Raw genomic sequence first — 126,714 nt, 5'->3', positions numbered from 1 at the left:
ACAGAGGCTAAAGACTCATTTAAAGTAAAATAAGACTTTTTGTTTCACTTTCAAGGTTTGTATTTGTATTATCCTGCAGCTTTGCATATGTGTATGCATAATATGTGAGCTTGAGCGTGTGTACACAAATATATTCTGACTTGACCATTCTAGAGCAAGAACCACAGGGACTTCTAAAGTCTTGAGGAACAAGCATGGACACAAAGGAAGCTACTGCAATGTAACCCAGCCTCATTTGATATGAGACATTTCTTTTCAGTTCATGATGACATTTTCTCTCTCTTTTTTTGCCTCTAGTCTTTATTGATAACATTTAAATAAAAAAAGGTGTGCATTGCTTACCAAGAAATGATAAACTAAAGTGTTGAATGACGTGACAGTAACACAGAACACACAGGCAACCATAATACAGAAATAATTGATGTAATTCAAACCATAATGGAATTCGCTGATGTTTTCTCTGCTAACAGAGGTGGGTTGTTTTTATTTTCAGGAGCTTCCCTTGCTGTCTCTGTCTAAACAGGCCTCGGCTGGCATGGACGTCGTCTCGGACTACATTTCCACATACCAAAGAAAAAGATCCTGAAAAAAAATTCCTAATATCAAGACAATAGAGGCAGTTAGATGCAGCCAGGAAGAAGGTTTCGCACCTTTGCGTGGATGTTTGGAGCGATTACAGTATCAAAATGTTAGATCTATATCGGTATGACATGAAATACCAGAAAAGTCCAGGCTCCCTCAGTCCAACGCTAACTGATCATCTTTTTCCAAGTAAAACTCTACCAAAGTGAAACATCGCTTCAGCCCTCACCGGCTCTGCTGACAGGAAGGAGAGAGGTTACAAACTATGTAGTTCCCCTTTCTGATCGTGTGGAAAGTGAGATATTTTCACTTCTCTTTCCATTCTCTTACCCAGGGCAGACCGTTATAGAAATCCTGGAGTTCAATTCACTCTGTACTATAGACACTGAATAGTTTGCTCACTAGTGAGCAGTAAATTGGGATATCTGACACTGACTATTCATCACCTATATCGTTCTACTGATGTGTTGTCAGAGGCTTAGATGAAAGCAGCAAAACCACTCAGTAAGGTTTAGGATAGTAATCGTATGGAAAACACGTCACAAACATCACTAGCAGGATTTTTGTCAAACACCGGTGTCCTGCTTGAAAGTCCTGTGTTTGTTTGACCCATCCTCCACCTTTACAGTACTTACTATACAAACGCTACAGGATGCCCCATGCACCGGATCATTAAAATCATTACAGCTCTGGGACAAACTCCATCTGCTGATAAAGACCACGTCATATGATTGAAAGCTCCAGAACAACCGAGTAGGTGGACCTTGAGTCAAGATTGCTTTTATCAGCCGTAAAATACCGTCTGCATGAGTCCAGAATGTAATTTTAAAAGTTCTCAGAGTGATTTTGGTAAAGAAAAGAAAAGAAATGAACAAAATAAAACAGTTTAGCAGTTTTGTACTAAATATATTTGTTCATCAGTGATTACAGTATTTTGGGCTGGTTCTCGAGGTTACTGGACACACAGCACAGCTCGTTACAGTCGAGATAAAAAAAACCCAATGTGGTCTGTAAGTAGAAAGCGACTTGGTGGGAACTTCCCATTTAATACCACTTGGCTGATGTATTGATGACGCAATAACGTCCTGAGAACTAACCATTTAAGGCCACAGGAGAAACCTATTAGTTTCTTCTGGCATCAATTTCTTTTATTAATTGGAGCTCATAATGTGGGAGGACTCATCCATAAATCCCATTTGAAATACCATCTAACCAGTGGCTTTCATTACATTTTATTTTATTAGCAGTTTAAATAACCCGAGTGGTTTTAAGTTTGAAAAGAATAGAAAATGATTTATGTGGTGATATTGAGCTAACACAGTCTTTATATAAGAGTAAGTGAACCTGGGCTGGTATATGAGTGAGTGGCTGATGGAGACCATGAAAGTCAGGTGTGGAAAAGAGCGAGGAAGGTGAGCTGATCGCATGGAAGTGGCAGGATAATGACAGGAACACCAAACAGGGTGAATTCTTAACATGAACACATTTTATAAATTAAGAGTCATCAAAGCTTTGCACACAACTGCATAAAGGCACATTAGACAGCGTGATTAAGTACAGTTTAACACATAAATGTGGCTTCAAAAGAGAACAAGAGCATCTTATTTAAAAGGCGACTTCGAAATTCATTTGGAGGATTACTTTAGTAATGCTCTCTTTATCAGCTCATAAAATGGAAAGCATGACACATGTCCACATTGTGGTTATCATATATATATATATTTAGATATTTGCATTTAGTTGGAAATATGACTGTAGATCACACGGACATCTGGTTTCATTACTGTGTGAAATGAATGCTGATTTATTTGCTTTCCTTTTTTAGCATTTACCAACAACTATGCAAAGAGGGAGCAGTTAATACCCCTGTGTGTGTCTCTCTCTCCAATAACTGACCAATACAGAGGGGAATAAAGGAAAAAGTTGATCTAAAAATAAAAGAAAAATTAAAAGAAAATATATAAGAATGTTCTCACAAGGAATAAGGAAGCATAGTTCAACGTAAATAAAAAAAATAAATCAAAATTAAAATACATCAATAAATAAAAAATAAAGTATCATGTGATTATTAATTAGTCTGGACAAACGGTCATGTGGTTCTTAAAACAGCACATTGTAGTTGATGCTGGTCAGATAACAAAGGTGGAGATGTGAGTGTGGATCAAGTAGAACCAGCGAGACCACATCTGTGTCCAGGAACCATGAACCGCTGAAAGGAAACAAACCCCACACCCTGACACTCATCTGTTTCCACGTTTGTTTCTGTGGACGCTGCTGATTAATTCTCCACCACAACAGGCCTGATGAGTCAACAATGGTAATGGCTGTTAAAGGATGTCATGTCCTTTTTTTGAAGAGGCTTGAAAGAAGACAGCACAGTGTGCAGGACAAAGCAAACATGTCAACAATGTTGGTTTAGTCAAACGCAAACGGAGAAAGTTTGGCAAGAAGCAGGTGAATCACGTCGAAGCGGCCGATGTCAGGCGATGGGAGGGAGATTCGGTTGTGAATGTTCGTGGAAAGGGAGGGACGTGATTTAGTGCATTAAATGAACAGTAAAAACATACTAAAAAATGATGTTCAGGACAAGGCATGTAACACACCACGACCTCCTCCCCGAGGAATAATGAGCACGAAGAGGAGCACTCAGTGTTTCTCAGGCAACGGGCCGGTTAGGTTACACTGCAAAGTGTACACAGTTATGGGTCGTGGGTGTGGTGCACTCAAGCAAACACAGGAATAACTTACCACACACACACACACACACACACACACACACACGTCCGATTTCTGCAGTTAACTCAAACTGGCGGGCTCAAAACAAGCAGCGTATAATTCATTAAAAAATATAACTTAAACTAAAAACATCTGTTCATTCTGCTGCTTTCAGTTAAAGTTGCTTGGCTTCTTCCTGTCTTATTGAATGTGCAGCAAATTTCAGCAGTGAGAAGGTGTTGAAACAACGCCACCTAGCGTTGAATTAGTGGTAAATTCATCTGTTGATGCATAGTAACTGATCCTTGGTAAAAAAAAAAAAAATGTTTATCTTTTACAGTGGTACAAAGTAATTAGGTACATTCAAGTACTTTGTACAGTTTTGAGATACGTGTTCAAACAATACTTATTCTACCAAGAAGTATTCAGATTGTTTGCTGAAGTGAAAGCAGCGATACACTGTACAAATACTCACTTGTGTGTATGTATCAACAAAACATATTTAAAGTATCAAGTTAAATGTTGTCCTTTGTTGTAAAAATGCTGCCTGATATTATGTGATGCATGAACATTGAAGTGGAGCTGGTTTAAACTTGTGTTGGGTAGTTTAATCTACAATATGGCATCAAATTGTAAAAGTATTTTTTGTGTCTACAATTTATAGCTGTTGAGTTGTGGAGTTAAAAGATATTTTTTAGAAATACTTGCAAAGTATACGTACATTCAACCTTGTATTTAAGTACAGTGCTGAATAAATGCTGTAGATTTGAGGCTCACTGTAAAATGAATAACACTCAGAACCTGGAAGCTCCCTACTTGTATGATTTATATTAAGTGCCTCATGAAACCAGCATGATTTTTAATAATATCTATAATTCTCTGACAGTTATTGCCCAGCACAGTGGGACCTACACCTGCCATGGCACAACCAGACCGGGATAATCACACCTGAACAAGCCTGTAACGCTGTACGTCTTGTCCTGCTGAGTGTACTCCTGCTTGATTGATCTACTTATGCGATTAGCATGTGGACGCGACGTCCAATCACATCTACCTGCCCCAGAAAACACCTCGTCCCATTAGCCGCCGGTGTTGCCTGTCAGCAAGGGCTCCTCGTTTGCATTTGTGTGGGTTATAGGTGATGCCCCGAGCTGACCCGGATTACAACAGGCTCCTCATACAATCTCAGGAGCCACTAAATATAGCCTGTGCCTGGGATAGTTCCCCAGTGTAGAGCTAGAGTGACTTGCCCTGACCCAGTCCGAGACAGCCTGGATGGGATTAGTGCATCTTGTGTGGTGTGTGTGTGTATATATATACAGAGAGTGTGTACAATTGAGATTCACATTAAACAATGACAAAAAAAAGATTGTAGATGAAGTAAAGCTCAATTTATTGATTTATGTAAAATATATCACATCTTTATATTTTTTAGATACTTTCAGAAGTTAACAGTCCATTTACTTCCCGACATCCGAATCAAAAAGGTAACCAATTAAAACGCCTCAAACAGAGCAGTGTTTAAGTTTCACGCTTTGAGGAATTCTTAAGCCAACTGTTCAACACTCGACCATCTCACTTCTAAAGCTGAAATCTTTGCTACAACCCACCTGGAAGTGTCATTCCGACAGCTCCAATCCAACACATCACCCCCGCCACCAGTCAATTTTGAGAATATACAGTAAATGTATTCTGTTGAGTAAAACAGCAAGCAGATGATAGTTTGAATCACCGGACTACAAATCGAAAGATCAGACACCAACAAGGACGAGAAATTAGTAACATTTGAATTGTTATAGCAGCAGCAGCAACAGTGACATTTGGTTTCTTTTTCTTCATTTACAACAAAACTTGTTTTTTGTAACCACATGGTTTATACCAAAGTGCAAACATGTTAAACTTCCTGTATGTTTATATGTTCTTATATTAAATAGATGTATTATATTCTTATGAACTACGAGTCTTGCAAGAAGGTTGAGGCGTTTTATAGAGTATTATGGCACATTTCAAAACCAAGGAGAAAACATGTCACAGGTCATTTACTACCACAATAGGCAATGCAAACTTTACGATACACTAATATATATATATAGATATAGATATATTTGGTGACCAAAGTTTGTCATCAATACATTAATATTTGAGAACACATTTATAAAGCATTACATCAATATTGTATCATCAGGATATCTGATTGCAGAACAAATGTATTAACTGCAGTCCTCGAGTGTTTTCACAATAATCCTCCTGAACAAATACAACATACTAGTGTCTCCAATCAGTGCTGCAGGTGCGCTGCGAAGCCCCCGACTCAAAACCAGACAACATACCAACCCCAGGAGGAAAACCCCGTTAGCACTTCTCAGTCTCTCATTATCATCCGAACTCTTCCCAGGTATAAGGACTGCGACCGAGCACCAATGAACACCCTACATCGCAACTATTTGCTCTTGCAATAATCAATAGTGACACAAATGTTTACAGATATATAGCTATATAGTAATGTATATACCTCCAGTGTGTACACAGTCTGACCACTTCCTCTGATGGGATCAGAGCCACCTCGTTGTGACATGAGACCGCCACAGAAAGGGTGCATGCAAGGAGAGGACTCAATTCAGTATTTAGAGTTCTTTGTTGAATATTGGAAGTAATTAAATAGCCAACTCCTCTAGACAGACTGTGGCATGGGCTCCAATCCCTCTGCCTTTTCATTGTTGCGCTTTCCTCTAAATTAATCAGGAACTGGGTGACTCAGCAGAATCTTGGTCTGAAGTACGGGGCCTTGGACCTCTTAAAGCTTGGTCCGTTAACTTCTTCAGGGATTATTCTGTTGGTGTTTGCTAAACAGATACCTTAGAAGTATTTGGATGTACTGAAGCAGAAATTGTTACATTTTACAGATAAGTGGTTTTAGGGGGGAAGGGGGTTAGTTTATCGTTTGATTATTGTTCCTTTTTTGGTTCTTACAGACAGTGATCTTAAGAGGACAAGCAACGTTGAGAGAACTTTCAGTCTTCCCTTCACTTGGCGGTCATCATCTGGACGAACTCTGTGAAGAGGACAGAAAACAAGGCTTAAATGACAGATGCAAAGAAGGAGAAGCGGTTAAGGCTTCTGGTACAGGAATTTGTTGCAAGTATGTGAGAGCCTATCGTAAAGGTTATTACATTTCTTTCTTAGTAGCACAGTGAAAACAAGTGGCAAAGAGAAGAATAACACAAGCAGTGACAGAGTTGCGGTTAATGTTCATTTCAATCACTAAACCAATAAACGCCTTTTCAGGCAGAAAGCCACCAAAGAGAACATCTCACCCTCATAGTTGACCTGACCATCGCCGTCGATGTCAGCCTCGCGGATCATTTCGTCCACCTCCTCGTCGGTGAGCTTCTCCCCTAAGTTTGTCATGACGTGTCGTAGCTCTGCTGCACTGATGTAGCCGTTCCCATCCTGCCGATGGCCAACAGAAGACCGACTGTTATTCCACCCATTTACCATTTTACACAGCAACTAAAAGCCTCTGAAGATCGGTTACATATCTCTCTTTAAACATACAGGAAATTATTACATGAAGGGGGTTTAACATGTTTTGTCTTTTCATCTTGCCAAGACAAGGATGCAATGGATATACAAATCTGTGGAAAAAACAGTGGCTAATGTTGTTGAGTGGTGCTAGTAATTCTTGGTCTATTCAGACCTAACAAACCTTGTCAAAGACTCTGAAGGCTTCTCTGATCTCCTCCTCACTGTCTGTGTCTTTCATCTTCCGGGCCATCATGGTCAGGAACTCAGGAAAGTCAATTGTACCATTGCCTGCACAGTCATAGAGACAATGTGAGGTTAGAGTTACTGTGAGACTTTGGTCACTCAAAAAAAAAACATATGAATCCAAGAAGATGCAACGCTTCAAGGAAACGGCTCACATTTTTATGAAGTACCCAAACAGTTGTGCCTACAAGAACAGATTGCATTCAACCGAGAGAGGAACCCAACCAACACATCTACTCATCTCAGCAATCTGTATATATAAATGTCATAATGGTCAGAAAGACACATCTGACATGAAGATTACCCTTAAAATTTTACCAAGTATAAGTTTCAACAAGTAAGGTCATTTTGTTGTCTCACCATCAGCATCCACCTCATTGATCATGTCCTGGAGCTCAGCCTCAGTGGGGTTCTGGCCCAGAGAGCGCATCACAGTCCCCAGCTCCTTGGTAGTGATTGTGCCGTCACCATCCTTGTCAAACAGCGAGAACGCCTCCTTGAACTCTGTGCATTTACAGAAATAACACCACAAGTATGTCACGGGCATTCACGTTGATATGAACACAAGCCGTCCGAGTAGCAAACACATGCTGAGAACTAACAGGGTGTGTTCATGACTATTTCAATTCTAGGGGGGAACAAAACCTGTTGTGCACTGGACTGATATCCCCTGATCTACAATACAACATACCCTGAGTAAAAGCACTGATTGTAACATTTCTAAATTTAATGTGTAAATGTGAGCTTTTCAAGTCAGGTTTCATCCCGTGACTCCTGTGAGTCTTGCTGATTTTCATTTTAGCCATGTCTACCAACAGCTTATGTCCTCACTGACATGCTTATGTACCCTGGTTATCTCTTAAGACAGCCTAGTTTCTCTGGTTGGGTGGAGATTTAATGTGCTGAACCTATAACAAACCAGACAGGGTTACGGTATGCCCTCACCAGCAATCTGCTCCTCAGTCAGCTGATCGGCCTGTTAACAAAAGAATAATACATCGATAAAACACTGATATTCCATCATGACAATTATATAATATGATTTTTCCACGTTTTAATTACTGTAGAAAACACAATTTATAGAAAAAAGCAATTATACGTTAAAAAAGGATTGTTGACAAAATAGTTCAGTACTCAAGTACTGAACTTACATCACCATAACGCCTGCTGTTGTTTGTGAAGAAGGAAATAACAGACTTCTTACAGTCACCTTTTGTGCCTTCAGTGGGTGAGTGTTTGATACTCAAAGATGTGTTTTTGGGTGGCTGTGACTTTAGATTTTCCAGTACAATGATTGAAGAGACGGAGGCTTTGGGTAGGCCTAATGAGGAGCACCTGTAGCAGAGCAGACTTCCCTGTTTGATCAACATTCACAGATCTATGCCAACGCAAATGCACTCTAAACAAACTTATTCAAAACAGACTGTGACATAATCTCACAGCTGGGCCCAGTCATTCCCTGTGAACTAGCTACAGACTATCCACACAGATACAAAACAATAACAATCCTCACTGTCCTTATTAAGAGGGCAGCTAATAAAGGGCAAGTTAATTGCTGGACCTTATATTCTATTAAAGGGTGATATTTTATACAATAAAAGATATGGCCACTTGTATTTTATTTAATCTTAAACAGTATGCAAACCTGTGGCTCTTAAAACTGGTTTTACTTTTGCATTCTTGCAGCCAATTCATTTTTCAACTCCATCTGATATGTCATTCTGCCATCCTCTTGAGGTCTTACCGGGCCTGTCTAAGTCAGTCAACATACCCACTTCAGGCTGAGAAAGCGTGATGAGGGACGGGTATAAATACTCCACAGCCCGAAATACACACGCCTGCTATAATTAGTGAGACACGAACAGGGTCGCCAATGTAGCACACTGAATATCACCGCAACCAACCACCTCTTTCTATCTTTTTTACTGAACAGAGGTGAGGCTCAGTTTATCATCACAGACGACACATGTGCCAACTGTTGCTTGACGGCGGTGGCGCCTTTGTCTTGCATGTCCTTCATATTGTCAGGAAATTATTCTCAGATGACTTGGAAACCACTGGCATGATCAGACACAACAGGAATTACAAGCTACAAGTCTACAACAATATAGTTCAGACTAAAGGCTGATTTATTTTAGCACAACCTATAGTTGCAATAAAACCAACAGTACCGTTATGGCTACAGAGCTAATGTAAGAAGAAATTTTTTTTTTCTATTCTTCAAGTGCTCTTGCACCACAGAGACAATCATAGATGAGTTTCTAACAATCTCCTGCCTTTTTCCAACCCAAAGAGATTAAAGCTCTGAGTCAATTCCAATGAGTCACCGTGTTGGTTGGGGAAGGAGGGGAGAAAGAGAAGGGGAGCGAGACAGACTGCAGAGTATTCACTGTGTCCGCTGCCAACCAATTCATTGGTGGTGGTGCTGAAGCAAGCAGTGTCTGGATCAGACGGAGCATGGCACAGTTGAGTGCGAGAGGATTTGTATGGCTGCTTGTGAAAAGTGCTCAGCAAAACAACACTGCTGCTTTTGAACTCATTGGTAAACAAGAAGATCATATGGCATATTCTAATGTCGAGTACAGAAAACTGCAATGCTGCAGATTTAAAAATGTTTTTAATCATACAGACAATCATGTGACTGAATGTGATGTTGTAATTTAATTCCTTTAAAAGACTAAGACACAGGGACACATGTACCCCCACCCTCTCAATTTTGGAGGGTGCAGTGCGGGTCCTGCCAGCCTACTGCACCAAGCATGGTTTGGTTCAATGCAGGGGGGAGGGGGAGGCGCAGAAGGAGGGGTTGCAAAGAGGATCATCCAGCAGGAGCAGAATGCGGTTCAACACGTAACGGAAGGAGATGCTGTCATGGTGGCGTTGCGAGAACACACAGCCCCAAAATGTTGCACCGTAACCTTCACGTTACTCCATGCGATGTCACAAAAAACATTGTTGCTACGGGCAACGACGGGACGAGCAAACTAAACCTGTGAGCTGTGTTCTTATGCAATTGGTGGCGAATACAAGCTCTTTTCGTTGTTGTGTTTTTATTTCTCGCTTGTTGCACATGTCAGCCTACATTTAAAGCGTTGATGTTACTACCCGCGTTGCAGCCACTCGCTCTGTGGGTTGTCAAAATGGCAGTTTAGCTAGCACCGTTTTCATATCCGTCTTGGAAGATTAACGAGATGTTTCAAGATCACGTTAACTGCTCCGGACGGTCTATTTTTAATACAGCGCCTCTTTTTAGCACCACGCCCACTCTCGACTCACAGTAAACGTAAAAAAACAGTATGAAGGTTAAATAAACCACGGTATTTTAAAGAAGAAGACTTAACATTACATCACAGCAAAACTGGCCACCAGTTTCCCCTAGCAACACATTAGACTGCGCACATGATGGATGATAATAAAGACGACCGTCTTCTTCTGCAGAGCAACATTGTGATAAATGATCCTAACCGTTAACGTTGGGTGCACCACCACCGCCGCATGGTTTCCTGCCGTTGTCTAGCTTGTAGATAGAAAAAAAAACACTAGAAAGCTATCGTTTGCTCGGGTGGACTTCTAAATTGCCTTACCGCACGGTTAACGCACGGATGTGGTTTAATATGCAATAACGATTACGATAACGAAAAAAAAAAAACCGACGCAAAGCAGTGCACCAACGTTTAACGAGCTAACGTTAGCTAACGTGGCTACTCACCATTGTCCCGTTGACGTTTCAAGCTCCGTAAAGATGACAAAACGACCGATGTGAGGTTTCAGCTTTGACCTTACCGAGGCGGACAGTTACTCCGACGAAGTGCTTGAATAATATCAAACTGTATGGCGGCGTACGTTTGTCGGGAAATCCGCGGTGTATCTGTATCCCATATGACGAGAGAGTGGCCCGGAAACCTCAATCCAGCGACACCGGTGTGTGCGCGCGCGCTATGCCTCAACGTGAGTACTGTATCCCTCCGCCGGCAACGTTTATATCTACGGTCCTCCTACTCGATGCGTTACTAAAATACTAAGCACTGCGACATGAAAGTTTTTTAATATAAGACACGTTCACCCTTCATTGTCGAATGTTCTTTTGACACACTATAACAAAGCCAGAAAAAAACCCTCAGTTCTTGTTGCTCTATATAAACGAAGCGCGCAAAGATACCACCGGTACCAGCACCCATTCTAAGAAAGGACAATTGTATGGAAGATTAATAATGTTTAGACAGCTGGGATTGGCTCCAGCCCCCCCGTGACCCTAAATACAGGATAAGCGGTAGAAAATGGATGGATGGATTAATAATGTTTAAAAGAGTTACTGCATAGGGGCCCTTGGTTTTGTAATTACATTTAATTTATTTTTCTTAGATCCTCAAGCACCAGGTTATATATTGCCATGGTCAATCAATTTATGGATGGCCAAATACTTCCTGAATCTAACTTCCAACAGTTGATAGTCCAATAATGCAAGAGAAAAACCATGCTAACCATGCACTCATTAAGATGAAGTCATTGGCTTTGAGCTCACTTTCCGGCTGCATATAAGCAACATCATTAAACGGAGTTCTATCATTTAAAGACTATTGCCAAGGCCAGGACTTTTCTTTCTCCCAGAAATACAGAGGAGCGTGTGCATCCTTTGAGAGAGTATCACCTACACTGCAGTGCATTGTGCACAGGTTTCCACAAAACATCTAAAAGTCACAGCTCATGCCAGGGAGTAATTGGAAGAAAGAATAGACCTCACATCACATATTAAATCTGTTTGAAACCGTTCTATTATTGTATCCACGGGCCTGTCCCTGACTATTACATTTAAAATATCATTGATTGGGCTGCATTGAATGTTGGTAAAGCCCTCTTTAGAACTCAATCTGTGGAATTTATGCCTCTGGATCTAAGGGCAGCAACATCAGCCTTAAAAAGACCTTGCATTACTACGTCAGTGTCACTTTAAATTATATACATTTTGTGTACAGATTTTTAGTATTACAATTATGATTATTATCCATCCATCCATCCATCCATCCATCCATCCATCCATCCATCCATCCATCCATCCATCCATCCATCCATCAATTATTGATCACTGCTTATCCTGTTAAGGGTCTTGGGGGTTGGAGCCGATCCCAGCTGGGGCTGACCTAGATACAGACAAACAACCAATCATGCTCACACTTCCGGCAATTTAGAGTCATCAATTAACCTATCCTGCATGTCTTTGGACTGAAACAATATATGAATGGATGAGTCCCACACTCGGGACTAGATCTTTATATGCGCAAGTACTCCAGCAGAGGGAGCCATTGCTCTAGTATTGCCTCTAGCAGCCAAAGTTGATCGACTGGAGTGCTGACATTGACACAAGGTTGCATCAGCGATGAGTAACTCCAGATAGACCAACACAGCATTTTACAGAAACAATTACATCATCAGAGGATAAGCAACGCTTTTTTTGGTCATACCAAGTCATCACTGCTCAGTTTCGAGAATTTCATCTCACGGTTATCTCGGCCAAAATAATTGCGATTCACGATATCATCCCGATAATCACCTAAATGTGTTTCAAACTCTTACAACGGCACTAAAACTTACTGCAATCTCTGAACGTCTAATCAGGAAACAACCATTACATTGCATCACATATAGAACACATCTTTTTTTAAAGTAAAGTTTAAAAAAATATTGTATGAATAAAATAAATTGCAACATTTTGTGAGTAAGTTCTTTCTGATAATTCTAAAATAATCTAATGTTGATCTCCCCAGGGTTGTGTAATTTCTAATCCTTCAATCTTGTACACAAAAACTAACACAATGATGTAAATGAATGTGAATCCTTTTAACCCCCATGTAACCTAAAATCTTCCTCAAATTTGTTATCCTTGGGGTCAATTTGACCCAAGCAATTCAAATCTTCAGAAAATGAATAGAATCAACATTGTTACCCAGGTTTATGCTTCAGGTACTTAATGTTTCTTTGTAGACACCCTAAATAACCCATTCAATAAAACATAACCCCCCTCCCAAGAAATCCAGAAAACATATTATGCGACTATTGAAAAATAGGCAAATCACAAAAAAAATCTCATTGATTGACCTACACTTTTAATGGAAGATCTCTTTGTTTTTTTAAAAAGGATTTACAGTATTTTTAGTACAACTTTTTTCATCATCAATAACAGTAACATAGGCGTGCAGGTGGCCGAGTGGTTAGAGCGCATGCCATGTACACACGTACGCATATACGCAGCCGACCCCAGCTTTGCTGCATGTCACACCCCTCTCTCTCTCCTGTGTTTCCTATCTGTCCACTAATAATAAAAGGCGTCTGTGCCTCCAAAAATCTTAAAAAAACAACAAAAAAAACAAAAAATAGTAACATGTATTCATCCACAGTCACGTTTAGTCACGAATAGAAATCCAGAGTCCAGATTACTACTGTATGGTTCTCTTGTCTTGTCGGCCCTGCCGTCTGTCATCACATCGTGTCAAGAGAGAAAATATTCTTGAGAGACATGGAATTAATAAACCTTCCAAAGACTTGTTGCTCCGCGTTTCGACTTGCAAATGAGTGAGATCAACATCCTACCAGCTGAAAAAATCCCCTCCATTCTACATGAGTCATGTTGAGCTTTGCAGCTTCACCAGCGCTGAACTCGGGGTAATAAGTTGACTGAAGAAGAAACCATCTTTAGCCTCTGCATATTTATTTTTGACAAAGCAGTCGTACACGATGTTTTCACATGGCAAGAACACAACTCCTGGTCCAAGCACTGGTCATCTCCCGCTTTGACTACTGCAACTCTCTCCTGGCCGGACTCCCGGCCTCTGCGATTAAACCATTGCAGCGTATCCAGAACGCTGCAGCACGCCTTATCTTCAATCTACCCAAATTCTCCCATGTGACCCCCCTCCTCCGTGACCTCCACTGGCTCCCTGTTGCAGCACGCATCCAATTTAAGACGATGACACTGGCCTTCAGGGCCATCAATGGAACAGCACCCATCTACCTTCAAACACTGGTCAAACCTCATGCCCCGAAGCGAGCACTTGGCTCCTCTACTTCAGCTGGCCGGCTGGTACCACCATCGCTGAAATCAAACAAATGTCGCTCAGCAAAGTCCAGACTCTTCTCTGTTCTGGTCCTCAGTGGTGGAACGAACTCCCGACCAATGTCAGGACAGCTGAGTCATTTGCCATCTTCCGAAAAAGGCTCAAGACTCACCTGTTCAGACTTCACCTCGACTCTACATAGCATGACCCACTAACACCCACCCCACCCCAAAAAAACAAAAAACCTTACCTATAGCACTCTGATCGTAGCACTGTTGCTCTTAAAGTACTATTTTACTCAGATGAGGACCTAACACTTGTTCGATTTTTAGCTCTTACTTTATCAGCAATGATACGTTGTGGTTTCTTTGTTTCCTTCTTTTGACAAATGTACTTATTGTAAGTCGCTTTGGACAAAAGCGTCTGCTAAATGACATAAATGTAAATGTAAATGTAAGAAAAAATTTAACTCTGAACTCAATGATGCTGCATGAGCCCTTGACCTAACAACTTGCGCCACACTGTGGTGAACATAAAATACTGCACCTCAGTAAAATATGGGGTCAGTTCAGTCTCATTAATAATGAATGCACAGAGAAGGATTCACAAATGTATTTGTGATTTATATATAAATGACTCTCTTCTCACAAATACATTTCGTTTTAAATAAATGTAATTTAAATTTATAAATATATGAATTAAAAAATATTTGCAATTTTCATCAAAAATGTATTTGTTTGTTGTTACATTTATATACAAACTGTTAAACTTGAATTTACAAGACGCTTTTCATTTGCGAACTTGTTTGCATTTGTTCGTGAACTGGTCGTGGCTGGATTCACAAATGCATTTTTTTCAACAAGGAACTCTCTGTAGCCAATCAGATGCCTCCCTCGTTTTCAGCCAGTCACATGACTGCATTCCCAAGCGGGGTACCTCACCATGGCCAGAGCACAGCTTTTTCTCTGCCGCACCCCCAGCACCCCCACTTCCCATGGCTATGCATGAGTCATTACAGACCACGCAAGCAACCACCCACAACGACACACACACACATGTACTCTAACCATTCTGGAAAGGAAAAGAGAAAAAGGAAGAAAAACAACTGTCGATAAATGGCCGAACTGGATTCTCTGCCAACTCCCCAACCATCTGACCGTAGCCTCTCCTCTCTCTGAACTGTGAGTGTTCCCACTCGTTTTCAATTAGCTCATGCTTTCATGTCCTGAAACATCAGCGGTTCTCACACTGCAGGTATGCTAATGTAAGATCAGGGCCCTAAATCAAGGTGATGTTTTCTGAACATTATGTGTGAATGTTATTACTTTACCCTCCATTAAATTAGGAAAAAACACTGCATTTAAAGCAAAAACAATTATGTTAAGCATCTTTTAAGAGAGGTTAAACATCAGGGTCAAAGGATAACAGTAGGGTTAAAGTGTGCAATGTTTTATTGAGTCTGCCCTTACTTACTGTATTGTGGCCTAGTTTGTTGGTAGGAAAACACAAAGTATAAAGCGGAAACTTGTAGCTCAGTCATCTGTCATCGATCAATGAAAACTACAGATTACTATTGATGTGTTTGAAATATTTTAATTTTGCCAAGTAGGAAGTGGCCTAGCATAGATTATATTCCTTTCATATGAACAATTATCCTGCTCCTCTTCGGAGGAAGCTATCTCTCTGCGGCACACGGTTTCCACCTGAGCCTCATCACAAAGGCATTTACCAATATTGGGAACGCAGGAGTGCCGCTTCGTGCCGTGGCATGAACTGGAACCTGCTTGCACCTGCTGTCTATGCAGAGTGTCATCTTCACAATTACATATAGGTGACTCAGAGTCAGAAAAACAGAACAGTTGCAGACTATAGTGGTGGATACAGCTGTATATCCAAGCCATTGTCCTCAGCATCCAGTTCAGTCCCTGTTTGATGATCACAGAGATGGTGTTGAAGAGGGAATACATGCAGCACACTCCCAGGAGCATCAGGAGACAATTTGCGACCTGGTACCACCAGGCGTCCTGATGGTGCTCCCTCTGGCCACTAACAAAGTCCCCAAAGCCCACCGTGCTGAACGCCACGAAGCAGAAGTAGAGGGACTCCGTGTAAGTCCAGCCCTCCATGGCTGAATAGAGAGAGGCGGCCACACATGCAACCAGAAGGACGGCAACAAAAAGGATTAGCGTGACTTGGTATACAGACGGTTTCCACACTTCATTTCCGGTATCTTCACTGGCTCGGCCTTCCAGTCCGCCGTGTCCAGTTCTCCTGTGGCACCAGAATATCAGCAAGCTCAGTAAGGTTATGACTCTCTCCAGGAAGAGGTTGAAGAAGAGTATGGTAGCCGAGCAGCCCAGTAACCCATAGAAAACCAGCAGGACCTTCCCTGTCAGAGTGGATGGAGCCGTCACTCCGAACCCTAAGACAAACAAGGTTAAAGGTCTCAACTGTGGTTAAAGACACTATCAGAACATTAGTGTGCCAGAGGATATTTTCCTACCACTGCAAAATCCCTTGTTACACAATGACTTTTATGTGAAGCCAGAACATGAATCAGATGCAAAACTGCAAAATGTAAAATGTTAGGTAAGGAAATTAACCAATACAAATTAGATCCATATATCATTTTTAATTTGGTATTTTCTGGCCCACATGATTTATTTAATGTGCCACTAAAGACTTCCCTGAAGAACACTGTAACAACAAAGGCCAATATGTTTTACACTTCCTGTAAGTTTGACTTTGTGTCAGCAGACTACAGTGTGATGTAATAACCTCTGGTGAGTAGTACGTGGGAAGTTGTTGCTTCCTTCCTTCCCTTGGTGTGTAATGTTAATTACCGGTCATGTTTGGAAAAGAATTTATTCAGGAGGAGGAAAGCTATTTTTGTTGTGACCTTTATCCCAGTAACACAGCTGTTGTACACAATTTATCGTCACACATTATTTGACCTTTTTTTCAATCATGGTTATTTTTTGTCAAATTTCTGTAACACCTCCTATGGTGCCAATCAAAGAAACGTATATTAATATAATATATATATATAATAGATATAATCTATCTATCTATCAGCAACTGTAATGCATAATAAAAGAATAATGTGTTAAGTTTACTCAAACATCCTCCCAATAAATACAAAAAAAGTGCCTGTTTCTCATTTCCTTGTTCAAGTGTTTCCATTCTTGTGTTTCAAATCCCCCGTGGCCTTCCTGCGGTTTCACACACTCTTTTCCTCTATTGAAGGCTTTTCTCGGAAATCTGGTGGACATTCTAGATTTAAAGATGAGTGCAGTGAACGCTTGAAGAGGAAGGCAAGGTCAATAAGCACAGATAGCACTCATCCTGGTCACACCTTGTTTGTCCCCCTACCATCAGGGAAGAGGTACCACACACTGCAGGCTCGCACCAAGAGCTGTAGCCTCCATCATCCTCTTCAAAAAAAGGACATGACATCCTTTAACAGCCATTACCATTGTTGACTCATCAGGCCTGTTGTGGTGGAGAATTAATCAGCAGCGTCCACAGAAACAAACGTGGAAACAGATGAGTGTCAGGGTGTGGGGTTTGTTTCCTTTCAGCGGTTCATGGTTCCTGGACACAGATGTGGTCTCGCTGGTTCTACTTGATCCACACTCACATCTCCACCTTTGTTATCTGACCAGCATCAACTACAATGTGCTGTTTTAAGAACCACATGACCGTTTGTCCAGACTAATTAATAATCACATGATACGTTATTTTTTAATTGATGTATTTTAATTTTAATTTTTTATTTACGTTGAACTATGCTTCCTTATTCCTTGTGAGAACATTCTTATATATTTTCTTTTAATTTTTCTTTTATTTTTAGATCAACTTTTTCCTTTATTCCCCTCTGTATTGGTCAGTTATTGGCAGTGGCGGCTCCAGAGATTTTCTGTTGCAGGTGCTATGGGGATGCTCAACACTTAAGAGAAGGTGCTTTGAATTTCGGGGCATTTCATTATGGCGGTGGCATCGGACCACCCTTGGCTACACACGCGTACACGCATTAACTATACTCGTTCCACGACTATAAGCAATATATGTAAAAGTATTCAACACAAGGGCTATAGATACAACATACATGACATCAAGGACAAAATTCTGATTTCAGAGGTGGGGGGGCCACACAAGTATTTTTAATAAAACTCTAACTCTTTCAGTTCACTGTGTTTTCTAGTAGTTCTTCTAGTTTTCTATTGCTACTTTTAAGTTTACTGTTCCCTTTTTTGGTTTGACTGGTTGTAAATCATGAAGCAAAACATTATCACCAAATTCTAATCCAATAGTAATAATAACAACGATAATAATAATACATTTTATTGATCAGATTATTGAGAGCTTTGTAGATGATGAGGAGGATCTTTAAGTGGATATGCTGCTTTATTGGGAGCCAGTGAAGGTGTTGCAGGATGGGTGTAACGCATTTCTTTGAGTTACTTACACTTTGACTTCTAAAGAAGTCTCTTATGTCCACTTTTCTTTTTTTAGACATCCTGGCTGCGTCTAATTACCAAACACACACGCACGCGCACACACACACGCGCGCGCGCGCACACACACGCACACGGACACCGATTCAAACGTAAATGTAAATGAAACCTCTGATATTAACATCCTTCTAGCGGACGTGAACTAACTTCCAGTAGCGGACTCCTGTAGGACTCCTGACCGCAGACTAGCAGACCGTCGGTGTGCAAGATGGAGTGACAGCGGGGACGGCCAATCACACAAGAAACGGCAGAGCCAATCGAGGAGCTTGTGGGCGGTCTAAACTAAGGGAAACAGGCTTCAGCTTGAGCGGACGTTTTCCGCTTGGTCCTAGTGCTTGACGCGTCTCTGTTTACTATAGCGTAACATTGTTTTTGGACGGTAAAAAGTGCAACGGACCAAAACGGCCTTTTGAAAAAATGCAGGGGACATTACCCCTGTGTCCCCCCCCCTAAATTATGCATGACATTAAAATATAAATATAAAAAAACTACAGACATTTCTTGGGGGTGCTGGGCGGGTGCTATGGCTATTATAGGGGGAGCTACAGCACCACCTAGCTCCCCCCTGGCGCCGCCACTGGTTATTGGAGAGAGAGACACACACAGGGGTATTAACTGCTCCCTCTTTGCATAGTTGTTGGTAAATGCTAAAAAAGGAAAGCAAATAAATCAGCATTCATTTAACACAGTAATGAAACCAGATGTCCGTGTGATCTACAGTCATATTTCTACAACGGATATCATCCCTTGCAATGCAGCGAGGAAAGTATCTCCTGGAGTGGCGAATCCACCCTCTGCATGACTCTGCTGTGATGTCGTCACATGCTGCATCCATGGCTGCTAGCAGGGCCATTTGCACATGTCGATGTCATAAACCTTTCACCTCAAGGCAGAGAAAAACTCCTCTATTGGATTAAGGAATGGGGAGTAGGCAGGGAGATATTCGACCAGCATCCTGTCATGTGCTGCAAACCACTGTCTGACCAGATGCGAGTGGTGAAAACGGACATTATCCCACACAACAACATACCTGCTGAGTTGGCCTCCACCCCTCTCATTCTCAGGGACTATGTCCCTGTAAAGAGTGTCTATAAAAGTCAGCAGATGTTGTGTATTATATGGACCAAGAAGGGGAATATGGGACACCATGTCTGAGATGGCTGCACACATTGTAACATTCCCTCCGCGTTGGCCTGGGACATCAGTGGTTGCTCTCTGTCCAATGCGATTTCTTCCATGCCTTCTACCTTTGGCCAGATTGAAACCCGCCTCATCAACGTATATGAAAGTGTGCAGTGGTTCCCTGGCTTCCAGCTCCAGTACACGCTTGAGAGAGAGAGAGCGAGAGAGAAAGAGAAATGTAACAACTTTTCCTGTGTAACAATGCATTTTGGAAAACATATTGTACAGTATGTTCTGTGAATACATATACAGAATTGCTAGTGTACTGCATGAAACTACACAAAGTAAACCAGTTTACAGTGCTGAACATTAGAGTAGAAGACATGTTTTACCTGTACATACTGGTGTATACTTCACTCCTTCACTGTTCCGTTCAAATGACACTTTGTACAATTGTTTCATGCGCATTTCATTTCGCTGGAGCACGCTGTCAATTGATGCAATTGACACAGATTCAATATTGCCAAACATCGTTATCCTCTATGACAGCGCTTTGAATTTCTTTCAACCTTATTGCATTGTTTGCAATCACCATTGCACAAATGGCTTCCTCTTGCTGCGGGGTGAAAAGGGGCCCTCTTCCACCTCTGCGAGGTTGTCTTTCAATCCTATGTGGTGCAGAGTAAAATTACAGTAATGTACAGTAAACATGAGATATTATGAGATGTTGGATAACTGTCCAATATTATACATACCTGTTCTCCCTACAAAATGTTTGAATGATTGGTTCTTCCAACATTTGGTTTCACCCTCCGACCAGCCTCAGCCATTGTTAGACCGTGATTGATAACATGGTCAACAACTGTAGCCCTCATTTCATTAGGAAATCTGCCGATGTATTTGAACTCCTCCCCTGTTTTGTCCCCTTCCCCTTCCACCCTGCATCCTCACCCTTCTTCCACGATGCTGACCTTCCATTTCTGTGTCACAGAATTGTAGAAATGGTCCACACTATGTCCTGCTCGGATCATATACGCTTGCCAAGTGAGGGTTCATGAGATTCATCCCTGAGTGACTGTGAACAAGTGGCTTGTCATTGGTTACAACTAATACTTCACACACCTCCTCCTGAGTGAAAGCTGAAGTTCACCTGAGAGCAACTGTTCAATTTAGGAGACATTTCCAGGAAAAAATGATAAATAAAGGTATAAAATTTGCTTGACAGAATTTGATAACTAGTTCAACAATTTTGTATGTAATGACTCAAGCAATGAAATGAAGACTATTAGTTTTATTGGGAACGACTATCCAGCATCCATAAGTATAGTTCATTTTGACTGACATGACAAAAGCAAATGATAATGTTATAAAACAGAGAATTGTATGAAAGCAACTAATTCATGTCCAAAAGCATTTGCAATTAGTTCAGAGGAAGGAGAAATGGCTACTATGATGTGCACAAATGACTAAATGTTGTGGAGGTTGGACTAATAGTTATGAGAATTTTCATTCTGATCTGAGAAAAGCATCAAAGCGACTGAGAAAAACTGTAACTTTGGAGCCAAAGTGATCAGCGTATTCTCTTTTACTCATATATAACAGGCTCCCATAACTCATTAATAAATGTCTTCAGATTCACTTATCAAAACTCACAGGCATAGATCTCTGCAGTGCTGCAATGAACAATCCTCAAAATGTTTTGCCACGCCACTCTGGATGACAATGTCAGTCTGTCAGTCGGCTGATTGGTCGGTGCAACACGCATCATCTAAAAAGCATATTCGTCAGCCGCATTGCTTCATCATATATAGTCAATAAGGGTAAATAAATATTTCCAATGTACTGGAAGTAAAATAGACAGCTCATTGGTAAGAGAATACAAAAATGCTGAAATGTAAATTTTTTGGGGAAAAACAGAAGAAAAAAAGAAGAAGTCAAATCCCAACGTATGGTAGCCTATGATTGCAGTCAGCAAATATGGAAACTGTTTCCCAAAGGAAATTGATCTGGGCTCAGTGGCGTGTGTCCCTCTGTTTCCACAGTGACAGCCAGTACCTACAGATAGTGGATACAGTTGGGAGGCTGTAAAGTGATTCTCAGAGACGAAGCTGGTTTAATTTTTTATCTTGGGCACATGTTTGTCCTCTAAAGGTGCAGTTGAAATATGGATTTTGATGGATTGTTGCTGAGTTTGAAACACCTCTCCCCTGTGGGCATTCCCAAATCAATATGGCTTGATATGAACGGTCTCATTCAGTTTGTAGCTTTGTTCAATTGTGTGTGTTACTTGCACATGGCATTGTTTGGTTGTCAAGCCAATATCAGGACATGCTGAACAGCTGGCCTCTATTTATTCTGTTTATCTGTTATTTTGCATTACATAACATTTTGGCTGCAGTAGTCAGAATGATACTTCACGGGTGAACGGGGAGTGTGTCTTGGATAGTTTGTTTAACTCATCAACCTACCTAACCCTAACATTAACCTACATTTAACTGTTGAACTGACAAAGTTGTAATTGATGTTACAATTTGACAGGCTGGCCATTCATTAAATTCAATACATTGGCTGAACCACTTATGAATGTGATGTGCAGAACAATCTAGGAACTGAAACTGAACATTCTGCTTTAGGTTTTAATGCGGTTGGCATTGATAGGCACACGGATCAGCAGATGTTGCCATCTTTTCTTCTTGACTCACCAATGGTGGAGACTACAGTTCCCACAAAGTAGAAAGCCCCGGGGACGTCCCACAGAGCTCTGCCTCGCTCTGTCCGAATGCCTGCAGTCCTGGCCTCCTCGTAGTGGCGCAGCAGAGATATCAGGTGTTCGCAACTAACGTTATGCTCATGACTGAAGTCTCTTCGCCTCCTTTCCCAGAGCCGGTGGGCCTTTATCTCTGCTGGTCTCTCCAGGGAAGAGAAGATGGCAGCGCCAGCCAGCATGTAAAAAGCAATGAGCACACAGAGCAGGTAGAAACGAGCAGTTTCCCTGCTGGGGATCAGCAATGGGCAGCAGCAGGAGAACTCTTTCTTCATTGTCACTTCTTACGACGGCAGAACGGATTGTCTTCTTTGAGTGCTGTAATGTCACGTGCTAAGCAACGGTATCGAGATGAATGATATTTGCTCAGCTGTTTGACACCATCAGGATGAAGGAAGCGCTGCAGGACAGATCATTGTTATTATTCCGGTTCGCTCTGCTCTCTGTCTGTCTGTTTCATCCGATTCTATCGAATTCAATGCGATTAACACAACTTACGCAGCAGCAGCTTTCCCCGTCCGACAGTGTGTTGGTAGCCGTTCCTTCGGGGTCTGCATGTGGCTTCAACAGTGGCTTTAATGATCTGTACATGGCTACGGCTTATCACCAGCTCAATAATCACTCTTTACTCTCCTTTTATGAGCCACAAACATATGCACTCGTGCTCTCCCTTAGTCTTCACATTAAACAGCTTCAGAGATCCTTCCATGCTGCAGGTCCACCCTCACTATCGCTTTGTCAATCTTATTTTCTTATCTGAGAAAAGACCTTCATAAGATATTTAGAACGTGTTTATCCGAAAACTCTCAAGGTCAACAACAAGAACTGATTATGCCTTTGTCATCCATTTCAAGTGTCACATATCGAAGGGTTTAGTTTAATCATAACAAAAAGTTCAGTTGGAAACAAAACAAAAAATGCAGGAAAAATGTGGTTGTTGTGGTTCATTTTAAATGACCTCATCCATAATCCACAGAATTTGAGTATCTCTGGAATGGTTCACCATATTTGTTAACCAATCAGGTCTGTGCGTCACCTCTACCAGCGGCCGTGAGTGTCACAGCAAAAGGTTAAGGTTCCTTTGAAATGATCTTTTAATGACAACAAATCAAACTAGGTCATAGGTCAATCCCCAGACCAATGAGAATATTTTCATAAATGTGACCAACAGGGTGAATATTTGTTCCTTTTTTTTCAGTCTTCAGGCAGTGATTGGTCTGCGGGTGTGTGTGGTGGCAGAATAAGTGGCATGCCCGAGCCTGCAGCGATTGGACCAAAATGCAGTTGGGAGGGCAGTAGGGTGATTTCAGTGATTTGTTATACACTGCTCAAAAAAATGAAGGGAACACCTGACATATTCCAGTTGGAAAACTTTAACTTTACAAAGTGCAATGCCTTGACAACAAAACAACATAAGGATGATTAATGAAATCAAAATCCCCATCTTATGGAGATCTCGATTCTGAGTCATATACCAAAAATCAAAGTGGACAATCAGATCGCAGGCTGATCCAACTTGTGTGGAGCTGGACCAGAGCAGCATTCAACTCATTTACATTTACATTTAGGTCATTTAGCAGACGCTTTTGTCCAAAGCGACTTGCAATAAGTACATTTGTCAAAAGAAAGAAACAAAGAAACCACAACGTATCATTGCCTATAAAGTAAGAGCTAAAAATAGAACAAGTGTTAGGTCCTCATCTGAGTAACGTAGTACGTTAAGAGCGACAGTGCTATGATCAGAGTGCTATAGGGCTATAGGTTTTGTTTTTTGTTTTTTGGGGGGGGGGGGGGGGGGTGTTAGTGGGTCATGCTATGTAGAGTCGAGGTGAAGTCTGAACAGGTGAGTCTTGAGCCTTTTTCGGAAGATGGCAGTGACTCTGCTGTCCTGACATTGGTCGGGAGTTCGTTCCACCACTGAGGACCAGAACAGAGAAGAGTCTGGACTTTGCTGAGCGACATTTGTTTGATTTCAGCGATGGTGGTACCAGCCGGCCAGCTGAAGTAGAGGAGCGAAGTGCTCGCTTCGGGGCATGAGGTTTGACCAGTGTTTGAAGGTAGATGGGTGCCGTTCCATTGATGGCCCTGAAGGCCAGTGCCATCGTCTTGAATTGGATGCGTGCTGCAACAGGGAGCCAGTGGAGGTCACGGAGGAGGGGGGTCACATGGGAGAATTTGGGTAGATTGAAGATAAGGTGTGCTGCAGCGTTCTGGATACGCTGCAATGGTTTAATCGCAGAGGCCGGGAGTCCGGCCAGGAGAGAGTTGCAGTAGTCAAAGCGGGAGATGACCAGTGCTTGGACCAGGAGTTGCGTTGCATCCTTTGTGAGGAAGGTCCGAATCCTGCGGATATTGATATTGAGGGCAAATCTGCAGGATTGGGCCACAGCAATGATGTTGGGGGTGCAGGATAGTTAACTCCTGGACAGTCTGTGGTGCGACATGGCGTTGGTGGATGGAACGAGACACGATGTCCCAGATGTGCTCAATAGGATTCAGGTCTGGGGAACGGGCGGGCCAGTCCATAACATCAATGCCTTCATCATGCAGGAACTGTTGACACACTCCAGTCACATGAGGCCTAGCATTGTCATGCATTAGGAGGAACCTAGGGCCCACTGCACCAGCATACGGTCTCACAATGGGTCTGAGGATCTCATCCCGGGACCTAATGGCAGTCAGGGTACCTCCGGCAAGCACATGGAGGGCTGTGCGACCTTCCAAAGAAATGCCTCCCCAGACCATCACTGACCCACCTCCAAACCGGTCATGCTGGATGATGTTGCAGGCAGCAGGCCGTTCTCCGCAGCTTCTGTCAATCTCTGTGATCTCTAGCAAAAGCCAATCACATTGCACGGTGTTGGGTTGTAAGCACAGGCCTTATTTGTGGACGTCGGGCCCTCAAACAACCCTTATGGAGTCTGTTTCTGACTGTTTGAGTTGAAACTTGAACATCAGTGGCCTGCTGGAGGTCATTTTGTAGGGCTCTGGCAGTGCTCCTTCTGCTCCTCCATGCACAAAGGAGCAGATATCGGTCCTGCTGTTGGGTTGTTGTCCTTCTTCCGCCTCTTCCACGTCTCCTGGTGTACTGGCCTGTCTCCTGGAATCTCCTCCATTCTCTTGACACTGTACTGGGGGACACAGCAAACCTTCCTACCACAGTGTGCATTGATGTGCCATCCTGGATAGTGATGTAACTTCCGAAACGGGCGTGTCGGCGCGTCTCTGAAGTCCCGGATCTAAACGTTTCGAAACGTTGTGCCGGAAAGCGGTTCTGAAACGCCCATGTCACGTGACTGTAGTTCAGTGATTGAAGGAACACCTCTGTTTCGAAACGGCTATTCCAAGACGGGCAGATCCTTTGAAATACTGGCAAGAGCGACGTGTTGTCTTCCCTAATTTGTACCAACTGACTAAGAAATGTTTAAGTGTCCCTGCAACAAGTGTACCCCGTGAAAGGATTTTTCAAAAGCAGGGGAAGTGTTATCCAAGAAAAGAAACGGACTCAGCTCAAAAAGAGCTGAACAAATATTATTTTTGAATACAAATCTTTGATTATTGTATTGCATATAACAATGTGTAATTTATTTATTTTTAATGTTTCTTTAATTCAACCTGTATTCTACTTAACTTAAGGAAACCTAAGACCGGCTCATTTCATAGTGGCACATATTTAGGAGTTTTCTTTGGCCAGAGCATGTAGTTCACAGAAGTGAACTACATGCTATACTACTATAGAGTCAGGTTTCATATTCGTTTCAAGGCTTCAACACATACTGAAACATCGCTTCGAACTGTTTCGAAGCTTCCCTTTGCCCATCACTAATCCTGGATGAGTTGCACTAACTGGGCAACTTCTGTGGGTTGGAGAAACTGCCTCATGCTACCTCTAGTGGTGCAAACACTGGCAAAATTCTAAAAGGAAAAAAATCTGCCAGAAAGGCCGAGAACAGAGAAATGTGATCACCAGCTGCAGAACCATTCCTTTATAGGGATGTCTTGCTAATTGCCACTCGTTTCCACCTGTGGTCTGTTCCATTTGCACAACAGCAGGTGAAATTGATTCCCAATCAGTGCTGCTTCCTAATTGGACAGGGTGATATCTCAGAAATATGATTTACTTGCAGTTACATTATGTTGTTTTATTGTTCCCTTAATTTTTTTGAGCAGTTTAGTTTACAGGCATCGAGAGTCCAAATGGCAGGAGGTCTGGCAGGCAGGTAACAGGCGGACAGAAAACAACACTGCAAGTTAAAACAAACTGGCGAAGGGTCCAAAATGGATTGGAAGGGTGTCAATGTGGAGAGTGGCTGACGAGGGATTGAGAAGCAGGTGAGGAGGTAGGTGGGGGAATGCCAGGCAGAGCAGCAGAGCAAGGGGAAGTGGGAACAGGTGATTGGATGAATGGGGCTGTCAGGTGATGAGGAGGGAAACTCTGAGGCTTCTGGTGCATGGAAGAATGACAAAGGTTTGGTGTCAAAAGTACTTTTTTTAATTAGATAAAATGTATAAAATGAAAGCACTCGTAGTAGCTCCAACATATTAAAATCATCAAACACACTTAAATATGCAATATTATGAGTTTATGTATGTAATATAGTAATAAAAAGGTTTATCTAGCTGAATTAATGTCATTACATAGTAGACACACATACAGTACAGGAATGAGCAGTACGGAAAGAAACAGTAGCCTAAATGGAACTGAGCAGACAAGAAATAGTCCCGCCCCCTTCATATTGCATATTCATATTTATTCTGCTCTAAGCCTTTCTGCTTTTTGCACTTCTGGTTCGACGCTAATTGCATTTCGTTGTCTCTGTACTTGATCTCTGCATTAAAGCTGAATCTAATTAATCCAATACATCACAGTTTACTTTTTGGGTGACTTAGATTCCTTTTAGCATATTTACCTCCCTGATAGAAATGCTTATCAATTACTAGCTTTATAAATAATGACAAGGAAAACCCTGTCATTTACATGTAATAAACAGTATGAGTCACACACGTACTAGTTTAGTGCAAGCATAAACAACAAAACAAAGTACAAAAACAATAGGTGAGTGTAATATTCCAAAACACCTGAGCTGATAACTGTTTAGCTTCATATTTAGCTGTGAAAATAAACATATATATTTATTATTGCATTATTGACTTTTTTTCTACAGAGAACACAGCTTCTATGTAAAACCTGAATCTTAGTAGTTTATATCACAGGGTAAAGATGAATGTGTTGGGCAATGTTACAGTAGTGAGTACTGGACATGTTTCTTTATAAGGCCATATTACACAATGTACTCTATCAAAGCCAAAAACAACAGTAGCTGCAACCTCTACTCATGGGGACAAATTAGGTGCGTCATAGAAATAACACAGCTAATTGGTCTGTGTGTAATTGGACTAATTAGGTGCATGGTTTCAATAAACAGCTCCTTTTTTGAGTGAAAGTGCATTAAAATGTTTGGACCCTCGTACTGGTGTTAGCTACAGAGACATTTTCAATTAGATTGTAAGTAAGCAAGATTTTAAAAACAACATGAAGGATCCTTCACCACCGTACTCGTCTTTGACTGATTGATTTGATTCATTGTTTTTTCTTCTTTCTTTGCTTTGCTATGTTTTTATGTTGGGGAACTTTTACACTGCCATCTTGGCTAGAACCCCCAAAGTAAAAGAGTTTCAAAATATCCTGGCTAAATAAAGGTTAAAGAAAAAAATTAAATGACTGCCTTTAGTAATGATTACAGTTTGAAACCCAGCAAAAAAACTGTTTTAATAATTAATGCTCCGCTACTTTGCAATTCGGTGTGTTGGCTTACTTGATGTCTGACTGACAGCATGGACCTAAACTCTGTTATGAGGACGGGACTTATTCAGCAGGGCCTGAAGCTTAATAAGTGATGTGCAACGGAGCACAGGAACAGATTAATCGCGATAGCACTTGGAAATAATGGCATGGAGTGAATCATGAACTGAGTCATGGTTGAAGTCAGTGAAGACATTAACGTTATCAAAGAAGTAGATTTCCCCAGGAGTGAGTTCAGGGGAGCTGCAGTGATGAGGCGTCTGCAGGATGTGAGGCGAGGCCAGAGGTGCCACCATGCCAGTCCTTACATTGATTTTCAGCACACTGTGTAGCACCACACTGTGCAGGGACACACTTTCCACAGTCCCGACGTACACTACACAGGGACAAAAACCAAAATGACAAATTCACAAACATCCATGAACAGCATTTGTTCCCAACTTCCCCTTAAAATGATAAACTGATATCTTACTTTCTTTGCAAAGATCTGCTTCGTTCAGGTTGTTCAATGACTGAAGTGCGGATTCTGAAAAAGGAACATTACGCGTACATTTTTTTAACAGAAACGGGTGTAAATGAAGTGACAACATGAATAAGATCAAATACTTTTCTGCGAGGCCCAACTGACCTCTAATCGTCTCGCGCTGATGCTGCCTTGGATGGCGCCCTGGACTCAGCCTCCCTGCGCAGCAGGACCACAGAGAGGCGTTGAAGTGGAGGTGACCACAGCATTTGAATCCTGGCTTGGCAGAGTAGAGGACCTCCATGTCCGAACTCGAGCAGCAAACAGTCTGATCATAAAGCACATTAATGGTCAGCAGAAAATATGCTTGTTTGCCGTCTTATTGACATTTCTGGATTCGTCAGTGACATAGACACAGTGAAAAGATAACACTCGGTTACGAGTCTCATCATTATTTCACGCATGAGCCTCCCTAAATTCACATATAAAGCTGGAAATGGTGTTTACATTCAGGACGGAGAAGTTGTGTTCTATCCGGTGTGATCATCTGTGCAGGTCTGCCTCTCTCTGCCGGCAAATATATATCGGGTCCCTTCTCCGTCAAAGGGATCATGGAAGGCACATTTTTTTTTACCTTTGACAAAGGTGTTTAGCCCCACATCCCAAAACAGAGGAATTTCATTACAATATTTCCCTCTTTGCAGGTACACCTAAGGTCATGGATATATTCTGAATAATAAGAAGTGTAACTGTAATAGTCAACCCTACCTGCGGGGTTAGCAGAACGGATCCACAGCACTGCGCTTCATGTCCCACCATCACACTGTGCAGTGTCCCTCCGCAGCACTTCATCCCTGTGTCTTTAACGCTGTAGGCTTTTATGCCACAGCAGTGACTGTTTTCTTTTTTGTGATGTCTGTGTGGAGAAACAGAGCTCGTACTTAATATCTAATAAGATGAGCGAGATTAAGAAGTTATACGTTTTACATGATTAAAACTCAAGCAGTTGAATGGTCAGTGGATAGCTGTATTTGAAATGGAAGAATATATGTACTGTCAGACCAGCAGGAGACACATGACTGAAAAAGCTTTTAAATATTATCAGGCTGATCTTAGTCCAAGTATCAGCACACTAAAACTCATTACTGCAACTTTTTCGTCAGATTACTGGAGCCGATGACAAGGTACACCCTGGATATGGTGGTCGAATAATCACAGAGAAACAAGCTCTCACATTCACACAGACAATACAACATGTGACAAAAATGAACATACGCACATACGCAGACAGAGCTGATAGCATCGAAGTGGCAGGAAACCCAGACAGACAGACATTCCTTGGCTCGGTAGCCGAACAATAATTTCAAGAGGTTCCCAACAGGGTCGATACAGCTGTCTCGCTGTCTCCCTGTCTAGACAGTATGAAAGAATGTTTCCAACCACTATTCAGTTTGTCTGCATCCTCGCCCATTCCAAGAAACACCAATATTAACTGATTCCCACATTCCTCAGCTGTGAAAAAACCCACACACACACAACACATACTCTCTCCCCTCCAGACACACCAAGCTGATTTTAAAAAAGGAAGTCATAATCACCTGTGACCACTGCAGCAGATCTGAGTGTGAGGATCATAGACTGCTGTCCCGCAGAAGTGTTGTCCAGGTCGGCCAGGAAACTGAGAAAGACCCAAAGTCCATTTAGCTAACTTATAAGTAATGCTGATCTCTGAGCACGCCTCTCCATCGTCTCTGTCTTTGTGGGTTTTATTAAAAAAAACAGACAACTCTGCGTCGTGTCAAGCCGTATGATGTCTCTCAGCAGCACTTGAAGAATCAGAGGAAAAATGAAGAACATGCAATGCACACGTGGGGACAAAAACACGGACCCAAAACACAGACATTATAATATCATCCTTTTGCATGAAAGCAGGGTGTTTTATTCAATGGATACAAAACAAACCCTCTCGCTGTATGTAAGGAGATGGGTGGAGCTCCGCACCCTGGCAACGGAGCTGCATCAAAACAGCAGGGTCTGTTAACAGTATTAACTGGGATACATTGCTGTCATTTCTAAAACTGATGAATGATTCTTTGCATATAGTACATTAGAGATATTTGCTGGTTGTCCTCTAACCAGAGTTTTTACTGATTAACAAAAGGGCTATTGTCTTTGGTGCGACCCCTCTCTTATTCCTTGGGATTTTTTCTGAGTTCCCCATTCCTTGTGTTTGCTGTGATGTCCTTCCAACGTTCAGTCCAGACCAGTGTGGTATGAGTGACTCAGTTAAACTAGACGCTAGTAGAAACATTTCCTCATGTTAACTTTTTTCTGCCTTGCCCAGATCCTCGCCAACATGCTTCCAGTCCCCTGGTCCAGCTCACCCTGCCTGCTCTGCTGTGAGACTCTGGAGCAACAAGCTCGTATAAACTCACAAGTTCTGCTTTTGGATCCAGACACTTAACCGTTTTTTAAGAAGGGAGTGACGTGAACCAATTCTTTACAAACCGAAGAATCTCACTGCAAATGGTGGTTTACATTTCTCACAAAGGGAAAAAAAAAAACGGAGAACGTTTGTGGAACTTGACAGGATTAATACGGCCGATCAGAAACAGTTAAGTGTCATGAGTACATTACTTGATCTATCCAAGGCTCCTTCTCAGCCACACAGCCGTCACAGCAGACATGTGGGTTGTTCACAGTTGGGCCATCAACACATCGACCTAAAAGGTGGAGGGGGCACACACGTCTGTTGGGGTGATTACATCAACTGCACTTCATACCTCATTAATACACACAAACCAGGGCCTGCCAAGAGTGTGTGTGGTCTTCTATCATCATACTTTTTTTTTGTTTCTTTGCATAGAGCGTAACATTGAACTGAAGCAGCAGAAAGCTGGCAGATAGGGGTGGATCGCACATGTGTGAGATGAACAGCCAGGGGGAGTGTCCCCATGCCTCTCCTCAGTCCCTGTGTTACTTCAATACTCTTTCGTGCACTGAAACTATCCCCATGGTTTCAAAATCAAAACATGTTGTCCGGTCTGAACAAGTGGGTGTTTTTCTTCCCTTCCTCTATCCCCACATTATACTAATAACGACTTCAAAGTCAATCTAGCAAATGGAAAATTAGTGTCATAATCCCTGACTGGGCATTCTTTAATGTCTTGACATTTCTCAAGACACAGCTGGATGAAGGGAAAGGCTTGGTCCAGTCAAATATAAAAACATTCCTTAAAGTCACAGTCGGCAACATTTACGTTTGCTGTATATGAAATAATGAATATCATTATCGAAATAAATGTCATAGCAGTGCTATCTAATTAGTGTCCATATTCATTTGTGTCACTAGTTGTTCATGTCTGTTTTCTCTGGTCTCTACACCTATAAACTGGTCCTCCCTGAGCCTGCCAGCTGTTGTTGTTCAGATTTGGCTCCTTTTGTTACGTAACGAAAGGAGTCATTTGCATAGGCCGAAATACTCTTCACGATGTTAGGAGATATCTGAAAGGGGGGAGTTTCGCAACACAGCGCGGAGAGCAGACAGTGAGGACGAAGAGCGAACAGACAGCGCTGACTGGAGAGAGCGCGAAGGGAGAGCGTAGGCCGACAGCACAGGCCGGAGAGCGCGGACCAACAGCGCGCACGGACCAACAGCGCGCACGGACCGACAGCGCGTACTGACCGACAGCGTGCACGGAGAGTGCAGCCCCAGCTCTGGTGCGTCTTCACTGCTGCCTCCGGTCGGCCGGAACCTGGGGGGCGTGTCAGACAGAGCGCCGTGCACAACGGTCAGGGTCTGGTCTCTTGCGTTTCATTTTTAATAATGTGCGGCTACGGTCTGTGTTAGCTTGTATGTGTGTGTACAAAAAACTCGCTTCCCAAACAACCGGCTTGTCATCGTGCTGCTCCAGCTCTCCCCGCCCAGAACGCACTCACGTGACCACGCCACAGCTCACAGAACGCACAGCTGATGACGATCAGCTGATTAAGACTTCCATATAATTAACCTGTCGCCGTAGGCCACCGTTCGCATCCTGATTGCTTGCCCGAGAGCACGACACGTCTCCTTTCTCCTGGCCGGCAAACTCTACCTGTGCACGGCGTAGGAATGCCACCGTTTGCCTCGGATCGCTTGCCTGAGAGCACAACATGTCTCCTTTCTCCTGGCTGGCAAACGTAACCCGTGTGCGTCATTGAAAACGTGAGTGTGGTTCCCCTCTTCTCCGGCCTTTGATCTTGGCTAGGGTTGCACAATTCCGGGAATTTTCAAAAGTGGAAACTTTCCATGGGAATTTATGGGAATTTATGGGAATAAACAGGAATAAATGGGAATAAACTGGGAATTTTTCAAATTGATGGTTGGCTCTTCAAAGGGGACTTAAATAAAGCTGAGGAATATTATTTTGTAGCATAATCTTGACTAAAACAAACGGATGCCATTCACATACACTTGAATATCCATGCCATTCCTCAATCACATGCACAGAGCACACTGGTTAGTGCATGGCTATTGAGACCACGCCCCCTACTGGCACTGTGCATTGCCTCCATCACATGTACAGAAGATCACTAGAAGACTGGACCACACTTTTGAGTCTGAAGCACAAAGACTATTGAAGGCACACATTTGAGCTTCTGGACTAAACAAAGTGAAGTAAGTTTTGATGCTTTTATGGGGAAATATATCTATTACAGCTCTAGTCTACGATTTGAACATTCCATTCCATTTTTGAATGAGTGGGGTTGGGAGATGATATATTGAACCTAACATTCCTGTTTTTGACTTCACCCATGAAACAACTAATTAAAACATGTTCTGTTCTACTTTCAAATAAATCTGTTGAAAACATTTTGTATGGATGTTTTCTTATGACTTCTGTTCATATTTATGCTTGGATATAATATATTCCCAGTTAGTTCCCCTAAATTCCCATTAATTCCCATAATTCCCATTATTCCCATGGAGAGTTTCCAAATATGGAATATTTCCAAAATTCCCAAGCTTAAGTTTTCCGCCCCTTTGCAACCCTAATCTTGGCCATATCTAACATTCTCCAGCGTTGGCCTGTACGGTGACGTAACTGCGAGTGTGCACGCCCGCAAGCGGCGCACCCGCATATCTGATCTTTTGTGCTGATGAAGTGCCATGTGATGATTATTATATCTGATCTTATGTTATTTGCCTGACCCTCTAAAAGGATCTGTCCGAACCATACGGGACCCAGCAACTTCACCTGAGCCACATAGGGGAGCCATAGCGATACATCCACGTAAACATTGGCGCATGCTACCGCTAGCATAAGCGACATCTCTCTCTCCCAGTAGGCAATGACAGACGGAGATTTTTCTAAAATACGTACAGTTATAAAGCAAATATCGCAGAATATCACATACAGGTAATCCCGGCTGGGATTCGAACCGGGGTGGTCTGTGTATACACATACGTGCGTAAACGGCTAACTAAGGAACACAGTCAGTCCCCGTCTTGGAACCGCTTGTCCTCGCAAAGCTCAAAGAAGTGCCTTTTATTGCGCTTTGCGCGTCTGTCCTAGCAAAAAAAATTCCATAAACAAATAAAATGGCAAGGGGCACTGGGTGCAGTGTTGGGCTCCTACCACTAGGGCCCCTCGCACTGCAGCCCGCTTCCCCGACGCCACTGTAGGCTCCGATAGAACAACATAGTCATCCGGTTTTAGAGAAGAAAAAAAAAACGCGCCTCCATGTGCACGTAGAGCCTGTTTGTTGTGCAAAAATCCACCGCGCCCGTATCATCCAACTCACAGTTCGTGCACACGCCACATCCCACCTCCCCCCTCACGCATGTTACAATATCACAGGCGCACTCTTCCTCTGTGTAGCGTGTACTCCAACACAACACCCAAACATGCAAAACTACTTCACCCTCTTTCATACCTGGGGCACAGCACCACGGAGACTTCCGATGTTTTCTCCCACAGCCGCGAGAGTAACTCCGACTGTTGCACCAAGATCCACAGAGATTTGTGTCTGTGCTGTGGGTGTGCAAAGATGAGCACAAAGAACAGTTCACACAAACCCTATCACACAACACGAAGCACGTTTGGACACACTTATTGTAATTCCCACATTTTTATACTTGAAAGCAATTTTGCGCATATTCTTTTATTAGTTGTTCTCAATGGGTCCAGCCGCCACATGTGTTTTGCTTGTGTTTTTTATTTTATTGGGTTATTGGTTGCAAACTGTCATTATTTGTGTGTGATTATGAATACTATATATATCCTGTGCAGTTTTGAATGTCTCATGCCCATCGTTTTGTACAATAAACACATTATATTCAACATTCTTGGCTGTTTAAGGGTAAAACCTGAGCTGGTTGCTCATTGGTACCAGGTTAAGTTAACAAAATATATTGGGCCAATAGTTAAAAAAAACATTGGTTGACTTACATGCCGGTTTGAGGTGCGGGTTTCTGAAAAAAATAAAAATACAAATAAAGTAAATCACAAAAGGTATAAGTCTCTCATGGTACAACCCACTATGTCACTGTCCCTGTCTTCCAAAAAAAAAGGCTCAAGACTCACCTGTTCAACAACATCTGTCAAAGCTTTTATGAATCATTGACACACACTCTCAACGAAAATCAAACAGCCTCACAGAGGTGCTACAGTAGTGGATAGCAGTATAATGTCAGATACTTCTGTTCTTATATCCATATATTGCAGATAGTAGATACTTGTATGTGTGTATTTGTATTTAAACAGGGACAGTGCACAAACACACATTAGCCTTGTAGAAAACAAGGAGAGATGTAATGCACCAAGTTTTTATCAAACTTGCTATTTTCTGCCTGCAGTTGGCAGTTTGGTGGAGTGATGGGGTGATTGTTATGGTTACGTGGTCTCATATCAGAGAAATAAATCAGAGCCGAAGGCAGCAGCTTGTTTCTTACCTGCTGTTGCGTATCTGTGGAGATAAAGCACATCAATTAATGGTGTATATAAAATCACAATGTGTCATTACATCATCATTATTATGGGTGTATATAAAAAAAACATTACAGCATCATTATCAGGAATGTCAATAGGGGAATCTTCTCCTCCCATCTAGATCAAACAAAGGTGACTCATCCCACATGTTGAGACATTTGCTGTAAACTCCTTTTTGGCTCCTGGCTAAAAAAATAATCATGAAAGGTCTTTCACAGGCTTTGATTTATAGGGTGAGAAAACGTTTTTCTTACTTTACGGAATAAAAGAAGATTGTAGGCAGACAAAGGGATTAGTAAAATTTCAGATATGTATGAGAATTATACTCTTTTAAATTTTACTGAGATCAAGCAAAGGTTTGGCATTGAGCCTAAACACTTTTTCAAGTATCTTCAGATAAGAAGCTTCATAACAAAGACAAATGACTCCTAAATCCTCCCTCACAATCCTCCCCTCTTTGGAAAGAACAGTCCTGAACCAATATGGAGCAGCTGGATTAATCTCAAAATGTTATTACAGATTACAGGTGCAGCAAAAGAATTTTAAGAGGATTTCTACGGATTAAACTAGTGTCCGGCAGATAAGGGACGACGTTCAGACACACCTGAGTTCTCACAGCAGCTGGAACTGAGGGGCATTCTCTTAAGATCATCACAGCAGCACTCAGTCTTGTTGTTGAACTGGCCATGTCCGCAGCACAGGTGGTGGATGGATTCTGGCTCCAGGATCCTCTTGTCATCGGTCGGACCGCAGCAGAACTGTTTGTCTTTGTTAAACGTCTCTGTGGAAAAGATCGGCCACGTCACAGATGATAGGAACCCGTTTTTTCACCAAGATGCTGTTTGGATTCAGCTCCACTCACGTTTGCCACAGCATTGGGTGTCCGGTGTAGGTTTGGCTGCAACAGTCGATTGACAGCACAGTTGGTGGGACGTGTTGTAGGCCGTTGTTCCACACAGAGCTGTGAAGACGAAGATCCAGTCAACATGCAGCCACCACACACATGAATTAGCATGAAGGCCCCCATGCACAGTGCTATTTTCATGCTTGGGAGGAAAATTGCAGATCATGAGAGAAAGTAATTTGTTGTCCATCAAAAATGGAAAATAAGAAACGCCCACAATGTGCTGTCTGTACACCAAATAAAACAGCATTAAATACACCTATTTGACAATGTCCATCCATCGTCTACCGCTTATCCTGTATTCAGGGTTGCGGGGGGGGGGGGGGGGCTGGAGCCGATCCCAGCTGTCATTGGGCGAAGGCAGGGTATATGGACATGAAGAGACAGACAGGTAACCAGTCTATCACAGGGCTGACGTGTAGAGACAGACAGGTAACCAGTCCATCACAGGGAGACATGTAGAGACAGACAGGTAACCAGTCCATCACAGGGCTGACATGTAGAGACAGACAGGTAACCAGTCCATTACAGGGCCGACATGTAGAGACAGACAGGTAACCAGTCTATCACAGGACCGACATGTAGAGACAGACAGGTAACCAGTCTATCACAGGACCGACATGTAGAGACAGACAGGTAACCAGTCCATCACAGGGCTGACATGTAGAGACAGACAGGTAACCAGTCTATCACAGGGAGACATGTAGAGACAGACAGGTAACCAGTCCATCACAGGGAGACATGTAGAGACAGACCGGTAACCAGTCCATCACAGGGCTGACATGTAGAGACAGACAGGTAACCAGCCCATCACAGGGAGACATGTAGAGACAGACAGGTAACCAGTCCATCACAGGGAGACATGTAGAGACAGACAGGTAACCAGTCCATCACAGGGCCGACATGTAGAGACAGACAGGTAACCAGTCTATCACAGGACCGACATGTAGAGACAGACAGGTAACCAGTCCATCACAGGGCCGACATGTAGAGACAGACAGGTAACCAGTCCATCACAGGGCTGACATGTAGAGACAGACAGGTAACCAGTCTATCACAGGGCTGACATGTAGAGACAGACAGGTAACCAGTCCATCACAGGGCTGACATGTAGAGACAGACAGGTAACCAGTCTATCACAGGGCTGACATGTAGAGACAGACAGGTAACCAGTCTATCACAGGGCTGACATGTAGAGACAGACAGGTAACCAGTCTATCACAGGGCTGACATGTAGAGACAGACAGGTAACCAGTCTATCACAGGGCTGACGTGTAGAGACAGACAGGTAACCAGTCTATCACAGGGCTGACGTGTAGAGACAGACAGGTAACCAGTCTATCACAGGGCTGACATGTAGAGACAGACAGGTAACCAGTCCATCACAGGGAGACATGTAGAGACAGACAGGTAACCAGTCTATCACAGGGCTGACATGTAGAGACAGACAGGTAACCAGTCTATCACAGGGCTGACATGTAGAGACAGACAGGTAACCAGTCCAGTGGAATCCTGTACGCACTGTGCGTACTTTTTTTGAAGGTGAAAAAAAAAATTTGAAGCAATTTTTTTTTTCAGCGGGCTAGATATTTAAATTATGCAAATCAGCGGGTGACACCAAACAACGTCTGCCCAAGCAAGTCAGAGCTTTTCTTTCTCTCACACAGTGACCTGGAGAGACGCAGCCGCATTTGAGAGGACGATCGTGCGTGTGTGCGCAATTGCGCAAGGCGTGTGTTGGCCCCTCTCCACTACACAATACAGCTCGGCTCTAGTCTCGTCACCTCTCTGCTGCTGATCACTGTGGGCCGAGCCGATGCATGTCTCTCTCCCCGGGCCGGGAGAGTTATCATACCGTACTGTACGTGTGTGTCCAAGCGTGTGTGTGTGTGCGTGGAGTGCTCACAAGCGTGCGCTTGTGTTTAGGGTGGGGATGGAGGGCACAAAAAAAATATTTGCACCGGGGCCTATCACCATGATATACGCTACTGATTTCACTGATACTGAAAACATTAGATTTAGTCTTAAAAAAGTATTTTTCCATTTGTTGTTGTATTTGCCGTTTCTGTGCGTAGGCCTACATTGAAATTTAATCCTGGCGGCGCCACTGAACCAGTCTATCACAGGGCTGACATGTAGAGACAGACAGGTAACCGGTCTATCACAGGGCTGACATGTAGAGACAGACAACCATTCACACTCACATTCACAGCTACTCAATGAACCTATCCCCATCCCGCATGTCTTTGGACTGTGGGAGGAAGCCGGAGAACCCGGAGAGAACCCACGCTAACACGGGGAGAACATGCAAACTCCACACAGAAGGAACCGGAACCCGACCCGGGAATCGAACCCAGGACCCTCTCGCTGTGAGGTGACAGTGCTACCCACTACACTACCGTGCAGCATTTAGCAATGCGTTGTACATTATACATGCAAATACCACATTGGCATACATACCAGGGTACGCAGTATTGTATAAACACCATTTCCAATTAAATTAGAAACTGGAGATGATCTTGCTAACGGGATCACACCACACACCAGTAAAGTGGGTGAGAAAAAAACAACTGGCTACAAAAACTAACAAAAAAAAATATTCAGTGCAATCAGTCTCAGTTAGTTCACATCTTTCACAGGCTTTGTTGTAAAGGGTGAGAAAATGTTTTTTCTAAATTTGACGGAGAAAAAAAAAGAACGATGGTTTTGAGCTGTAAGAGATTCATATGTATTGTGTTGCAATGATTTTAATTAGTATTATAAATACTGTACCTAACCAGAATGGAGATTGAAGCTCTCATGAGAATTAATTGCAAGGATTCCAAGACTTTTTGTATAAATGACAGGGCCTTATTTTCTAGTATGGTCTCCAATCTTCAACAGGTGTAATCATTTAAAGTTAGTGTTTTCTATTTCAGTGGGAATACTCAAAATGTTCAATAATAAGCACGAAGCCGAGAATCCAAAACAGACTTCTATGGATTAAACTAGTGTCCGGCAGATAAGGGACGACGTTCAGACACACCTGAGTCCTCACAGCAGCTGGAAGTGAGGGGCATTCTCTTAAGATCATCACAGCAGCACTCAGTCTTGTTGTTGAACTGGCCATGTCCGCAGCACAGGTGGTGGATGGATTCTGGCTCCAGGATCCTCTTGTCATCGGTCGGACCGCAGCACAACTGTTTGTCTTTGTTAAACGTCTCTGTGGAAAAGATCGGCCACGTCAAAGATGATAGGAACCCGTTTTTTCACCAAGATGCTGTTTGGATTCAGCTCCACTCACGTTTGCCACAGCATTGGGTGTCCGGTGTAGGTTTGGCTGCAACAGTCGATTGACAGCACAGTTGGTGGGACGTGTTGTAGGCCGTTGTTCCACACAGAGCTGTGAAGACGAAGATCCAATCAACATGCAGCCACCACACACATGAATTAGCATGAAGGAAATGTATAACCACCATATTCAATTAAGTTAGAAACAGGAGACGATCTTGCTGACGGGATCACACCACACACCAGTAAAGTGGGGGTCCAATGGCCCCTTCCCCACTTCCTACCCTCCTGTTTCCGTCACCCTCTTCGGACTGGACCCTCATTTTACTTCACGCCTGTAGAGGTTTGTAACTGCATCATGTGATTTGAAAGATTTGCTGTGTCATGCAGGTAAGGGACGTACATTCAGACGCAGCGGATTCCTCCACACAGCAGCTGGAAGTGAGGGGCATTCTCTTAAGATCATCTCCCGTCGAACAGCAGCACTCCGTCTTGTGGTTGAACTGGCCATGTCCGCAGCACAGGTGGTCACTTGAACTTCTTGTCAGGACACTGCGGTTATTAGATGGTCCGCAACACATCTGCTTGTCCACATCAAAAGCCCCTATGGAAAAGATCAGGGTGATCCTTTAAAGGGTATCACTTTCATCTCAGCCAAGTGTTTGGACATAATACAACAGAGCAGAACAAAATATGAATCACATGTGCACCTGTGTATGACTGACGTGAATCATTTGTAACATTAGCAGAATCATGAATTTCTGTGGTCTCATACTTTAATTTTGTTTCAGAAAATCATGTATACGTGAGGATTGTGTGTTTGATTGTCCTGTCTTTGATTTTTTTTTTATATTTCCTCCATGTTTATTTGCCTCCCACCTCACGACTCTCTCTGTCTGGGTTCTCCATAAGTTCCTAACACCCCACACGGCGTATTTGTATATTGGTGGTGAGGTTCTTAGCTCTCTAGCTAGAGTTCGTACACCTTCACTATAGCGGTCTGGTTATACTGTTGCTTACTAAAGATATAGATGTACAGAAGAAGTACTTTTAGTGGGAGTGGTACTTATTACTATAATGAAACCTTAAGAAATTGTATTTGGAAATGTATACTGTTCATATGATGCTTAAAACCCACAAGTTCTACTCACTTTCACCACAACATTCAGCCTTTGGCGCAGACTTGGCACTGACGGTCAACTGACAGCAGATTTCATTGAGTTTGTAGTAGGCCTTCAGACCGCAGCAATTGGACACCTTCTCACTGAGACCATTGGTGACCGCTGTGAAAACCAGACACAGACACCACAATGCTTGTTTGCTAGAGGCCGTTTAGATCAGCCAGAAGTGCGCTGGTTTCATGAGTAACGATGTTAGCAGTAGTGAAGCTGCTGTGATATTTATGTGTAGAAGTAAAGTCCTCAAGTGATCATTTAGCTGATGCGTCAAAAATCATAAAAACCACAAAATTGGTGGAAATGAGTCCATGAGTTCAAGTCAGCATTGACCTTGTGATGCTGACTGAGGAAGATCCCTTAGTTAAAACAAGTTGCCGCTGGTTTCTCACAGATGTACGTCATCACCTGATCTGCCGCGTTCTTCTTTACAACAAGTGGCTTCTTCCTTGTTGTAAGCCTGCCCTCCACAACACGACAGCCCTGCCCCGTCATAGAGATGATTCTCACAGCACACGGCCTCGCGGATGTCATACTCTTTTCCCATACAGCTTTTTCTGCAAGACAGTCATTAATATTGCACAGACATCACTGTAAATACGGAAATGTTATGTTACATATGCATAGCCTTCTTCCATGTCTTTGCACATTTCACCCTTATCCTTTGTAATACTGACCTCTAATGGTCTTTTGTGAGAATACGCTTAACTAGAACAGGTAACCATATCGGTAGATTCACACATTTCCACCCTTGCTGTGCACGTGCACATATTAAATATTACATAGTCATCTTTATTTTGTCTCATTCTCACCTGATGATACACCAGAGAAAAGATATGAAGGATCACTGCGAATCATCAATATACAACATTTCATGACAATTAAAGGGTTCAGCTTTTGGGACACGGGGTCCAAAGTGCAGGGGCCAAACATTACCAACCAATAGTGATGGGTGAATAAACAGGCTGAAAGACTTTCTATAATTTAATCATCTGCAGCTGCAGTCGCTCAAATAGAGCGGTATTCGTGGTATTCGTCCTAGGGGAGCCGTCCTGAACCTGATGATTCCAAAAAAAGGAAACTGAAGAAAGAAATGACGGGAAACAACTCCTCACCATGTTTTTGCAAATAGCCTAAACAAGAATAGAAGAGTCCAAGCGACGCCCGTTCTGTGACCTTCTTTCAGACAAAATATGTAAGGCAACTTACCTACTAGCTAATGGCTGTGGCTCAGAGGTAAAGTGAGTCATTGGTTTAAATGGTTCAAAGGTGCCAGACTGAACCCCAAATCCCCCCAGAAGCTATCAGTACCATCAGTGTATGAATGTGTGTGAGCGGTTCATAAAGTATCTCATATGTAGAGTTTAAAGCGCCTTGAGAGAAAAAGAGTAGAAAAGCGCTATGACAACAACGGTCCAGGTGAACATTGTCTTATCTGGATGGTGTTATATCCAGTGACGCTTTTTAACATCTGTGGAATGAAAGAATGAGCCAGAACCGCCTTTAGTGTGAGTTCATCACCGCGGTACGACACAAACAAGCGTCATAGCTTCAGAGGAGTCTCTTACTCAATGAAGTCTTCTACTTCAACATTATACTTTCATTTATACTTTAGCTTTCTTGATGTGAAAATGTATCTTTTAAATTGACAAACATCGTATGTGTAATTCATCCCAAAAAAATCATTTGACTATATATTTACGTGCATTTTTTTTATCTAAATAAAATTTGAAAAAACGATATGGCTCCACAGATGACACTGAGACTTCATGTGATGTAGTCATGAAGTCTCCTTTTCATTCAATAAAATGCTAAAGGTAGGACATGTATAATTCCTGGATTTAAATCAAATAAATATAGGGATTACAGGGCAGAAGTATATGTTGCTGGTGATCAGTACAACTTAGTTAAAAGTATTCTATGCAACACACATTGAGACCATCTGTGAGAAGATTTTCTTAATACTTGTAATTGGTGCCACCAAGTTTAATTTTGCCATTTCGTTCCTTGCAGTAGCTTTTATAATGCTGTTGTCACGCTTCTGCAATAAAAGTGCAATGATGGAGCTGCTCTTTACGGAAGCCCTAAACGGCCATGCAAACATACATTGTATTTCATCCGTTTTCTCGTGATAACGAGATAACTTTACTCCGTTTTCTCGTGATAACGAGATAATTTTCCTCTGTTTTCTCGTGATAACGAGATAACAAATTAAACGTGATAGGCGAGATTTCAAATTCGGTAAAGTTGGAAAGATATTCACAGATTCGAACTGACCATAAAGAGACCCTTGATGTGTGTAGTGATTTTGGAGTCTCTGTAGCACTGGCGTAGCCAGAAAAAAGACATTGGGTGTGCACCAGCAAATACTGGGTGTGCCAAATTTATTTTCAACAGTGTTACACCACCACAAACATTCAAAAGAATGTATCTCTCTCGAATACAACATTCATAACACAAAAAATACCCACACGTTGTGTGCTTCTATCAGTAATAGTCAACAGTAGTTCACATCAGGTCTAAACATTCACACATGTGACATGCTCTCAAATAAATCAATAACAAGGTAATAGAAAAAGCACACTTTGTGTTCTCAAAAATAAAACACCGCAAAAACATACACACACACACACAGTGCCCAATGAGATGAACATAGAAATATGACACACTCATGCGCGTACTCTCTCATAGAGCCATAACGTATCCACATTACGCATGATCAACAAAGCTATTTAACCATCTGAACACAACTATTGGGCTTATCAGGAGTAAAGGACACAACGATATTGCTGCTTACCTGTGCGCACTGCGCAGCTCTCAATTTAAAGGGCAAGACGGCGTGGCTTGGCCTTGAACGCATTTATTATTTCATCAGAGTCCAGTTTCTCCGCGAGCTCTTTTTCAAACATGAGCAGCGAGATGCTATTCAGTCTCTATGTGAGCATTGTAGCTCTGCTGGTGGATTTAATCCGGTTTACAACTGAAAACAGGCGCTCCACAGAGCAACTTGTAACAGGCAGTGTTATCAGAATACGCAGTAAACAGTTCATGTTGGGAAAAACATCTTTGTCACATGAGTCCAACACTTCAATAATGGACGGGAACTGATGTCCCCCGTTCACTTTCCGTTTGATGAGTTGCGCAAACACAGTCAATTCAGAGGCCTCCAAACCAAGTCCATAATGCCTGCTCGGCCCGCGCAATGCGTCCAGCTGGCAAAACGCGCCTGATGCAGGCAGCAGGGAGGCAGCAGCCTTCATTATTCCATAAGAGTCACTCTGAAAACGGTTGTTCAATTCGAACAGCTGTCTGTCAAGGATCATAATCCACAACGACTGCAAATCAGAATCACTCCTGATGGGTGCACACCTGCCCACTGTAGAGGCCACATGCGCGTCAGCAAACTTGGCAGGTTGCCACTTGCCAGGTGACGGTGTCGCAACGCATCGTCTGACGGCAATTTTTGGGGCTACGCCATTGCTCTGTAGGCCTACTGTATAACAGTGGAGTTATTTATTGTCTTGCAATTTGCAGACGGTGCCTGTGCACTCGCCCGGCTGCCGGTTGCGCATGGAGATCAATGTTCTCCGTTCAGCTCGCAGGACGGCTTATTTATGTAAAAAATGGGGGTTTTGGTGCTTGTAGCTCGTAGTCTTTGATATTACGGTGAGACAGAGGCATCATTTGTGTTTGAAAAACGTTTCACTTCTGATTTATTGATCCCGGAAGTTCGACTCTGTGAATATCTTTCCAACTTTACCGAACTTCAAAATGATCTCGTTATCACTGGAAAACGGGTGAAAAATTATCTCGTTATCACGGGAAAACGGAGTCAAATTATCTCGTTATCACGAGAAAACGGAGGGAAATTATCTCGTTATCACGAGAAAACGGAGTAAAATTATCTCGTTATCACGGGAAAACGGAGGAAATAAAATATATGTATGCATGGCCGTTTAGGGCTTCCGTAGCTCTTGGCTACCACAATGATCAATGAGACAAAATCAGAATGAAAAAGATCTGACAAAAATGGCGCTCAAAGACCAGACAGGGCGACTGAGGGCAGGCGCCTTCAGAGGCGGCCTGTGTTCAGGGCCCAGAATTCAGCAATCAGACACACACACACACACAGGGGGATGACTCACCTGTAGCAGTCACTTTTAAAGGTTGCAGCTCCCGTGACAGACTCTGTCCACAAACAAAAGTTATTGTTACAAAATGATCTATTATTGCGACCGTCGTCTGAGAACGATGCGAGAGAAGCTCGGATAACGACACACGGAGAGAGAGCGCCTTCATTCTGCGCCCAGACTTTATTCCACTATAGTAGCTAATGGTTATTTGCCGCTCTACAAATGCTGTGAATGTCGTATAGGTTATTAGGCTACTGATGTTTAAGCTGGAATGATTCCAATAAACATTAGATGAACATATGATGCAAGGCAAACACATGACGCGTCACACGTCTGGTCGGCCGCGTTTCAAAGACTTTATGCTGATCGCCTAAATTTAACACACACACACACACACACACACACACACACACACACACACACACACACACACACACACACACACACACACACACACACGCACGCACACACACACACACACACACACACACACACACACACACACACACACACACACACACACACACACAGAACAATTAACGAGCTGCGTCAATTAAGGGAGAACCCAATCAGCAGGGCAGCTACTTACCGAAAATAGCGGGGAAGCTGCAAATTAGCAGTAGGATCATGTAAGAGTCCGCCAGGATCATTTTGACTGCTGCCGGATGAGTCGGTAAATGAGATGCAAAAAGATAGACCCAGGCATAAATAGCACCAGCTGAGCCCCTCCTCCCACCTAAAATACGCCATGCAATTTGAAAACCTGTGGAATCACATGATGAAATGGAAATGAAAAAGGGAGGTTCTTGCTTCTTGTTGGATTTCCCTCCAGGACGTATTTTGACAAGGTAGGCTAACTAAACTAAATGCCACAGTTTTCCATCATTAGTCATTGGCCAGCTAGTCTGATAAAGGAGTCAGATCCGAAGCTGGAAGTGTGACTAAACAACAAAGCAGAAACACGGTTGTTGAAGTCGTCCTTATTTAACTGCAACCATCACTCCTGACGCTGTTTCCGGCTCTGGATGATAGAGCCCTTCTAAGCATATGGGGTACACAAGGACCAAGCATGTGTGACTCACGTGTAATGAAATCATTGAAAAGCCTTAGGCTACTCGGTGAGATGTTGTTAACAAAACGTCTTAAAACAATAAATAAACCAGTATAAATCCCACACAGTAATACTATCCCATCGTTTGCAGTCAGTAGATATTCAGAAAGAATGGTGTCCTCGGTTTTTAGCTTACACGAGAAAAGAAAAACTCATACCAGATGCATGAAACAAAACCGCGCATGTTCTGTTTATCTTAAAAAAATAAGTCGAATTAAACGCTCATAATATGATGCATATTTGACTCTATATTTTCCTCCTACAGTATCCACTTCCCAGATTACACCTGACCCGTTGGCCGCGCGTTGACATCAGCAGCCTGAAGGAGCTGAGGCGTTCAAAATAAATAGACCGAGACGGCTTTCGTTTCCTCTGCTACTTCCATACTATCTCCCGAGGCAGCGAGGTATATATTTAACATTTATATTTATATTAAATTGATTTTTTACACCCAAAAGTTAATATTGCTGTAAGTGACTTTAAAAAATGCTCACCACATTTTCAAACGTTGTTTGGAGCTAAATGTGGCAAAATGTAGCTGTTCATTTCAGAGTGAGCCACTTTACAATCAGCTTAAATCAGTTTCAAACGCATCAACAACAACAACAACAAACGCACCATTTGCGCTCGTTTAGGAAACACGCAGACGCGTTTATGTCTCCGTGTTGACATTCAGTGTTTAAACGGATCTCGAGCGCGTGGACGCCGTTTTACATTCGCTTTCATATCCGGGCGGCTCAGTGCGCCATGGGAATAAACACTTTATTCTTATTGAGAAATACTATAATAACATACTATCGATAAAAGCCGATGATAATGATACTTTTCTACTTTTTATGTCACATCTCGGCTGCTTCGGAACAAACTATCCGGCCAGGATCGCCCTCGTCTCCTCGACACATCTGCGCTTCTGGGAAATGCAACCATGAACCATGAATCACGAGACGTGGTCAATGTGTTACAACAATTCATTTAGCCTTTTTTTCTTTTCCCAGACTGGTTTTGTAATTTTAAATGAAGTGATGCAGAGACGAGAAGACTGAACTACGGGCATTCACGTTTTAGATTGAGGCCTACAGAATAATTTATTAATTTGAACAGTTTGGTTTTGAACTTTCAAATAGTGGGAGTCGGATTTGATTTGGAAATGTTTTCCACCCGATAATATTTGGTCAAACGAAAGGAATATATATGAACCAAGCCCTTTGTATTTAGTCTGTGTGTTTCTGTTCTGTCTTTGCTTGGTCGTCCTGTGTGCATGGCCGTAGCTATGAGGTACCCGAGGTAAATACCTCGGTAAATATTTCCTGGGATTTTTTCATAAAAATATTCATTTAACAAAAAAAAAATGAAAATCGAATAGAAATATCACAAATTATATTAACCGCTACAGCCGACCGCGGTGAAGTTAGGACGTGGAGGGGGACAGCTCTCCATTCCGAAACACCGCTGTTTCGACCCCCCCGCCCCCGCAGCTGTACATGGTGCTGAACCGGGTGAAACGCGTGGATCTGTCCCACTTGCTCTCCACTTCAGAGTAAACGAAATACACTTTTTCTCTGCCCGCTGCGCTCCAGCGCGGCTGAACCCGGCTCGAGCCCACACGGGCGCGACGCGAGCCTCCGTTTCCTTTCTGATTGCGTCCGTCTGTCCGTTCGGAGTGGGGGGGTCACCAACACAGATTTAGAGAGATTTGAGAACAATATTTGAGAGAAAGTCTTTTGTGTATATAGAAAATGTTTTAGATATTTGAGTTCAGATCATGAAAAATGGGAGCAAAAACAAAAGTGTTAATATTTTTCTATAGCCAGGTTTTTTTTAACTTTGTCAATTGAATTTGATTGACACAAAATAATCTTAAAGTAAATTGTGATGTAATGATGAATAACATATGCATATCTTTTTTTTTTTTTCTTTCCTCCCACACAGACAAAAGAAAATGCCAAAAAGAGAAGAATACCGTAGACCGATTTGTTAAAAGATGTAAGAACACGGAGGAGGACAGGGATGGACAAGATGAGAACAGGAATGGAAGAGAGAACAAGGACAGAGGAGAGGAGAACAGGAATGGAAGAGAGAACAAGGACAGAGGAGAGGAGAACAGGAATGACAGACAGAACGGGGATGGAGGAGAGGAGAACAGGAATGACAGACAGAACAGGGATGGAGGAGAGGAGAACAGGAATGGAAGAGAGAACAAAGACGGAGGAGAGGAGAGCAGGAATGACAGAGGACAGGGATGGAGGAGAGGAGGACAGGAATGACAGACAGGACAGGGACGGAGGAGAGGAGGACAGGAATGACAGACAGGACAGGGACGAAGGAGAGGAGAGGAGGACAGGAATGACAGACAGGACAGGGACGGAGGAGAGGAGAGGAGGACAGGAATGACAGACAGGACAGGGATGGAGGAGAGGAGGACAGGAATGACAGACAGAACAGGGACGGAGGAGAGGAGGACAGGAATGACAGACAGGACAGGATCAGAGGAGAGGAGGACAGGAATAACAGACAGGACAGGGACGGAGGAGGAGGGCAGGAATGACTGACAGGACAGGGACAGAGGAGAGGAGGACAGGAATGACAGACAGGACAGGATCAGAGGAGAGGAGGACAGGAATGACAGACAGGACAGGGATGGAGGATTAGACAGCCTTTGTAAATAAGAATTTGTCACATTTGCATTAACTGATCATAATTCTGTCTGCCTGTCTGTCTGTCTGTCTGTCCTTTTTATGTACTTTCAGTGAGTTGAACCCTCTGGAGACAGGATCCAGCCAGGCCTCCAAAAGGTCAATATATACAGTATGAGAGAGTGTCAAAAGTTATTAAAAATCCAGTCAACAACATTATGTGATTGTGTATTTGTGTAATTGCACAGTTTAAAACACAATTTATTTTATTTTTTATTCATAAATAAGTGCTCAAAATTGTTTTGCTCGCTGTATCTACCCTGGGTTAAATGATCCACGCTTCTTACTGATGTCCACAACTACTTTATTATCTTCACAAAGTTACGGAACACCGTGAAAACTGTAACAAATAAACACATTTTACATACATTATTTTCACAGACTATTTCCTTAAAACATGGGTACACAAGTTTCAATATTCAGAATAGTTACCGTGTACGCCTGCTTAGCCAGTAGTAGACAGTCCTCTCTCGTCTCTCTTTTTCGTACTGACGATTTACACTCTCGTCGGACATTACTTGGACAGGAAGTGACCTCACAAACAATTTTTAGTGAAACATTTCAATGAATTTTGACAGTAGAACTATGAATTAACTGCATTTAGGTTTCATCAAAAAAAATTTAAACATAATAAAATAATTAGAAATCAACTATAATATCTTCACTCTCTAACTTCCGGTATTGCCATGGTAACACATTGCCGTATTTCGGCGGCAGCTACACTCCCACCAAATTACCTTCAATTAACACAAATGGAGAAGTTAAATAAATTTACACTTGTAATGGGAATTTTGGATGTTTGTACTTTATAATCAGAATATTTGTCAGGCCAGACGTCGATCCGCATCTCCTCATCTGACTGTTATGCTATGACGAAAATGAATGCCTGTTTGTAGATGATATGAACATGAGTGCCACATTGACATAAGATAATTTCAGGACTATGACGCCTGTGTTCTGTAAATCTTGACCTTGCCTGTACATCTTGTCTTTGTAAGATAGGACATGATCCGTCCTTTGTCCATGGTTCCTCCTCCTTAAAAGGGAGATTGTTGTTGGACTCAGGGTCGTTCCTGCTGATTCTGAACCTTTGCATCAGAAGGCAGGGGTGAACAGTACTTTCTTCTGCAGATGAGAATACTTAGTGGAATAAACCTCGGAGAAAAAGCTGATCCTGGTTGTTGATCTTTATTGGGCAGATTCATTTTTCCACAACACACTCTTCACAAAATGATTAATGGTAATTTCCAAACACTGGTCTGTTGTTTCCTTTAACATCTGACATTTGAAATGAACCATGTGACCATAATCACCATTTTCCACAACAAACAATTTAACAACACAGTTAGTCAATATAATTCACCTTTCAACACAAAGAATACTCATTTGAAAATGAACTACAGTATAATGACCACCTTTAAGGATACATTTAATCAATCTCTGACCTTTCTCCCCTTATTGGCTACTCTTCAGTAGAACCACTAACTTCTGAACGGGTCTTTGAATGATGGACGGTTGATTGAGGCCTCCTTTTCCTAACTTTCGTTCTCCAACTTGCACTGTCCCTTTCCGTACCAGTCCTTCATCATCCTCATTTGCTTCAACAACCTTGGCAAGTTTCCATTCGTTGCGAGGGATGTCCTCCTCTTTGATGATCACAATATCACCCACATTTACGTTACGCCTTGGCGCATGCCATCGCTGCCGCAAAGCAATGTTTGACAGGTATTCCTTCCTCCATCTGTGCCAAAATTGCTCTGACAGATATTGGACCCTTCTCCACCGTTTTTTAGCATACAGGTCTTCCTTGATAAACCTTCCTGGTGGAGGAAGTGGAACCGAAGATTTCATTGTGATCAAATGATTTGGCGTGAGCGGCTCCAAACTTCTGGGATCACTGATGGTATTGACGGTGAGTGGTCGATTATTTACAATGGACATAGCTTCGTAAAGGAATGTTTTTAAGGAAGTGTCGTCCAGTCTTCCAGCACCGTTGGCAAGGACTGTGCTCAGTACACTCCTCACTGTCCTGATTTGGCGCCCCCAGACACCGCCAGTGTGACTTGAGTGTGGTGTATTCATCTGGAAGTCGCATTGATTTTCTGTCAAGTATGCAGCCACTCTTTCCTTATTGAGTTCCTTCAGAGCCTTTGCCATGTCATTCCTCGCTCCCACAAAGTTAGTACCCTGATCCGATCTAATGTGCCTAATAGTTCCATGGATAGCGATGAAGCATCGTAAGGCATTGATGAACGCGTCTGTCGTCATGTCCTCCAACATCTCTATGTGCACTGCCCTGGAACAAAAACATGTGAACAGGAGGCCGTACCGTTTTTGTTTCTTACGACCCTGCTTGGTATGGAGGGGACCAAAGCAGTCCATGCCGCAGTAGGTTAACGGTGGTGTGGGTTCAACACGGTTCAAATCGCTAAATTCTCTCAGTTTGACAAACTCTTTTCCCCCGATCCTTGGCCACATATTTAGTTTCTCTCTGAAAGCTCGTTGCACTACAAAGGAATGGCCATACCTCGCGTTCAACCTATCCCATGCTTGTTGATAGGCGTCCTCGTCTGTTCTGTAGAAGCTGCCTTCAAGAAAGGATTTAGCCTCTCCTGCTATGTACCTTTGCAGGTAGAACAGCCTATCTGCAGGGTTGGAGCAAGGTTTTCAAGTTTTTTCAGCTGCTGACGTTGAGCTTCAATAGCATCTTCCATGTCGATTTCAGCTCTCTTAGCAGCCAGCTGCGCAGCTGTTTCTGCCCTCTTAGCCGAAATGCTAGGTGATTCTGAGAGATGCTCTGAATGGTGGTAGCTGCGTGCAGTAACTCTGGAGGCTTCAGATCCGTATATGGACCTAGCGTATTCATTATCCAGTAGTATGCGTAACCTTGCTCTCTCTGCCTCAGCATCAAACTCACCTCCTCCTTCAATGAGGCGCACTCTCATCAATTGTAGTAAGTCTGCTGTTACAGCTGTGCATGCATCAGCTTTCCTCCGAATGTCTTGACTTGGTGCAACTTGGAGTCGGATACTGTCATACAGCTCCTTTAACTCTGAGTTAAGCTTCTCAGATTCATCCATCATGTCATACATGTCACTTTCAGAGCAGTCTTGCTTCAACCTTGTATGTCTCTTACATTACTTTTCCATTTCTCATATGTTGCTTTAAACTTCTTCTCCTTTTGAATTAGCTCTTGCTCTTTCAGTTCTTGCATTTTAGGTGTTAATCGTCTTTCACGAGAGGATTTTCTATTTTTTTCCTCATCTAGCTCCCCTGCATCTTGCCCTTGTGACATGACATCAGACTGATTATCACCATTTTGAGACATCTTGAACTTTTTAGAATTACCATATGGAAAAAACAAGGTAAGTTATGATGGCTATAATTAGCAGTGAGTAACCAAATAACAGCATTACACCCTTAGTTAGCACCTGAGATTAATTTCCCAACTTATTGAAATCAAACATTGTCAAGCAACAGTCCTTTCAGCAAAACGACAAGACAATAGCGGTTATCAGAGCATTCAATAGATTTTTTTTTTTTAATGAATGAATGAATGTTCAGAATCCCTTTAATGTCTTGGTTGCTATGATTAACAGTAACTTAAGTTCTATCCATCAACTTCCTGAGGCATAACAATTACACAGTCAAACCTGTGGACTGTGTCGTAACCTGAAGCTGCTCCACGGAGTGTCCACTGAGACCTGTAGCTTGCTGCAGGATGGAGACACCGCCGCTCGTTGTAGCTGGTAGCCCGTAGCTTGTTGCAGGATGAAGACACCGCCGCTCGATGTAGCTCGTAGCCCGTAGCTTGTTGCAGGATGAAACCACCGCTGCTCGATGTAGCTCGTAGCCCGTAGCTTGTTGCAGGATGAAGACACCGCCGCTCGATGTAGCTCGTAGCCCGTAACTTGTTGCAGGATGAAACCACCGCCGCTCGATGTAGCTTGTAGCCCGTAGCTTGTTGCAGGATGAAGACACCGCCGCTCGATGTAGCTCGTAGCTTGTAGCTTGTTGCGGGAAGAAGCAACGTTGCACTCTGAAGCCTCGTGATGGATTAGGACACGTTTTCACTGTATCTACCCTGGGTTAAATGATCCACGCTTCTTACTGATGTCCACAACTACTTTATTATCTTCACAAAGTTACGGAACACCGTGAAAACTGTAACAAATAAACACATTTTACATACACTATTTTCACAGACTATTTCCTTAAAACATGGGTACACAATAGGGTTGTAAACGATAAACCGATGCGACCGGATATTCGGTTCAACAAGTGAGAGATACGGCTGCATCGGTAGCAGCCTCCTCAATCGATACGAATTATCAATGAATTCCTAGATGAATTGGTTACAGAGTCATGGATCGGGTATCGCAAGACTTTGAAGCGGTTGGCGGCATCATATCTATGGGCGGCATTACACCAGCGTCTCTAAAACAACGCGAGAGCTGAAGCTGCCCGTGAAACGCCGTAGCTGGCTAGCTTGTATGAGTTATAAACAAGGGACAACACGGAACATGGAGGAGGTGGAGGTGGAGAGGCGGGCGCAGCACAGGTAGGCGGCTGCGACGCTGCCGTGTGACCGCAGGCACTCTGCGACCGCACGTGAGAGACGGACGGCTTTGAATGTCAATCGCTTGTGTCTCAACTTGCGCCACAAGAGGCGGTGGCAGCACGGGTAGCGTCCATGACGCTGTCCTGTGACCGCCAGCCAACGATTCAGACAGAGTTTTTTTTTGGTCCATGTCTAAAAATAAATACATTGACATGTGATTTTGTTGTTCTGTTTTTTTTTTTTTTTTTGCCAGTGCCATACAGCCACAATGTTTGGGGATATGTGGTATTTTACATATTTGAAGAGAAACTATTGTACTGTCACTTTCATAGAATCGGCTTCTTTATTTTATAAAATATCTACAACAAATATTAACCGTAGAATCGAATCGTATCGTTCTTACACTGTATGGAATCGATTCGAATCGAATCGGTCTGTAATTAAAGGATATCGTTTTTGAATCGAATCGGTCTGTGATAAAGGATATAGTTTTTTAATCGAATCGTAACCTGTGTATCTAGATGCATATCGAACCGTTTATCACAAAGAGATGTGTAACCCTAGTACACAAGTTTCAATATTCAGAATAGTTACCGTGTACGCCTGCTTAGCCAGTAGTAGCCAGTCCTCTCTCGTCTCTCTTTTTCGTACTGACGATTTACACTCTCGTCGGACATTACTTGGACAGGAAGTGACCTCACAAACAATTTTTAGTGAAACATTTCAATGCATTTTGACAGTAGAACTATGAATTAACTGCATTTAGGTTTCATCAAAAAAGAATGTAAACATAATAAAATAATTAGAAATCAATTATAATATCTTCACTCTCTAACTTCCGGTATTGCCATGGTAACACATTGCCGTATTTCGGCGGCAGCTACACTCGCACTTTGCGCGCTCGCATGGTTTTTTACCTCACTAGTTTCATAACCCTGGTTACGGCCCTGCCTGTGTGGTCCAGGACCACCCAATGTGTCCTCCTCATGTCTTCTGGTCTTGTCAACACCTTGGATGATCGTTTGCAAGTTTTTTTGTTTATGCTTTGCATTCTTGTTCTTTGTTTTTTCATAGTGTTTTTGCCCTTGTGTTTTTGCACATTTTGGTTAATTTTAAAGTGTTTTTGCCCCTGCGGTCTCCCTTAATTTTTGGACTTTGTTTTTTTGTTAGTTTATAATTTAAATAAAACCTTTTTTACTGCATTTGGGTCCATGCCTCCTTCACTTCGAGTACATCCGTGACAATACGCAGCCATCAACAGTCAAGCAACGGTCATCATAATTTCAAGATCATTTAAAATAATTAAAGTAAAAAAAATAAAATATTGCAATAATAATTTGCATCCACAGACATTTATCCTATACATAAATTGACACAGCTCTAGATTTTAAAGTGCAGCTGCGAGTTTATCAGTCAATAATCTGGGCCATACATGCATTTCAATCAGAATCTCTGGTTTGGTACAAAGGAGTCTAACCAGATTAATGTTAAGGAATCTGTCATAAATAAAACGGTGTTCCTAATTGTTATAAAATTTATGTTTGTGATGTATCCAAGCAACAAAATATGCATTGAGTTGTTGAAAATGTCTTCTGTTAAGTTATGAATTTGTGACGGGGTCATTATTTAGTGTGCATATTTTGTGTGTTTTGGTGGTTTTATCGATAATTGCATGTTTTAGTTTTATGGTTTCGAATGTTCCCCTTTTCTTTTCTTTTTTTTTAACTGAGCTGACCCTGAACTGCACACAGACGCGCTAATCAGCGCAACAAGCCGCAAGTGGTGAAACAAGCGCAGGTAATGTATAATGGTACAGACACACCAACTCCGGCAGCGACGGATATGGACGCAACGGACCACCGATTGGATTCATATTTGATCAACACTGCCTAGTTTGATAGTTTGAACGAAGTTTCTGGAGCCGGCGGCATTGCGTTGGACGGACGTCATTTGCATAAAGTTCAATCTATCGAACTTTATGCAAATTCACATACGGTGACAGGGCAGTCAACTCGACGTGCTTTATGGTACAGACACACCAACTCTGGCAACAGACGTCAAGTCAACGGATCCCATTCATTGTCTATGTAGAGCAGTAGCTCCGCATGATGGATAAAGCACGTCGAGTTGACTGCCCTGCGCCGGGAAATTTTGAGAGGGAGGCAGTGGGCCGCCGCCCGGGGGTGTGTCTGCATAAGTTTAAAGTTTAAACGGAGTTTCTAGGTGAAAGTATGCCTGAGCAGAAGACGTTTGACTAAAAAAACGACATTTCCCATTACTAAATATAGTTTTTAGTACATTCATGTCCACCAATCAGAGCACACCACTCGTGTCTCCATTTTAAAGTTTAAATGGAGTTTGTAGGTGAAAGTATGCCCGAGCAGAAGACGTTTGACTAAAAAAACTACATTTCCCACTGACTGCTCCTTCCTGTCCACCAATCAGAGCACACCACTCGTGTCTCCATTTTAAAGTTTAAATGGAGTTTGTAGGTGAAAGTATGCCCGAGCAGAAGACGTTTGACTAAAAAAACTACATTTCCCACTGACTGCTCCTTCCTGTCCACCAATCAGAGCCCACCACTCGTGTCTCCATTTTAAAGTTTAAATGGAGTTTCTAGGTGAAAGTATGACTGAGCAGAAGACGTTTGACTAAAAAAACGACATTTCCCACTGACTGCTCCTTCCTGTCCACCGATCAGAGCCCACCACTCGTGTCTCCATTTTAAAGTTTAAATGGAGATTCTAGGTGAAAGTATGACTGAGCAGAAGACGTTTGACTAAAAAAATTACATTTCCCACTGACGGCTCCTTCCTGTCCACCAATCAGAGCACACCTGCTGTCGCTCAAGTACTACCGAGTACTATCGATCATGTTACGAGTACTACCGATCATGTTACAATTTGACAGGCTGGCCACAGGCTGGCCATTCATTAAATTCAATAAATTGGCTGAACCACTTATGAATGTGATGTGCAGAACAATCTAGGAACTGAAACTGAACGTTCTGCTTTAGGTTTTAATGCGGTTGGCATTGATAGGCACACGGATCAGCAGATGTTGCCATCTTTTCTTCTTGACTCACCAATGGTGGAGACTACGGTTCCCACAAAATAGAAAGCCCCGGGGACGTCCCACAGAGCTCTGCCTCGCTCTGTCCGAATGCCTGCAGTCCTGGCCTCCTCGTAGTGGCGCAGCAGAGATATCAGGTGTTCGCAACTAACGTTATGCTCATGACTGAAGTCTCTTCGCCTCCTTTCCCAGAGCCGGTGGGCCTTTATCTCTGCTGGTCTCTCCAGGGAAGAGAAGATGGCAGCGCCAGCCAGCATGTAAAAAGCAATGAGCACACAGAGCAGGTAGAAACGAGCAGTTTCCCTGCTGGGGATCAGCAATGGGCAGCAGCAGGAGAACTCTTTCTTCATTGTCACTTCTTACGACGGCAGAACGGATTGTCTTCTTTGAGTGCTGTAATGTCACGTGCTAAGCAACGGTATCGAGATGAATGATATTTGCTCAGCTGTTTGACACCATCAGGATGAAGGAAGCGCTGCAGGACAGATCATTGTTATTATTCCGGTTCGCTCTGCTCTCTGTCTGACTGTTTCATCCGATTCTATCGAATTCAATGCGATTAACACAACTTACGCAGCAGCAGCTTTCCCCGTCCGACAGTGTGTTGGTAGCCGTTCCTTCGGGGTCTGCATGTGGCTTCAACAGTGGCTTTAATGATCTGTACATGGCTACGGCTTATCACCAGCTCAATAATCACTCTTTACTCTCCTTTTATGAGCCACAAACATACACAAACATATGCACTCGTGCTCTCCCTTAGTCTTCACATTAAACAGCTTCAGAGATCCTTCCATGCTGCAGGTCCACCCTCACTATCGCTTTGTCAATCTTATTTTCTTATCTGAGAAAAGACCTTCATAAGATATTTAGAACGTGTTTATCCGAAAACTCTCAAGGTCAACAACAAGAACTGATTATGCCTTTGTCATCCATTTCAAGTGTCACATATCGAAGGGTTTAGTTTAATCATAACAAAAAGTTCAGTTGGAAACAAAACAAAAAATGCAGGAAAAATGTGGTTGTTGTGGTTCATTTTAAATGACCTCATCCATAATCTCAGAATTTGAGTATCTCTGGAATGGTTCACCATATTTGTTAACCAATCAGGTCTGTGCGTCACCTCTACCAGCGGCCGTGAGTGTCACAGCAAAAGGTTAAGGTTCCTTTGAAATGATCTTTTAATGACAACAAATCAAACTAGGTCATAGGTCAATCCCCAGACCAATGAGCATATTTTCATAAATGTGACCAACAGGGTGAATATTTGTTCCTTTTTTTTCAGTCTTCAGGCAGTGATTGGTCTGCGGGTGTGTGTGGTGGCAGAATAAGTGGCATGTCCGAGCCTGCAGCGATTGGACCAAAATGCAGTTGGGAGGGCAGTAGGGTGATTTCAGTGATTTGTTATACACTGCTCAAAAAATGAAGGGAACACCTGACATATTCCAGTTGGAAAACTTTATTCATTACAAAGTTCTTCTCCAGATCCTGTTGATCAAACTGTAACATAATTGCCCCTCTTGGGATTTGAACACCTGCCAGCCAGTCTAAAGTCACTGGCAGTAGTGACTGAGCTAACCTGCTAGCTGTGTTGAGTTATCAGGTCCACCATACTAGTCTATTACCTTACAATGTGTGACTTCTGCATTTAGGTCACAGGTTCAATTCCCATATTGACAGATATCATACCTTGCTACTTGCACTTCCAGACAATTAGCTCAGTTGGCTAGGAGCTGGTTCTTAGAGCCAGACGGTGTGTGTTCAAGCCCCAGAAAAGGTGATAATGGTAATACATCAAAATACCTTCTATTCTTTGTGAAACAAATGTACAAAATTTTAGAGTCATGGTAGATGATGTTTGACAAAAACTGGATTCACTGGATTGCGATAGACAATGGTCTTTGGTTCCAAAAATTGTGGATTTCAGCCTCAACTGGTGCAAAATGAACATTATAATGTCAACTGTCTTGCCTTCCTATTCTCTTGTTTGTTGCTCAGAATTGCCAAAATATGCTAAAAATAGCCCGGACCCGACACATCGCTGCGCAGCACCTATAATTGTGTTTATTTTTTAAAGTTTAGTTATTTAGTTAGACTACTCCCTTCTTCAGGAGGAAATTGACACACAGCAAAGAAGTTGCTGGGGGAATTGAACCCTGGGTACCTACAGCAAGGATATAACCCCTCTTTCTGGGGCATCTAAGTGAGCTGTACGACTCACTGGACAAAGGCTTTTGAAAGTTTGTAACAAGTCACGTGATCTACAGATACAGTTTGAGGTTGTGAGTTCAAGGCCTGGTTCATGCAGAGTGACCATGTTAATGCCTACTGAAGTCATGTGTGGATTAAAGACAGACAATTAAAAAAATTAAAAAATATTAAACACTTATTTTACAGACAATTTTACTCATGTATTTGTCTCCTCATACTTTTCCATGATCGGCCTCATCCCATGTCTGCTGTACCCTGCTGACGGGCTTAGTCAAGTTGTGAAGCTGCACAAAAGTTCAGTGATAAAGGAAGGTATTTGACGTCAGAGGCCAAGCCTTAACTGATGCAAAAATCATATTGTAACACTGACTTTGGGGCTACTGGATCAGGGTTTGTTGATGCCGGGAATTGAACCTTAATCTCCCAGGGGAAAGGGCGAGGTTTGGTGTGTTGGGCCTGGGAGCTGGCACAATGGCTGCTGTCATGTGTGAGTTAAGAGCTGGTTGCCCCATGGATTGCACCATATGGTCTGGTCTTCCCCCTCTACAAACCAGGTGTGACATACCAATAGTGATTACTGTGAACAGAACAGAACAAAGAAGAACAGAAGAGAGAGAGAACAGAAGAAACTTCAGAGAATCAAGGTGAGCTTGACCCTAGCTGAAGCTTCTATGGTGAAAGGTGGACTAAGCATTTGTTTCTTGTTATGTTTTGTTCGTTTGCTTGTTTGTTTGTTTTCTTGTAGAAATTACTTACACAGCTTGGACGAAAGTCGAAGTGTGCCATTGGCTTGAAAAAGAGGGTTTTGCCGAGATTTCCATTATTGTTACAATACAGTGTATTTAACAAGTGTTTTAACATGATTTAAATCAATGTGAAAACTTTGTGGGGTTCCCTCACTTTCTCATGATTCTGTTCCACTGTCAGAATTAGTAAGTACAGTATGTACTCTGATTCCTTACGTTGGACCATGCATTATTTTATTGTTTGTAGATAGCTTACTATAAGGCGCAGTAAGTGCACCTTGGATTGATGGAACTAAAACTCTTTTTTGTCTCCCCTTTCTGCCATGTCACCGTTGCTGGGAGTACACAAATCCACGACTGAGGACAGCATGGTGTGTCTGGCCTGTCATGTTGCTGATCCCACCGGACCTATGCTGACTTTTGACCTGTTCTCCCCAGGGACTGACACAGCCTGTTCTGTTGGACTATCTTTAAATAAATGTTTTTCTCATTAAAATATTTTGAATGTTTGTTCAATGTCAACATGATAAATGACCACAATATAATATGAACTAAACTGATCTGTAGAATACAATATGGTTCTTCATAGAACCCTCAGAAGACAAGACGGTTATTTGTGAAAACCTTTAAAAAGGGATGTTTTTAGAACCCCCTGTGTGAGGTCGAGTTGAAACCCTTGAAATATGAAAGGGTTCTTAGTTGAACTCCCTGTGTGGGTTCTAGATGAAACCCTTGAAATATGAAAGGGTTCTTAGTGGAACTCCTTGTGTGGGTTCTAGATGAAATCCTTGAAACATGAAAGGGTTCTTGGTGGAACTCCTTTTTGGGTTCTAGATGAAACCCTTGAAATATGAAAGGGTTCTTAGTGGAACTCCTTGTGTGGGTTCTAGATGAAACCCTTGAAATACGAAAGGGTTCTTAGTGGAACTCCCTGTGTGGGTTCTAGATGAAACCCTTGAAATATGAAAGGGTTCTTGGTGGAACCCCCAATATGAGTTCTTTGTAGAACCTCTCATGGAGGGTTCTGGATGGAACCTTACACACACAGTTCTAGGTATAACCCTTTATGTGGGGTTCTCGGTAGAACCCTCTAAAAGGGTTCCAGGTGGAACCTTTATAAAAGGTTCTACCTGGAGCCAAAAAGGGTTCTCCTATGAGGACAAGCCGAAGAACCTTATATGGTTCTTAGCACTTTTATTTCTAAGAGTGTACCACAGTGTGCATTGATGTGCCATCCTGGATGAGTTGCACTAACTGGGCAACTTCTGTAGGTTGGAGAAACCGCTTCATGCTACCTCTAGTGGTGCAAACACTGGCAAAATTCAAAAAGGAAAAAAATCTGCCAGAAAGGCAGAGAACAGAGAAATGTGATCACCAGCTGCAGAACCATTCCTTTATAGCATGTGTGTCAAACCGAACACACCTGATCCAACCAATCAAGGTGTGAAGGCCAATCAGGTAGGTGAATAAGTCGAGTCAGGTGTGTTCTTGCTTGGTTGGAATGAAAACCTGCAGCCACAGCGGCCCTTTACTGGATCAGTTTGACACACCTGCTTTATAGGGATGTCTTGCTAATTGTCCCTCATTTCCACCTGTGGTCTGTTCCATTTGCACAACAGCAGGTGAAATTGATTCCCAATCAGTGCTGCTTCCTAATTGGACAGACGGATATCTCAGAAATATGATTTACTTGCAGTTACATTATGTTGTTTTATTGTTCCCTTCATTTTTTTGAGCAGTTTAGTTTACAAGCATCGAGAGTCCAAATGGCAGGAGGTCTGGCAGGCAGGTAACAGGCGGACAGAAAACAACACTGCAAGTTAAAACAAACTGGTGAAGGGTCCAAAATGGATTGGAAGGGTGTCAATGTGGAGAGTGGCTGACGAGGGATTGAGAAGCAGGTGAGGAGGTAGGTGGGGGAATGCCAGGCAGAGCAGCAGAGCAAGGGGAAGTGGGAACAGGTGATTGGATGAATGGGGCTGTCAGGTGATGAGGAGGGAAACTCTGAGGCTTCTGGTGCATGGAAGAATGACAAAGGTTTGGTGTCAAAAGTACTTTTTTTAATTAGATAAAATGTATAAAATGAAAGCACTCGTAGTAGCTCCAACATATTAAAATCATCAAACACACTTAAATATGCAATATTATGAGTTTATGTATGTAATATGGTAATAAAAAGGTTTATCTAGCTGAATTAATGTCATTACATAGTAGACACACATACAGTACAGGAATGAGCAGTACGGAAAGAAACAGTAGCCTAAATGGAACTGAGCAGACAAGAAATAGTCCCGCCCCCTTCATATTGCATATTCATATTTATTCTGCTCTAAGCCTTTCTGCTTTTTGCACTTCTGGTTCGACGCTAATTGCATTTCGTTGTCTCTGTACTTGATCTCTGCATTAAAGCTGAATCTAATCTAATTAATCCAATACATCACAGTTTACTTTTTGGGTGACTTAGATTACTTTTAGCATATTTACCTCCCTGATAGAAATGCTTATCAATTACTAGCTTTATAAATAATGACAAGGAAAACCCTGTCATTTACATGTAATAAACAGTATAACACGTGTACTAGTTTAGTGCAAGCATAAACAACAAAACAAAGTACAAAAACAATAGGTGAGTGTAATATTCCAAAACACCTGAGCTGATAACTGTTTAGCTTCATATTTAGCTGTGAAAATGAACATATATATTTATTATTGCATGCTACCAGTTCGACATGAAAAAAAACTACTTTTTTTCTACAGAGAACACAGCTTCTATATAAAACCTGAATCTTAGTAGTTTATATCACAGGGTAAAGATGAATGTGTTGGGCAATGTTACAGTAGTGAGTACTGGACATGTTTCTTTATAAGGCCATATTACACAATGTACTCTATCAAAGCCAAAAACAACAGTAGCTGCAACCTCTACTCATGTGGACCAATTAGGTGCGTCATAGAAATAACACAGCTAATTGGTCTGTGTGTAATTGGACTAATTAGGTGCATGGTTTCAATAAACAGCTCCTTTTTTGAGTGAAAGTGCATTAAAATGTTTGGACCCTCGTACTGGTGTTAGCTACAGAGACATTTTCAATTAGATTGTATAAGTAAGCAAGATTTTAAAAACAACATGAAGGATCCTTCACCACCGTACTCGTCTTTGACTGATTGATTTGATTCATTGTTTTTTCTTCTTTCTTTGCTTTGCTATGTTTTTATGTTGGGGAACTTTTACACTGCCATCTTGGCTAGAACCCCCAAAGTAAAAGAGTTTCAAAATATCCTGGCTAAATAAAGGTTAAAGAAAAAAATAAAATGACTGCCTTTAGTAATGATTACACTTTGAAACCCAGCAAAAAACTGTTTTAATAATTAATGCTCCGCTACTTTGCCATTCGGTGTGTTGGCTTACTTGATGTCTGACTGACAGCATGGACCTAAACTCTGTTATGAGGACGGGACTTATTCAGCAGGGCCTGAAGCTTAATAAGTGATGTGCAACGGAGCACAGGAACAGATTAATCGCGATAGCACTTGGAAATAATGGCATGGAGTGAATCATGAACTGAGTCATGGTTGAAGTCAGTGAAGACATTAACGTTATCAAAGAAGTAGATTTCCCCAGGAGTGAGTTCAGGGGAGCTGCAGTGATGAGGCGTCTGCAGGATGTGAGGCGAGGCCAGAGGTGCCACCATGCCAGTCCTTACATTGATTTTCAGCACACTGTGTAGCACCACACTGTGCAGGGACACACTTTCCACAGTCCCGACGTACACTACACAGGGACAAAAACCAAAATGACAAATTCACAAACATCCATGAACAGCATTTGTTCCCAACTTCCCCTTAAAATGATAAACTGATATCTTACTTTCTTTACAAAGATCTGCTTCGTTCAGGTTGTTCAATGACTGAAGTGCGGATTCTGAAAATGGAACATTACGCATACATTTTTTTAACAGAAACGGGTGTAAATGAAGTGACAACATGAATAAGATCAAATACTTTTCTGCGAGGCCCAACTGACCTCTAATCGTCTCGCGCTGATGCTGCCTTGGATGGCGCCCTGGACTCAGCCTCCCTGCGCAGCAGGACCACATAGAGGCGTTGAAGTGGAGGTGACCACAGCATTTGAATCCTGGCTTGGCAGAGTAGAGGACCTCCATGTCCGAACTCGAGCAGCAAACAGTCTGATCATAAAGCACATTAATGGTCAGCAGAAAATATGCTTGTTTGCCGTCTTATTGACATTTCTGGATTCGTCAGTGACATAGACACAGTGAAAAGATAACACTCGGTTACGAGTCTCATCATTATTTCACGCATGAGCCTCCCTAAATTCACATATAAAGCTGGAAATGGTGTGATCACCCCCTTTTAAAGAAAGCCAACCTAGACCCCACTGATTTTAATAATTTTAGACCAATTTCTAAACTTCCTTTTTTATCTAAAGTTTTAGAAAAAGTAGTTTCCTCCCAGCTTTTATCTTTTATGGCACAACATAATTTATTTGAGAAATTTCAATCTGGTTTTAAAGTTTTACACAGCACTGAAACCGCCCTCCTCAAAGTAACCAACGACCTGCTTTTAACTACAGACAGAGGAGAGAGCACTATTTTAAACCTTTTAGACTTAAGTGCCGCTTTTGATAACATAGATCACAACTTTTTAATTTACCGTCTTAAATCCTGGGTTTGTATCAGGGACACTGCACTTGGTTGGTTTTGTTCTTACCTTTTTAACAGAACTTGTGCGGTCACCATAGGCAACCACTCATCCTCTACAACCCAAATAGCCTATGGTATACGCAAGGTTCTATTTTAGGTCCAATTTTATTTTCTATTTATATGCTCCCACTTGGCCAAATTATCCAGCGGCACAATGTTTCCTTCCATTGCTATTTTGACGACACACAGATATACCTCCCGCTGAGACCCAACGATCCAAGAAGCCTGGCTGCTGTTTTAGACTGTCTAAAAGATGTGAACCGCTGGATGGCCCATAACTTTCTCCAACTCAACAACTCCAAATCAGAAATAATACTGTTTAACCCGCCAAACTCCATCTCCAGTCCCATTAGCCTTGGTCCGTTAACCAGTAACATCAAGCCCACTGCCAGAAACCTAGGTATCTTCTTCTACTCAGACTTCACCTTCATCCCTCACATCAACAAAGTTGTTCAGTCCTGCTTCCTCCACATCAGAACCATCTCCAAAATCAAAAATATTCTATCACAGTCTGATTTAGAAAAAGTAGTCCACGCCCTCATATTCTCCCGTTTAGATTACTGTAACTCCCTCCTAACTGGCATCAACAACAAATCACTCTCCCGCCTCCAGCTGGTTCAAAACTCAGCAGCCAGGCTTCTCACTGGTTTTAACAGACGGCATCACATCACTCCGATTTTAGCCTCACTCCACTGGCTCCCAGTACGTTTTAGAATTGATTTTAAGATTTTACTGATCACTTTTAAGGCTTGTCAAGGTCTAGCCCCAGAATACATCTCAGACATGCTGACCCCATACGAGCCTGTTCGCAGCCTTAGATCCGTGGGCGGGTCTCTCTTAACTGTTCCAAGGCTGAGGCTCAAAACCAGAGGCGACCGTGCCTTCTCCGTCAGAGCGCCTCGGCTTTGGAACGACCTGCCCGCGGAGATAAGGCTTGCTGAATCAGTGTCATCTTTTAAATCGCTTCTTAAAACTCATTTTTATAGACTTGCCTTCCTGTGATGCCGTCTTTTTATCTTTTTATCGTTTTATCTTCTTGTCCCTTTATCCCATTATTTTTCTTTCTTTGCAAGCACCTCACATTAATTTACAAGCTTATAATAATTTCCTCTGTACATTTGTTGTTGTTTTGCTTTTACTGTATTTGTGTGTGTACTGTGATTTTTGACATGTCAAAGTACTTTGTTAACTGCTGTTTTTAAAGGTGCTATACAAATAAAGTTATTATTATTATTATTATCATCTGTGCAGGTCTGCCTCTCTCTGCCGGCAAATATATATCGGGTCCCTTCTCTCTCAAAGGGATCATGGAAGGCAAATTTCTTTTTACCTTTGACAAAGGTGTTTAGCCCCACATCCCAAAACAGAGGAATTTCATTACAATATTTCCCTCTTAGGTACATCTAAGGTCAAGGATATATTCTGAATAATAAGAAGTGTAACTGTAATAGTCAACCCTACCTGCGGGGTTAGCAGAACGGATCCACAGCACTGCGCCTCATGTCCCCCCATCACACTGTGCAGTGTCCCTCCGCAGCACTTCATCCCTGTGTCTTTAACGCTGTAGGCTTTTATGCCACAGCAGTGACTGTTTTCTTTTTTGTGATGTCTGTGTGGAGAAACAGAGCTCGTACTTAATATCTAATAAGATGAGCGAGATTAAGAAGTTATACGTTTTACATGATTAAAACTCAAGCAGTTGAATGGTCAGTGGATAGCTGTATTTGAAATGGAAGAATATATGTACTGTCAGACCAGCAGGAGACACATGACTGAAAAAGCTTTTAAATATTATCAGGCTGATCTTAGTCCAAATATCAGCACACTAAAACTCATTACTGCAACTTTTTCATCAGATTACTGGAGCCGATGACAAGGTACACCCCGGATATGGTGGTCGAATAATCACAGAGAAACAAGCTCTCACATTCACACAGACAATACAACATGTGACAAAAATGAACATACGCACATACGCAGACAGAGCTGATAGCATCGAAGTGGCAGGAAACCCAGACAGACAGACATTCCTTGGCTCGGTAGCTGAACAATAATTTCAAGAGGTTCCCAACAGGGTCGATACAGCTGTCTCGCTGTCTCCCTGTCTAGACAGTATGAAAGAATGTTTCCAACCACTATTCAGTTTGTCTGCATCCTCGCCCATTCCAAGAAACACCAATATTAACTGATTCCCACATTCCTCAGCTGTGAAAAAACCCGCACACACACAACACATACTCTCTCCACTCCAGACACACCAAGCTGATTTTAAAAAAGGAAGTCATAATCACCTGTGACCACTGCAGCAGATCTGAGTGTGAGGATCATAGACTGCTGTCCCGCAGAAGTGTTGTCCAGGTCGGCCAGGAAACTGAGAAAGACCCAAAGTCCATTTAGCTAACTTATAAGTAATGCTGATCTCTGAGCACGCCTCTCCATCGTCTCTGTCTTTGTGGGTTTTTATTAAAAAAAACAGACAACTCTGCGTCGTGTCAAGCCGTATGATGTCTCTCAGCAGCACTTGAAGAATCAGAGGAAAAATGAAGAACATGCAATGCACACGTGGGGACAAAAACACGGACCCAAAACACAGACATTATAATATCATCCTTTTGCATGAAAGCAGGGTGTTTTATTCAATGGACACAAAACAAACCCTCTCGCTGTATGTAAGGAGATGGGTGGAGCTCTGCACCCTGGCAACGAAGCTGCATCAAAACAGCAGGGTCTGTTAACAGTATTAACTGGGATACACTGCTGTCATTTCTAAAACTGATGAATGATTCTTTGCATATAGTACATTAGAGATATTTGCTGGTTGTCCTCTAACCAGAGTTTTTACTGATTAACAAAAGGGCTATTGTCTTTGGTGCGACCCCTCTCTTATTCCTTGGGATTTTTTCTGAGTTCCCCATTCCTTGTGTTTGCTGTGATGTCCCTCCAACGTTCAGTCCAGACCAGTGTGGTATGAGTGACTCAGCTAAACTAAACTAAACGGAGAACGTTTGTGGAACTTGACAGGATTAATACGGCCGATCAGAAACAGTTAAGTGTCATGAGTACATTACTTGATCTATCCAAGGCTCCTTCTCAGCCACACAGCCGTCACAGCAGACATGTGGGTTGTTCACAGTGGGGGCATCAGCACATCGACCTAAAAGGTGGAGGGGGCACACACGTCTGTTGGGGTGATTACATCAACTGCACTTCATACCTCATTAATACACACAAACCAGGGCCTGCCAAGAGTGTGTGTGGTCTTCTATCATCATACTTTTTTTTTGTTTCTTTGCATAGAGCGTAACATTGAACTGAAGCAGCAGAAAGCTGGCAGATAGGGGTGGATCGCACATGTGTGAGATGAACAGCCAGGGGGAGTGTCCCCATGCCTCTCCTCAGTCCCTGTGTTACTTCAATACTCTTTCGTGCACTGAAACTATCCCTATGGTTTCAAAATCAAAACATGTTGTCCGGTCTGAACAAGTGGGTGTTTTTCTTCCCTTCCTCCATCCCCACATTATACTAATAACGACTTCAAAGTCAATCTAGCAAATGGAAAATTAGTGTCATTATCCCTGACTGGGCATTCTTTAATGTCTTGACATTTCTCAAGACACAGCTGGATGAAGGGAAAGGCTTGGTCCAGTCAAATATAAAAACATTCCTTAAAGTCACAGTCGGCAACATTTACGTTTGCTGTATATGAAATAATGAATATCATTATCGGAATAAATGTCATAGCAGTGCTGTCTAATTAGTGTCCATATTCATTTGTGTCACTAGTTGTTCATGTCTGTTTTCTCTGGTCTCTACACCTATAAACTGGTCCTCCCTGAGCCTGCCAGCTGTTGTTGTTCAGATTCAGCTCCTTTTGTTACGTAACGAAAGGAGTCATTTGCATAGGCCGAAATACTCTTCACGATGTTAGGAGATATCTGAAAGGGGGGAGTTTCGCAACACAGCGCGGAGAGCAGACAGTGAGGACGAAGAGCAAACATACAGCGCTGACTGGAGAGAGCGCGAAGGGAGAGAGCAACGGGCCGACAGCGCACATGGAGAGCGTAGACCGACAGCACAGGCCGGAGAGCGCGGACCAACAGCGCGCACGGACCAACAGCGCGCACGGACCGACAGCGCGAGAGCGCTGACCGACAGCGCGTACTGACCGACAGCGTGCACGGAGAGTGCAGCCCCAGCTCTGGTGCGTCTTCACTGCTGCCTCCGGTCGGACGGAACCTGGGGGGCGTGTCAGACAGAGCGCCGTGCACAACGGTCAGGGTCTGGTCTCTTGCGTTTCATTTTTAATAATGTGCGGCTACGGTCTGTGTTAGCTTGTATGTGTGTGTACAAAAAACTCGCTTCCCAAACAACCGGCTTGTCATCGTGCTGCTCCAGCTCTCCCCGCCCAGAACGCACTCACGTGACCACGCCACAGCTCACAAAACGCACAGCTGATGACGATCAGCTGATTAAGACTTCCATATAATTAACCTGTCGCCGTAGGCCACCGTTCGCATCCTGATTGCTTGCCCGAGAGCACGACACGTCTCCTTTCTCCTGGCCGGCAAACTCTACCTGTGCACGGCGTAGGAATGCCACCGTTTGCCTCGGATCGCTTGCCCGAGAGCACAACATGTCTCCTTTCTCCTGGCTGGCAAACGTAACCTGTGTGCGTCATTGAAAACGTGAGTGTGGTTCCCCTCTTCTCCGGCCTTTGATCTTGGCTAGGGTTGCAAAATTCCGGGAATTTTCAAAAGTGGAAACTTTCCATGGGAATTTATGGGAATTTATGGGAATTTATGGGAATAAACAGGAATAAATGGGAATAAACTGGGAATTTTTCAAATTGATGGTTGGCTCTTCAAAGGGGACTTAAATAAAGCTGAGGAATATTATTTTGGCCCTGCGATAGACTGGCGTCCTGTCCAGGGTGTACCCTGCCTTCGCCCAATGACAGCTGGGATCGGCTCCAGCCCCCCCGCGACCCTGAATACAGGATAAGCGGTAGAAAATGGATGGATGGATGGAATATTATTTTGTAGCATAATCTTGACTAAAACAAACAGATGCCATTCACATACACTTGAATATCCATGCCATTCCTCAACCACATGCACAGAGCACACTGGTTAGTGCATGGCTATTGAGACCACGCCCCCTACTGGCACTGTGCATTGCCTCCATCACATGTACAGAAGATCACTAGAAGACTGGACCACACTTTTGAGTCCGAAGCACAAAGACTATTGAAGGCACACATTTGAGCTTCTGGACTAAACAAAGTGAAGTAAGTTTTGATGCTTTTATGGGGAAATATATCTATTACAACTCTAGTCTACGATTTGAAAGGTTTGAAAAAAGCATCCCCCCCCCCCAACATACACACCCCTCCCCTCTGTGCTCCTCCGAGCTCGTATCGTTCTCCCCTCGCAGCCTCCCACCTCCCTCTTATTTTATGAACCCTAATCTTGGCCATATCTAACATTCTCCAGCGTTGGCCTGTACGGTGACGTAACTGCGAGTGTGCACGCCTGCAAGCGGCGCACCCGCATATCTGATCTTTTGTGCTGATGAAGTGCCATGTGATGATTATTATATCTGATCTTATGTTATTTGCCTGACCCTCTAAAAGGATCTGTCCGAACCATACGGGACCCAGCAACTTCACCTGAGCCACATAGGGGAGCCATAGCGATACATCCACGTAAACATTGGCGCATGCTACCGCTAGCATAAGCGACATCTCTCTCTCCCAGTAGGCAATGACAGACGGAGATTTTTCTAAAATACGTACAGTTATAAAGCAAATATCGCAGAATATCACATACAGGTAATCCCGGCTGGGATTCGAACCGGGGTGGTCTGTGTATACACATACGTGCGTAAACGGCTAACTAAGGAACACAGTCAGTCCCCGTCTTGGAACCGCTTGTCCTCGCAAAGCTCAAAGAAGTGCCTTTTATTGCGCTTTGCGCGTCTGTCCTAGCAAAAAAAATTCCATAAACAAATAAAATGGCAAGGGGCACTGGGTGCAGTGTTGGGCTCCTACCACTAGGGCCCCTCGCACTGCAGCCCGCTTCCCCGACGCCACTGTAGGCTCCGATAGAACAACATAGTCATCCGGTTTTAGAGAAGAAAAAAAAAACGCGCCTCCATGTGCACGTAGAGCCTGTTGTTTGTTGTGCAAAAATCCACCGCGCCCGTATCATCCAACTCACAGTTCGTGCACACGCCACATCCCACCTCCCCCCTCACGCATGTTACAATATCACAGGCGCACTCTTCCTCTGTGTAGCGTGTACTCCAACACAACACCCAAACATGCAAAACTACTTCACCCTCTTTCATACCTGGGGCACAGCACCACGGAGACTTCCGATGTTTTCTCCCACAGCCGCGAGAGTAACTCCGACTGTTGCACCAAGATCCACAGAGATTTGTGTCTGTGCTGTGGGTGTGCAAAGATGAGCACAAAGAACAGTTCACACAAACCCTATCACACAACACGAAGCACGTTTGGACACACTTATTGTAATTCCCACATTTTTATACTTGAAAGCAATTTTGCGCATATTCTTTTATTAGTTGTTCTCAATGGGTCCAGCCGCCACATGTGTTTTGCTTGTGTTTTTTATTTTATTGGGTTATTGGTTGCAAACTGTCATTATTTGTGTGTGATTATGAATACTATATATATCCTGTGCAGTTTTGAATGTCTCATGCCCATCGTTTTGTACAATAAACACATTATATTCAACATTCTTGGCTGTTTAAGGGTAAAACCTGAGCTGGTTGCTCATTGGTACCAGGTTAAGTTAACAAAATATATTGGGCCAATAGTTAAAAAAAACATTGGTTGACTTACATGCCGGTTTGAGGTGCGGGTTTCTGAAAAAAATAAAAATACAAATAAAGTAAATCACAAAAGGTATAAGTCTCTCATGGTACAACCCACTATGTCACTGTCCCTGTCTTCCAAAAAAAAAGGCTCAAGACTCACCTGTTCAACAACATCTGTCAAAGCTTTTATGAATCATTGACACACACTCTCAACGAAAATCAAACAGCCTCACAGAGGTGCTACAGTAGTGGATAGCAGTATAATGTCAGATACTTCTGTTCTTATATCCATATATTGCAGATAGTAGATACTTGTATGTGTGTATTTGTATTTAAACAGGGACAGTGCACAAACACACATTAGCCTTGTAGAAAACAAGGAGAGATGTAATGCACCAAGTTTTTATCAAACTTGCTATTTTCTGCCTGCAGTTGGCAGTTTGGTGGAGTGATGGGGTGATTGTTATGGTTACGTGGTCTCATATCAGAGAAATAAATCAGAGCCGAAGGCAGCAGCTTGTTTCTTACCTGCTGTTGCGTATCTGTGGAGATAAAGCACATCAATTAATGGTGTATATAAAATCACAATGTGTCATTACATCATCATTATTATGGGTGTATATAAAAAAAACATTACAGCATCATTATCAGGAATGTCAATAGGGGAATCTTCTCCTCCCATCTAGATCAAACAAAGGTGACTCATCCCACATGTTGAGACATTTGCTGTAAACTGCTTGTTGGCTCCTGGCTAAAAAAATAATCATGAAAGGTCTTTCACAGGCTTTGATTTATAGGGTGAGAAAACGTTTTTCTTAATTTACGGAATAAAAGAAGATTGTAGGCAGACAAAGGGATTAGTAAAATTTCAGATATGTATGAGAATTATACTCTTTTAAATTTTACTGAGATCAAGCAAAGGTTTGGCATTGAGCCTAAACACTTTTTCAAGTATCTTCAGATAAGAAGCTTCATAACAAAGACAAATGACTCCTAAATCCTCCCTCACAATCCTCCCCTCTTTGGAAAGAACAGTCCTGAACCAATATGGAGCAACTGGATTAATCTCAAAATGTTATCAGATTACAGGTGCAGCAAAAGAGGATTTCTACGGATTAAACTAGTGTCCGGCAGATAAGGGACGACGTTCAGACACACCTGAGTCCTCACAGCAGCTGGAACTGAGGGGCATTCTCTTAAGATCATCACAGCAGCACTCAGTCTTGTTGTTGAACTGGCCATGTCCGCAGCACAGGTGGTGGATGGATTCTGGCTCCAGGATCCTCTTGTCATCGGTCGGACCGCAGCACAACTGTTTGTCTTTGTTAAACGTCTCTGTGGAAAAGATCGGCCACGTCACAGATGATAGGAACCCGTTTTTTCACCAAGATGCTGTTTGGATTCAGCTCCACTCACGTTTGCCACAGCATTGGGTGTCCGGTGTAGGTTTGGCTGCAACAGTCGATTGACAGCACAGTTGGTGGGACGTGTTGTAGGCCGTTGTTCCACACAGAGCTGTGAAGACGAAGATCCAGTCACCATGCAGCCACCACACACATGAATTAGCATGAAGGCCCCCATGCACAGTGCTATTTTCATGCTTGGGAGGAAAATTGCAGATCATGAGAGAAAGTCATTTGTTGTCCATCAAAAACAGCATTAAATACACCTATTTGACAATGTCCATCCATCGTCTACCGCTTATCCTGTATTCAGGGTTGCGGGGGGGGGGGGGGGGGGGCTGGAGCCGATCCCAGCTGTCATTGGGCGAAGGCAGGGTACATGGACATGAAGAGACAGACAGGTAACCAGTCTATCACAGGGCTGACATGTAGAGACAGACAGGTAACCAGTCTATCACAGGGCTGACGTGTAGAGACAGACAGGTAACCAGTCCATCACAGGGAGACATGTAGAGACAGACAGGTAACCAGTCCATCACAGGGCTGACATGTAGAGACAGACAGGTAACCAGTCCATCACAGGGCCGACATGTAGAGACAGACAGGTAACCAGTCTATCACAGGACCGACATGTAGAGACAGACAGGTAACCAGTCCATCACAGGGAGACATGTAGAGACAGACAGGTAACCAGTCCATCACAGGGCCGACATGTAGAGACAGACAGGTAACCAGTCTATCACAGGACCGACATGTAGAGACAGACAGGTAACCAGTCCATCACAGGGCTGACATGTAGAGACAGACAGGTAACCAGTCCATCACAGGGAGACATGTAGAGACAGACAGGTAACCAGTCCATCACAGGGCTGACATGTAGAGACAGACAGGTAACCAGTCCATCACAGGGAGACATGTAGAGACAGACAGGTAACCAGTCCATCACAGGGAGACATGTAGAGACAGACAGGTAACCAGTCCATCACAGGGCTGACATGTAGAGACAGACAGGTAACCAGTCCATCACAGGGAGACATGTAGAGACAGACAGGTAACCAGTCCATCACAGGGAGACATGTAGAGACAGACAGGTAACCAGTCCATCACAGGGAGACATGTAGAGACAGACAGGTAACCAGTCCATCACAGGGCTGACATGTAGAGACAGACAGGTAACCAGTCCATCACAGGGAGACATGTAGAGACAGACAGGTAACCAGTCCATCACAGGGAGACATGTAGAGACAGACAGGTAACCAGTCCATCACAGGGCCGACATGTAGAGACAGACAGGTAACCAGTCTATCACAGGACCGACATGTAGAGACAGACAGGTAACCAGTCCATCACAGGGCCGACATGTAGAGACAGACAGGTAACCAGTCTATCACAGGACCGACATGTAGAGACAGACAGGTAACCAGTCTATCACAGGGCTGACATGTAGAGACAGACAGGTAACCAGTCTATCACAGGGCTGACATGTAGAGACAGACAGGTAACCAGTCTATCACAGGGCTGACATGTAGAGACAGACAGGTAACCAGTCTATCACAGGGCTGACATGTAGAGACAGACAGGTAACCAGTCTATCACAGGGCTGACATGTAGAGACAGACAGGTAACCAGTCTATCACAGGGCTGACATGTAGAGACAGACAGGTAACCAGTCTATCACAGGGCTGACATGTAGAGACAGACAGGTAACCAGTCCAGTGGAATCCTGTACGCACTGTGCGTACTTTTTTTGAAGGTGAAAAAAAAAAATTGAAGCAATTTTTTTTTTCAGCGGGCTAGATATTTAAATTATGCAAATCAGCGGGTGACACCAAACAACGTCTGCCCAAGCAAGTCAGAGCTTTTCTTTCTCTCACACAGTGACCTGGAGAGACGCAGCCGCATTTGAGAGGACGATCGTGCGTGTGTGCGCAATTGCGCAAGGCGTGTGTTGGCCCCTCTCCACTACACAATACAGCTCGGCTCTAGTCTCGTCACCTCTCTGCTGCTGATCACTGTGGGCCGAGCCGATGCATGTCTCTCTCCCCGGGCCGGGAGAGTTATCATACCGTACTGTGCGTGTGTGTCCAAGCGTGTGTGTGTGTGTGTGCGTGGAGTGCTCACAAGCGTGCGCTTGTGTTTAGGGTGGGGATGGAGGGCACAAAAAAAAGATTTGCACCGGGGCCTATCACCATGATATACGCTACTGATTTCACTGATACTGAAAACATTAGATTTTGTCTTAAAAAAGTATTTTTCCATTTGTTGTTGTATTTGCCGTTTCTGTGCGTAGGCCTACATTGAAATTTAATCCTGGCGGCGCCACTGAACCAGTCTATCACAGGGCTGACATGTAGAGACAGACAGGTAACCGGTCTATCACAGGGCTGACATGTAGAGACAGACAACCATTCACACTCACATTCACAGCTACTCAATGAACCTATCCCCATCCCGCATGTCTTTGGACTGTGGGAGGAAGCCGGAGAACCCGGAGAGAACCCACGCTAACACGGGGAGAACATGCAAACTCCACACAGAAGGAACCGGAACCCGACCCGGGAATCGAACCCAGGACCCTCTCGCTGTGAGGTGACAGTGCTACCCACTACACCACCGTGCAGCATTTGGCAATGCGTTGTACATTATACATGCAAATACCACATTGGCATACATACCAGGGTACGCAGTATTGTATAAACACCATTTCCAATTAAATTAGAAACTGGAGATGATCTTGCTAACGGGATCACACCACACACCAGTAAAGTGGGTGAGAAAAAAACAACTGGCTACAAAAACTAACAAAAAAAAATATTCAGTGCAATCAGTCTCAGTTAGTTCACATCTTTCACAGGCTTTGTTGTAAAGGGTGAGAAAATGTTTTTTCTAAATTTGACGGAGAAAAAAAAGAACGATGGTTTTGAGCTGTAAGAGATTCATATGTATTGTGTTGCAATGATTTTAATTAGTATTATAAATACTGTACCTAACCAGAATGGAGATCGAAGCGCTCATGAGAATTAACTGCAAGGATTCCAAGACTTTTTGTATAAATGACAGGGCCTTATTTTCTAGTATGGTCTCCAATCTTCAACAGGTGTAATCATTTAAAGTTAGTGTTTTCTATTTCAGTGGGAATACTCAAAATGTTCAATAATAAGCACGAAGCCGAGAATCCAAAACAGACTTCTATGGATTAAACTAGTGTCCGGCAGATAAGGGACGACGTTCAGACACACCTGAGTCCTCACAGCAGCTGGAACTGAGGGGCATTCTCTTAAGATCATCACAGCAGCACTCAGTCTTGTTGTTGAACTGGCCATGTCCGCAGCACAGGTGGTGGATGGATTCTGGCTCCAGGATCCTCTTGTCATCGGTCGGACCGCAGCACAACTGTTTGTCTTTGTTAAACGTCTCTGTGGAAAAGATCGGCCACGTCACAGATGATAGGAACCCGTTTTTTCACCAAGATGCTGTTTGGATTCAGCTCCACTCACGTTTGCCACAGCATTGGGTGTCCGGTGTAGGTTTGGCTGCAACAGTCGATTGACAGCACAGTTGGTGGGACGTGTTGTAGGCCGTTGTTCCACACAGAGCTGTGAAGACGAAGATCCAGTCACCATGCAGCCACCACACACATGAATTAGCATGAAGGAAATGTATAACCACCATATTCAATTAAGTTAGAAACAGGAGACGATCTTGCTGACGGGATCACACCACACACCAGTAAAGTGGGGGTCCAATGGCCCCTTCCCCACTTCCTACCCTCCTGTTTCCGTCACCCTCTTCGGACTGGACCCTCATTTTACTTCACGCCTGTAGAGGTTTGTAACTGCATCATGTGATTTGAAAGATTTGCTGTGTCATGCAGGTAAGGGACGTACATTCAGACGCAGCAGATTCCTCCACACAGCAGCTGGAAGTGAGGGGCATTCTCTTAAGATCATCTCCCGTCGAACAGCAGCACTCCGTCTTGTGGTTGAACTGGCCATGTCCGCAGCACAGGTGGTCACTTGAACTTCTTGTCAGGACACTGCGGTTATTAGATGGTCCGCAACACATCTGCTTGTCCACATCAAAAGCCCCTATGGAAAAGATCAGGGTGATCCTTTAAAGGGTATCACTTTCATCTCAGCCAAGTGTTTGGACATAATACAACAGAGCAGAACAAAATATGAATCACATGTGCACCTGTGTATGACTGACGTGAATCATTTGTAACATTAGCAGAATCATGAATTTCTGTGGTCTCATACTTTAATTTTGTTTCAGAAAATCATGTATACGTGAGGATTGTGTGTTTGATTGTCCTGTCTTTGATTTTTTTTTTATATTTCCTCCATGTTTATTTGCCTCCCACCTCACGACTCTCTCTGTCTGGGTTCTCCATAAGTTCCTAACACCCCACACGGCGTATTTGTATATTGGTGGTGAGGTTCTTAGCTCTCTAGCTAGAGTTCGTACACCTTCACTATAGCGGTCTGGTTATACTGTTGCTTACTAAAGATATAGATGTACAGAAGAAGTACTTTTAGTGGGAGTGGTACTTATTACAATAATGAAACCTTAAGAAATTGTATTTGGAAATGTATACTGTTCATATGATGCTTAAAACCCACAAGTTCTACTCACTTTCACCACAACATTCAGCCTTTGGCGCAGACTTGGCACTGACGGTCAACTGACAGCAGATTTCATTGAGTTTGTAGTAGGCCTTCAGACCGCAGCAATTGGACACCTTCTCACTGAGACCATTGGTGACCGCTGTGAAAACCAGACACAGACACCACAATGCTTGTTTGCTAGAGGCCGTTTAGATCAGCCAGAAGTGCGCTGGTTTCATGAGTAACGATGTTAGCAGTGGTGAAGCTGCTGTGATATTTATGTGTAGAAGTAAAGTCCTCAAGTGATCATTTAGCTGATGCGTCAAAAATCATAAAAACCACAAAATTGGTGGAAATGAGTCCATGAGTTCAAGTCAGCATTGACCTTGTGATGCTGACTGAGGAAGATCCCTTAGTTAAAACAAGTTGCCGCTGGTTTCTCACAGATGTACGTCATCACCTGATCTGCCGCGTTCTTCTTTACAACAAGTGGCTTCTTCCTTGTTGTAAGCCTGCCCTCCACAACACGACAGCCCTGCCCCGTCATAGAGATGATTCTCACAGCACACGGCCTCGCGGATGTCATACTCTTTTCCCATACAGCTTTTTCTGCAAGACAGTCATTAATATTGCACAGACATCACTGTAAATAAGGAAATGTTATGTTACATATGCATAGCCTTCTTCCATGTCTTTGCACATTTCACCCTTATCCTTTGTAATACTGACCTCTAATGGTCTTTTGTGAGAATACGCTTAACTAGAACAGGTAACCATATCGGTAGATTCACACATTTCCACCCTTGCTGTGCACGTGCACATATTAAATATTACATAGTCATCTTTATTTTGTCTCATTCTCACCTGATGATACACCAGAGAAAAGATATGAAGGATCTCTGCGAATCATCAATATACAACATTTCATGACAATTAAAGGGTTCAGCTTTTGGGACACGGGGTCCAAAGTGCAGGGGCCAAACATTACCAACCAATAGTGATGGGTGAATAAACAGGCTGAAAGACTTTCTATAATTTAATCATCTGCAGCTGCAGTCGCTCCAATAGAGCGGTATTCGTGGTATTCGTCCTAGGGGAGCCGTCCTGAACCTGATGATTCCAAAAAAAGGAAACTGAAGAAAGAAATAACGGGAAACAACTCCTCACCATGTTTTTGCAAATAGCCTAAACAAGAATAGAAGAGTCCAAGCGACGCCCGTTCTGTGACCTTCTTTCAGACAAAATATGTAAGGCAACTTACCTACTAGCTAATGGCTGTGGCTCAGAGGTAAAGTGAGTCATTGGTTTAAATGGTTCAAAGGTGCCAGACTGAACCCCAAATCCCCCCAGAAGCTATCAGTACCATCAGTGTATGAATGTGTGTGAGCGGTTCATAAAGTATCTCATATGTAGAGTTTAAAGCGCCTTGAGAGAAAAAGAGTAGAAAAGCGCTATGACAACAACGGTCCAGGTGAACATTGTCTTATCTGGATGGTGTTATATCCAGTGACGCTTTTTAACATCTGTGGAATGAAAGAATGAGCCAGAACCGCCTTTAGTGTGAGTTCATCACCGCGGTACGACACAAACAAGCGTCATAGCTTCAGAGAAGTCTCTTACTCAATGAAGTCTTCTACTTCAACATTATACTTTCATTTATACTTTAGCTTTCTTGATGTGAAAATGTATCTTTTAAATTGACAAACATCGTATGTGTAATTCATCCCACAAAAATCATTTGACTATATATTTACATGCATTTTTTTTATCTAAATAAAATTTGAAAAAACGATATGGCTCCACTGATGACACTGAGACTTGTGATGTAGTCACATGTGATGTAGTCATGAAGTCTCCTTTTCATTCAATAAAATGCTAAAGGTAGGACATGTGTAATTCCTGGATTTAAATCAAATAAATATAGGGATTACAGGGCAGAAGTATATGTTGCTGGTGATCAGTACAACTTAGTTAAAAGTATTCTATGCAACACACATTGAGACCATCTGTGAGAAGATTTTCTTAATACTTGTAATTGGTGCCACCAAGTTTAATTTTGCCATTTCGTTCCTTGTAGTAGCTTTTATAATGCTGTTGTCACGCTTCTGCAATAAAAGTGCAATGATGGAGCTGCTCTTTACGGAAGCCCTAAACGCCCATGCAAACATACATTGTATTTCATCCGTTTTCTCGTGATAACGAGATAACTTTACTCCGTTTTCTCGTGATAACGAGATCATTTTCCTCTGTTTTCTCGTGATAACGAGATAACAAATGAAACGTGATAGGCGAGATTTCAAATTCGGTAAAGTTGGAAAGATATTCACAGATTCGAACTGACCATAAAGAGACCCTTGATGTGTGTAGTGATTTTGGAGTCTCTGTAGCACTGGCGTAGCCAGAAAAAAGACATTGGGTGTGCACCAGCAAATACTGGGTGTGCCAAATTTATTTTCAACAGTGTTACACCACCACAAACATTCAAAAGAATGTATCTCTCTCGAATACAACATTCATAACACAAAAAATACCCACACGTTGTGTGCTTCTATCAGTAATAGTCAACAGTAGTTCACATCAGGTCTAAACATTCACACATGTGACATGCTCTCAAATAAATCAATAACAAGGTAATAGAAAAAGCACACTTTGTGTTCTCAAAAATAAAACACCGCAAAAACATACACACACACACACAGTGCCCAATGAGATGAACATAGAAATATGACACACTCATGCGCGTACTCTCTCATAGAGCCATAACGTATCCACATTACGCATGATCAACAAAGCTATTTAACCATCTGAACACAACTATTGGGCTTATCAGGAGTAAAGGACACAACGATATTGCTGCTTACCTGTGCGCACTGCGCAGCTCTCAATTTAAAGGGCAAGACGGCGTGGCTTGGCCTTGAACGCATTTATTATTTCATCAGAGTCCAGTTTCTCCGCGAGCTCTTTTTCAAACATGAGCAGCGAGATGCTATTCAGTCTCTATGTGAGCATTGTAGCTCTGCTGGTGGATTTAATCCGGTTTACAACTGAAAACAGGCGCTCCACAGAGCAACTTGTAACAGGCAGTGTTATCAGAATACGCAGTAAACAGTTCATGTTGGGAAAAACATCTTTGTCACATGAGTCCAACACTTCAATAATGGACGGGAACTGATGTCCCCCGTTCACTTTCCGTTTGATGAGTTGCGCAAACACAGTCAATTCAGAGGCCTCCAAACCAAGTCCATAATGCCTGCTCGGCCCGCGCAATGCGTCCAGCTGGCAAAACGCGCCTGATGCAGGCAGCAGGGAGGTAGCAGCCTTCATTATTCCATAAGAGTCACTCTGAAAACGGTTGTTCAATTCGAACAGCTGTCTGTCAAGGATCATAATCCACAACGACTGCAAATCAGAATCACTCCTGATGGGTGCACACCTGCCCACTGTAGAGGCCACATGCGCGTCAGCAAACTTGGCAGGTTGCCACTTGCCAGGTGACGGTGTCGCAACGCATCGTCTGACGGCAATTTTTGGGGCTACGCCATTGCTCTGTAGGCCTACTGTATAACAGTGGAGTTATTTATTGTCTTGCAATTTGCAGACGGTGCCTGTGCACTCGCCCGGCTGCCGGTTGCGCATGGAGATCAATGTTCTCCGTTCAGCTCGCAGGACGGCTTATTTATGTAAAAAATCGGGGTTTTGGTAGTCTGGTTTTCACCATACTAAGGTCAATCTTTTAAGATTGAACATTAGTCTGGGGAAGCTGCGCTTTGTTTCTACTGCTCAAGAGGCGGGATCAATGGGCATCGTTCAAATGACTCCGTACGCAATTGGATAGTCCTACAACCAATCAGAGCGTGCCAGGAGAGAATGGCCGTTTCTGATTGGAGCCAAAGATTCTGGCAATGTAACAGCGAAAGTAAGCCTGAGGGTGTCCAGCCTAGGGTTTTGGTGCTTGTAGCTCGTAGTCTTTGATATTACGGTGAGACAGAGGCATCATTTGTGTTTGAAAAACGTTTCACTTCTGATTTATTGATCCCGGAAGTTCGACTCTGTGAATATCTTTCCAACTTTACCGAACTTCAAAATGATCTCGTTATCACTGGAAAACGGGTGAAAAATTATCTCGTTATCACGGGAAAACGGAGTCAAATTATCTCGTTATCTCGTTATCACGAGAAAACGGAGGAAATAAAATATATGTATGCATGGCCGTTTAGGGCTTCCGTAGCTCTTGGCTACCACAATGATCAATGAGACCAAATCAGAATGAAAAAGATCTGACAAAAATGGCGCTCAAAGACCAGACAGGGCGACTGAGGGCAGGCGCCTTCAGAGGCGGCCTGTGTTCAGGGCCCAGAATTCAGCAATCAGACACACACACACACACACACACACACACACACAGGGGGATGACTCACCTGTAGCAGCCACTTTTAAAGGTTGCAGCTCCCGTGACAGACTCTGTCCACAAACACAAAAGTTATTGTTACAAAATGATCTATTATTGCGACCGTCGTCTGAGAACGATGCGAGAGAAGCTCGGATAACGACACACGGAGAGAGAGCGCCTTCATTCTGCGCCCAGACTTTATTCCACTATAGTAGCTAATGGTTATTTGCCGCTCTACAAATGCTGTGAATGTCGTATAGGTTATTAGGCTACTGATGTTTAAGCTGGAATGATTCCAATAAACATTAGATGATATGATGCAAGGCAAACACATGACGCGTCACACGTCTGGTCGGCCGCGTTTCAAAGACTTTATGCTGATCGCCTAAATTTAACACACACACACACACACACACACACACACACACACACACACACACACACACACACAGAACAATTAACGAGCTGCGTCAATTAAGGGAGAACCCAATCAGCAGGGCAGCTACTTACCGAAAATAGCGGGGAAGCTGCAAATTAGCAGTAGGATCATGTAAGAGTCCGCCAGGATCATTTTGACTGCTGCCGGATGAGTCGGTAAATGAGATGCAAAAAGATAGACCCAGGCATAAATAGCACCAGCTGAGCCCCTCCTCCCACCTAAAATACGCCATGCAATTTGAAAACCTGTGGAATCACATGATGAAATGGAAATGAAAAAGGGAGGTTCTTGCTTCTTGTTGGATTTCCCTCCAGGACGTATTTTGACAAGGTAGGCTAACTAAACTAAATGCCACAGTTTTCCATCATTAGTCATTGGCCAGCTAGTCTGATAAAGGAGTCAGATCCGAAGCTGGAAGTGTGACTAAACAACAAAGCAGAAACACGGTTGTTGAAGTCGTCCTTATTTAACTGCAACCATCACTCCTGACGCTGTTTCCGGCTCTGGATGATAGAGCCCTTCTAAGCATATGGGGTACACAAGGACCAAGCATGTGTGACTCACGTGTAATGAAATCATTGAAAAGCCTTAGGCTACTCGGTGAGATGTAGTTAACAAAACGTCTTAAAACAATAAATAAACCAGTATAAATCCCACACAGTAATACTATCCCATCGTTTGCAGTCAGTAGATATTCAGAAAGAATGGTGTCCTCGGTTTTTAGCTTACACGAGAAAAGAAAAACTCATACCAGATGCATGAAACAAAACCGCGCATGTTCTGTTTATCTTAAAAAAATAAGTCGAATTAAACGCTCATAATATGATGCATATTTGACTCTATATTTTCCTCCTACAGTATCCACTTCCCAGATTACACCTGACCCGTTGGCCGCGCGTTGACATCAGCAGCCTGAAGGAGCTGAGGCGTTCAAAATAAATAGACCGAGACGGCTTTCGTTTCCTCTGCTACTTCCATACTATCTCCCGAGGCAGCGAGGTATATATTTAACATTTATATTTATATTAAATTGATTTTTTACACCCAAAAGTTAATATTGCTGTAAGTGACTTTAAAAAATGCTCACCACATTTTCAAACGTTGTTTGGAGCTAAATGTGGCAAAATGTAGCTGTTCATTTCAGAGTGAGCCACTTTACAATCAGCTTAAATCAGTTTCAAACGCATCAACAACAATAACAACAAACGCACCATTTGCGCTCGTTTAGGAAACACGCAGACGCGTTTATGTCTCCGTGTTGACATTCAGTGTTTAAACGGATCTCGAGCGCGTGGACGCCGTTTTACATTCGCTTTCATATCCGGGCGGCTCAGTGCGCCATGGGAATAAACACTTTATTCTTATTGAGAAATACTATAATAACATACTATCGATAAAAGCCGATGATAATGATACTTTTCTACTTTTTATGTCACATCTCGGCTGCTTCGGAACAAACTATCCGGCCAGGATCGCCCTCGTCTCCTCGACACATCTGCGCTTCTGGGAAATGCAACATGAACCATGAATCACGAGACGTGATCAATGTGTTGCAACAATTCATTTAGCCTTTTTTTCTTTTCCCAGACTGGTTTTGTAATTTTAAATGAAGTGATGCAGAGACGAGAAGACTGAACTACGGGCATTCACGTTTTAGATTGAGGCCTACAGAATAATTTATTAATTTGAACAGTTTGGTTTTGAACTTTCAAATAGTGGGAGTCGGATTTGATTTGGAAATGTTTTCCACCCGATAATATTTGGTCAAACGAAAGGAATATATATGAACCAAGCCCTTTGTATTTAGTCTGTGTGTTTCTGTTCTGTCTTTGCTTGGTCGTCCTGTGTGCATGGCCGTAGCTATGAGGTACCCGAGGTAAATACCTCGGTAAATATTTCCTGGGATTTTTTCATAAAAATATTCATTTAACAAAAAAAAAATGAAAATCGAATAGAAATATCACAAATTATATTAACCGCTACAGCCGACCGCGGTGAAGTTAGGACGTGGAGGGGGACAGCTCTCCATTCCGAAACACCGCTGTTTCGACCCCCCCGCCCCCGCAGCTGTACATGGTGCTGAACCGGGTGAAACGCGTGGATCTGTCCCACTTGCTCTCCACTTCAGAGTAAACGAAATACACTTTTTCTCTGCCCGCTGCGCTCCAGCGCGGCTGAACCCGGCTCGAGCCCACACGGGCGCGACGCGAGCCTCCGTTTCCTTTCTGATTGCGTCCGTCTGTCCGTTCGGAGTGGGGGGGTCACCAACACAGATTTAGAGAGATTTGAGAACAATATTTGAGAGAAAGTCTTTTGTGTATATAGAAAATGTTTTAGATATTTGAGTTCAGATCATGAAAAATGGGAGCAAAAACAAAAGTGTTAATATTTTTCTATAGCCAGGTTTTTTTTAACTTTGTCAATTGAATTTGATTGACACAAAATAATCTTAAAGTACATTGTGATGTAATGATGAATAACATATGAATATCTTTTTTTTTTCCCTTTCCTCCCACACAGACAAAAGAAAATGCCAAAAAAGAGAAGAATACCTTAGACCGATTTGTTAAAAGATGTAAGAACATGGAGGAGGACAGGGATGGACAAGATGAGAACAGGAATGGAAGAGAGAACAAGGACAGAGGAGAGGAGAACAGGAATGGAAGAGAGAACAAGGACAGAGGAGAGGAGAACAGGAATGGAAGAGAGAACAAGGACAGAGGAGAGGAGAACAGGAATGACAGACAGAACAGGGATGGAGGAGAGGAGAACAGGAATGACAGACAGAACAGGGATGGAGGAGAGGAGAACAGGAATGGAAGAGAGAACAAAGACGGAGGAGAGGAGAGCAGGAATGACAGAGGACAGGGATGGAGGAGAGGAGGACAGGAATGACAGACAGGACAGGGACGAAGGAGAGGAGAGGAGGACAGGAATGACAGACAGGACAGGGACGAAGGAGAGGAGAGGAGGACAGGAATGACAGACAGGACAGGGACGGAGGAGAGGAGGACAGGAATGACAGACGGGACAGGGATGGAGGAGAGGAGGACAGGAATGACAGACAGGACAGGATCAGAGGAGAGGAGGACAGGAATAACAGACAGGACAGGGACGGAGGAGGAGGGCAGGAATGGAAGAGAGAACAAAGACGGAGGAGAGGAGAGCAGGAATGACAGAGGACAGGGATGGAGAAGAGGAGGACAGGAATGACAGACAGGACAGGGACGGAGGAGAGGAGGACAGGAATGACAGACAGGACAGGGACGAAGGAGAGGAGAGGAGGACAGGAATGACAGACAGGACAGGGACGGAGGAGAGGAGGACAGGAATGACAGACAGGACAGGGATGGAGGAGAGGAGGACAGGAATGACAGACAGGACAGGGACGGAGGAGAGGAGGACAGGAATGGAAGAGAGAACAAAGACGGAGGAGAGGAGAGCAGGAATGACAGAGGACAGGGATGGAGGAGAGGAGGACAGGAATGACAGACAGGACAGGGACGGAGGAGAGGAGGACAGGAATGACAGACAGGACAGGGACGAAGGAGAGGAGAGGAGGACAGGAATGACAGACAGGACAGGGACGGAGGAGAGGAGGACAGGAATGACAGACAGGACAGGGATGGAGGAGAGGAGGACAGGAATGACAGACAGGACAGGGACGGAGGAGAGGAGGACAGGAATGACAGACAGGACAGGATCAGAGGAGAGGAGGACAGGAATAACAGACAGGACAGGGACGGAGGAGGAGGGCAGGAATGACAGACAGGACAGGGACGGAGGAGAGGAGGACAGGAATGACAGACAGGACAGGATCAGAGGAGAGGAGGACAGGAATGACAGACAGGACAGGGATGGAGGATTAGACAGCCTTTGTAAATAAGAATGTGTCACATTTGCATTAACTGATCATAATTCTGTCTGCCTGTCTGTCTGTCTGTCCTTTTTATGTACTTTCAGTGAGTTGAACCCTCTGGAGACAGGATCCAGCCAGGCCTCCAAAAGGTCAATATATACAGTATGAGAGTGTCAAAAGTTATTAAAAATCCAGTCAACAACATTATGTGATTGTGTATTTGTGTAATTGCACAGTTTAAAACACTATTTATTTTATTTTTTATTCATAAATAAGTGCTCAAAATTGTTTTGCTCGCTGTATCTACCCTGGGTTAAATGATCCACGCTTCTTACTGATGTCCACAACTACTTTATTATCTTCACAAAGTTACGGAACACCGTGAAAACTGTAACAAATAATCACATTTTACATACATTATTTTCACAGACTATTTCCTTAAAACATGGGTACACAAGTTTCAATATTCAGAATAGTTACCGTGTACGCCTGCTTAGCCAGTAGTAGACAGTCCTCTCTCGTCTCTCTTTTTCGTACTGACGATTTACACTCTCGTCGGACATTACTTGGACAGGAAGTGACCTCACAAACAATTTTTAGTGAAACATTTCAATGAATTTTGACAGTAGAACTATGAATTAACTGCATTTAGGTTTCATCAAAACAAATTTAAACATAATAAAATAATTAGAAATCAACTATAATATCTTCACTCTCTAACTTCCGGTATTGCCATGGTAACACATTGCCGTATTTCGGCGGCAGCTACACTCCCACCAAATTACCTTCAATTAACACAAATGGAGAAGTTAAATAAATTTACACTTGTAATGGGAATTTTGGATGTTTGTACTTTATAATCAGAATATTTGTCAGGCCAGACGTCGATCCGCATCTCCTCATCTGACTGTTATGCTATGACGAAAATGAATGCCTGTTTGTAGATGATATGAACATGAGTGCCACATTGACATAAGATAATTTCAGGACTATGACGCCTGTGTTCTGTAAATCTTGACCTTGCCTGTACATCTTGTCTTTGTAAGATAGGACATGATCCGTCCTTTGTCCATGGTTCCTCCTCCTTAAAAGGGAGATTGTTGTTGGACTCAGGGTCGTTCCTGCTGATTCTGAACCTTTGCATCAGAAGGCAGGGGTGAACAGTACTTTCTTCTGCAGATGAGAATACTTAGTGGAATAAACCTCGGAGAAAAAGCTGATCCTGGTTGTTGATCTTTATTGGGCAGATTCATTTTTCCACAACACACTCTTCACAAAATGATTAATGGTAATTTCCAAACACTGGTCTGTTGTTTCCTTTAACATCTGACATTTGAAATGAACCATGTGACCATAATCACCATTTTCCACAACAAACAATTTAACAACACAGTTAGTCAATATAATTCACCTTTCAACACAAAGAATACTCATTTGAAAATGAACTACAGTATAATGACCACCTTTAAGGATACATTTAATCAATCTCTGACCTTCCTCCCCTTATTGGCTACTCTTCAGTAGAACCACTAACTTCTGAACGGGTCTTTGAATGATGGATGGTTGATTGAGGCGTTCACCTCCTTTTCCTAACTTTCGTTCTCCAACTTGCACTGTCACTTTCCGTACCAGTCCTTCATCATCCTCATTTGCTTCAACAACCTTGGCAAGTTTCCATTCGTTGCGAGGGATGTCCTCCTCTTTGATGATCACAATATCACCCACATTTACGTTACGCCTTGGCGCATGCCATCGCTGCCGCAAAGCAATGTTTGACAGGTATTCCTTCCTCCATCTGTGCCAAAATTGCTCTGACAGATATTGGACCCTTCTCCACCGTTTTTTAGCATACAGGTCTTCCTTGATAAACCTTCCTGGTGGAGGAAGTGGAACCGAAGATTTCATTGTGATCAAATGATTTGGCGTGAGCGGCTCCAAACTTCTGGGATCACTGATGGTATTGACGGTGAGTGGTCGATTATTTACAATGGACATAGCTTCGTAAAGGAATGTTCTTAAGGAAGTGTCGTCCAGTCTTCCAGCACCGTTGGCAAGGACTGTGCTCAGTACACTCCTCACTGTCCTGATTTGGCGCTCCCAGACACCGCCAGTGTGACTTGAGTGTGGTGTATTCATCTGGAAGTCGCATTGATTTTCTGTCAAGTATGCAGCCACTCTTTCCTTATTGAGTTCCTTCACAGCCTTTGTCATTTCATTCCTCGCTCCCACAAAGTTAGTACCCTGATCCGATCTAATGTGCCTAATAGTTCCACGGATAGCGATGAAGCATCGTAAGGCATTGATGAACGCGTCTGTCGTCATGTCCTCCAACATCTCTATGTGCACTGCCTTGGAACAAAAACATGTGAACAGGAGGCCGTACCGTTTTTGTTCCTTACGACCCTGCTTGGTATGGAAGGGACCAAAGCAGTCCATGCCGCAGTAGGTGAACGGTGGTGTGGGTTCAACACGGTTCAAATCGCTAAATTCTCTCAGTTTGACAAACTCTTTTCCCCCGATCCTTGGCCACATATTTAGTTTCTCTCTGAAAGCTTGTTGCACTACAAAGGAATGGCCATACCTCGCGTTCAACCTATCCCATGCTTGTTGATAGGCGTCCTCGTCTGTTCTGTAGAAGCTGCCTTCAAGAAAGGATTTAGCCTCTCCTGCTATGTACCTTTGCAGGTAGAACAGCCTATCTGCAGGGTTGAAGCATCGTCTCTCTATAAGAGCTTTAAAGCTTGTGCTCCATTCTGTGAACTTCAGAGGATCACCTGAGAATACAGTAGGTTCTGGGGTTGGAAGGCGAGTGAGAGTTAATGATTCTCGTAATGCCTGGACTAAGGATGCTTCATTTTTTACAGCTTGCCGTTCTTGACCTGAGATGGAGTGTTTGAATGGGTTTGCATCATCAACTCTGCTGCATACAGGACTGCATGATCCATCCATTCCTTTAGTTTCTTCTTCGGTGTAAACATTTAGTTTTGCTTGAATAACATCAATGTCTCTCTGGTTTTCAAGTTTTTTCAGCTGCTGACGTTGAGCTTCAATAACATCTTCCATGTCGATTTCAGCTCTCTTAGCAGCCAGCTGCGCAGCTGTTTCTGCCCTCTTAGCCGAAATGCTAGGTGGTTCTGAGAGATGCTCTGAATGGTGGTAGCTGCGTGCAGTAACTCTGGAGGCTTCAGATCCGTATATGGACCTAGCGTATTCATTATCCAGTAGTATGCGTAACCTTGCTCTCTCTGCCTCAGCATCAAACTCACCTCCTCCTTCAATGAGGCGCACTCTCATCAATTGTAGTAAGTCTGCTGTTACAGCTGTGCATGCATCAACTTTCCTCCGAATGTCTTGACTTGGTGCAACTTGGAGTCGGATACTGTCATACAGCTCCTTTAACTCTGAGTTAAGCTTCTCAGCTTCATCCATCATGTCATACATGTCACTTTCAGAGCAGTCTTGCTTCAACGTTGTACGAATGTCTCTTGCATTACTTTTCCATTTCTCATATGTTGCTTTAAACTTCTTCTCCTTTTGAATTAGCTCTTGCTCTTTCAGTTCTTGCATTTTAGGTGTTAATCGTCTTTCACGAGAGGATTTTCTCATTTTTTCCTCATCTAGCTCCCCTGCATCTTGCCCTTGTGACATGACATCAGACTGATTATCACCATTTTGAGACATCTTGAACTTTTTAGAATTACCTTATGGAAAAAACAAGGTAAGTTATGATGGCTATAATTAGCAGTGAGTAACCAAATAACAGCATTACACCCTTAGTTAGCACCTGAGATTAATTTCCCAACTTATTGAAATCAAACATTGTCAAGCAACAGTCCTTTCAGCAAAACGACAAGACAATAGCGGTTATCAGAGCATTCAATAGATTTTTTTTTTTTTTTTGAATGAATGAATGAATGTTCAGAATCCCTTTAATGTCTTGGTTGCTATGATTAACAGTAACTTAAGTTCTATCCATCAACTTCCTGAGGCATAACAATTACACAGTCAAACCTGTGGACTGTGTCGTAACCTGAAGCTGCTCCACGGAGTGTCCACTGAGACCTGTAGCTTGCTGCAGGATGGAGACACCGCCGCTCGTTGTAGCTGGTAGCCCGTAGCTTGTTGCAGGATGAAGACACCGCCGCTCGATGTAGCTCGTAGCCCGTAGCTTGTTGCAGGATGAAACCACCGCTGCTCGATGTAGCTCGTAGCCCGTAGCTTGTTGCAGGATGAAGACACCGCCGCTTGATGTAGCTCGTAGCCCGTAACTTGTTGCAGGATGAAACCACCGCCGCTCGATGTAGCTTGTAGCCCGTAGCTTGTTGCAGGATGAAGACACCGCCGCTCGATGTAGCTCGTAGCTTGTAGCTTGTTGCGGGAAGAAGCAACGTTGCACTCTGAAGCCTCGTGATGGATTAGGACACGTTTTCACTGTATCTACCCTGGGTTAAATGATCCACGCTTCTTACTGATGTCCACAACTACTTTATTATCTTCACAAAGTTACGGAACACCGTGAAAACTGTAACAAATAAACACATTTTACATACATTATTTTCACAGACTATTTCCTTAAAACATGGGTACACAATAGGGTTGTAAACGATAAACAGATGCGACCGGATATTCGGTTCAACAAGTGAGAGCTACGGCTGCATCGGTAGCAGCCTCCTCAATTGATACGAATTATCAATGAATTCCTAGATGAATCGGTTACAGAGTCATGGATCGGGTATCGCAAGACTTTGAAGCGGTTGGCGGCATCATATCTATGGGCGGCATTACACCAGCGTCTCTAAAACAACGCGAGAGCCGAAGCTGCCCGTGAAACGCCGTAGCTGGCTAGCTTGTATGAGTTATAAACAAGGGACAACACGGAACATGGAGGAGGTGGAGGTGGAGAGGCGGGCGCAGCACAGGTAGGCGGCTGCGACGCTGCCGTGTGACCGCAGGCACTCTGCGACCGCACGTGAGAGACGGACGGCTTTGAATGTCAATCGCTTGTGTCTCAACTTGCGCCACAAGAGGCGGTGGCAGCACGGGTAGCGTCCATGACGCTGTCCTGTGACCGCCAGCCAACGATTCAGACAGAGTTTTTTTTGGGTCCATGTCTAAAAATAAATACATTGACATGTGATTTTGTTGTTCTGTTTTTTTTTTTTTTTTTGCCAGTGCCATACAGCCACAATGTTTGGGGATATGTGGTATTTTACATATTTGAAAAGAAACTATTGTACTGTCACTTTCATAGAATCGGCTTCTTTATTTTATAAAATATCTACAACAAATATTAACCGTAGAATCGAATCGTATCGTTCTTACACTGTATGGAATCGATTCGAATCGAATCGGTCTGTAATTAAAGTATATCGTTTTTGAATCGAATCGGTCTGTGATAAAGGATATAGTTTTTGAATCGAATCGTAACCTGTGTATCTAGATGCATATCGAACCGTTTATCACAAAGAGATGTATAACCCTAGTACACAAGTTTCAATATTCAGAATAGTTACCGTGTACGCCTGCTTAGCCAGTAGTAGACAGTCCTCTCTCGTCTCTCTTTTTCGTACTGACGATTTACACTCTCGTCGGACATTACTTGGACAGGAAGTGACCTCACAAACAATTTTTAGTGAAACATTTCAATGCATTTTGACAGTAGAACTATGAATTAACTGCATTTAGTTTTCATAAAAAAAAATGTAAACATAATAAAATAATTAGAAATCAATTATAATATCTTCACTCTCTAACTTCCGGTATTGCCATGGTAACACATTGCCGTATTTCGGCGGCAGCTACACTCGCGCTTTGCGCGCTCGCATGGTTTTTTACCTCACTAGTTTCATAACCCTGGTTACGGCCCTGCCTGTGTGGTCCAGGACCACCCAATGTGTCCTGCTCATGTCTTCTGGTCTTGTCAACACCTTGGATGATCGTTTGCAAGTTTTTTTGTTTATGCTTTGCATTCTTGTTCTTTGTTTTTTCATAGTGTTTTTGCCCTTGTGTTTTTGCACATTTTGGTTAATTTTAAAGTGTTTTTGCCCCTGTGGTCTCCCTTAATTTTTGGACTTTGTTTTTTTGTTAGTTTATAATTTAAATAAAACCTTTTTTACTGCATTTGGGTCCATGCCTCCTTCACTTCGAGTACATCCGTGACAATACGCAGCCATCAACAGTCAAGCAACGGTCATCATAATTTCAAGATCATTTAAAATAATTAAAGTAAAAAAAATAAAATATTGCAATAATAATTTGCATCCACAGACATTTATCCTATACATAAATTGACACAGCTCTAGATTTTAAAGTGCAGCTGCGAGTTTATCAGTCAATAATCTGGGCCATAAATGCATTTCAATCAGAATCTCTGGTTTGGTACAAAGGAGTCTAACCAGATTAATGTTAAGGAATCTGTCATAAATAAAACGGTGTTCCTAATTGTGTTTGTGATGTATCCAAGCAACAAAATATGCATTGAGTTGTTGAAAATGTCTTCTGTTAAAGGAGTCATCACCAGGAAATCGCAATTTCTCTTGTTAAAACATGCATATCTGTGTTTGACCTCAGTTGAAACTTGCCTGAAAGGCTGGAGTTTGAAAGTGGCGCCGTTTTTTCGCTTCTGCTCTTTTTCCGAACAGGAATAGCACACAAGGGTGTGCATTCCTAAAGCACGAGATTTTGATTCTGCGCCTTCGGTGACGTCACCGTGGCGGCTACTTGCATAAGCCCACCCCTCTTTCACCACCCAACCCCGCCCCGTCCGCTACCTGAAATCGCCGAAGCGCCGCCATTATGTTTTGGAGTCTGCATGCAGGCAAGCCCCCCCGGCTCTGTCCTTCCTGCGACGAATGAACGCGCGCCTCATTACATATTATACAATGCACATCCGGACCAGTCAAAACCTCGCGCGTAATCTCGCGTGATAAAATCGCGGTACGAAAAAGGGTCAGAACAAGCTCAATGTTTGATTAAAATTTTTTTTTTTTTTTCTAATAAGTTTTACGAATTGATCCAAAGCGATCCAAGGGGGGCTGGATACGTATAAAACCAGGTTATGACTCCTTTAAGTTATGAATTTGTGACGGGGTCACTTTTTTTAGTGTGCATATTTTGTGTGTTTTGGTGGTTTTATCGATAATTGCATGTTTTAGTTTTATGGTTTCGAATGTTCCCCTTTTCTTTTCTTTTTTTTTAACTGAGCTGACCCTGAACTGCACACAGACGCGCTAATCAGCGCAACAAGCCGCAAGTGGTGAAACAAGCGCAGGTAATGTATAATGGTACAGACACACCAACTCCGGCAGCGACGGATATGGACGCAACGGACCACCGAACGAGCCGGCGAGTTGGCAGTTCTGTGTTCAAGTTGGATCAATTGGATAGACGTCCTGCGAAGTGGGCGGGACTTAAATTTCGCTCTGCCGTTTCCAACATGGCGGCCGGACCACAAACGATCTCATTTTACAGTTAAACTACACACTAAAGCATGTTTCTGAAAACATTTGAGGCGGGAAATGTGTAGTGCAGTAACAGAATCTGGATTCATATTTGATCAACACTGCCTAGTTTGATAGTTTGAACGAAGTTTCTGGAGCCGGCGGCATTGCGTTGGACGGACGTCATTTGCATAAAGTTCAATCTATCGAACTTTATGCAAATTCACATACGGCGACAGGGCAGTCAACTCGACGTGCTTTATGGTACAGACACACCAACTCCGGCAACAGACGTCAAGTCAACGGATCCCATTCATTGTCTATGTAGAGCAGGAGCTCCGCATGATGGATAAAGCACGTCGAGTTGACTGCCCTGCGCCGGGAAATTTTGAGAGGGAGGCAGTGGGCCGCCGCCCGGGGGTGTGTCTGTAAAAGTTTAAAGTTTAAACGGAGTTTCTAGGTGAAAGTATGCCTGAGCAGAAGACGTTTGACTAAAAAAACTACATTTCCCATTACTAAATGTAGTTTTTAGTACATTCGTGTCCACCAATCAGAGCACACCACTCGTGTCTCCATTTTAAAGTTTAAATGGAGTTTGTAGGTGAAAGTATGGCCGAGCAGAAGACGTTTGACTAAAAAAACTACATTTCCCACTGACTGCTCCTTCCTGTCCACCAATCAGAGCCCACCACTCGTGTCTCCATTTTAAAGTTTAAATGGAGTTTCTAGGTGAAAGTATGACTGAGCAGAAGACGTTTGACTAAAAAAACGACATTTCCCACTGACTGCTCCTTCCTGTCCACCAATCAGAGCCCACCACTCGTGTCTCCATTTTAAAGTTTAAATGGAGATTCTAGGTGAAAGTATGACTGAGCAGAAGACGTTTGACTATAAAAATTACATTTCCCACTGACGGCTCCTTCATGTCCACCAATCAGAGCACACCTGCTGTCGCTCAAGTACTACCGAGTACTACCGATCATGTTACGAGTACTACCGATCATGTTACAATTTGACAGGCTGGCCACAGGCTGGCCATTCATTAAATTCAATAAATTGGCTGAACCACTTATGAATGTGGTGTGCAGAACAATCTAGGAACCAGGCGCGGCGCTACTTTTGGGCCTGGTGGGCCTGGGCCCACCCATTTTAGGCCTGGGCCCGCCCATTTTGACTCATGCCTACTGATTAGTGAGTGATTTTCTTTCTAGCTGTTCATCCAATAAGCAGCCTGAGGAAAGCTTTGAGTGAAAGCTTCTCAGCCAATCAGCGGCTTCTACCCCGTGTGGACTACTAAGCCCGCCCACAGGCTGCATCGTCACCAGCAAGTGATCCAATAAAATGAATGACTTTGGCGCGCAAGCTTTGAGATGAGAAATCAGACAGAACAGACAGACCATGATCCATGAGATAGACACAGACGGTAGCTATTAAATAGACCCTCCAAAGATATAATTCCGTTTCAGTCTTGTTGTATGAACGTTCAAAAGAGATAAATGAAGTCAGGCTTACTGCCAAGGTCTTTGTCCGCTTCAGCACTGAGCTGAGGACAGCGACACAAGAGCCACACAGGTAGGCTACTGAGTCGCTGTCCTCAGTGCTGAAACAGAGATGAAGGGGAACCCCGTTTTTTTTTTTTTTTTTTTGGCTTATTTTAATTGGCCCATCCACTTTTCTTGTGGCCCACCCACAATCAAAATCCTGGCGCCGCTAGTGCTAGGAACTGAAACTGAACGTTCTGCTTTAGGTTTTAATGTGGTTGGCATTGATAGGCACACGGATCAGCAGATGTTGCCATCTTTTCTTCTTGACTCACCAATGGTGGAGACTACGGTTCCCACAAAGTAGAAAGCCCCGGGGACGTCCCACAGAGCTCTGCCTCGCTCTGTCCGAATGCCTGCAGTCCTGGCCTCCTCGTAGTGGCGCAGCAGAGATATCAGGTGTTCGCAACTAACGTTATGCTCATGACTGAAGTCTCTTCGCCTCCTTTCCCAGAGCCGGTGGGCCTTTATCTCTGCTGGTCTCTCCAGGGAAGAGAAGATGGCAGCGCCAGCCAGCATGTAAAAAGCAATGAGCACACAGAGCAGGTAGAAACGAGCAGTTTCCCTGCTGGGGATCAGCAATGGGCAGCAGCAGGAGAACTCTTTCTTCATTGTCACTTCTTACGACGGCAGAACGGATTGTCTTCTTTGAGTGCTGTAATGTCACGTGCTAAGCAACGGTATCGAGATGAATGATATTTGCTCAGCTGTTTGACACCATCAGGATGAAGGAAGCGCTGCAGGACAGATCATTGTTATTATTCCGGTTCGCTCTGCTCTCTGTCTGTCTGTTTCATCCGATTCTATCGAATTCAATGCGATTAACACAACTTACGCAGCAGCAGCTTTCCCCGTCCGACAGTGTGTTGGTAGCCGTTCCTTCGGGGTCTGCATGTGGCTTCAACAGTGGCTTTAATGATCTGTACATGGCTACGGCTTATCACCAGCTCAATAATCACTCTTTACTCTCCTTTTATGAGCCACAAACATACACAAACATATGCACTCGTGCTCTCCCTTAGTCTTCACATTAAACAGCTTCAGAGATCCTTCCATGCTGCAGGTCCACCCTCACTATCGCTTTGTCAATCTTATTTTCTTATCTGAGAAAAGACCTTCATAAGATATTTAGAACGTGTTTATCCGAAAACTCTCAAGGTCAACAACAAGAACTGATTATGCCTTTGTCATCCATTTCAAGTGTCACATATCGAAGGGTTTAGTTTAATCATAACAAAAAGTTCAGTTGGAAACAAAACAAAAAATGCAGGAAAAATGTGGTTGTTGTGGTTCATTTTAAATGACCTCATCCATAATCCACAGAATTTGAGTATCTCTGGAATGGTTCACCATATTTGTTAACCAATCAGGTCTGTGCGTCACCTCTACCAGCGGCCGTGAGTGTCACAGCAAAAGGTTAAGGTTCCTTTGAAATGATCTTTTAATGACAACAAATCAAACTAGGTCATAGGTCAATCCCCAGACCAATGAGCATATTTTCATAAATGTGACCAACAGGGTGAATATTTGTTCCTTTTTTTTCAGTCTTCAGGCAGTGATTGGTCTGCGGGTGTGTGTGGTGGCAGAATAAGTGGCATGCCCGAGCCTGCAGCGATTGGACCAAAATGCAGTTGGGAGGGCAGTAGGGTGATTTCAGTGATTTGTTATACACTGCTCAAATAAATGAAGGGAACACCTGACATATTCCAGTTGGAAAACTTTATTCATTACAAAGTTCTTCTCCAGATCCTGTTGATCAAACTGTAACATAATTGCCCCTCTTGGGATTTGAACACCTGCCACCCAGTCTAAAGTCACTGGCAGTAGTGACTGAGCTAACCTGCTACCTGTGTTGAGTTATCAGGTCCACCATACTAGTCTATTACCTTACAATGTGTGACTTCTGCATTTAGGTCACAGGTTCAATTCCCATATTGACAGATATCATACCTTGCTACTTGCACTTCCAGACAATTAGCTCAGTTGGCTAGGAGCTGGTTCTTAGAGCCAGACGGTGTGTGTTCAAGCCCCAGAAAAGGTGATAATGGTAATACATCAAAATACCTTCTATTCTTTGTGAAACAAATGTACAAAATTTTAGAGTCATGGTAGATGATGTTTGACAAAAACATATCAGAATTTTACCACAAAAACAGATTTTTTTTTACAGTGGTTTCACTGGATTGCGATAGACAATGGTCTTTGGTTCCAAAAATTGTGGATTTCAGCCTCAACTGGTGCAAAATGAACATTATAATGTCAACTGTCTTGCCTCAGAATTGCCAAAATATGCTAAAAATTGCCCGGATGTTTATTTTTTAAAGTTTAGTTACACTACTCCCTTCTTCAGGAGGAAATTGACACACAGCAAAGAAGTTGCTGGGGGAATTGAACCCTGGGTACCTACAGCAAGGATATAACCCCTCTTTCTGGGGCATCTAAGTGAGCTGTACGACTCACTGGACAAAGGCTTTTGAAAGTTTGTAACAAGTCACGTGATCTACAGATACAGTTTGAGGTTGTGAGTTCAAGGCCTGGTTGATGCAGAGTGACCATGTTAATGCCTACTGAAGTCATGTGTGGATTAAAGACAGACAATTAAAAAAAATAAAAAAATATTAAACACTTATTTTACAGACAATTTTACTCATGTATTTGTCTCCTCATACTCTTCCATGATCAGCCTCATCCCATGGCTGCTGTACCCTGCTGACGGGCTTAGTCAAGTTGTGAAGCTGCACAAAGCCTTAAGGCCAAGCCTTAACTGATGCAAAAATCATATTGTAACACTGACTTTGGGGCTACTGCATCAGGGTTTGTTGATGCCAGGAATTGAACCTTAATCTCCCAGGGGAAAGGGCGAGGTTTGGTGTGTTGGGCCTGGGAGCTGGCACAATGGCTGCTGTCATGTGTGAGTTAAGAGCTGGTTGCCCCATGGATTGCACCATATGGTCTGGTCTTCCCCCTCTACAAACCAGGTGTGACATACCAATAGTGATTACTGTGAACAGAACAGAACAAAGAAGAACAGAAGAGAGAGAGAACAGAAGAAACTTCAGAGAATCAAGGTGAGCTTGACCCTAGCTGAAGCTTCTATGGTGAAAGGTGGACTAAGCATTTGTTTCTTGTTATGTTTTGTTCGTTTGCTTGTTTGTTTGTTTTCTTGTAGAAATTACTTACACAGCTTGGACGAAAGTCGAAGTGTGCCAAAAAGAGGGTTTTGCCGAGATTTCCATTATTGTTACAATACAGTGTATTTAACAAGTGTTTTAACATGATTTAAATCAATGTGAAAACTTTGTGGGGTTCCCTCACTTTCTCATGATTCTGTTCCACTGTCAGAATTAGTAAGTACAGTATGTACTCTGATTCCTTACGTTGGACCATGCATTATTTTATTGTTTGTAGATAGCTTACTATAAGGCGCAGTAAGTGCACCTTGGATTGATGGAACTAAAACTCTTTTTTGTCTCCCCTTTCTGCCATGTCACCGTTGCTGGAGATTACACAAATCCACGACTGAGGACAGCATGGTGTGTCTGGCCTGTCATGTTGCTGATTCCACTGGACCTATGCTGACTTTTGACCTGTTCTCCCCAGGGACTGACACAGCCTGTTCTGTTGGACTATCTTTAAATAAATGTTTTTCTCATTAAAATATTTTGAATGTTTGTTCAATGTCAACATGAGAAATGACCACAATATAATATGAACTAAACTGATCTGTAGAATACAATATGGTTCTTCATAGAACCCTCAGAAGACAAGACGGTTATTTGTGAAAACCTTTAAAAAGGGATGTTTTTAGAACCCCCTGTGTGAGGTCGAGTTGAAACCCTTGAAATATGAAAGGGTTCTTAGTTGAACTCCCTGTGTGGGTTCTAGATGAAACCCTTGAAATATGAAAGGGTTCTTAGTGGAACTCCTTGTGTGGGTTCTAGATGAAACCCTTGAAATACGAAAGGGTTCTTAGTGGAACTCCCTGTGTGGGTTCTAGATGAAACCCTTGAAATATGAAAGGGTTCTTGGTGGAACCCCCAATATGAGTTCTTTGTAGAACCTCTCATGGAGGGTTCTGGATGGAACCTTACACACACAATTCTAGGTATAACCCTTTATGTGGGGTTCTCGGTAGAACCCTCTAAAAGGGTTCCAGGTGGAACCTTTATAAAAGGTTCTACCTGGAGCCAAAAAGGGTTCTCCTATGAGGACAAGCCAAAGAACCTTATATGGTTCTTAGCACTTTTATTTCTAAGAGTGTACCACAGTGTGCATTGATGTGCCATCCTGGATGAGTTGCACTAACTGGGCAACTTCTGTAGGTTGGAGAAACCGCTTCATGCTACCTCTAGTGGTGCAAACACTGGCAAAATTCAAAAAGGAAAAAAATCTGCCAGAAAGGCAGAGAACAGAGAAATGTGATCACCAGCTGCAGAACCATTCCTTTATAGCATGTGTGTCAAACCGAACACACCTGATCCAACCAATCAAGGTGTGAAGGCCAATCAGGTAGGTGAATAAGTCGAGTCAGGTGTGTTCTTGCTTGGTTGGAATGAAAACCTGCAGCCACAGCGGCCCTTTACTGGATCAGTTTGACACACCTGCTTTATAGGGATGTCTTGCTAATTGTCCCTCATTTCCACCTGTGGTCTGTTCCATTTGCACAACAGCAGGTGAAATTGATTCCCAATCAGTGCTGCTTCCTAATTGGACAGACGGATATCTCAGAAATATGATTTACTTGCAGTTACATTATGTTGTTTTATTGTTCCCTTCATTTTTTTGAGCAGTTTAGTTTACAAGCATCGAGAGTCCAAATGGCAGGAGGTCTGGCAGGCAGGTAACAGGCGGACAGAGAACAACACTGCAAGTTAAAACAAACTGGTGAAGGGTCCAAAATGGATTGGAAGGGTGTCAATGTGGAGAGTGGCTGACGAGGGATTGAGAAGCAGGTGAGGAGGTAGGTGGGGGAATGCCAGGCAGAGCAGCAGAGCAAGGGGAAGTGGGAACAGGTGATTGGATGAATGGGGCTGTCAGGTGATGAGGAGGGAAACTCTGAGGCTTCTGGTGCATGGAAGAATGACAAAGGTTTGGTGTCAAAAGTACTTTTTTTAATTAGATAAAATGTATAAAATGAAAGCACTCGTAGTAGCTCCAACATATTAAAATCATCAAACACACTTAAATATGCAATATTATGAGTTTATGTATGTAATATGGTAATAAAAAGGTTTATCTAGCTGAATTAATGTCATTACATAGTAGACACACATACAGTACAGGAATGAGCAGTACGGAAAGAAACAGTAGCCTAAATGGAACTGAGCAGACAAGAAATAGTCCCGCCCCCTTCATATTGCATATTCATATTTATTCTGCTCTAAGCCTTTCTGATTTTTGCACTTCTGGTTCGACGCTAATTGCATTTCGTTGTCTCTGTACTTGATCTCTGCATTAAAGCTGAATCTAATTAATCCAATACATCACAGTTTACTTTTTGGGTGACTTAGATTCCTTTTAGCATATTTACCTCCCTGATAGAAATGCTTATCAATTACTAGCTTTATAAATAATGACAAGGAAAACCCTGTCATTTACATGTAATAAACAGTATGAGTCACACACGTGTACTAGTTTAGTGCAAGCATAAACAACAAAACAAAGTACAAAAACAATAGGTGAGTGTAATATTCCAAAACACCTGAGCTGATAACTGTTTAGCTTCATATTTAGCTGTGAAAATGAACATATATATTTATTATTGCATTATTGACTTTTTTTCTACAGAGAACACAGCTTCTATGTAAAACCTGAATCTTAGTAGTTTATATCACAGGGTAAAGATGAATGTGTTGGGCAATGTTACAGTAGTGAGTACTGGACATGTTTCTTTATAAGGCCATATTACACAATGTACTCTATCAAAGCCAAAAACAACAGTAGCTGCAACCTCTACTCATGTGGACCAATTAGGTGCGTCATAGAAATAACACAGCTAATTGGTCTGTGTGTAATTGGACTAATTAGGTGCATGGTTTCAATAAACAGCTCCTTTTTTGAGTGAAAGTGCATTAAAATGTTTGGACCCTCGTACTGGCGTTAGCTACAGAGACATTTTCAATTAGATTGTATAAGTAAGCAAGATTTTAAAAACAACATGAAGGATCCTTCACCACCGTACTCGTCTTTGACTGATTGATTTGATTCATTGTTTTTTCTTCTTTCTTTGCTTTGCTATGTTTTTATGTTGGGGAACTTTTACACTGCCATCTTGGCTAGAACCCCCAAAGTAAAAGAGTTTCAAAATATCCTGGCTAAATAAAGGTTAAAGAAAAAAATAAAATGACTGCCTTTAGTAATGATTACAGTTTGAAACCCAGCAAAAAACTGTTTTAATAATTAATGCTCCGCTACTTTGCAATTCGGTGTGTTGGCTTACTTGATGTCTGACTGACAGCATGGACCTAAACTCTGTTATGAGGACGGGACTTATTCAGCAGGGCCTGAAGCTTAATAAGTGATGTGCAACGGAGCACAGGAACAGATTAATCGCGATAGCACTTGGAAATAATGGCATGGAGTGAATCATGAACTGAGTCATGGTTGAAGTCAGTGAAGACATTAACGTTATCAAAGAAGTAGATTTCCCCAGGAGTGAGTTCAGGGGAGCTGCAGTGATGAGGCGTCTGCAGGATGTGAGGCGAGGCCAGAGGTGCCACCATGCCAGTCCTTACATTGATTTTCAGCACACTGTGTAGCACCACACTGTGCAGGGACACACTTTCCACAGTCCCGACGTACACTACACAGGGACAAAAACCAAAATGACAAATTCACAAACATCCATGAACAGCATTTGTTCCCAACTTCCCCTTAAAATGATAAACTGATATCTTACTTTCTTTGCAAAGATCTGCTTCGTTCAGGTTGTTCAATGACTGAAGTGCGGATTCTGAAAAAGGAACATTACGCATACATTTTTTTAACAGAAACGGGTGTAAATGAAGTGACAACATGAATAAGATCAAATACTTTTCTGCGAGGCCCAACTGACCTCTAATCGTCTCGCGCTGATGCTGCCTTGGATGGCGCCCTGGACTCAGCCTCCCTGCGCAGCAGGACCACAGAGAGGCGTTGAAGTGGAGGTGACCACAGCATTTGAATCCTGGCTTGGCAGAGTAGAGGACCTCCATGTCCTCACTCGAGCAGCAAACAGTCTGATCATAAAGCACATTAATGGTCAGCAGAAAATATGCTTGTTTGCCGTCTTATTGACATTTCTGGATTCGTCAGTGACATAGACACAGTGAAAAGATAACACTCGGTTACGAGTCTCATCATTATTTCACGCATGAGCCTCCCTAAATTCACATATAAAGCTGGAAATGGTGTTTACATTCAGGACGGAGAAGTTGTGTTCTATCCGGTGTGATCATCTGTGCAGGTCTGCCTCTCTCTGCCGGCAAATATATATCGGGTCCCTTCTCCGTCAAAGGGATCATGGAAGGCACATTTTTTTTTACCTTTGACAAAGGTGTTTAGCCCCACATCCCAAAACAGAGGAATTTCATTACAATATTTCCCTCTTTGCAGGTACACCTAAGGTCATGGATATATTCTGAATAATAAGAAGTGTAACTGTAATAGTCAACCCTACCTGCGGGGTTAGCAGAACGGATCCACAGCACTGCGCTTCATGTCCCACCATCACACTGTGCAGTGTCCCTCCGCAGCACTTCATCCCTGTGTCTTTAACGCTGTAGGCTTTTATGCCACAGCAGTGACTGTTTTCTTTTTTGTGATGTCTGTGTGGAGAAACAGAGCTCGTACTTAATATCTAATAAGATGAGCGAGATTAAGAAGTTATACGTTTTACATGATTAAAACTCAAGCAGTTGAATGGTCAGTGGATAGCTGTATTTGAAATGGAAGAATATATGTACTGTCAGACCAGCAGGAGACACATGACTGAAAAAGCTTTTAAATATTATCAGGCTGATCTTAGTCCAAGTATCAGCACACTAAAACTCATTACTGCAACTTTTTCGTCAGATTACTGGAGCCGATGACAAGGTACACCCTGGATATGGTGGTCGAATAATCACAGAGAAACAAGCTCTCACATTCACACAGACAATACAACATGTGACAAAAATGAACATACGCACATACGCAGACAGAGCTGATAGCATCGAAGTGGCAGGAAACCCAGACAGACAGACATTCCTTGGCTCGGTAGCCGAACAATAATTTCAAGAGGTTCCCAACAGGGTCGATACAGCTGTCTCGCTGTCTCCCTGTCTAGACAGTATGAAAGAATGTTTCCAACCACTATTCAGTTTGTCTGCATCCTCGCCCATTCCAAGAAACACCAATATTAACTGATTCCCACATTCCTCAGCTGTGAAAAAACCCACACACACACAACACATACTCTCTCCCCTCCAGACACACCAAGCTGATTTTAAAAAAGGAAGTCATAATCACCTGTGACCACTGCAGCAGATCTGAGTGTGAGGATCATAGACTGCTGTCCCGCAGAAGTGTTGTCCAGGTCGGCCAGGAAACTGAGAAAGACCCAAAGTCCATTTAGCTAACTTATAAGTAATGCTGATCTCTGAGCACGCCTCTCCATCGTCTCTGTCTTTGTGGGTTTTATTAAAAAAAACAGACAACTCTGCGTCGTGTCAAGCCGTATGATGTCTCTCAGCAGCACTTGAAGAATCAGAGGAAAAATGAAGAACATGCAATGCACACGTGGGGACAAAAACACGGACCCAAAACACAGACATTATAATATCATCCTTTTGCATGAAAGCAGGGTGTTTTATTCAATGGATACAAAACAAACCCTCTCGCTGTATGTAAGGAGATGGGTGGAGCTCCGCACCCTGGCAACGGAGCTGCATCAAAACAGCAGGGTCTGTTAACAGTATTAACTGGGATACACTGCTGTCATTTCTAAAACTGATGAATGATTCTTTGCATAGTACATTAGAGATATTTGCTGGTTGTCCTCTAACCAGAGTTTTTACTGATTAACAAAAGGGCTATTGTCTTTGGTGCGACCCCTCTCTTATTCCTTGGGATTTTTTCTGAGTTCCCCATTCCTTGTGTTTGCTGTGATGTCCTTCCAACGTTCAGTCCAGACCAGTGTGGTATGAGTGACTCAGTTAAACTAGACGCTAGTAGAAACATTTCCTCATGTTAACTTTTTCCTGCCTTGCCCAGATCCTCGCCAACATGCTTCCAGTCCCCTGGTCCAGCTCACCCTGCCTGCTCTGCTGTGAGACTCTGGAGCAACAAGCTCGTATAAACTCACAAGTTCTGCTTTTGGATCCAGACACTTAACCGTTTTTTAAGAAGGGAGTGACGTGAACCAATTCTTTACAAACCGAAGAATCTCACTGCAAATGGTGGTTTACATTTCTCACAAAGGGAAAAAAAAAAACGGAGAACGTTTGTGGAACTTGACAGGATTAATACGGCCGATCAGAAACAGTTAAGTGTCATGAGTACATTACTTGATCTATCCAAGGCTCCTTCTCAGCCACACAGCCGTCACAGCAGACATGTGGGTTGTTCACAGTGGGGGCATCAACACATCGACCTAAAAGGTGGAGGGGGCACACACGTCTGTTGGGGTGATTACATCAACTGCACTTCATACCTCATTAATACACACAAACCAGGGCCTGCCAAGAGTGTGTGTGGTCTTCTATCATCATACTTTTTTTTTGTTTCTTTGCATAGAGCGTAACATTGAACTGAAGCAGCAGAAAGCTGGCAGATAGGGGTGGATCGCACATGTGTGAGATGAACAGCCAGGGGGAGTGTCCCCATGCCTCTCCTCAGTCCCTGTGTTACTTCAATACTCTTTCGTGCACTGAAACTATCCCCATGGTTTCAAAATCAAAACATGTTGTCCGGTCTGAACAAGTGGGTGTTTTTCTTCCCTTCCTCCATCCCCACATTATACTAATAACGACTTCAAAGTCAATCTAGCAAATGGAAAATTAGTGTCATAATCCCTGACTGGGCATTCTTTAATGTCTTGACATTTCTCAAGACACAGCTGGATGAAGGGAAAGGCTTGGTCCAGTAAAATATAAAAACATTCCTTAAAGTCACAGTCGGCAACATTTACGTTTGCTGTATATGAAATAATGAATATCATTATCGGAATAAATGTCATAGCAGTGCTGTCTAATTAGTGTCCATATTCATTTGTGTCACTAGTTGTTCATGTCTGTTTTCTCTGGTCTCTACACCTATAAACTGGTCCTCCCTGAGCCTGCCAGCTGTTGTTGTTCAGATTTGGCTCCTTTTGTTACGTAACGAAAGGAGTCATTTGCATAGGCCGAAATACTCTTCACGATGTTAGGAGATATCTGAAAGGGGGGAGTTTCGCAACACAGCGCGGAGAGCAGACAGTGAGGACGAAGAGCGAACAGACAGCGCTGACTGGAGAGAGCGCGAAGGGAGAGAGCAACGGGCCGACAGCGCGTACTGACCGACAGCGCGTACTGACCGACAGCGTGCACGGAGAGTGCAGCCCCAGCTCTGGTGCGTCTTCACTGCTGCCTCCGGTCGGACGGAACCTGGGGGGCGTGTCAGACAGAGCGCCGTGCACAACGGTCAGGGTCTGGTCTCTTGCGTTTCATTTTTAATAATGTGCGGCTACGGTCTGTGTTAGCTTGTATGTGTGTGTACAAAAAACTCGCTTCCCAAACAACCGGCTTGTCATCGTGCTGCTCCAGCTCTCCCCGCCCAGAACGCACTCACGTGACCACGCCACAGCTCACAGAACGCACAGCTGATGACGATCAGCTGATTAAGACTTCCATATAATTAACCTGTCGCCGTAGGCCACCGTTCGCATCCTGATTGCTTGCCCGAGAGCACGACACGTCTCCTTTCTCCTGGCCGGCAAACTCTACCTGTGCACGGCGTAGGAATGCCACCGTTTGCCTCGGATCGCTTGCCTGAGAGCACAACATGTCTCCTTTCTCCTGGCTGGCAAACGTAACCCGTGTGCGTCATTGAAAACGTGAGTGTGGTTCCCCTCTTCTCCGGCCTTTGATCTTGGCTAGGGTTGCACAATTCCGGGAATTTTCAAAAGTGGAAACTTTCCATGGGAATTTATGGGAATTTATGGGAATAAACAGGAATAAATGGGAATAAACTGGGAATTTTTCAAATTTATGGTTGGCTCTTCAAAGGGGACTTAAATAAAGCTGAGGAATATTATTTTGTAGCATAATCTTGACTAAAACAAACGGATGCCATTCACATACACTTGAATATCCATGCCATTCCTCAATCACATGCACAGAGCACACTGGTTAGTGCATGGCTATTGAGACCACGCCCCCTACTGGCACTGTGCATTGCCTCCATCACATGTACAGAAGATCACTAGAAGACTGGACCACACTTTTGAGTCTGAAGCACAAAGACTATTGAAGGCACACATTTGAGCTTCTGGACTAAACAAAGTGAAGTAAGTTTTGATGCTTTTATGGGGAAATATATCTATTACAGCTCTAGTCTACGATTTGAACATTCCATTCCATTTTTGAATGAGTGGGGTTGGGAGATGATATATTGAACCTAACATTCCTGTTTTTGACTTCACCCATGAAACAACTAATTAAAACATGTTCTGTTCTACTTTCAAATAAATCTGTTGAAAACATTTTGTATGGATGTTTTCTTATGACTTCTGTTCATATTTATGCTTGGATATAATATATTCCCAGTTAGTTCCCCTAAATTCCCATTAATTCCCATAATTCCCATTATTCCCATGGAGAGTTTCCAAATATGGAATATTTCCAAAATTCCCAAGCTTAAGTTTTCCGCCCCTTTGCAACCCTAATCTTGGCCATATCTAACATTCTCCAGCGTTGGCCTGTACGGTGACGTAACTGCGAGTGTGCACGCCCGCAAGCGGCGCACCCGCATATCTGATCTTTTGTGCTGATGAAGTGCCATGTGATGATTATTATATCTGATCTTATGTTATTTGCCTGACCCTCTAAAAGGATCTGTCCGAACCATACGGGACCCAGCAACTTCACCTGAGCCACATAGGGGAGCCATAGCGATACATCCACGTAAACATTGGCGCATGCTACCGCTAGCATAAGCGACATCTCTCTCTCCCAGTAGGCAATGACAGACGGAGATTTTTCTAAAATACGTACAGTTATAAAGCAAATATCGCAGAATATCACATACAGGTAATCCCGGCTGGGATTCGAACCGGGGTGGTCTGTGTATACACATACGTGCGTAAACGGCTAACTAAGGAACACAGTCAGTCCCCGTCTTGGAACCGCTTGTCCTCGCAAAGCTCAAAGAAGTGCCTTTTATTGCGCTTTGCGCGTCTGTCCTAGCAAAAAAAATTCCATAAACAAATAAAATGGCAAGGGGCACTGGGTGCAGTGTTGGGCTCCTACCACTAGGGCCCCTCGCACTGCAGCCCGCTTCCCCGACGCCACTGTAGGCTCCGATAGAACAACATAGTCATCCGGTTTTAGAGAAGAAAAAAAAAACGCGCCTCCATGTGCACGTAGAGCCTGTTTGTTGTGCAAAAATCCACCGCGCCCGTATCATCCAACTCACAGTTCGCACACGCCACATCCCACCTCCCCCCTCACGCATGTTACAATATCACAGGCGCACTCTTCCTCTGTGTAGCGTGTACTCCAACACAACACCCAAACATGCAAAACTACTTCACCCTCTTTCATACCTGGGGCACAGCACCACGGAGACTTCCGATGTTTTCTCCCACAGCCGCGAGAGTAACTCCGACTGTTGCACCAAGATCCACAGAGATTTGTGTCTGTGCTGTGGGTGTGCAAAGATGAGCACAAAGAACAGTTCACACAAACCCTATCACACAACACGAAGCACGTTTGGACACACTTATTGTAATTCCCACATTTTTATACTTGAAAGCAATTTTGCGCATATTCTTTTATTAGTTGTTCTCAATGGGTCCAGCCGCCACATGTGTTTTGCTTGTGTTTTTTATTTTATTGGGTTATTGGTTGCAAACTGTCATTATTTGTGTGTGATTATGAATACTATATATATCCTGTGCAGTTTTGAATGTCTCATGCCCATCGTTTTGTACAATAAACACATTATATTCAACATTCTTGGCTGTTTAAGGGTAAAACCTGAGCTGGTTGCTCATTGGTACCAGGTTAAGTTAACAAAATATATTGGGCCAATAGTTAAAAAAAACATTGGTTGACTTACATGCCGGTTTGAGGTGCGGGTTTCTGAAAAAAATAAAAATACAAATAAAGTAAATCACAAAAGGTATAAGTCTCTCATGGTACAACCCACTATGTCACTGTCCCTGTCTTCCAAAAAAAAAGGCTCAAGACTCACCTGTTCAACAACATCTGTCAAAGCTTTTATGAATCATTGACACACACTCTCAACGAAAATCAAACAGCCTCACAGAGGTGCTACAGTAGTGGATAGCAGTATAATGTCAGATACTTCTGTTCTTATATCCATATATTGCAGATAGTAGATACTTGTATGTGTGTATTTGTATTTAAACAGGGACAGTGCACAAACACACATTAGCCTTGTAGAAAACAAGGAGAGATGTAATGCACCAAGTTTTTATCAAACTTGCTATTTTCTGCCTGCAGTTGGCAGTTTGGTGGAGTGATGGGGTGATTGTTATGGTTACGTGGTCTCATATCAGAGAAATAAATCAGAGCCGAAGGCAGCAGCTTGTTTCTTACCTGCTGTTGCGTATCTGTGGAGATAAAGCACATCAATTAATGGTGTATATAAAATCACAATGTGTCATTACATCATCATTATTATGGGTGTATATAAAAAAAACATTACAGCATCATTATCAGGAATGTCAATAGGGGAATCTTCTCCTCCCATCTAGATCAAACAAAGGTGACTCATCCCACATGTTGAGACATTTGCTGTAAACTGCTTTTTGGCTCCTGGCTAAAAAAATAATCATGAAAGGTCTTTCACAGGCTTTGATTTATAGGGTGAGAAAACGTTTTTCTTAATTTACGGAATAAAAGAAGATTGTAGGCAGACAAAGGGATTAGTAAAATTTCAGATATGTATGAGAATTATACTCTTTTAAATTTTACTGAGATCAAGCAAAGGTTTGGCATTGAGCCTAAACACTTTTTCAAGTATCTTCAGATAAGAAGCTTCATAACAAAGACAAATGACTCCTAAATCCTCCCTCACAATCCTCCCCTCTTTGGAAAGAACAGTCCTGAACCAATATGGAGCAACTGGATTAATCTCAAAATGTTATCAGATTACAGGTGCAGCAAAAGAGGATTTCTACGGATTAAACTAGTGTCCGGCAGATAAGGGACGACGTTCAGACACACCTGAGTCCTCACAGCAGCTGGAAGTGAGGGGCATTCTCTTAAGATCATCACAGCAGCACTCAGTCTTGTTGTTGAACTGGCCATGTCCGCAGCACAGGTGGTGGATGGATTCTGGCTCCAGGATCCTCTTGTCATCGGTCGGACCGCAGCACAACTGTTTGTCTTTGTTAAACGTCTCTGTGGAAAAGATCGGCCACGTCACAGATGATAGGAACCCGTTTTTTCACCAAGATGCTGTTTGGATTCAGCTCCACTCACGTTTGCCACAGCATTGGGTGTCCGGTGTAGGTTTGGCTGCAACAGTCGATTGACAGCACAGTTGGTGGGACGTGTTGTAGGCCGTTGTTCCACACAGAGCTGTGAAGACGAAGATCCAGTCACCATGCAGCCACCACACACATGAATTAGCATGAAGGCCCCCATGCACAGTGCTATTTTCATGCTTGGGAGGAAAATTGCAGATCATGAGAGAAAGTAATTTGTTGTCCATCAAAAACAGCATTAAATACACCTATTTGACAATGTCCATCCATCGTCTACCGCTTATCCTGTATTCAGGGTTGCGGGGGGGGGCTGGAGCCGATCCCAGCTGTCATTGGGCGAAGGCAGGGTACATGGACATGAAGAGACAGACAGGTAACCAGTCTATCACAGGGCTGACATGTAGAGACAGACAGGTAACCAGTCTATCACAGGGCTGACGTGTAGAGACAGACAGGTAACCAGTCCATCACAGGGAGACATGTAGAGACAGACAGGTAACCAGTCCATCACAGGGCTGACATGTAGAGACAGACAGGTAACCAGTCCATCACAGGGCCGACATGTAGAGACAGACAGGTAACCAGTCTATCACAGGACCGACATGTAGAGACAGACAGGTAACCAGTCCATCACAGGGAGACATGTAGAGACAGACAGGTAACCAGTCCATCACAGGGCCGACATGTAGAGACAGACAGGTAACCAGTCTATCACAGGACCGACATGTAGAGACAGACAGGTAACCAGTCCATCACAGGGCTGACATGTAGAGACAGACAGGTAACCAGTCCATCACAGGGAGACATGTAGAGACAGACAGGTAACCAGTCCATCACAGGGCTGACATGTAGAGACAGACAGGTAACCAGTCCATCACAGGGAGACATGTAGAGACAGACAGGTAACCAGTCCATCACAGGGAGACATGTAGAGACAGACAGGTAACCAGTCCATCACAGGGCTGACATGTAGAGACAGACAGGTAACCAGTCCATCACAGGGAGACATGTAGAGACAGACAGGTAACCAGTCTATCACAGGGAGACATGTAGAGACAGACAGGTAACCAGTCCATCACAGGGAGACATGTAGAGACAGACAGGTAACCAGTCCATCACAGGGCCGACATGTAGAGACAGACAGGTAACCAGTCTATCACAGGACCGACATGTAGAGACAGACAGGTAACCAGTCCATCACAGGGCCGACATGTAGAGACAGACAGGTAACCAGTCTATCACAGGACCGACATGTAGAGACAGACAGGTAACCAGTCTATCACAGGGCTGACATGTAGAGACAGACAGGTAACCAGTCTATCACAGGGCTGACATGTAGAGACAGACAGGTAACCAGTCTATCACAGGGCTGACATGTAGAGACAGACAGGTAACCAGTCTATCACAGGGCTGACATGTAGAGACAGACAGGTAACCAGTCTATCACAGGGCTGACATGTAGAGACAGACAGGTAACCAGTCTATCACAGGGCTGACATGTAGAGACAGACAGGTAACCAGTCTATCACAGGGCTGACATGTAGAGACAGACAGGTAACCAGTCTATCACAGGGCTGACATGTAGAGACAGACAGGTAACCAGTCCAGTGGAATCCTGTACGCACTGTGCGTACTTTTTTTGAAGGTGAAAAAAAAAAATTGAAGCAATTTTTTTTTTCAGCGGGCTAGATATTTAAATTATGCAAATCGGCGGGTGACACCAAACAACGTCTGCCCAAGCAAGTCAGAGCTTTTCTTTCTCTCACACAGTGACCTGGAGAGACGCAGCCGCATTTGAGAGGACGATCGTGCGTGTGTGCGCAATTGCGCAAGGCGTGTGTTGGCCCCTCTCCACTACACAATACAGCTCGGCTCTAGTCTCGTCACCTCTCTGCTGCTGATCACTGTGGGCCGAGCCGATGCATGTCTCTCTCCCCGGGCCGGGAGAGTTATCATACCGTACTGTGCGTGTGTGTCCAAGCGTGTGTGTGTGTGTGTGCGTGGAGTGCTCACAAGCGTGCGCTTGTGTTTAGGGTGGGGATGGAGGGCACAAAAAAAAGATTTGCACCGGGGCCTATCACCATGATATACGCTACTGATTTCACTGATACTGAAAACATTAGATTTTGTCTTAAAAAAGTATTTTTCCATTTGTTGTTGTATTTGCCGTTTCTGTGCGTAGGCCTACATTGAAATTTAATCCTGGCGGCGCCACTGAACCAGTCTATCACAGGGCTGACATGTAGAGACAGACAGGTAACCGGTCTATCACAGGGCTGACATGTAGAGACAGACAACCATTCACACTCACATTCACAGCTACTCAATGAACCTATCCCCATCCTGCATGTCTTTGGACTGTGGGAGGAAGCCGGAGAACCCGGAGAGAACCCACGCTAACACGGGGAGAACATGCAAACTCCACACAGAAGGAACCGGAACCCGACCCGGGAATCGAACCCAGGACCCTCTCGCTGTGAGGTGACAGTGCTACCCACTACACCACCGTGCAGCATTTGGCAATGCGTTGTACATTATACATGCAAATACCACATTGGCATACATACCAGGGTACGCAGTATTGTATAAACACCATTTCCAATTAAATTAGAAACTGGAGATGATCTTGCTAACGGGATCACACCACACACCAGTAAAGTGGGTGAGAAAAAAACAACTGGCTACAAAAACTAACAAAAAAAAATATTCAGTGCAATCAGTCTCAGTTAGTTCACATCTTTCACAGGCTTTGTTGTAAAGGGTGAGAAATTTTTTTTTCTAAATTTGACGGAGAAAAAAAAGAACGATGGTTTTGAGCTGTAAGAGATTCATATGTATTGTGTTGCAATGATTTTAATTAGTATTATAAATACTGTACCTAACCAGAATGGAGATCGAAGCTCTCATGAGAATTAACTGCAAGGATTCCAAGACTTTTTGTATAAATGACAGGGCCTTATTTTCTAGTATGGTCTCCAATCTTCAACAGGTGTAATCATTTAAAGTTAGTGTTTTCTATTTCAGTGGGAATACTCAAAATGTTCAATAATAAGCACGAAGCCGAGAATCCAAAACAGACTTCTATGGTTTAAACTAGTGTCCGGCAGATAAGGGACGACGTTCAGACACACCTGAGTCCTCACAGCAGCTGGAACTGAGGGGCATTCTCTTAAGATCATCACAGCAGCACTCAGTCTTGTTGTTGAACTGGCCATGTCCGCAGCACAGGTGGTGGATGGATTCTGGCTCCAGGATCCTCTTGTCATCGGTCGGACCGCAGCACAACTGTTTGTCTTTGTTAAACGTCTCTGTGGAAAAGATCGGCCACGTCACAGATGATAGGAACCCGTTTTTTCACCAAGATGCTGTTTGGATTCAGCTCCACTCACGTTTGCCACAGCATTGGGTGTCCGGTGTAGGTTTGGCTGCAACAGTCGATTGACAGCACAGTTGGTGGGACGTGTTGTAGGCCGTTGTTCCACACAGAGCTGTGAAGACGAAGATCCAGTCACCATGCAGCCACCACACACATGAATTAGCATGAAGGAAATGTATAACCACCATATTCAATTAAGTTAGAAACAGGAGACGATCTTGCTGACGGGATCACACCACACACCAGTAAAGTGGGGGTCCAATGGCCCCTTCCCCACTTCCTACCCTCCTGTTTCCGTCACCCTCTTCGGACTGGACCCTCATTTTACTTCACGCCTGTAGAGGTTTGTAACTGCATCATGTGATTTGAAAGATTTGCTGTGTCATGCAGGTAAGGGACGTACATTCAGACGCAGCAGATTCCTCCACACAGCAGCTGGAACTGAGGGGCATTCTCTTAAGATCATCGCCCGTCGAACAGCAGCACTCCGTCTTGTGGTTGAACTGGCCATGTCCGCAGCACAGGTGGTCACTTGAACTTCTTGTCAGGACACTGCGGTTATTAGATGGTCCGCAACACATCTGCTTGTCCACATCAAAAGCCCCTATGGAAAAGATCAGGGTGATCCTTTAAAGGGTATCACTTTCATCTCAGCCAAGTGTTTGGACATAATACAACAGAGCAGAACAAAATATGAATCACATGTGCACCTGTGTATGACTGACGTGAATCATTTGTAACATTAGCAGAATCATGAATTTCTGTGGTCTCATACTTTAATTTTGTTTCAGAAAATCATGTATACGTGAGGATTGTGTGTTTGATTGTCCTGTCTTTGATTTTTTTTTTATATTTCCTCCATGTTTATTTGCCTCCCACCTCACGACTCTCTCTGTCTGGGTTCTCCATAAGTTCCTAACACCCCACACGGCGTATTTGTATATTGGTGGTGAGGTTCTTAGCTCTCTAGCTAGAGTTCGTACACCTTCACTATAGCGGTCTGGTTATACTGTTGCTTACTAAAGATATAGATGTACAGAAGAAGTACTTTTAGTGGGAGTGGTACTTATTACAATAATGAAACCTTAAGAAATTGTATTTGGAAATGTATACTGTTCATATGATGCTTAAAACCCACAAGTTCTACTCACTTTCACCACAACATTCAGCCTTTGGCGCAGACTTGGCACTGACGGTCAACTGACAGCAGATTTCATTGAGTTTGTAGTAGGCCTTCAGACCGCAGCAATTGGACACCTTCTCACTGAGACCATTGGTGACCGCTGTGAAAACCAGACACAGACACCACAATGCTTGTTTGCTAGAGGCCGTTTAGATCAGCCAGAAGTGCGCTGGTTTCATGAGTAACGATGTTAGCAGTAGTGAAGCTGCTGTGATATTTATGTGTAGAAGTAAAGTCCTCAAGTGATCATTTAGCTGATGCGTCAAAAATCATAAAAACCACAAAATTGGTGGAAATGAGTCCATGAGTTCAAGTCAGCATTGACCTTGTGATGCTGACTGAGGAAGATCCCTTAGTTAAAACAAGTTGCCGCTGGTTTCTCACAGATGTACGTCATCACCTGATCTGCCGCGTTCTTCTTTACAACAAGTGGCTTCTTCCTTGTTGTAAGCCTGCCCTCCACAACACGACAGCCCTGCCCCGTCATAGAGATGATTCTCACAGCACACGGCCTCGCGGATGTCATACTCTTTTCCCATACAGCTTTTTCTGCAAGACAGTCATTAATATTGCACAGACATCACTGTAAATACGGAAATGTTATGTTACATATGCATAGCCTTCTTCCGTGTCTTTGCACATTTCACCCTTATCCTTTGTAATACTGACCTCTAATGGTCTTTTGTGAGAATACGCTTAACTAGAACAGGTAACCATATCGGTAGATTCACACATTTCCACCCTTGCTGTGCACGTGCACATATTAAATATTACATAGTCATCTTTATTTTGTCTCATTCTCACCTGATGATACACCAGAGAAAAGATATGAAGGATCTCTGCGAATCATCAATATACAACATTTCATGACAATTAAAGGGTTCAGCTTTTGGGACACGGGGTCCAAAGTGCAGGGGCCAAACATTACCAACCAATAGTGATGGGTGAATAAACAGGCTGAAAGACTTTCTATAATTTAAACATCTGCAGCTGCAGTCGCTCCAATAGAAAAAAAATGGAAACTGAAGAAAGAAATGACGGGAAACAACTCCTCACCATGTTTTTGCAGAATGCTGACAAGAGGGGGGAATGTGCGCAGCCCGGGCAAATAGCCTAAACAAGAATAGAAGAGTCCAAGCGACGCCCATTCTGTGACCTTCTTTCAGACAAAATATGTAAGGGAGTCAACGCTGAGAGACAATTGCCCCCCCCCCCCAATTTTAATCCAGTTTGCACATCAAGGGTTTAGTTAGTTTTGTGTGAAACTGCTCAGTGAACTACATCTTGTGTCACGCAACGTCATCAACGCCACTGTTACTATGGCAAATTACCTACAAGCTAATGGCTGTGGCTCAGAGGTAAAGTGAGTCATTGGTTTAAATGGTTCAAAGGTGCCAGACTGAACCCCAAATCCCCCCAGAAGCTATCAGTACCATCAGTGTATGAATGTGTGTGAGCGGTTCATAAAGTATATCATATAAGCGCCTTGACAGAAAAAGAGTAGAAAAGCGCTATGACAACACTGGTCCAGGTGAACATCTGGATGGTGTTATATCCAGTGACGCTTTTTAACATCTTTGGAATGAAAGAATGAGCCAGAACTTTAGTGTGAGTTCATCACCGCGGTACGACACAAACAAGCGTCATAGCTTCAGAGAAGTCTCTTACTCAATGAAGTCTTCTACTTCAACATTATACTTTCATTTATACTTTAGCTTTCTTGATGTGAAAATGTATCTTTTAAATTGACAAACATCGTATGTGTAATTCATCCCACAAAAATCATTTGACTATATATTTACATGCATTTTTTTATCTAAATAAAATTCAAAAAAATGATATGGCTCCACTGATGACACTGAGACTTCATGTGATGTAGTCATGAAGTCTCCTTTTCATTCAATAAAATGCTAAAGGTAGGACATGTATAATTCCTGGATTTAAATCAAATAAATATAGGGATTACAGGGCAGAAGTATATGTTGCTGGTGATCAGTACAACTTAGTTAAAAGTATTCTATGCAACACACATTGAGACCATCTGTGAGAAGATTTTCTTAATACTTGTAATTGGTGCCACCAAGTTTAATTTTGCCATTTCGTTCCTTGTAGTAGCTTTTATAATGCTGTTGTCACGCTTCTGCAATAAAAGTGCAATGATGGAGCTGCTCTTGGCTACCACAATGATCAATGAGACAAAATCAGAATGAAAAAGATCTGACAAAAATGGCTCAAAGACCAGACAGGGCGAGTGCGGGCAGGCGCCTTCAGAGGCGGCCTGTGTTCAGGGCCCAGAATTCAGCAATCACACACACACACACACACACACACACACACACACACACACACACACACACACACACACACACACACACACACACACACACACACACACACACACACACACACACACACACACACACACACACACACAGGGGGATGACTCACCTGTAGCAGTCACTTTTAAAGGCTGCAGCTCCCGTGACAGACTCTGTCCACAAACACAAAAGTTATTGTTACAAAATGATCTATTATTGCGACCGTCGTCTGAGAACGATGCGAGAGAAGCTCGGATAACGACACACGGAGAGAGAGCGCCTTCATTCTGCGCCCAGACTTTATTCCACTATAGTAGCTAATGGTTATTTGCCGCTCTACAAATGCTGTGAATGTCGTATAGGTTATTAGGCTACTGATGTTTAAGCTGGAATGATTCCAATAAACATTAGATGAACATATGATGCAAGGCAAACACATGACGCGTCACACGTCTGGTCGGCCGCGTTTCAAAGACTTTATGCTGATCGCCTAAATTTAACACACACACACACACACACACACACACACACACACACACACACACACACACACACACACACACACACACACACACACACACACACACACACACACACACACACACACACACACACACACACACACACACACACACACACACAGAGAGAGCAATTAACGAGCTGCGTCAATTAAGGGAGAACCCAATCAGCAGGGCAGCTACTTACCGAAAATAGCGGGGAAGCTGCAAATTAGCAGTAGGATCATGTAAGAGTCCGCCAGGATCATTTTGACTGCTGCCGGATGAGTCGGTAAATGAGATGCAAAAAGATAGACCCAGGCATAAATAGCACCAGCTGAGCCCCTCCTCCCACCTAAAATACGCCATGCAATTTGAAAACCTGTGGAATCACATGATGAAATGGAAATGAAAAAGGGAGGTTCTTGCTTCTTGTTGGATTTCCCTCCAGGACGTATTTTGACAAGGTAGGCTAACTAAACTAAATGCCACAGTTTTCCATCATTAGTCATTGGCCAGCTAGTCTGATAAAGGAGTCAGATCCGAAGCTGGAAGTGTGACTAAACAACAAAGCAGAAACACGGTTGTTGAAGTCGTCCTTATTTAACTGCAACCATCACTCCTGACGCTGTTTCCGGCTCTGGATGATAGAGCCCTTCTAAGCATATGGGGTACACAAGGACCAAGCATGTGTGACTCACGTGTAATGAAATCATTGAAAAGCCTTAGGCTACTCGGTGAGATGTTGTTAACAAAACGTCTTAAAACAATAAATAAACCAGTATAAATCCCACACAGTAATACTATCCCATCGTTTGCAGTCAGTAGATATTCAGAAAGAATGGTGTCCTCGGTTTTTAGCTTACACGAGAAAAGAAAAACTCATACCAGATGCATGAAACAAAACCGCGCATGTTCTGTTTATCTTAAAAAAATAAGTCGAATTAAACGCTCATAATATGATGCATATTTGACTCTATATTTTCCTCCTACAGTATCCACTTCCCAGATTACACCTGACCCGTTGGCCGCGCGTTGACATCAGCAGCCTGAAGGAGCTGAGGCGTTCAAAATAAATAGACCGAGACGGCTTTCGTTTCCTCTGCTACTTCCATACTATCTCCCGAGGCAGCGAGGTATATATTTAACATTTATATTTATATTAAATTGATTTTTTACACCCAAAAGTTAATATTGCTGTAAGTGACTTTAAAAAATGCTCACCACATTTTCAAACGTTGTTTGGAGCTAAATGTGGCAAAATGTAGCTGTTCATTTCAGAGTGAGCCACTTTACAATCAGCTTAAATCAGTTTCAAACGCATCAACAACAACAACAAACGCACCATTTGCGCTCGTCTAGGAAACACGCAGACGCGTTTATGTCTCCGTGTTGACATTCAGTGTTTAAACGGATCTCGAGCGCGTGGACGCCGTTTTACATTCGCTTTCATATCCGGGCGGCTCAGTGCGCCATGGGAATAAACACTTTATTCTTATTGAGAAATACTATAATAACATACTATCGATAAAAGCCGATGATAATGATACTTTTCTACTTTTTATGTCACATCTCGGCTGCTTCGGAACAAACTATCCGGCCAGGATCGCCCTCGTCTCCTCGACACATCTGCGCTTCTGGGAAATGCAACCATGAACCATGAATCACGAGACGTGATCAATGTGTTGCAACAATTCATTTAGCCTTTTTTTCTTTTTTTGGCTATTTCTTTTGTTACAACCCCTCCAGACACAAAAATATGTGTCCAATAAATGTGCTAAGAAGTAGAAATAACATAAACCAAAACCCCAGGTAACCAAAATAATAATAATCTCGAGTGGATGAAGTGCAAGTAAATGAAGACCAAACACGGGTTAGACAATTAAGTTGCAACTTAATTGTCCCGGACTGGTTTTGTAATTTTAAATGAAGTGATGCACAGACGAGAAGACTGAACTACGGGCATTCACGTTTTAGATTGAGGCCTACAGAATAATTTATTAATTTGAACAGTTTGTTTTTGAACTTTCAAATAGTGGGATTCGGATTTGATTTGGAAATGTTTTCCACCCGATAATATTTGGTCAAATGAAAGGAATATATATGAACCAACCAATATCTTGCATCGCAGCGAAATATTTAGAAAGCATCTAGAGACATCGTCAGGATTGTATATACTATTAATATTAGATAATATTATATTATATTATAATGGCAGTTTTCGAGTACGTCTCATGACTGTGGGTATTTTATAATCATTCTGTCTTGTGTCGTCATGCGTTTTTCCCCGTCTCTTGTCTACTGTAGCCTAATGTCTGTGGGTTTTTGTAGTGTTGGTTTCCTGTTTTATTTTGTAGTCCTTCTTCCTGTCCTTGTAGTCCTTCTTCCTGTTTTTTCTATTTTCTTTTATGTGTGTAAAGCACTTTGTGTTACATGTTTATGTAGGAAAAGTGCTCTATAAATAAAGTAAAGTTGAAGTTGAAGTTCCTGTCCTGTCTTGTCTTGTCACGTGCTTTACTTAATGCCTTGGTTTCCCTCCCTATTTTCTGTCTCCCAGATGTGTCTCACTGTCTCGTCAGCCTTGCCTCTTGTTCTCCTCAATCCCCATAGCATGCCCTTGTGTCTCCACATCTGTCTGTCGTTGACTAATCAGCCCTGTGTATTAAGTCTGTGTGTTTCTGTTCTGTCTTTGCTTGGTCGTCCTGTGTGGTCCTGGATATAAGTCACCACCCAATGTGTCCTGCTCATGTTTTCTGGTCTTGTCAACACCTTGGATTATCATTTGTAAGTTTTTTTGTTTATGCTTTGCATTCTTGTTCTTTGTTTTTTCATAGTGTGTTTTTGCCCCTGTGGTCTCCCTTAATTTTTGGACTTTGTTTTTTCGTTAGTTTATAATTTAAATAAAACCTTTTTAACTGCATTTGGGTCCATGCCTCCTTCACTTCGAGTACATCCGTGACAATACGCAGCCATCAACAGTCAAGCTGCCACTTGTATCACAGTAAAGATTCTGGTTCAAGGATTAAAGGATATAAAATGTTCTGACTTTATCAATATTACTGTCATCATGATTTCAAGATCATTTAAAATAATTAAAGTAAAAAAATAAAATATTGCAATAATACTTTGCATCCACAGACATTTATTCTATACATAAATTGACACAGCTCTAGATTTTAAAGTGCAGCTGCGAGTTTATCTCAGAATCTCTGGTTTGGTACAAAGGAGTCTAACCAGATTAATGTTAAGGAATCAGTCATAAATAAAACGGTGTTCCTAATTGTTATCAAATTTATGTTTGTGATGTATCCAAGCAACAAAATATGCATTGAGTTGTTGAAAATGATACCTGAAAGTGTAGAGAACAATTAACCCTCTACTGCACGCATTATTATGAATAAATTTGTCAGTTTACGGCATTTGGCCGCATCCTCCTCCAGCGCCTTTCTTTTTTTCTCTCTCTCCCTCTCGGCACCGCCTTTTCTTTTTTTTTTACCCGGGGGGTTGGGGTCCATGGTTTACAGTACTAGTCGAAGCCTCGACTCTCCCTCTCTGCTCGGCGCTCGCTACACACACACCGCGACTGCAGCATCAGTGTCACACACACCCCTTCCTCCGCACGCTGTCTGTGTGGTTGATACGGACTGTTGGGGCGGGTGTTAATCAAAACAAACCAATCGCCTTGTCCTCCTCACATGCTACTGGCCTGAGTGGCCTCTGATTGGCCAGGCCTGCATCTCTGACTTAGAAAAAAAAAAGTCAAATAGCCCCGGCCCCGGCTGACCGGCAGACTTAAAAAAAAAAAAAAAAAAAAAAAGAGAGAGAGAGAGAGAGAGACGCAGGCCAGCAGGCCAATCATAGGCCGGCGCTTCGGGAAACCTCCCGGGGTGCAGTCGAATAGTCAAAAAATAAGGTCCTAACTCCTATTCCTATCTCCTATTCCTTGACCTCTTGGGAAAACGTCACGGGGTTAAGGAAAGGCGATAGGAGAACTCAAAAGGATTTAGGAAAAGACGGCCGCGGTGCTCAGAGAATCCGACCGGACTTTCACTAAGCTACGTCATTATAACGCGGCCGCTGATGATTGACAGCTGATGATCGGCACCGGCGATTGACGTGCGTCTGCGCTGGAGAAACTACAAAAATGGACTACAAAAAGCGCATCGGCCACTTCTCCACATGTTGGTTTTATAAACAGCTGGTTCACTGACCGGCTTCAGGTCCAGCAGGTCCTCCTTCCTGTTTGACCGTTTGCTGTATTTACGTTTCACTTGTGGTTTTAGTTTCGTTTTTGTCAAACATTGTAACATGATTGAAATAAATAAAAGTATAATTAAATTATTATCACTGTCCACACACATTTATCAACACAATTCTAATTACTAGCCTACATGTCTGCATGAAAGTCATTGTTAAATATGCAAATGCACATATCGTTTGTTTTCATTAACGGTCGAGGTGTGCGGCACTTTAAATGTTGCTCTCGCAAAGAATTGTGGGTCGGCGTAATCTCCTTTCCTTTCGTATAGGAAGGTCCGTTGCATCCTATGCTAAAGGAGCTCTGAAAGGAAGCATTGGAGCTCCTTTCCTTTGCATTTAGAGAATCCCAACGGCTCTTATCATGGCGGCCACTTGTTTACTTCCGGATCACTTCTTCAGTTAGGAACCTTCCTAAGCAAAAAAGACTATTCGACTGCACCCCCGGTTCTCCCGATGGCCAGTCCGGGACTGCTTCCATGTTGAAGGAAGTTTACCTGTTTCCCATATATTATTAAACAGCCTTAACACTGCTTCCAGTGCGCTATCTGTCAAATGAGCTAACATGCTGTAGCATACACCATCTTTCCCTGGTGAGGTTTGCCGCGCATTTATAACTGCTCTCCTAAACTCAAATAAAGAAAAAGGCAGATCTAGGTCACCACCTGACAATGTGCTTCTTCTTACTGAGCCTCCTATTTGTTGTGCAAGAGTGTTGTCTCTGCACTGTTTAACTTTAACTGATACATTTTCTGAGCTGTGAACTGTGACAAACGTCTTCGCTAGGAGCTCTGCCTTTTCTACCGTACTGATTGCTGTTATGTTATTGCTATGTATCACTGGGATTTCAAAGTTTCTTTTTATGCCGTTCATTTTCCTGATCATACCCCATACTTCTGCCAGCTGAGTCTCTCTCCCAATTTTATTACAATATTGTTTCCAGTATGACCGTTTTGCTGATCTTATTGTTTTCCGAACTACTGCTTGTGCTCTCTTGTATTGTATTAATGTGTCTAGTGTGTGGTGAGCTTTCAGATGTCTAAATGCTCTATTTCTCTTTTTAATTGCTTTGCTACAGTTATCATCCCACCACGGCACACTCTTTCTCCGCTTGCTTCCACTACTCTTTGGAATAGTTTCATCTGCTGTCTGTATCAATGCTGTTACCAATTTTTCGTTCATTTCTTCTATATTTAATCATAATCTCTTCCAGTAGTTTTACACACCTGCCTTCACTTATTATTTGGAATGCACCCCAATTTGCTTCATCCAACTTCCACCCTGGTGTCCTTGCACCCCCCTCTTGATATACTTCTATTCCTACTTTGACCAATATTGGGTAATGATCACTTCCTATTGTTGACTGGTTTAAGACATCCCAAGTACTGACCCCTGCAATTTCAGTGGACGTGAGCGTCAGATCAATTGCACTATCTGTGTTCTGTGAGCTATTATATCGCGTACATCTTCCATCATTAATACACACCAAACCCATATCATCCATAAACTCCTTTATTACTGACCCGTTTGCATCTGTATTATTGCTCCCCCATAATGGGCTATGTGCATTGAAGTCCCCACACCATATTACCTTCCCTTGTGTTGGCCCACTTGCACCATTCAGTATGTCAGTCTGTTGCATGGGTTATAGTAATTTATTATTGTAATGCTACTCTTTCCTGACCACACCTTGATTACAATAGATTATTGCTCCTTTCCTATCTTAACTAAATTATAGCTCAACCCATTCATCACGAATGTTGCCACTCCTCCCCCATTCCCGGTTTCCCTATCCTTTCTTATTGCAGTGTACCCATATATAACAAAGTCCCACTGTGGCTTTAACCATGTTTCTTGTACACATATTACATGCGGCTTGTCTGACAGATTTTCCATAAACTTTTTAAATTCTTGTCCATTAGAGGTAAGACTCCTTGCATTCCACTGTAAAATAATTAAGAACATGATGATCCTCCAATCCATGTCTGAGAGTTTGATGCTTCTCTAGCTAACATGTCCTCTACTGCTTCCCAGCTTATCCCCTCCAGACCCAGATATTTCTCAGCTGCCCTCACAATGATCTTAATTTTTTCGGTTTTTCTGCTTGCTTGTGCTGAACAATTGATTACCTCAACCATAAATAGCACAAATTCATTCTTTCCTACCATCAGCTATCATCCTTTATGTTTTTAGCCTTAGCACATTCTCCACATGGTCTGGGGTTATCTTCTACTGCCACTGGTTTAGGGGCAACTGTCTGTTTTACTTTCTTCGCCGCCTCTGCATATGAAATCCCCTGGGAGATTTTGACTTTCTGCACCTCAGCTGCTTTTTTGCTCATTTCACACCCTCGGTAAGCAGATGTATGCTCTCCTCCACAGTTGCAGCATTTTAGCTTAGCCCCCTCTTTACACTTGCCATACTCGTGCTCACCTGCACATCTATCGCATCTTTGTTTGCCTTTGCAAACTGCTGCTACATGGCCATACTTTTGACATTTAAAACATCTTAGTGGTGGCGGAACAAATGCTCTCACTTCGTAGCTCATGTATCCTATGTACACTTTGATCGGCAACCTGGGTTCATCAAATGTTAACACCACAGACAGGCTGTCACATTTCTCTCCATTTCTGTTCGCTTTCAGTCGTCTGGCTTCCAACACCTTTGCTCCCATCACATTTTCTTTAATCTGGTCCGTTGACACAACCGTAGGTATCCCTGAAATGACGCCCCTAATCGATTTCTTCCAATCTTCGGATATTGAGCACTGCACTTTTTTACCCTCAATCTTGTCCAGTCTTATGGCCTTTCCTTGTTGTATGCTACTCCTACAGAAGATCAACACTGATCCATTACGCAACACTTTAGCTTTCTTTATTTCACCCACAGCCTTATGAATCGCCTTCGTCAGCGTAATAGGGTTCCACTCACCGAACGACGCACCGTCTTGAGAAAGTTTGATGATGATCTTATATTCCTCACTCTCCTTCACTACTGCTGTAGCACCTCCGTCGCTATCCGATCTTTCTGAGCTACCTCTATCTCTTTGCTGTCTTCCTTTCCTATACGTTTTCTCTTGTTTACCTTCCCTGGCAAACTCCAGTCATCTTCGCTCCCGCCATCCACTTCAATTCCCATCTCACTTCCTGATCCGTCACTAGCGCCATCTCCTGCCCATTCACAGTCCAGCCGTTACCAACCGCCAATTAAAAAGTCACCTCCACCAGAAAACCGGCTCGCCATTGTTGGTTGAACAGCGGCGCGCAAAGCATCTTGGGATATGGGAGGCCGCGAAGGATAGTAGCGGTGCATCCTCCGAATACAGGGGAAAGGAGGACACATTTGTCGGCCGCATTTGGAGGAGCCTTCGAATTTAGACGAATTGGGACAGCCTTCGCGCAGCTCTGTGACGTAAGCGGCCTTCGAATGCAGCCTCCGAAGGCTGCAGACCCTGAATTGGGACACAGCTATTGTCTATGTGAAAAGCTGTGCAATGCATTCTGGTAGCGTCGCGGCGAATGTCGAGAGACGGCGCGCGAGTTGGCCGCTCCTCATTTGCCTAAAGTTGAAGTCGAATCTACTTTATGCTAATCAGAGGCGCCTGGCTCGACTCGCCGCCTCGGGAACGCTTGCGAACGCTCGCAAAAATTAGTTTAAAGGAGAGCGCCTGTCAATCATCCTCTAGTGGCAGCCCACCAAGCGTGCAATACTGGGAAGCGGCGCGTCCACTCGCGTTTAAAATCGCCCCTGTGGACACGCACCTTAAGGCCTTTTGATTCAGGAGGGAGGCAGGCGACAGATCAAACGAAGACGGCAACGGGGCGGGGAGAAAGCAGGAAGAACGGAGGGAGCGTGGGCGAAAACGGTACAAACCCATCATAACAAAAAAAGGGAATACTGTATAGTGATAAATAAAAATCGCGAGGTTGCTTGGGCAAGAATTGCCGAGCGATTAAATGGGTAAGTACCGTTCAGAGTAACATGTTCCAATATAGCACTGACACAGATTTCCTAAACGCGAGGATAGTGTAGAGCAGGGGTGGGCAATTATTTTTCCCAGGGGACCAAAATTCCGAACTCAATTATGCATAATATACATTTTATTTCTATATAAAAAGCAGTAAATGGCATTGTTTTGACTGCTGGTAAGAGTGTATGTTATTATTTGGCAATTAAAAGGTGAGGTTAGCTTTCTCTCATCCAAAGCCAAAGATAAAAAAGTCGAAGCTTCCCACTTCACTTTGCAGCTGAAACTCCAGATTCTCTGTGATGTCCTCCATCCTTCTCCCACGGTGCGGCGGGACAGCGGGATGTTTTCAAACGCTTCTTTTTTCTCTGGGCAGTGCTGCAGACTCGACCATGCACTCTTTCACAAACTCCCCCTCCGAGAATGGCTTACTGTTCCGGGCGATTTTGTGGGCTATCACAAAGCTGGTTCTGGTCGCTGCATCTCTGGCTGCATGCAGCTTTGTAAAACAGCCTTGTTGTTTTTCTAGCTTTGCTAGTAAATCCGTTGATGCCCGCGCTCGTTCGGCATCAGTCAAGTTTTTGTAATTCTCGGCATGTTTCGTCTCGTAATGCCGTTTCAAATTGTAGCCTACTCTTTAAACACGGCGATGCTCCCCACAAACCAAACACACAGGTTTACCCTTGGCTTCAGTAAAGAAAAAATTAGTAGTCCATATTTGTTTGAAAGTTCTGCTTTCGGCATCCACTTTCCTCTTTTTGGCATGAGCCGACATTTTTGCATTTTTCAGGGGTGACGAGGAAGGTAGACAGTTCAGGGGTGACACAGAAGGAAGACAGGTTGTCAATCACACGCATTTCACGTGCACAGTTGACGTGCACGATTGCATGCACTGTGAGAATAAATGGGCTTCAAAATAAAAGCAATGCGGCTTTAGTCCACCCATAAGATAAGTAGAAAATATGTTTTATGTTCTAATTATCATGTAATCTTTCTTGGGCCGGTCAGAATCATCCCGTGGGCCGTACAATGCCCAGGTCTGGTGTAGCAGTAACGCGCCAGCTTTGCACGCGGCCAGCCAGGGTTCATTTCCCGACTATGGAAGTTTGTGAAATTACTTTCTTTAGCTGGAACTCACTCACTCTCTCTCTCTTTTTTTTTTTAGATAGGCCTAGTAAATACATTGACCAACACATTTATCTCAACAATTCAATGAACACATTAAATGAACCTATTAATGAACTCACCTGAAAGGAATTTATGTGGCTGACAATTGCATGCAGCAATGCCTTTGTCATTGGCATCTATAACATGCTGTTAATAATAACATCTTTATGCCTATCATGTTTTTGCAAGTTATATTTGGGTTTTGGGGAAATTGTATAACATATTTATCATAGTTAAAGTAAAATGTTGGTCTCTGATCTAAAGACAATTATACAAGCAAAAAATATATATATATATATATATATATATGCGATGTCCTTGCCGGGCTGCCCGCGTTTGGGGGCGGTTGCATCACCACTCGCCTAACTGGAGGATAAATAACATGTAAACTACATATGTATTTAGATAA

General features: G+C 43.0%; 7 protein-coding genes across 7 annotated transcripts; all 7 read right to left on the bottom strand.

Annotated features, from left to right (window-relative positions):
* Window positions 1-5,266: 5,266 nt before the first annotated feature.
* calm3a (calmodulin 3a (phosphorylase kinase, delta)) lies at window positions 5,267-10,975 on the bottom strand. Its single transcript, XM_084020166.1, has 6 exons — window positions 10,775-10,975; window positions 8,011-8,041; window positions 7,426-7,569; window positions 7,004-7,110; window positions 6,612-6,747; window positions 5,267-6,349 (listed from the first exon to the last, which is right to left on the bottom strand). Exons 1-6 carry the CDS (start codon window positions 10,775-10,777, stop codon window positions 6,321-6,323), a joined length of 450 nt encoding a protein of 149 aa, XP_083876292.1. The 5' UTR covers window positions 10,778-10,975; the 3' UTR covers window positions 5,267-6,320.
* Window positions 10,976-15,176: 4,201 nt separating this feature from the next.
* Window positions 15,177-22,792, bottom strand: LOC311020442 (potassium channel subfamily K member 13; the record flags this gene model as incomplete). Its single annotated transcript, XM_084020465.1, has 3 exons — window positions 15,177-15,185; window positions 15,818-16,536; window positions 22,456-22,792. The coding sequence occupies 3 exons, from the start codon at window positions 22,790-22,792 to the stop codon at window positions 15,177-15,179; spliced, it is 1,065 nt and encodes a 354-aa protein (XP_083876591.1).
* Window positions 22,793-26,992: 4,200 nt separating this feature from the next.
* LOC311020090 (uncharacterized protein) lies at window positions 26,993-35,728 on the bottom strand. The gene is made up of 9 exons (XM_084019908.1): window positions 35,718-35,728; window positions 35,215-35,237; window positions 34,700-34,797; window positions 31,421-31,506; window positions 30,382-30,461; window positions 29,552-29,699; window positions 28,949-29,111; window positions 28,793-28,846; window positions 26,993-28,696 (listed from the first exon to the last, which is right to left on the bottom strand). The coding sequence occupies exons 6-9, from the start codon at window positions 29,633-29,635 to the stop codon at window positions 28,440-28,442; spliced, it is 558 nt and encodes a 185-aa protein (XP_083876034.1). The 5' UTR covers window positions 29,636-29,699; window positions 30,382-30,461; window positions 31,421-31,506; window positions 34,700-34,797; window positions 35,215-35,237; window positions 35,718-35,728; the 3' UTR covers window positions 26,993-28,439.
* Window positions 35,729-36,320: 592 nt separating this feature from the next.
* On the bottom strand, window positions 36,321-57,023 carry LOC311020441 (uncharacterized protein; the record flags this gene model as incomplete). The annotated part of the gene is made up of 9 exons (XM_084020464.1): window positions 36,321-36,535; window positions 36,617-36,715; window positions 39,684-39,860; window positions 39,942-40,040; window positions 40,332-40,532; window positions 41,080-41,211; window positions 41,512-41,660; window positions 51,568-51,685; window positions 56,687-57,023. 9 exons carry the CDS (start codon window positions 57,021-57,023, stop codon window positions 36,321-36,323), a joined length of 1,527 nt encoding a protein of 508 aa, XP_083876590.1.
* Window positions 57,024-61,724: 4,701 nt separating this feature from the next.
* On the bottom strand, window positions 61,725-72,736 carry LOC311019772 (uncharacterized protein). The gene is made up of 11 exons (XM_084019345.1): window positions 72,608-72,736; window positions 72,350-72,526; window positions 71,720-71,733; window positions 71,217-71,239; window positions 70,702-70,799; window positions 67,420-67,505; window positions 66,643-66,722; window positions 65,813-65,960; window positions 63,652-63,814; window positions 63,496-63,549; window positions 61,725-63,399 (listed from the first exon to the last, which is right to left on the bottom strand). Exons 2-11 carry the CDS (start codon window positions 72,381-72,383, stop codon window positions 63,143-63,145), a joined length of 957 nt encoding a protein of 318 aa, XP_083875471.1. The 5' UTR covers window positions 72,384-72,526; window positions 72,608-72,736; the 3' UTR covers window positions 61,725-63,142.
* Window positions 72,737-75,795: 3,059 nt separating this feature from the next.
* On the bottom strand, window positions 75,796-82,229 carry LOC311020440 (uncharacterized protein; the record flags this gene model as incomplete). The annotated part of the gene is made up of 7 exons (XM_084020463.1): window positions 82,102-82,229; window positions 81,620-81,662; window positions 77,662-77,810; window positions 77,230-77,361; window positions 76,482-76,682; window positions 76,092-76,190; window positions 75,796-76,010 (listed from the first exon to the last, which is right to left on the bottom strand). The coding sequence occupies exons 1-7, from the start codon at window positions 82,160-82,162 to the stop codon at window positions 75,796-75,798; spliced, it is 900 nt and encodes a 299-aa protein (XP_083876589.1). The 5' UTR covers window positions 82,163-82,229.
* Window positions 82,230-100,648: 18,419 nt separating this feature from the next.
* Window positions 100,649-118,382, bottom strand: LOC311019790 (uncharacterized protein). The gene is made up of 19 exons (XM_084019366.1): window positions 118,260-118,382; window positions 117,123-117,296; window positions 116,548-116,590; window positions 114,500-114,648; window positions 114,068-114,199; window positions 113,320-113,520; window positions 112,930-113,028; window positions 112,672-112,848; window positions 109,536-109,634; window positions 109,278-109,454; window positions 108,648-108,661; window positions 108,145-108,167; window positions 107,630-107,727; window positions 104,394-104,479; window positions 103,357-103,436; window positions 102,527-102,674; window positions 101,924-102,086; window positions 101,768-101,821; window positions 100,649-101,671 (listed from the first exon to the last, which is right to left on the bottom strand). The coding sequence occupies exons 2-19, from the start codon at window positions 117,181-117,183 to the stop codon at window positions 101,415-101,417; spliced, it is 2,061 nt and encodes a 686-aa protein (XP_083875492.1). The 5' UTR covers window positions 117,184-117,296; window positions 118,260-118,382; the 3' UTR covers window positions 100,649-101,414.
* Between the last annotated feature and the right edge of the window lie 8,332 nt (window positions 118,383-126,714).

Source organism: Eutrigla gurnardus (assembly GCF_963514095.1).
Source record: "Eutrigla gurnardus genome assembly, chromosome: 10".
NCBI classification, from domain to species: Eukaryota; Metazoa; Chordata; class Actinopteri; order Perciformes; family Triglidae; genus Eutrigla; species Eutrigla gurnardus.
The sequence above is the reverse complement of the archived record's forward strand: the minus strand, read 5'-3'. Positions and strand labels throughout refer to the sequence as shown.

Excerpts from the sequence above, each read along its gene's own strand:
- LOC311020090 (XM_084019908.1), bottom strand. The coding sequence starts at position 29,635 with ATGAAGTGCTGCGGAGGGACACTGCACAGTGTGATGGTGGGACATGAA. Across the intron at positions 28,847-28,948 it reads TCAGCGCGAGACGATTAGAG|AATCCGCACTTCAGTCATTG; the intron begins GTCAGTTGGGCC and ends TTCCTTTTTCAG. Across the intron at positions 28,697-28,792 it reads AGCAGATCTTTGCAAAGAAA|TGTACGTCGGGACTGTGGAA; the intron begins GTAAGATATCAG and ends GTCCCTGTGTAG.
- LOC311019790 (XM_084019366.1), bottom strand. The coding sequence starts at position 117,183 with ATGATCCTGGCGGACTCTTACATGATCCTACTGCTAATTTGCAGCTTC. Across the intron at positions 109,635-112,671 it reads CAGCTGCTGTGAGGACTCAG|CTCTGTGTGGAACAACGGCC; the intron begins GTGTGTCTGAAC and ends TCGTCTTCACAG. Across the intron at positions 101,822-101,923 it reads TCAGCGCGAGACGATTAGAG|AATCCGCACTTCAGTCATTG; the intron begins GTCAGTTGGGCC and ends TTCCTTTTTCAG.
- LOC311019772 (XM_084019345.1), bottom strand. The coding sequence starts at position 72,383 with ATGCCCCTCAGTTCCAGCTGCTGTGAGGACTCAG. Across the intron at positions 70,800-71,216 it reads CCCGCACCTCAAACCGGCAT|CACAGACACAAATCTCTGTG; the intron begins GTAAGTCAACCA and ends GCACACCCACAG. Across the intron at positions 67,506-70,701 it reads TCCGTGGTGCTGTGCCCCAG|GTCGATGTGCTGATGCCCCC; the intron begins GTATGAAAGAGG and ends TCCACCTTTTAG.
- calm3a (XM_084020166.1), bottom strand. Across the intron at positions 7,570-8,010 it reads GACTGAGGAGCAGATTGCTG|AGTTCAAGGAGGCGTTCTCG; the intron begins GTGAGGGCATAC and ends GTAAATGCACAG. Across the intron at positions 7,111-7,425 it reads CAATGAGGTGGATGCTGATG|GCAATGGTACAATTGACTTT; the intron begins GTGAGACAACAA and ends ATGACTGTGCAG.